Here is a 144,179-nt window from a genome sequence, read left to right as displayed (position 1 = left end):
GTTCATTGCTACTTGCTTTCTATTATCATAAGCAACACCCTTTCTTAGTTATGGGTGTGTCAGCGGGGGCTGGTGGTGTTGGTTGTTGTTCATTCCTAATACTAGGAACACGTAGAAACACAATGGGTGCCTTTGCAGCTTCGCTGCTTGGCCCCAAATAATAGGGAAGAAAATGTACAAACGCAATGGGTGCCTTCACATCTTTTCCGCTTGGCCCGCAATGCTATCCTCCCGCTATAAGCTACTTCCCAGCCTATCTCTTATGATCCCCAGCATCATAAACTGCCCCAGCTCACTCGCTGAGAGAGATTAAACTGGCCCATGGCGTGATCATCTGATTCCATTCATCAACACACAGCACATTTACCTGCACAGAACAGAGTTATTTCTTTTGCGCTGTTGGACTTCAACTGCTAACTTTATTAGGATCAAAGTGCAGAGGGAGAGTTTTATTCCAATGAATCATATCAAAACAGCTCCATATATGTTTACGACTTGCTACTTTGACTTTTGATTCAGTCATGGTGTGTGGGTCAGCACTATCTAACAAACACTGCACTATAATTATGTGGCAATGACCAGAATACTGGTGGCTATCAGGGCTTTTTTTTTGTAAAAAAAGACAAATGCACTCTGAAATTGTAAAGCAGTTGGAATGGTCCATCTTTTCTATTGTCCTATTTGTCCAATGAACTGAAACTGTGTATGATATAATCATATATTATTTATATTTTGCATAATAAATAGTTGTATATTATGTCCATATAGTAAAGCATTTTATATCAAATGTTGCTCTGGCACCTACAAATTCTTATATAGGGAATAATATCATAAATGTATGAAAAAAAAACAGATCTTCAGCAAGGGATCCTTAGTCAAGTTCCAAAATACTTGCTAGTTTGCATAAATCATCAAGATGGGCAAACTCATAAAACACCATTCATGCTACCTTGGGTACTTAGACTTTTACTGCTTACTTTATTAGGATCAAAGTACAGAGCAAGAGTTTATTTATTTCTCTCAACGTTAAATTTTATGACTATAACATTTGTAAATCAAACAGACATAATCTAATTTCCCCCTAATTGCATGACATACAGTATGTAGGCTGGGTGAACCCTGCTTGACCTGCCGGCAAATTTGGATTTCGCCTGGCAGCTCAGGCTGGAAACCTGCGCATCTATCTCCTCTGTTCCCTGCCAGAACTTTTGGCTCCAATCACAAACGAGCTTATCCAAAAGATTCACCGGATCGTTGATCTGATTGGTTGAATGATTATCCAAGCATACGGAGTCATGATTTGAACAATGTCAATAGAGCTTGACAGTCACGCCCATCCTCCGAGAGAGCATGCCTCTTGTGCAGTAGAAATAAAGCACAGACTCCCCATACTAACGTTCAATTTTAAAGATTGAGCTTATAGTATTAATAGTGATAGCCAGACTACCACATATGACCTCTTTTGGTTAATCTACTGTTTTGTACCTCATGCAGCTGACCTAAGCAGCGCTGCCTTCATTCATGAAATGCCCCTCTGGTGTGTTGGCATCAATAAGCTCTCAAAACAATACGAAACAGACTTAAAGGGATAATCCGGAGTGAAATGCACTTTAGATCAATTTTTCGGACTATTGGGAGTACATACGTTGAGTTGACACCAAAATCATGTCATTCGGATGTATTTTGAGAAAGTTCGAGCTCACCGTTTTTAGCCAAAACTCGTTAGCCTGGAGGTGACTCGGGCATGTCATTTCGCCGCTACAAAACGCTATTTGTATACCTCTTCTACTGTTCCAAACAACACTACACTTACGTGGTAGTGAGTAGAGGGTCCCTAAAGCCAAACCGAAGTATCCCCACGTCTTTATGTGGTCGGATAGAGAGTCCAGAATGAATTTAATCGAGTCAGTACCTTTCCGGAAATGTCGCTGTTGCAGCTAGCAACGTTTTCACAACACTTTACTAACATTTCCGGAAAGGTACGGACTCGATTAAATTCATTCTGGACTCTCTATCCGACCACATAAAGACGTGCTGATACTTCGGTTTGGCTTTAGGGAACCTCTACTCACTACCACGTAAGTGTAGTGTTGTTTGGAACAGTAGAAGAGGTATAAAAATAGCGTTTTGTAGCGGCGAAAGGACACGCCCCGGTCACTTCCAGGCTAACGAGTTTTGGCTAAAAACGGTGAGCGCGAACTTTCTCAAAATACATCCGAATGACATGATTTTGGTGTCAACTCAACGTATGTACTCCCAATAGTCCGAAAAATTGATCTAAAGTGCATTTCACTCCGGATTATCCCTTTAAGGTGCTTATAGAGCAGGTCCAGATTGGGTCAAATGAACCAGTAAAACAGTGGCATAACATATCATGTCATACAGTAGCTCACATTTTAAAGACACCAGTGAAACAAAAAATGGAAAGATACCAAGGCACTCATCCATAGAAAGTTTAAAATGCCTTTATTCTACTTGGCAATACATGATAAAAACACGCACTCTGACGCGTTTCGGCTGGAAGCCTTGAGTGCCTTGGTATCTTTCCATTTTTTTTATATACTAAGTAAGCCTTTGATCAAAGAAACCATCTAGCACTATCACAAACTCCAGGCAGCACTCCAGCTCAACAATCTTTCAAAGTACACCAGTGAAACAATTGAAATTAAGTGCCTCAATCAAGTGATGGGCTAACTATCATTAACATCCAACTTGTGTGTCATATTTAAAATGTGTAAAACAAACCATAGTAAAATGTACTGACAAACAATAAGCAGCATCGCAATGCCCGAATCAGGTGATATAACTATTATCAGTAAAAGGTCTCTTGTGTCGGGAGACGGGTCAATGTCCAAGCTACAAAGGGACGTTATCATAGTGCTGTCTTGTTATCAAGTGACCAAGGGCGAGGCCAAACAATCAGGTGGCGGATCTAGAGATTTTGCCCTGGAGTGGCAAAGGTGTGGCATGAGGTTCCAGCAGGGAGGCTTAGGTTGTCGATGCAGCACTTAATGCAAATTGCAGAAATCATTTTTAGGGTACAACCAGGACTAATGAAACGTTGCAGTTTTCTCCCAGTGCAGCGCCGATAGACAGATATCATTTGGACAAAACTGAATATATTATCCTCCGTTGCTTAGCCAGATGCTTTCCTGTTATGTCCTTTTATCATGGAGTTACAGGCGATAAACAATTTCCGATTGTCAAAATAAACTTCATTAGCGGTTTCATTTCTAATTTTTAATTATTAAAGAGTGTTTTTCATCTAAAGGTTTGACTTCATGCTCGTTCAGAAGACCATTTAGTACTCTCCCCAATCCCAGACTTTCATATTTGCTTGCAATGGATGCAAAACCAGCCTATAATGCTTAAATGTCCCTGGTGGGACGATTGACACAGCTGTTTCATTTATCCCGCCCAGGCAGTAAACCCCATTTATTCAAAGTCAAGGTACACAAATCTGTGTTTATAGGCTACTACATTTTATGCAGGTGAGACATGGAAATGCATTTTTAAAAGATGTAAATATACTGTATTTGGGACTATCAGGTAGGAGAGTTGAGTTTTGCCATGTTAATTAAAATGTGTTTCAATGGCCCCCGTTCCCCCCTACTTAGGTTCAATAAAGACTCACAATCAAGTTGTCTAGTCAAGTATACTGAGACATCATCAAGGGAAAACACTGAATTTGTAGGCTACTGAATGTGTACAGAATAACAATAAAAGTAAAAAAACAGTCAAATCAAATAATCCCTCCAAATTCTCGCTCTCACTCACACACACACAGACACTCACACTCACACACACACGCACTTCATCCCACCGACCCTCTTATAGTAACTTCATGCCAGCAAAACAGTTGCTCCCTGATTCTTTTCCCCTTCTGTTCCAGGCTCTTCTCTCCATTCTCATTTATTTTCCCCTCTTCCTCTACAGCGGGCCGCCTTTCATTCTCACTTTGTTTTGCACTTTTTTCTAATTCTCCTTCCAACTGTCTCTTTGCTTTCTTGCTTTCAAAAGACCTAATCTCTTAATCTCCCTACCTAGTGATATAGATTAGAGATCAACATGAAAAATGATTAGTAAATTAAAACCATATCATTTAGCTACTGTGTTTAAATTAAGTTTAGTTTCCAGATAGCTAAAGCTACTGTGCTAGCAGAGCTAGTCCAGCTGCTGAATGACTGACTGACCAACATAACAAAATATTGATAGCTGGGCTAAAAGAAGCAATTAAGAACTAAAATACATTTAATATAGAAAGGACAGGACTGTATTAGTCTATGATCAGGCTATCGATTTTGAAAAAAAAAAAAAAGACCAACCTGTTGGCTCTGCTGATAACTTCAGGTAGACAAAGGCCAGTGATTTACAATGAGACTGATTCATGTCTCTCTCCCTTTCTCTTTGTTTGGGTTAAACCATTTCAGAATTCCGGGGGGGGGGGGGGGGGGGAAGTAAATAATGACAGATAGAAAGGAGATGAGCGCTGGAGTTTCTGTGGATAGGTCACTGAATTTCAAAAATGTGTTTTAATAGATAAAATAGATTAATAGGGTGGCATCTGGGGAACTGCAACCAGTTCAGAAACCGGAAGTTTCCTGAGTGGAGATTATCTCCTTATAGACATTCGCTGTTATTACCTATAGTTTTATAGTTTCTCCCAAATGAAAATTTCCCTCATAATTATGCCCTCATTTTCTTAATGATTTATATTAGGTAATCATAAAAAGCTACCAATGGCATATCTATATTGCCAAAAAGTATTTGCTCACCTGCCTTGACTCACATATGAACTTCAGTCACATCCCATTCTTAATCCATAGGGTTTAACATGACATCGGTCCACCCTTGGCTTTGCATCCATAACACCTGGGGCAGCCGTGGTGTACTGGTTAGCGCATCGGGCTTGTAACCGGAGGGTTGCCGGTTCGATCCCCGACCAGTCCACCACGGCAGAAGTGCCCTTGAGCAAGGCACCTAACCCCTCACTGCTCCCCGAGCGCCGCTGGTTGGGCAGGCAGCTCACTGCTCTGGGTTGTGTGATTCACCTCACTGTGTGTTCACTGTGTGCTGTGTGTTCACTAATTCGGTTAAATTGGGTTAAATGCAGAGAACTGAATTTCCCTCACGGGATCAAAAAAGTATATATTCTATTCTATTCTATTCTATTCACCTTCAACTCTTCTGGGGAGGCTTTACACAAGGTTTTAGAGTGTGTTTATGGGAACTTGACCACTGTTTTAGAAGTGCATTTGTTAGATCACACACTGATGTTGGACAAGGAGACACCGGTCTACTGTAATTCATCCCAAATCTGTTCGATTGGGTTGAGGCCAGGACTCTGTGCAGTCCAGTCAAGTTCATCCACACCAAATTCTGTCTTTATGTTACCTTGCTTTGTGCACTGGTGCACAGTCATGTTGGAACGGGAATGGGTCATCCCCAAACTGTTGGAAAGTTGGACCAAAATCTATTGGTTAATGCTGAAGCATCCAGAGTTCCTTTCACTGGAACTAAGGGACCAAGCCCTTCCAGTTCCAACATGACTGTGCACAAATGTACAAAGCAAATGTGCAAAGCAAGGTTCAGGTGCCTTGATATGAAGCCTGACTTAACCCTTTGGGCGCCGGGTTTTATTTTGAAAAATACTAGATTTTGATATCTAAATTTCAGAATGCTCTGGCTGGAAAGTGGTTAGAGATGGAGAAAAAGTGTAAATGAGACAAATGTTAGGAATAACCTAAAGTTTATGTTGAGAATAAATTTGCTCATCTAATTTGCATATTATGACGTCATAGGGCGGCGGCCATATTGGATTTTGTCATTTTCAGGAAATACCTGATATTTTGAAAGAGAGTTGAACTTATTTCATCAAATTCAACCTCTCAATCTATTTGTTATGCTGTCCACATATGAAATGAACAGGAAAAAGTAAATTGTAAGCCAACAGTGGTAAACTAGAACTATTACTATACCACAACACTCAAACACAAAAACGGAAAAAGAAGTCTTTTCTCTCTCTCTCTCTCCACCACCACCCCATCTATTGGAGGACATTTTTATTTTCTTTTTTCTTCTGTTCTTCACTATTATTATCATTATAATCATTATAATCATTATAATATGATAATAATAATAACAGTAACTATTTTTTAGCTGCAGAGGCCTAATCAGTGCCCATCTATCCACATAAACATTTGTAGTATAGAGTGTGCAACATGTAATTGCAAAGTAAAGCACAGAGACAATAAGAGCAATATTGAGGTGCCCTTAGAACTATTGCCAAACTGCAAAACTCATGTAAGCAGTAAAACAGGTCAATGATTGGGCGCACCTTGAACAGCCTATCATAACCTGGCTGGCCCCTCTCGACAGAGTCATCATTATAGGCAAAGTGGGAAAAAAGACAGAATGATTTCAAATTTGTTCCTACACATCACTTACACTTACACATACACATCAAGCCTCTCCCACGCCCACCTCTCCTATTCATGGGTTTCATCAGGTCCCTTTCCACAGGTGTAGTAATCAAGCACCATGCAGTCTGCATTGATAATCAGTGCTTGATTTTATACACCTGTGGAAAGGGACCTGATGAAACCCATGAACTGACACCGCGACCGCGAGTGGCTCTGCCTCTGCTTACATTTAGCAACGGGTTGTGACTCTGGGAGCAGAGATGAACTCGTGTGTGTGTTGTGCTTTGGTAAACACTGCCGGGCACGGAGGCACTGTGACCGGCGTGGTAAAACGAGTGAACACTAACGCTGGTCCCTGCGCTATTCTCACCACTCCTGCCACGTCTAACATCCATGAATACTCTCATCTATGTTGGGCAAAAAGTCGTGTGTGTGTGTGTGTGTGGGTGTGTGTTTGTGCGTCTGTCTGTGTTTGTGCTTGTGCATTTGCCTCGCGTTGCCTAGCATCTCCACGTTGCGCAACGTGGCTTTCAGGCTTCCTAAACGACCGGCCGTCATCTCCCAAAGTCAGATATTCTCCTTCAGAATCAGAATCGGCGAAACACTTCGCCCATGTCTCCCCCTGTGATCACCACTAGAGCTGGGAGCGGAGATGAACTCGTGTGTGTTATGCTTCGTAAACACTGCCGCGCATGGAGGCACTGTGGCCGGCGTGGTAAAACGAGTGAACACTAACGCGGGTCCCTGCGCTATTCTCAACACTCCTGCCACGTCTAACACATCCATGAATCCTCTCATCTCTGTTGGGCAAAGGGTCGTGTGCGTGTGTGTGTGTGTGTCTGTGCTTGTGCTTGTGCATTTTCCTCGCTTGGCCAAGCATCTCCACGCTGCGTCTTTAGATACTAGGCAAAGACGCAACGTGGCCATCAGGCTTGCTAAACGACCGACCGTCATCTCCCAAAGTCAAATATTCTCCTTCAGAATCAGCGAAACACTTTGCCCACGTCTCCCATGTGATCAGCACTAGAGCTGGGAGCAGAGATGAACTCGTGTGTGCGCTGTGCTTAGTAAACACTGCCGCGCATGGAGGCACTGTGGCCGTAATGGAAGCTTAGAACGAGTGAACACTAACACATGGTCCCTGCGCTATTCTCACCACTACTGCACGTCTAACACATCCATGAATACTCTCATCTATGTTGGGCAAAGGGTCGTGTGTGTATGTGTGTGTGTCTGTGTTTGTGTTTGAGCATTTTCCTCGCTTTGCCCAGCATCTCCACAGGTTGTCTTTGCCTAGTAAATTTCAAGTGGCTATCAGGCTTGCTAAACGACCGACCGTCATCTCCCAAAGTCAGATTATCTCCTTCAGACTCAGAATCAGCGAAAAGGAGACCTATCACGTCAGTACATGTAAACTTTTTGCTTGTCATCTCGTTTAAAATCGTGCTAAATCCAGTAATACCGCTTCAGCTAACTAGCTCCGTGGCTAACTATCTCCGGTTTCTCATCAACAAGTTTGAGTGGGATTTCCTCGAACATTTTGCATTGAAACATGACGTCATTGTGCTCTCGGGTCGAAGTATGGGATGTCTGCCAACTAGTGGTGGGGAGTATATATGAGATTTAGCACTCTACTCGGAGAAAACCGCTGTTTTATTCAGTAAAGCGTGATGTCGCAATGTGGCGACTTTGGCGCCTAAAGGGTTAAGACATACGTATTTTCAAATCATACTTTTCCAGATATGGGTGGCCCAGACTGTCCCAACTGTACTAACTAATAAAACACACCCATAATTAGCATTGCTTTTTATGATACACTGGCCCCTTCTCAACCTCTCTCCTTGATCCTCGACCTTGGTGTGGTGCAGCCATAAATCAATTAGAAACATATTAATTTTATCACATAAATGATATAGCACTCTGGCCAGCTTCCTGTCTTCATTTTAGTAGCACTTCTCAATTTCCATGAGGAACAGCAACAATCTGCTAAGCTAAGCATTCTTCATGAGGTGGACATTACACACTGGTTCTCAAGATCAAGAGGGATTTATGAATTAATTGGCCAATAAAATATATGTATTATAAAATGTAATAATAAAACAAGTTTCAAACCAGTGTATAGTCATAAGACATGTCCAGAATGGTTTCTATACAGTCCCACTCCCAGAAAAATCCAGAAAAGAGTCCATGCAATTCCAATCCCAGAACACTGACAATATAATTGTCATGGTTTCATATACATTTAATGACATACATTATATACAAAGACATATTTGATATACATATCATATACAAATGTGGGGCCACCCACAATCATTGAAATGGCTATTTTTCCACATTTGACTACTATCTATAGCTTATATTTATAACTAGAAAAGCACTCCGAGAGCGCAGACCTTTTTTTATTACTTTTGTTTGAGAAATTATGGGGCTTCCTTAGCAGGAAATCATATGATGTGGAATTGAATGATGCCCCAAAGCACTATGTCCTCATGTCATCGGGCACAGGGACACTGAGGAATCATAATAAGCCATAAACCCTGGATAGATGGGCTCAGTAAATGTGGAGTGGAACGTGTGCAGGTGGGTGAGCGTGGCCGAGAAGACGCTGTAGAAAGACAGAGTGCCAGCCGGCCAGTCCAGGTACACTCCTACTCTTCTAGAGTGGGAGGAGGGGGCAGGAATGTCAATGCGTTCATTATTGTGTCTGGCAGAATACCTCTCAGGAGAGCAGTGTAGACTCCATGATTTGGCATTACATCCTAAGCGACTGTCATCATTCTTCCCTTTCCTCTTCATGCTTTTATAGGCCACAGCTACATGAACCACACCTTCACTCCACTCAGCCTCCCAGTAGCAGCGTCCAGACAGACCCTCTCTACACAACACCTGGGGCCAGTAGTGGAATCTGTCTGGGTGGTCAGGATAGCTCTCACTCACGCCTCTAACCGTTCTGTTCTGATCAGAGAGAGTGAGACGTCTGCTTGCTGTGTTTGGGTCCAATACGAGCTCACAGGCATCTGCAAACAACAGAAGAGAGAACCACGTCATCAGCATATTGGGGGGATGACAGCTGCACACACACACACACAGAATGAATTATTTCACTGTTAATGTATGCTGTTTTTATTCTGAATATTTATTGTTTTGGGGGGGGGGGGGGGGGGGGGGGTGACAGTTTACAAAATTAAAGAAATGCATCAAAAGCTATTTCAGTCAATTTCATCATAAAAGCATCCCATCGACTACATTGGAAGGAACACACACACACACACACACACATACTTCAGTAAAGTGCATTCTAAAGGCATCTCATTAACTACAGCTGGAGAAGCACCTGAGGACTTACATTTACGCACACCTGGTCTGAGTCTGATTTCTGCACTGTGGTCCGTACTGAGGAAACATCATACAGAGGAGGGCATTTGAAATTCTGCATGCAGTCAGTCATCTAGCTGACACTTTTATCCAAAGCAACTTACAACAATCAAAATGCAACCCCAAATCAGATAAAAGTTGGGAAAATGTTCTAAAATACAAATATGAATACAAATGCATATTATCATAGAATGTGATAATATGCAAATATCAAAACCATTTAGCTGCAAAAACAAACACATTCTGCAAATGGTTAGGAACTGAGGACACCAACTGCTTGAGTTCAGCGAATAACAGTAACAGTTGTTGCTCAACAGTATGGGATATTCTTAATCATGTTTTTCATGATTTTCCATGATTCACCAATTTACCTCTATGGAGACCTGGAGATCGTCATAGATGCTGGGTTTTGAACTGAGCTCTACAACAAATTGGATAGCTGGATTGACATATGACCTTTTCCCACTATTACCTCTGTCCATTTTGAAGCAGCTCAGGGCCAGATAAGATTGTGGTGTTTCTATATCCCCTCTAAATACAATTTCTTCTTTTGTATGGTAAAATTTGCAATTTTTTTTTCCATCAGGCCCAAAACTTCAAGTGGCGCCTCATGTGGTAAGTGCTAGGTAAAGCATCTCCAGCTCCAGAGTTGAGATTCTTCAACAGAATGTCACAGACACCAAGCCGAAAAGAGTAGTTTTAGACCATCTATGTACGTACTTAAGTATCTCCAGTTTACAGTGAGGATCCTCCATTGTGGCAGATAAAAGCATCAGTCCTGATTCTCCAGGATGGTTGTAGCTCAGATCCAGCTCTTTTAGATGAGAGGGGTTTGAAGTCAAAGCTGAAGCCAGGTCGTGACAGCTACTCTCTGAGATGAGACAACCAGAGAGCCTGAGAGAGAGAGCGGAGAGAGAGAGAGAGAGAGGTCATTTAACATCCCACTACTGAACAATGTTCTGAAGACATAATAAAACATTTTGCTTAACTAAAAGAGTGAGTGTAAAAGCAAATATCCATGTACAGTTCGCAGAACGACAGAATATATATATAAAAAAAGAAATATCATAAATAATCAGTCACCGCTCTAAAAGTGTGTTAGCCGCTAATGCTAACATGCAAACCAGAGACCGCTGGGACACCTGTGTGATCCTGTATCAAATACATTTCAAGGTAAATGGAAGAGTGACAGTGCCAACAAAGTGGTCTAACATAGCTATTAATTGTTCATTATTTTTATCAGTGAATATTGGATATGCTAGTGTCATTGTGAATAGCCTTTTTTGTGGAGTTGTTTTAGAAAGGAATTTAATTAAAGTGACGGCTTGCAACGACGTGCAGCATTTAATTCACACCATTCAACATGTCGAGTTGCAGTTGCAAGGTTTTAGAACGTTGCAAATCATCTCGTCACAAATCTTTGGTCTGAACCACACTTAAGATGAAGTTCATCACTAACCTTAAAATCTGCAGTTTACAATTGTGATGGGACAGTCCCTTAGAGAGAAGATGAACTCCAGCAACTTCAAGGTCATTGTGACTCAGGTCCAGCTCTATCAGGGAGTTTGCTGACTGTAGAACAGTAGCCACAATCTGGCAGGATCCGCCACTGAGTTTACAGCAACCAAGTCTGTGACACAATTAATGAGAAATGAGACAGTGTGGGGGGGGGGATACTGGGGAAACTTGGTGTTTATTCCATAGAAAATTCTAGTTGCAGGGCCATAATGAATTGACATTGACAAGAAGAACTGAAACATCTCCAAAAAAGGGCACGTAATGATAAAGATCAATCACAACATATGTGCTCATGAACACTCATGAAAAGCTCATAGTATATCCATATTTTTATAGAACGTAGGCAAAACAAGTATAATTGTAACAATTAACATTGCAGTCAACATCAAGTAATAAACTTGATAAACAATAATGCATAAAGAAAATGCATTTTGGTAATTAAGGGATGCAATTTTAAGTGGCACTACAAGCGCATGACTGAACTGCATTTCCTTGGGAACTGCTGACTATGAACATGATCCACAAGACACCAATGCCATCAAGAGATTGAACCATAACAACACCCAAACTGACACACTTTTACCAGAGCCTGAACCCCAAGATCACGCAAGTTGATGCGATTTACCAGAGCCTGAACCCCAACACCACCCAACCTGACACATTTTACCAGATCCTGAAGCACCACAGGAATAGTGCAGAAGATTATACACTGTATGAAACAAAATGGCAAAAGTGGACAAGACACTTCAAGTCTGTTTTTTTCTTAGTATGGATGTTTGTATATAATGAAAAAGAAGCTTTAACAAGAAAACACAATTAAGAATTACGAGAGACGCAGATGTAAAATGTTGTAAGAATAATTTGTGCATTAGAGCTCCACCTGTATGCAAACTATTAATGTTCCACCGATATGCCCACAATTATCTAAGGCTCAGTAAATACTAGCTGTCAGTGTCATGATGTCTACGGACCTCAAGGTTTGTAGTTTGCAGTGGGGATTAGTTAGTCCTGCAGAAAGAAGCTGAACTCCAGAATCTCCAAGGGCATTGCAACTGAGATCGAGCTCTATGAGGGAGTTAGTAGACTGCAGACACTTCATCACTGTTTCACAGGACATCTGGTTGAGTCCACACCCAAGAAGTCTGTAAGACAACATGGTTAATGAACACATTCTCTGTAACTAATAACAATAACTAATATAATTATAAGTGACAATGTTAAAAACTATGAATGAGATTCAAACTGATGTAAGCTGAACTCACCGTGCCTTTCTGCAGCACCTCACAGCTGGGATCAATCTCCTGCGTCCCTCATCCGAAGTGTTGTATTTCTTCAGGTCAAACTCATCCTGCACCTCCTCAGACATCAGAAGCATTTGGGCCAGTGCTGAACAGTGGGCAGGAGATAACCTCTCTTTGAGGCCATTTGGGGATTTTTGAAATCTTTGAATGTCTTCATGGATGGAATGGTCATTTATTTCTAATAAGCAGTGGAAAAGATTGATGCATCTTTCAGGAGAGAGATCCTCTCTATCGAGTTCTTTAATGTACTGGCACGTTTCCTTAATGCTTTTCGAGGTGCTGTGTGTGTTTTTTAGCAGACCTTTCAAAAGTCTCTGATTTTCCTCCAATGAAAGACCAATGAGGAAGCGAAGGAAAAGATCCAGGTGCCCATTCCTGCTTTCCAGAACATTGGTTATTGTAAACTTTAGCGACTCTTCCAAGGAGAAAAACGGCCCAATGGTCTCCATTTGATTGCTGTAGGAAACAAAGACATGAAGTGCTGCCAGAAACTCCTGGATGCTCAGATGCACAAAGCAGTAGCCTTTCTTCTGGTGACTCACAGATTCTTCATTGAAGATCCCAGGGAACGTCTTGGAGTACAAAGAGGCTGCACTGACGTCAATGCCACACTCTCTCAGGTTTTCTTCGTAAAGCACTACATTGATTTTGTTGAGATTCTGGAAAGCCAGTTCTGCCAGCTTCAGGATAATTTCATTCTGGGATCTAAGAATGTCCCTCTTCTTTTTAATCTGATGGTGTTGCTGATTTTTCCCATTTCCCTTAGAGGTCTGGACAATCAAGAGATGTATGAACATCTCAGTCAAAGTTTTGGGGAATTCCTGTTCCTGTTCCAGCATCTGCTGAAGTACAGTGGCTGCAATACAACAAAAAGCTGGAATGTGGCACATGATATGGAGACTCTTGGATGTCTTAATGTGTGAGATGATTCTGTTGACCTGATTCTCATCACTGATTCTCTTCCTGAAGTACTCCTCCTTCTGTGGGTCACTGAATCCTTGTACTTCTGTTATCTGGTCGATGTACTGAGCAGGAATTTGACTGGCGGCTGCTGGTCGTGAGGTTATCCAGATGAGTGCAGAGGGAAGCAGAGTTCCCTGAATGAGGCTTGTCAATAGCACATCCACGGATGATGTCTGATTAAGATCAGACACCGTATTCTTTGGCTGGAAATTTAGTGAAATTCGACTCTCATCTAAACCATCAAGGATGAACACAACCCGACAGTCTTTGTATTCATCACCCTCATTCAGCGTCTTCAGCTCAGGGTGGAAGTCAAGCAGGAGCCTGTGAAGACTATACTGATCACCCCTGATTAAATTCAGCTCACGGAAAGAAAGGGGAAACATAAAGTCTACACTTTTATTGGCTACCCCATTTAACCAATCTAGAATAAACTTCTGCACTGAGACTGTTTTTCCAATGCCGGCAACACCTTTGGTCATAACAGTTCTGATGTTCTTCCGTCCAGGAAAGGGCTTGAAGATGTCATTGCAGTTGATCGGAGTGTCTTCAGTGGTATGTTCTCTGGATGCTGACTCTATCTGCCAAACCTCATTCACCCCTTCCCGCACTCCCTCTATCATGTAGAGCTCTGTGTAGATCTTATTGAGAGGTATCTCGGCTCCTGGTTTGATGATGCCTTCAGGTGTGTTCTGAAACCTCTTCTTCAGACTGGTATTATGATTGTGCATAACTCTCCACAAAACAGAATTATCTGCACACAGGAAATATTATGTCGATTATACATTTTAATTTATACTCTACCAGTTAAGCATTTTAATTAGATAAAGCTATATATTATTATACTTAATATAGCATTTTAATTAGATAAAGCCTTGTCACTTTGAATTTAACACTACACATAAACATCAGCTGTGTTGTAAATTCTGGTCTTTGTCTGTCTGCCTGGCTGGGTGTCTATATGTATTTAATGGAAACATCATACAAATAGATGTAGGGGGGAAACATCCAATATTTTGAAAATAATCATCTACCTTTTCGTATGTTCACGTTGGTGGCGTCCCTGCAATCACAGGAACATGGAATCAGTCAGCGTCAGCTTTACAATATTCCCACATGCACAGATAATGACAATCAAACAAATATTCAAATGTGGTAGTTAAAGTGTAACTGCACCCTAAAATATGTTTTTCGAGCTGTTGATTGATTGAAATTGCTCACAAGTGGTGACCTACACTACTACCAGGGTTAATATTGACAAAAATCATGTTTCCCGAGAAAAGTAACATTTCGTATGATTTTGTATTGGAGATATAGCTCTCTGCGCCCTCTACAGGTTGAAATATGCCATGGTAGTCCTGTACTTCTCTGCCGAGACTACGTCACCGGGTCGTTACAAATTAGGAATGAAACGCCCCAACATCTGCTGCCCTGATTAGCCTACATGTGATAAGCCATGTCTGCAGCACTCATTCCCAGATTGACACGAAATCACCATGGTTGATTGGCTGCAGCAGTGCTGCACTACCTTCCAAATTTCAGAACGTCCTGCCCATTAGCCTTTTTCAGAAATGTTTAGTGGGTGGAGTTATGGGGTGAAGTTACACTTTAAGCTTTTCCTTCCTTCTGCTTGAAGAGATACACAGATGCGTCATCATGTCTACAGAGATATGAATAACCGGGTTTCTATGTGTTCATATAAACACCACATCAAAATCAGGATAAGTTTCATGACCCGGATACTAAAGTGCCTGTAAACGCTGTCACTGGTACGACCATTTGTACCTCTGCTGGCCTTGCAGTGGCAGTGCAACAGCCTTTTGTCAGGACAGAATCAGCTTCTCAGAATAACTTTGCTCTCCTTCAAGGTTGGCTTTTCCTCATAGTTTTTTTATCATAAGATTAAAGCACTTTGAAACTATGTTTAGAAAAGCGCTCTATAAATAAAGATTATTATTATTATTATTACAATAAATCACCATAAGATTACAATTTACACCTGATTTTTAGTCAACTTTACCAGAGGTGCCACAGATTCTGGGGGGGCAATGTGATAACGTAGATGGTGATGATGCTGATGGTGATGATGCTGATGGTGATGATGATGATGATGATGATGAAAAGGATGAGGATGCTGACGTACCTTTGAGGGGATGAGGGCTGGTCGAGAGTAGAGATCGGTCTGGCTGGTGGATGGCGACTGTCGACTCCGGACCCGCGTGGTTTAAATGATACTGCTGCATGGCCACACACAGTAATGGTGGTGAACAAGGGGAACACATACACACACACACACACACACACACACACACACACACACACACACACACACACACACACAAACACAAGCACAAACACACACACACACACACAGTGTCTGTACTTACTTTTCTCCCGTCTTGACTTCAGCCAACACTGTTCATCATGATAAACACTATATAAAATGGAAACGGAATTGGAGCAAATGCTAGCATGTGTATGAAAAAAAATATGAACACACACACACACACACACACACACACACACACACTACAGATCACCTACTTGAGTGTGTCTAATTGGCTGTCAGGGTCATCTTTTCTGTCAGAGAGCAGCTTGACTCCAGCCTCTCCTGGGTGATTGTAGCTCAGGTCCAGCTCTCTCAGGTAGGAGGGGTTTGCACTCAGAGCAGAAGCCAGAAACTCACAGCCTTGCTCAGTCACGCCACATAAGGACAACCTGAAGAATGAGAGATAGTATTCTTTATCTATGGCCTTCTCTCTCTCTTTCACTCTCTTAACCTGTGTGTGTTAGTGTGTGTATGTGTGTGTGTGTGTGTGTGTGTGTGTGTGTGTGTGTGTGTGTGTGTTTACATTGAAAAGGGATGTAAATACTAGCTTCAACATGCTATATCGATATCGCTGAATACGATATTAATCACTTCTGTAAACAAATGCTTGACTAAGTGCGCCATTCATACCATACCGAAGTATTTGAGAACCCCGTAATTCCGGTTTGTTTAGACTAATGGGCATCGTGCACTTATCCGCATATAGGAAGGGGACTCGAACACGCTACGATCGGGTTGATGATCGCGCCTCTGCAAAGATTCTAGAGCAAATCAGCTCAACCGTGCCTGGGTAGTTTGATGATACACTGTGCAAGTGCGGACCAAGAATGGGAGAGAACCGTATGGTACAAGTGTGCCCAGTGTGATTGATTCTGGAAAAGTCATTCATGTGCAACCGATGTACACAATAAAATCAAGTAAATCCAGCATTCCTTTTTTTCCGTGTTTATGGATGGAATAAACAAAGGCAAGACTCAGCTAAGTTGAGCCTGAAGTTAAGGTGTTAGGGTTCAGGTATTTGGTCTTTTGGGGCCCCACCATTGACTGATAGATAGCGCTGTGTAGATCCGAAGTTTAAATGGTAACTGTGACGTGCAGTCACCTGACATCACCATCAAATTAGAGGGTATTTCAGAACTGTTAACATGGACAGTTTCTCTAAAGAGCATCTTTAGCGCCCTGCACGCACATTTAGTCTACGACGTGCATGTTGGGCAAACAGTCGGAAAAACCAAACGAACGATCTTAAGATAAATCAAGAAAACCCTCATAAGTGTGTGTATCCATCGTTATCGGGAAACCGGGCCCAGGTCTAGGTCTGTTAGTGCTAGAAGAGTTGTCACGTGACCCTGATGAAACCGAGGAATTCTGTGGTTGTTATGGTGCAGGTCTAGGGGTGAAACTGCAGGGAGAGACAGCTTAATTAAATGAATGAAATAGAGGGGAGATTATGGGGGATGGAGTATTATCTCTGTCTTTTTCTCTCCAAGTATGCGTGTTTACTTGTCAATGCAAGATATACTATGTGGGATGGGGCTGTACTAACATGTTAACACTTGTTCCACCTGCCTAAAACCATGGCTCCCAGATTGTTCAGTGTGATTTGTGTGTGTGCGTGTGTGTGTGTGTGTGTGTGTGTGTGTGTGTGTGTGTGTGTGTGTGTGTGTGTACCCATGGTGCGTATATGTCTCTGTGGCATGTGTGTACGGGTGTGTGTGAGTGTCTGTGTGTGCATACCTCAGTATCTTCAGTGTACACTGTGAGCTCTGTAGTCCAGAGGAGAGCAGCTCCACTCCTGAGTCCTGCAGGTCGTTGTCACTCAGGTCCAGCTCCTTCAGCTGGGATCCATCTGAACTGAGGACTGAAGCCAAAACCCTACAGTGGTCATCCTTTAGAAAGCACTGCTTCAGTCTGGAAACACACAAGGAAAGTGATAGTCAATAATAACATATTGACATTATAGTCAATAATAACAAACAGTTCGCTCTTTACCTTAATTAGATAGCATTAGTAAATTACTTACAAGTAGTTTATAAATCACTAACACATATATTGTAAATGCTTAATTAAATGAACATCACCATGTATTAGTGTTAAATAAAACATGTATTACTGTTAAATTCTAAAACTGATAGTTCCGGTCTTTGATTATGATTGGCTGAATCACGTTCGATGCCGGTGTAAACAAACATACACCTTGACGCCATTTTGTTCTATAGTAATGTGCTTACATAACGTACACAAAGTTAGAGTAGCTGCGTCTCGGCGTTGCATGGCAACCATTCAGATAGAGGGAATATATTTCTTGGCAGAAAAATTATTATCTATGAATACATCATTACATTTTCCTTGCTGTGCCTTCGTTTCATGAAATCCTGCCGAATAGACGTAGTAGCAGTTTTAGAAACCAATAAGCCACTCGAGTCCGTCGAACTCCACTTGCGTGTCTTGGCTAACAACGCCCCTAATATCAACGCCCCTAATATCAACGCCCCTAATATCAGTCATTTAAAATCAACTCCACAACTCATTAGTACAGTTTATGTGCCATAACGCACGGCCACACCTGAGTGTGTTTACTCTGCAGTCAGGGCTCCTCAGTGCTGCTGACAGCTGCTCCAGCTCTGACTTCAGCAGCCTGTTCTCACTCAGGTCCAGTTCCCCCTGGAAGACCGACGTCAAACACCTCCAGGATGCCTCAGTGAGCTTGGAGGCTGACAGTCTGTGAACAGTCACAATAGTAATGTAATTAATAATAATGTAATAATTGTTACATGTACCTAAAGACTAAAAACTGTTGTAATATCTTAAATCTATTGTTGTAAGTCATTTTGGATAAATGTGTCGTCTTAAAATAAATGCAAATGTCTTATGTCTCCAATGTCCCTGAGAGAAGATCCACTACTGGGACCAGCTAGTCATTTCACAATGGTGTGTTTGTCTACCTGCTTGTGTGTCTGTGACTGTGTGTGTGTATGTGTAGGGATGTGTGTGTTTGTATGCGCGCGGGCGTGTGCGTGCGTGTGTGTGTATACTTCAATATCTCCAGTGTGCACTGTGGGCTCTTAAGTCCAGAGGAGAGCAGCTCTACTCCTGAGTCCTGCAGGTTGTTGTCTCTCAGGTCCAGCTCCTTCAGGCTGGAGGCCGAGGAGCAGAGAATGGAGGCCAAATCCTCACAGTGACTCGAGGAAAGACCGCACTTTCTCAGGCTGTGGGGAGGAACATCACTCTTAGCAAACATATTATATGTGTGTCTCACCGTGGGACGTGGATTGTTAATTGTGTTTATTGCGATTATTGCATTTATTGTATTTAAAGGCATCCTATACAAGTTGTTTACCTTATCATAACAGCTTAAAGAAAGTTATTTGTTTGATGTTACATGAACCAATCTAGCAATTTGACTGTAGGCGACATCTCGTGCAAATTGGAAAACATTGCCTATTCAGTATTGCTATTTGGCGATCATCTTTGATCGTCTACGAGTCACTGGGTCATACCATGTACCAGTGTACGGGTCATTTTACTTGAAGTGGTATACATAAGGGTGACGTGTAATCATCATTAGAAAAAAATGACACATGGCATGCACATTAATGACACATTATTGATGTTTATGACATAACGTGTCACTTGGTTGTTGGAACGTTTATGTATGTATAGTATATATATACTATTTTTGATCCCATGAGTGAAGGTGTCACGTCATTCTTATGATGGTTATATGTCACCCTTATGTAGACCCCTTCAAATAAAGTGTTACCATAGCAAGCCACGGTCCACCAGTGTGCCATTTTTTTTTTACCTCAGTCTCTCCAGTACACAGTTCTGATTGGTTAAGGAACCACAGAGAGCCTTCAGTCCAGAATCTGACATGATAGTGCCGTCCAGGTACAGCTCCATCAGGTAGGATGACTGCAGGGCTGAGGCCACAACCTCAGAGAATTCCTCATTCAGATTACAATCTGTAAGCCTATAGAAACAATTGAGAGGATTTACAGTTAAACTTTACCGTTGCCGAGTGAAAGCAATGTATTTAGAATCCAGAACCCTCGATAAGCGCTTAAAGTAATCGGTTATGCTTGCTGAAGTACTCCAAAAGACTACAGGGATACTGTTCCATGTCCTTATCTGTATCTTCTTCACAACTGTGCTAATAGAACTTTATTGTTGGTAGCTGGGTTACTACTATCTAGACCTAAACTGTTTACTAGTATCGAGAAACGTACCTTTAAGGACTCTTAGATTTCACACAGCTATTGACCCAAGTGGCTTTCCATCAAGATAAATTCAGATTTGTGGCTCTGTGGCGCAACCAAAGATCATTAAGGCGGAGCAAGATACGTTGTCGTAGTTCATGTCTATGGGCGCAAAACGGGGATCACTTCCTCTGCATAGAGGGTGTGTGTAATGCGTGTCATGTCCATAGACTTCAATGGAACAGCTCTGCTAAAGGGCGATTTTGCCCCCGTCCCTCTTGCGATTCGAGTTCCATGAAGTGGCTTCTCATGAAGTATCTTGCTCCGCCCTTAATGATCTTTGGCGGAACTGACTTCAGCGTCCATACCATGCCCAGGTCCAAATGCCCACAGAGACCCAGCTTTGAATCTGACCTGAGATCATTTCCTGATCCTACCCCATCACTCTCTCCCATTCACTTCCACACTTCACTGTCACCTATCTCAAAATAAAGGCAAAAGCCCCCAAAATATAGGCTCTTGTTCAGTATCTGCCAATGTTTGCTGAAGGGTTCCGGAATATTTGCTGCAAACCTTTGGCCTGGGTGCAACCGAACTTAAGTCCCGCCTACATAATTTGTGAGGATGACGAAGTCAGGCTAGCAAACCTTCCCCCTTCAATTAAGTTTTCTTAATGTTCCCTAAATAAAAAACGAAATCTTTAGTGAATGGAAAGTGCTTTCAGTGTCACGTGTTTGTTGTCTTGTATTTGATACTTACCGAGCTTTTCTGCAACATTTTACGATTGAAACGAGTCTCTGCCGCCCATCATCTGTTGTGTTGTACTTCTCAATGTCAAACTCGTCCAAGACCTCCTCGGACTTGAGCAGCACGTCTGCTAAATTGGAACAGTGCTCTGATGTCAGTTCTGTTTCTGTTGGTTTCTCGAGGAACCTCTGGAGTTCGTTCTGCTGCAGTTGGTCTTTCATTTCACAAAGGCAGCTAATGAGCTTGACAAACTGATCAGGTGAGATGCTCTGTTCATCCATTGTTTGTTTTTGTCTCTGTTCAACCACCAATGCGAGGATCAGGCTGTGTTTGGCTTCAGTAAGCTGTTTATTCACCTTCTCCAAACTACTGTCAAAACCGCGAGCTCTGATACAGCGCGAATAGAAGTTGGAGCGACCATACTCTTGTTGGAGTTCCTTGGTGGACTCCAAAGCTCGTTCAAACATCTCGAGTCCTCTCTTCACCACACCTTCCTCCACGCCCTGGTTCTCCACAGTCTCCAGCACCTCTGTCACGTCCTTCACATGAGTTGCAAGATCCTGAAATCTCTTCTTGTTTTTCTTTGTCTTCTGTAATTGTTTGTGTATCTGCCAGCCGCTGCCCACAGCGACTGAAATCACTTTGCACGCTGTGAAAGCACCTGCCATTGCTTCAAGTGAGAGAGAAAGAGTTAAGCACACAGTTATTCATACTGATGAGAGAGAGAGAGAAAGAGTTGAACACACATTTATTCATACTGATGCAAATTTTAATTCTCAGTACATTTGAGAGCATTAACGAAATGCCATTTAAATGTCAGAGGATCAAAATAAAAATAAACAATTTGATAACTTATGGAAATCGGTTTATGACGCATTATAATCCGATTGTTGTTGTTTGTTTGTTTGTTTGTGTGTGTGTGTGTGTGTGTGTGTGGGTTTGGATGACTGTGAGAGGTAGGTGATGGGGGGTTAGGTTAGGGGGGGATGATAGAAAGGGGCTGGGATAGGGAGGAAATGGCAGGTTGTTATAGAAGGAGGGTGTAGTGGGATGACTGGGGGTGGGGGTTTTGAGGGAAGCATGACATGTAGGAGGGAAATTAACTTGTGGAGTTTTCCTTTTTTCCCCCCCTTCGCTTTTCTCTCATATATGTGTTTAGAGAGGAGTTTAGATTAAAACTATATGGTGCTGACCATCTTGACTTCGTAAAAAAACAAAAAAAAAAAAACAATGATAAGTACTAATTATAGTACATTTGTGACCTTGCTAGGCGAAACTAGTCAGTTTGGACAAATTTACGAAATTAAGTTATTGTGCTCACATGTTAAGTTATTATTAGCTATAGTAGCGTGACTTCATTCATAAAAGAGTTATTTTCTCTTTTTTTAAATAAAATGTTAATGCATGTAGGGGTGATTAAAGCAATATAATATTGCATTTTAATTAATTTATTTTTTGCCATGGGGGTAATGACACAAATGACTGGCAGCGTAGGGGTGAAGTAAAAGTCTACTGGGGTTACATGCCCACCAAGTTTCATGTACCCTGGTGCTACGGTGTCCTGGGAATCGTTGACCAAAAACGATTAAAAAAGTATAATTTAAAAATTCAGGAAGCTACGCTAGCGCCAGTCATAATAATAATAATAATAATAATAACAATTATTATTATTATTATTATTATTATTATTAGTAGTAGTAGTATCCAGTGTGATTCCATGAAATCCCTCTCCTTTCTCCTCTCCTATTGCCTGAAGTTTATGAGAAGTTTTGAATTGTTGGCCAACACCAGTTACTGTGATGTATGTACTGTACCTACTCAGGGTCAATGTGCTGTCATCGGGGTCAATGTGGAGTCATCAGGGTCACTGGAGGTCAAGTCAAGGTCATTCAGGGTCACTGGGGATTACTATTGCAGAGGAAAGGGGACATGCAATGTGAAAAAGCATGTCATCATTAATGTCATCAAAATGTAGGGTCTGGAAACCATAGCCAGGACTCAATCGGAGGGGTGGAATAAACTGTTGTCTTTCAAATTCCCTCTCCACGCAACAGAATAGCGCTACAACCAATCATCGTCTTGTTTTCAGGCAGCAGGATGGGGAATTTAACGGGAGCTTAACGGTCGCAACTTATAGTCGCAGGCTCGCAGCAAGTCAGTCGTCATTATGTTAAGCCCATCCACCGACTCTATACCTGATGTGATTGGCCCGATAGAAGTTTGATTTTTCCAGCTCGCAAGCCAATGGAGAGTTGCTACTGTAGACTCCCCTGGCAGCAAATTACATTTTGCTAGGGTGTGTCTAGATTTCTAGGCCACAGTGCACCTACATGAGTCTTAAAAGTGAATCCTACTGATCCAAAACAGTAGGATCAACTGTGATTAAAGTCACCAATTCAACCTTATGCTGAAGTGGAGATATCCTTATTTTGGGAGGCATGACCATAGATAGGCTAGTCTTTTGCAAGCATGTCTAACAAAAAATACGCAAACAAAAAATCAATAATCAAACATGAACCTTGTATACGGTCTTCTCCTGTTGTATAGGCCTGCTAACGCCCCACTTGAGTCTTGCATGCCAATCACATCGTAGAGTTGCAAGTTGAATAGTCCTGACTTACTCTAAGAAGAGATGTGTCATTTTGACACCTTTTCTTTGTGTGCTCAGGGACGACACATTTTGTGTCAATTTCAACACAGTAATTTTGTGGCTGGCTTGGTGAAAAACTAAACTTAGTGAGTTCCGCTATGTCAAAACAACAAACAAAATATGTATCTACAAAAAAGATGTACCTTTTTGTTTGTTTCCTTGCTTCTTGTTGTTGTTGTTGTTGTTGCTAGACAAAATTAACACAAAATTGTGTTATCCCTGAGCTCACACACAATGTGTCATTTTGACAAATATTTTCTCAGATTGATGAAATTATTTGCACAGAATCACACAGTTCACCATTTAGCTCTCTACTGGCAGTTCATTTTCTTTGGTTTCATCATCATTATTATTATTATTATTATTACTCACTCATTTTTACTATGATTCTTTAAAGTTATTTTATATTAATTTTACTTTATTTTATTTTATTTTTATTTTATTTTATTTTATTTTACAGCACTTTGGTCAACTGTGGTTGTTTTTTAAATGTGCTATACAAATAAATTGACATTGACATTAACATTGACATTCTTACAGGGGACCTCTCATCTGAATTCCAAGGCCTGTAACTTGAGGGCATCCTTGCACACATGTCAGAAGTAGGTCACTCACTTCCACTCTTTGCAAGTTGTGTTGTTCTCAACACACCTGTTTTAAGAGTGTATATGACTTACTCGATCTGGCAGTGGTTTCTCTGAGCAAGTCAGGGCAGGAATGTTCAAGTAACCAGTCCTCAAATGCGCTTTTGTTCACTAGTTCAGTTGCTCATTCCAAGCTTCTCACTCACACATGTATCTGTCACACTTCAGATATCAAAGGCATGAAGCAGCTGCAGACAATATGTTTGTTACTCATAGTACTCATAGTGAATACTCATGATTTCACCCAAGTGAAATCATCATCATCATCATCATCTTTTATTTGACAGTTTCAATGTCCATAAAAAAACACACAAACATGCCCTACATAAAAGCTGCGCCACGCCCTTGGAATCAGCTGCATTCTCCCATCAGAGATGCCCCCTCCTAGGCTGGGCAAACCCCTTTATTGGATTTCGCCCTGCAGCTCAGGCTGGAAACCTGCACATCTCCTGCTTCCTGTCCACATTTTCTGGGTCCAATCACAAACTAGCTTACCCATAAGATGCACCCGGTTCGTTGGTCTGATTGTTTGAAGGACTATCCAAAATCCGTACTGTCATTTGAACTATGCCCATTGATCACACCTCTTGTGCAGTAGAAATACATTGCAGACTCCCCAGACTGATGTTCATGCAATCTTAAAAGATATAGCTTAGTATGGTGATAGCCAGCTGTTATAGATGCAAAGGGTGGACCAATATCATATTAAGCCCTATGGATTAAGAATAGAATGTGACAGAAGTTCATATGGGGGTCAAGGCAGCTAGGTGACCCAATACGTTTGGCAATATAGTGTACAGCTAAGTACGGTGATAGCCAGACTAGCTCCCTCCATCACTAGTTGTAAATCTACTCAAAACACTCTTTCTGGTGTTCCCAGAATCCCAGCCCTTTTACGATTGCTATCTGATTGTATTCCTGTATCGTCTTTAAATGGCACTATGTGTGGCTGCAGCACTTTGGTCAGAGTAAACTGTATTTTAAATGTCTTATAAAATACACTTTACTTGCTTAGGCTACTTACTTACTTACATTGTGGTCTGAATATTTTTTTTTTCTCTTTCTGCTGTCAAGTAGAAAATTACTAGGTCTATAAATGTGACATGGGTAATTACTTAATTGTATATAGACTATACAGTACATATGTCCCACCCTCCAATAAACTGTCTAACATCGGATATAATGAGATTAAATGAGAGAACTTACACTATGTTCAAAGTTCCCAACGTTTGTCCAATTTCCTTGATGCTCAAACACATACTGTGGAGAACTGCCTCAACTTGCTCACCCACGGCAGCTAAAATATGTAGAGACAGATGCACTGATCTTGGCACGAAAAGTTAACTGTTTCCTCTCCACCAGCTGGGTGAAAGACTGCTGGTGGTGACTTGGTTAATCAAGTGAACTATTCTCCCAGGTGAGTCATGAAAAACACACTACAAGTGTGTTGGCTAATTAAGTTATATTAAAACATGAGATGAAAACCCTGCTGGTGTGTTGGTTAATTAAGTTAGCTATTTTTCCAGGTGAGCGATTACAGCAGTTGGCCCATATTTATTCACCTATTTCCTCAGTGTTTGGCTAATTATTTAGTATAGGCTACAAAGAATCACTTCACATTAATTGTCACGAACTGAGCAGTCACATGCTCCATGCGGCAGCCACACGCCAGCGTGAACATTTAAACCAGGGGTGTCCAAACTTCGGCCCGCGGGCCAACTGCGGCCCGCCACGTACTTTAATGCGGCCCGCCAAGCATGTATTAGTTTATTATAGATATAGCCTAGCCTGACGACGTCATACTAGAGGCCTGCACGGGCCTAAAATGTCAGGCCCGGCCCGGCCCGGACCTCTGGCAATCAGGCCCTAACCCGACTCGGCCCGACATATTAAGCAATTACTGAGCCCGAGCCCGAATCCGAGCCCGACTAAAAGGGTCCGCTATAAGACATGACGGTTTCCCGACACTTCGGTCACGTAATGGTTTCTCAGGAAGCCTTGAACTATTAAACAAATAATACTTTTAACACACGATTAACACTTGCAAAGACAAGCGTTCATGAATTTAGTTAGACCTCAATGTCGAAATAATGGCATGTCGCAAAAGCAGTATGTAAAGGACAGCCAGGATAGGCATATGACATCGGTAAATCTGTATGCGCGGCGGGAGTAGATAAATGAGCAGCACACATGAGCTCCTTGTCCATAGCCAACTTAGTAAGCACCGTGTAAATAAATAAAGGAATTGAATCACTTTGAATTTAATATTTATTAGGCTAAATAACAATCAAATACATGTAGGCTATTGCTCACCTAATAAAGGCAACAAGCGCAATATATAGACCGCTTCCAACAGCCTAACAACGTGACAGAAAACACTCACATTCTTTGAGTTGCAGGTCCAAATAATCCCAAAAAACACAGGCAAATCTAGGCCTATTTACAGATCCATGATTGTTAATTTCGCTGCTTTGTGCAGGAAGACAATCGCGTCCACGGTGGATGGCTTTAGGTTTCACTTCCAGCGCCCGGCCCGCGGTGCTAAAGTTCCGTTCACTGGGGCTGCTGCTTGCGGGGACTACCGCGCAAGTGTAGCAAGCATTGGGAGAATTACCTCATGCCGTTTCCACCAAATAAAAAGCGTGAATGTTTTTTGGACATGAATTCTGACATCATAATTAAAAAATTCATGAATATTGTACATAACACCATTACTAGTGTCAAGCCCGAGCCCTACCCGAGCCCGTGCTATTTATTGAATTTAAGGCCCGTACCCGGCCCGAATTTGCATATTGTGTCGGGGCCCGTCGGGTCCCGACGGGCTTGCAGACCTCTACGTCATACTCAATTCTCCCTGCAGAAAAAGAATGTAGGCGGGGCTAAACTTCGGTCTGGCATCCAGGCTAGATATAGCCTGCCACACTTATCATTGGCTGTTCACTATTTCTTTCCAGCAACAACGTTGTGGTTAACATTACTGCAAACTGCTTTACACTCTTCTTAGAGAACGTTTACAATGTCAATATCAAAACAGCATGTTACATAGAGATGATACTCTTTGAAATCTCTATTGAAGCAAATCTAATTTGCGTTATGTTACATACTCATAATGTTACTCATAACGTAATTGGGAACGCCTGTGAGCGCGCACAAAAGGGAGAGAGCACGCCAGCTGGCTTGTCATTGGGGGTATGGCCCACCGGTCAATTTCCAAGACCCAATGTGGCCCTTGAGCCAAAAAGTTTGGACACCCCTGATTCAAACTGTGCTGCCGCTAACGTTACTCTTTGTGTCATATCACTGTCATTACAACTTGCTGTTTTATTCCTGGTTCTCTATCCACAATGCCATTTACCACCGTTTGCCATAACATACTGTAAATGCCATCTAGCATGCATTGCTGTCTAAGGTGCAGAGTAAGGCCTACCAGCATTTTTAAGTAGCTGTCAGTTTCATCTTCCATCTGTATTTACTGTACATCTTTCGGTATCAGGTAATGAAAATCCACACTAGCTGTCAAACTTCTCATTTATTTGTTAGAACTTGGTAATTACAACCCTGTAGGCTACACAGTTCACTCTCCACCCTGCATGGGGAAACCAAGGGAATGTTGAAATACAGATGTTTCGCGGGTGATTGGTGGTGGGAACCATTATTGCAGGGGTGTTTTTGTGTTTATCACTAATTGTTTTGTCTACAAATAAGGTTTTGGTGGGGGAAAACATTTTGTATGTATTTGTATTTCTTGTTTGTTTGTTTGTTTGATTATTTGGCTATTATTTTGCCTGAAGTCTTTTACGCCGAGGTATCGGACTTGACATTACTATCATATTGTCCAACCACAGCAACGCACACTGGTTCTCAAGATCAAGAGGGATTTATTATTTAATTGGACAATACAACATACCACAATACAAACATACTTAACAACATACTAATTAAAAAACTAGTGTATAATAATGCTAATAATAATAATAATAATAATAATAATAATAATAATAATAATAATAATAATAATAACAAAGGTCCAAAAAGGTTTCCGTACAATTCCACTCCCGGGAAAATCCAGAAAAGAGACCATACAATTCCAATTCCAGGAAATACAGAACAATGAAAAAATAACTGCCATTGAAATGTTTCCACAAGTAGCATCCACCAATGGGTACAAGGACACTAAAAACGTTACAACCTAACTCTCCCTAACAGAACACAATAAGACCCTTTCCCTACTCTAAACCACAAACACTCTCACATTCACCATAACCCTATTACCAAACAGAGCCAACGTGTCACACCACATTTCACAACCATTTGCCGTATAACCAGAGCTCCCCCCTCAGGCAGACAGAGGAGGAGAGTACAGACAACCTTTGACTGACCCCTCTTTCCAGATACTCAGTCCCAACTGGACTCAGGCATCCTGCCAGGCTGCTTCTCCCACAGGTCAGCAATTAACTCATTGAATGCCGCATTGTTTTTGGAAGCTATGTCCCAGAGTGCCGGCAAGCTAGATTGTTGTTGACTATTTTTGTAGAGCCACAGCGTATTCTATGTTATAGTTATGGACATATACTATGGCTCATTTGAAAGGTAAGACTCTGAGCTCTCAGTGGGTGAAAACCGTTTATCTCTACGTGTCTCCATTCCTGAGAAATCGCAAGCTAAACAGTGGCTAGTTTTCATCAAAATCCCCGTTGTTCCTCTAGAAACGGAGATATAAGCCACTTAAGACAGACGTACATTTCCGGATTGTAGGATTTCATGGGTTTTTAATCGTCATCTACTTCAGTTCTCTTCATGATAGACTTCCAAAAATCACACATAAGGTGAGTTAGAGTGTCTAGTTTCGTAATTTAAAAAAAAAGCGAAAAACGCAATATTGCGTTATTGGCACTCTACGCATGGGAGCTAAAAACGCAATATTACGTTGTTGGCACTCAATGAGTTAATATCCAAAGGAAAGAGTAGGATTATTCCATGCATGCCGGGAGGGGGAAAAATACCCTAAAGAGGAGACTCAGACCAAAAGAATGTCTTTCTTCTCTCCACTGGAAGCGGTTTTTATTCGTTTTTTTGGTTCCAATATATAGAAAAAGTTAAGTATAAAAGTCCAATAAAAAGGTAAAATGCAAAAGATATAAGTAAAAAGTACTGGAGTAAAAATTCAATGTAAAACATACATGTTTTCATATAAACTGAATGGCATACAAAGACATACTGTATATGCAGAGTACACTACTCACAAAAAAGACGGGTATTCGGCTTTCCGGGAAAAAATCTGGGAGGAATCTAAGATTCACTATAATCTTCACAGGTGGTGAACTTAATGTGACTTTCTCTAAATGTTTGAAAAGTTTCTGTACTGAAACATTACATTTTGCCCAAAATCCAGATATGCCTAACTTTTTGTGAGTAGTGTATCGTATTTGCATATGTGGGGCAGCCCACGAACCCAAACATTCAAATTTCTCACATTTGGCTGCTATTTATAGCTAATTATGGAAAGATTGTAAGTAAAAATTAAATTCTTCCAGTGACCCAAATCCATCCGGGATTCACAGTAGCACACATTTTTCCCCTCCAGGCTTTTGATTCGTTACCCAATGGAACGGCATGACTGACCTCTGAAACGCACCTCACAATGAACAAGTCGCAACACAGATTAAAACAAAAAAAAAAAAAAAAACATGAGTTTTAAAAATGCAAGACACTCAAAGATTTTTTTTTTTTTTTTTGAGAACTTTTGGGGCCTCTTTCACAGGAAATCATGAATTATGGAATTGAATGACGCCCCGAAGCAATATTTTGAAAGACTTGCTGCAGCGCTTCCTGCAGCAAAAAGAGCCTCATGTCATCATGTCATCTGGCACAGGGACGCTGAGGAATCAAAATAAACCATAAACCCTGGATAGAGGGGCGCAGTGAACGTGGAGTAGAACGTGTGCAGGTGGGTGAGTGTGTCAGAGGAGACACTGTAGAAGGACAGAGTTCCGGCCGGCCAGTCCAGGTACACTCCAACTCTTCTGGAGCGGGAGGAGGGGGCAGGTATGTCTGTGCGTTCATCATTGTGTTTGGCAGAGTAACTGTCAGTAGAGCAGCGTAGACTCCAGGACTTGGCATTACATCCCAAGCGACTGTCATCATTCTTCCCTTTCCTCTTCATGCTTTTATAGGCCACAGCTACATGAACCACACCTTCACTCCACTCAGCCTCCCAGTAGCAGCGTCCAGACAGACCCTCTCTACACAACACCTGAGGCCAGTATTGGAATCTGTCTGGGTGGTCTGCATGCTTCATGCTCAAACCCGTCACTCTCCTCGTCTGATCAGAGAGAGTGAGGCGCATGCCTGTTGTGTTTGGGTCCAGTGTGAGCTCACAGGCATCTGCAGACAAGAGGAGAGGAGAGAGGAGACGTCAGGATATGAGTGACACACACTAACACACACACGCACACACACACACACACACACACACACACACACACACACACACACACACACACACACACACACACACACACACACACACACACACACACACACACACAGACACAGACTCACAGACACACACAAACACACACACAACCCATTGACTACATTTGGAGACACTTCTGAAGACTTACATTTCCGCACACCTGGTTTGAGTCTGATTTCTGCACAGTGCTCCATGCTGAGAAAAAAATAATACAGAGGTGTGCATTTGAGATTTAAAGAAGTACAGTTTGTGTGACTTTGCTGCTAACCAATGCCAACCAGTCCTCATTTAAGGAGACTAACACAGATCAAAATCCATCTTCCTTCTGCTCTCTTGGAGGTTGGTTTGTCCGTCAGGTAATTTGTAAAATTCGTGACACAGATACAAAATGGAAAACGGTACAAATGCAACAACAGGTGTTTATATTCTTTCTGTACATACTCAAGTGTCTCCAGTTTACAGTAAGGATCCTCCAGTTTAGCAGATAACAGCTTCAGTCCTGATTCTCCAGGATGGTTGTAGCTCAGATCCAGCTCTTTTAGACGAGAGGGGTTTGAAGTCAGAACTGAAGCCAGGTCATGACAGCTACTCTCCGAGACGAGACAACCAGAGAGCCTGAGAGAGAACGACGGGTCATTTTACATCCCTGAACAATGTTCTCAAGACAATGTTGTTTTATTAAGACAATGAGACAACCAGGGGTGGCGGGTGGTGTAAGGGTGGAGGGTGGTGTAAGAGTGGAGGGCAGTGTTGGGGAGTAACGCATTACATGTAATTGAGTTACGTAATTTAATTACAAAATAAATGTAACAGTAATATATTACAGTTACTGTAGAAAAACATGTAATTCAATTACAGGTACTTTGGACATTTTTCAAAATTACAATTTGAATTACATCTCAATATTGTCAGCAAAACTTTGCAAATAATATTGTATGTAAAAAGAAATGTTTCCCTCCACAGCCATAGTTTGATACGGGACCTTCTGATAGGCTCTATCACGTCTACAGCGCCATCAGCGTAGGCCTACATGCCTGCCTGTAAACGTGTTATGATTATCATTATATTATCTCCACAAAAAATGTGATGCTAATTCATGTATTGGATGCCCTTGCTGCCTTGTGCACTTGTACAGAACTGCTCGGCAGCCTGTAGACCAAGGCCGAAATCTTCGCATGGATTTGGGGACTATATATATCATTCAAAAATCGGAAAAGTAATCAAAAAGTAATCAAAAGTAATTAGTTACGTTACTCAGAAAAAGTAATTCAAATAGTTACACTACTATTACATTTTAAACAGAGTAACTTGTAACTGTAACACATTACATTTCTAAAGTAACCTTCCCAACACTGGTGGAGGGGTGGTGTAAGGGTCGAGGGCTGTTCTCAAGACATGATAAAACATTTTGTTTTATTGAAAGTGTGAGTATAAAAGCAGAGCGCCTGAGAAAGAATGAGGGGGAGGTATGTAGACTCAATATGGTGTGTAAATCTAACGAACTATAGAGATACTATCCTTTTCACTATCCTTGTCATGGACTGAGCCGTGATGTGCTCACGCATCGGGCAGCCAGCCAAACGCCGGTGCTAACATTCAAGTTGTTCTCTGTCTTCGTTACTTACGTTTTATTCCTGGTTCACAATTTCATTTGCCACTGTTTGCCATAAATGCCAGCTAACATGCAATGCTGTTTAAGGAGCAGGGAAAGGCCTAGCGACATTTTTAAGCAGCAATATACAGTAGGTGCGTGACTCCATTCATATTACTCACACTATATTCATTGGCATTTTCATCTCCCATCTGTATTAACATCTTCTGGTATCAAGAGTGCAAAAACAAACATGGGTCTGTGGAGCTAGACAGCTAAATTTGCCTCTTTCGCTTGTTTGTCATTGAAAAATGGTTTAATCGTATCGTATTTAAGTACAGGGGTTTCACAGGTGATTGGTGGTGGGAACCATTACTGCAGGGGTGTTTTTGTGTTTATCACTAACATGGGATTTTTATCTCTACAAATGTGGTTTTGGTGGGAGAAACATTTTGTACGTTTTCTGTTTGTTTGTTTGTTTGTTTATTTGGTTTGTTATTTTTCTTTATTTTTGAGTGATTACTTAATTAATTGAAAACGGTACCCACTGGATTATTTGATTTAATATTAATAACACTTGGTTAGATTTTATTATATAAGCAGTTTTTGCAGTGTTTTCTGAATAGCCTTCTTTTGTGGGGTTGTCTCAGAAAGGAAGTAAGATAAAGTTGATCACCAACCTCAATATATGCAGTTTACAATTGTGATGGGACAGTCCCTTACAGAGAAGATGAACTCCAGAGTCTCCAAGGTCATTGTGACTCAGGTCCAGCTCTGTCAGGGAGCTTACTGACTGTAGAACACAGGCCACCATCTTGCAGGATTCACCACTGAGATTGCAGTCACCAAGTCTGTAACACAATACATGAGAAATGAGATCATGGAGGATATGTTGAATATCTTGGTAGTGTTCTGTGGAAATCTAGAAAAGTAGGGAAAAGACTCCAAGAAGGATAATATCAACATAAATATTAAGCATGTCATGTACCGTAATTTCCGGACTATAAGCCACTGCTTTTTTCCCATGCTTTGAACCCTGCTGCTTATACAACAGTGCAGCTAATATGTGTGATTTTACAGCTAACGGCCACTAGGGGGGCTTCTCAACCAATGGATATTACAGGTTACGCTCCAACACCTGTGGCTTATAGTCCAATGCGGCTTGTATATGTGTTTATTCCCCTAAATTTTGCTGGTGCGGCTTATAGTCCGGAAATTACGGTATGTGCTCATGCAAAGCTCCTGAAGAAAACTCTGTAGCATAAAATGTATATTTTTATGGATTGCAGGCAAGACCAGTACAATAGGTAGGCAAGCACCACTTATGAATAATGTACAACAACATTTTTAGAATTACATACTGTATGATACAGAGAGTACACAGTCAGCAATGTGTTAAAAATGGGTCAGGGATAAATATGTTCTCTCTCAATATTCAAGAATACAAAAATATGACATTTTAAATAGCAGATGCAGATGTAAAATGTTAGGGTAGCATAATTATGTCCATCACTTTAGAGCTGTAACTGCATGCTAACTATCAATGGTCAACTATTAACCCACAATTATTATCTACAGGCTCAGTGAATACAAAATGCAAGAATCATAAACATCTACGAACCTCAAGGTTTTTAGTTTGCAGCGGGGACTAGTTACTCCTGCAGAAAGAAGCTGAACTCCAGAATCTCCAAGGGCATTGCAACTCAGATCCAGCTCTATGAGGGAGTTAGTAGACTGCAGACACTTCATCACTGTTTCACAAGACATCTTGCTACATTTGCACCCAACAAGTCTGAAAGACAACATGGCAGAAATAGTGTAATATAATACAAGACAATAAATGTTTCTGCAAAACCAACGGTCTGATGCAACCATTTCAAACGATGTTAAAAACGCTGATGAATGAAATTCAAAACAAGATGAACTTACCGTGCCTTTCTGCAGCACCTCACAACTGGGAGCAGTCTCCTACGTCCCTCATCTGATGTGTTGTATTTCTTCAGGTCAAACTCATCCAGCACCTCCTCAGATATCAGAAGCATGTGGGCCAGAATTGAACAGTGAGCTGGAGACAATTTGTCTTTGAAGCCATTTGGTGATTTTTGATATTTCTGAATTTCTTCATGGATGGAATGGTCGTTCATTTCTAATAAGAAGTGGGAAATATTGATGCACCTTTCAGGAGAGAGATCCTCTTTGTCGAGGTCTTTAATGTACCGGCACATTTCCTTTATGCTTTTCGAGGTGCTTTGTGTGTTTTTCAGTAGACCATTCAAAGTTCTCTGATTTTTCTCAGACGACAGGCCCATGAGGAAGCGAAGAAAAAGATCCAGGTGCCCATTCTTGCTCTCCAGAACTCTGGTTATCACAAGCGTAAGTGATTCTTCCAAGGAGAAAAACGGTCCGATGGTCTCCATCTGATTCCTGTTGGACACGAAGACATGAAGTGCAGCCAGAAACTCCTGGATGCTCAGATGTACGAAGCTGTAGACCTTCTTCTGAAACACAGATTCCTCCTTGAAGATCTCAGTGAATATGCCAGAGTACACTGAGGCTTCGCTGACGTCAATGCCATTCTCGCTGAGGTCTTCTTCGTAAAACACTACACTGCTTTTGTCGAGATTCTTGAAGGCCAGTTCTGCCAGCTTCAGGATGATTTCCTTCTGGGATGTAAGAATGTCCTTCATCTTCTCAATCCCATTGTGTTGCTGATATTTACCATTTGCCTTAGAGGTCTGGGCAATCAAGAGATATATGAACATTTCAGTCAGAGTTTCAGGGAATTCCTGGGTGTTGTCCTGTTCCAGCATCTGCTGGAGTACAGTGGCTGCAATACAACAAAAAGCTGGAATACGGCACATGATGTGGAGACTCTTGGATGCCTTAATGAGTGAGATGATTCTGTTGACCTGATTCTCATCACTGATTTTCTTCCTGAAGTACTCCTCCTTCTGTGGGTCACTGAATCCTCGTACTTCAGTAATCTGGTGGATGTACTGAGCAGGAATTTGACTGGCGGCTGCTGGTCGTGAGGTTATCCAAATGAGTGCAGAGGGAAGCAGAGTTCCCTGAATGAGGCTTGTCAATAGCACATCCACTGATGATGTCTGACTAAGATCAGACACTGTATTCTTTGGCTGGAAATTTAGTGAAATTCGACTCTCATCCAAACCATCAAGGATAAACACAACCCGACAGTCTTTGTATTCATCACCATCATTCAGCGTCTTCAGCTCAGGGTGGAAGTCAAGCAGGAGCCTGTGGAGACTATACTGATCACCCCTGATTAAATTCAGCTCACGGAAAGAGAGGGGAAATATAAAGTCCACACTTTTATTGGCTACCCCATTTAACCAATCCAGAATAAACTTCTGCACTGATACTGTTTTTCCAATACCAGCAACACCTTTAGTCATCACAGTTCTAATGCGCTTCTTCCGTCCAGGTAAGGGCTTGAAGATGTCATTGCAGTTGATTGTTGTGTCTTCTTTGGATTGATATCTGGATGCTGACTCTACCTGACAGACCTCATGTTCCTTATTCACCCCTTCACTCTCTCTCTGTGTGATGTAGAGCTCTGTGTGGACCTTATTGAGGCATATCTCAGCTCCTGGTTTGATGATGCCTTCAGATGCGTTCTCAATCCTCCTCTTCAGACTGGTATTATGATTGCTCATAACTCTCCACAAAACACTACTATCTGTTTTACAATTATGAATGAACACAGAAAATGGTATATTGATTATACATGTTATATTCTACCAGTTGAGCATTTTAATTAGATAAAGCCTTGTCACTTTGAACTTAACACTACATACAGTATCAGCTGTAATGCAGACTGCAAATTCTGGTCTTTGTCTCTCTGTCTGTCTGGGTGTTTATATGTCTATCTCTATATGGGGCAGCCGTGGCCTACTGATTAGGGCTTCCGGAGCAATTTCAACCCAGGTCTATTTCACCATGACAAAGAGTCAAACACACCCTCAAGAGCTAGAGTACGTTGACTGAAAGAGTATCGAGTTTGACCTGCATTTCCAGACAAAAGACTAACAGTGGAAGCTTAGGGCAGGCTGCCATACTGTACATATCCAAAAGAACATTGTTGGTACTCCATCGGTCAACGTAGTCTTGAGTCTCAAGGGTGTGCTCGAGTCATCATGGTGAAATAGACCTTGTGCTAAAAACGCTCCGGAATTACGCTTTAAGCATTTAAATTAGATAAATTCTTCACTTTGAATTTAACATTACACACAAACATCAGCTGTAATGTAAACGTCAAACACTCAAATATCTACCTCTTTGTATCTATCTATCTATCTGTCTATCTACATGTATCTGTCTATCTATCTATTTATTTATTTTGAATATGACTGTCAACTGATTAGAACGTCACCATAGCAACTGAAGGATGACATCAGAAAAATGTGCAGTGGTCTCTTAACTTTTCCAGAGTTGCATATCTGTTCAGTGGAGGGATCAAAAAGTAATCATAATCATCTACCTTTTTGTTTGTTCACGTTGTGTCCACTGGTGACGGAGCCACTACAAGCACATGAACATGGAATCAGTCAACATAAACAACAGCTTCCAGTTGTTCTTTGCAATCATTTTGGTGTATTTCTCAAATCATCATTACCATTAAGGGTCTTCTCAAAACCATATGCGTTCAAGAGAGTGATATATTTGCACCACAAAAACGTTGTCCAGCTGTCAGTAGCGCGCAGTGATAGGAATCGCGAAAAATAAGTACGTGATAACGAGGTTTGAATTTTTCCTGGACAACGTTTTTGTGGTGCAAATATATCACTCTTTTGAACGCATATGGTTTTGAGAAGAAAAACACTTTACTTTCGTGACCCCAGAAACTTGCCGGACTACTTTCTTCAGCATCAAAAACCGGCTGGATCTCGGCTCACAGGACGCTGTTGCGGGGTAAGTCAGTGCTGATGACAGGGAACCCATATAACTTTGTGTCTTAAAACCCGAACTATCCCTTTAAGCCAGCATGTTTGCCAATGAAGTTAGTCAAAATGCTGTGTTTTGTCAATATAACAGGTTACTCTATACTCAATTTTGTATTTTCTGGAGAGCGCTATAAACTTAACTTGTATGCAGATGACCTTATGTTATATCTAACAAAATCCATCCCACATGTGCTGAGTTTTATAGAGCAATTTTCTAAAGTATCTAATAAAATTAATATGGGGAAAACTGAACCCTTGTCAATACTAGAGCCTTTACAAGAACATTTTAATGAGTTTAAATGGCAAAAAAGAAGGATTAGGTACCTTGGATGTTATATAAGTCCTGATAAAACAATCTTATATAAGGATAGCTATGTCACTCTAATAAAACATCTTAAAATAAGTTTGGATAAGTCAGCAAATTTGGCAATAAATTTGATTGGAAGAATACATTTGATTAAAATGGTATGGCTACCGAAATCTCAGTTTACCTTTCAAACAGTATCTGTGATACCACCAAAGGACTTTTTAAAGAAGGTTAAAGGAATGGTTCAGAATTTTGGACATAGGACCTCATTTCCAACTTAGTCGGGGTGATATAGGTCGGTGAAGACCATTTTCAGTGAATTTCTGCGCTTCCTTGAGTTGCAGCATTCATCTCGTGCTAACCAGGTCCCGAGATAACGCAAGTCAACGGTAACATCCAGCTTGCCACTGAAAACACTCCACAGAACACCCGAAACAAATAAATTATAACGTCAGACTATCAATGCACACATGCCTGTGTTGATAGAACAATGTTAGAAATAAAACAAACCTTGCATCGCATTGCAATAGCCTACTTTGTTCCCTGTATGGCAGTGGCGGATTGATATTGAGAAACTAGTCCCTCAAAATGCAATAAATCATTGAGTTGCAAGGTTAGTTTTATTTCTAAAATTATTCTATCAACACGGACATGTATATCGATAGTCTGGCGTTTTAATTGACTTGTCTCGGGTGTGCGGTGGAGTGAGTAAGACTGTTGTTGATGTCAGGCTGATGTTACCGTAGAAATGTATTAGCTCAGAACCAGCGTTAGCAAAGGGGGACGCTGCAACTGAAGGAAGGGGGTAAACGCGATAAAAACGGTCTCCACCGACCTATATCACCTCGGTAAAGTTGGAACTTGTCCAAAATTCCGAACTATTCCTTTGACAGGCTGATTAGCTTATTTATTTGGCCAAATTAAGTTGGAAACTTCTGAGGATGTCCTAAAATGTACACCGTACTCTGACTTTATTGTAACTCATCACATCTGACTGTAGGCCTACTGTGCTCATGTGTGCTGCTTTTATATTTAACCCGAATGGTGATAGTGACAATGGCCAGGTTTCCCAGATTCATTAAGAAGCTCAAGGTAAATCTCAAGGTATACCTGACTGCCTCAAAGTGCCTGAAAAGGCCTCAGACCCTGAAGTGTTAAGGGCTAAGAACTTCCTAGGAGTGTTCTCAGAACGTTCTTAGACTGCTCCTAAGAAGTTCTTAGCACTTAAGAGCTTCTTAACGAATCTGGGAAACCCGGCCAATGATGGTGATGTTGATGGTGAAATTAATGTTGATGGTGAAATTAATGTTGATGTTGATGATGATGATGATGATGATGATGATGATGATGATGATGATGATGATAAGGAGGAGGAGGATGTTGACGAACCTGTCAGGAAATGAGTCCAGGGCGAGAGTAGAGCGCAGTCTGGCTGGATGGCAGCTGCCGACCCTGGACAGGCAATGGAAAGTCCCCGGGCCCGGACCAGGTTTGCATGACATTGCTGCATGTCCACATGGAATGATAAATGGTGAACATGGAGAATACACACTCTGTCTGTCTCATACACAAATACACATTTACACACACACACACACACACACACACACACACACACACACACACACACACAGTCAATGCTTGTATGTCTCTGTACTTACATTTTTTCAATCTTGATTTCAACCAGCACTCTGCATCATGATCAACACTATATGAAATGAAAATAGGAAAGTATGGAATTACACACATACACACATACAGTACATACACACACACACACACACACACACACACACACACACATACACATACACATACTTACACATACACATATACACATGCACATAGTTACACACTACTACAGATCACCTACTTGAGTGTGTCCAGTTTGCAGTCAGGGTCGTCTTTTTTCTCAGAGAGCAGCTTGACTCCAGCCTCTCCTGGATGATTGTAGCTCAGGTCCAGCTCTCTCAGGTAGGAGGGGTTTGCACTCAGAGCAGAAACCAGAAACTCACAGCCTTTTTTAGTCACACCACATAATGACAACCTGCAGGAAGAGAAGACTTTATTCTATCTATCTCTCTTGCTCACCCTGTGTGTGTGGGTGTGTGTGTGTGTGCGTGCCTGCCTGCCTGCCTGCGTGCGTGTGTGTTTCTATATAGCAAAATAACATATCCACACTGAGGAGAAGGCTAACCTGTTGACATCAGTCCCAGGCATAATTTCGTTTTTGTTTTGAGTACCTGAAAATATGGTCGATCTGCCCCCAGATTATTGACAATTTTTTGTCATATCTGAATATGTGTGTCTGTGTCTGTGTGTGTGTGGGGGGGGGGGGGGGAATCTCTATCCAGTGTACATGTCTTTGTGTGTGTACCTCAGTATCTTCAGTGTGCATTGAGAGCTCTGTAGTCCAGAGGAGAGCAGCTCCACTCCTGAGTCCTGCAGGTCGTTGTCACTCAGGTCCAGCTCCTTCAAATGGGACCCATCTGAACTGAGGACTGAAGCCAAAACCCTACAGTGGTCATCCTTCAGAGAGCAATGCTTCATCCTAGAAACACACATCAGAGAAAGAAATAATCAATAATAACTTCAGTCTGGAAACAGAAAGGAAGAAGGTAATAGTCATTATTACACAGCTCTTCATAGTGCTGCAGAGAAAAAAATCCTTTCACATAAATGGGCCTTCCCAAGGATCAGAGGTCTGTTAAATCCATATAATAACCTCTGCAACAGATACCCTGTCTTAGCTGAATTACTGAAGCTAAGCAGGTGTGGGCCTGGTTGGATAACTAGGTTGCTGCTGGTAGTGGTGTTAGAGGGTGGCCAGTAGGTGGCACTCTTCCCTCTGGTCAAACATACTGTATCAATCCCTATTCCCCAGTGCTCACTCACCACCTCAAGCAGGGGCCTCTCTCAACATCCCTCCTCGATCCTCGATGCTCGGTCCTCCAGACTGTTTCCCACTGATCAATAACTGGATAGACTATCCCATTGTTGCCGCCCCATCATTCTTTCTCAGAAGATTAAGATCTTTTGGAGCCAGCAATGACATCCTACATCAATTCTTCACATCTACAATACAAAGCGTTCTACAGTATGGGGGGGCAGTTTGGTTCTGTGGCCTCTCAGTCCAGTTAAAGAACAGGGTACTTAAACTTTTGAACATTTGCTCAAAGTTGGTGGGCCACACTTTGGAGGGGAATTTCTTGGACAGCTGCACTAAACACACTCTCAGGATGGCTGACAAGATTGCTCTGGACCCCTCACACGTGTTACATAAGGAGTATGAGCTCCTCCCATCTGGAAGACGTTTTAGAATGCCTAGCTGCCGGAGAAACAAATACAAAAACTCTTTTCTCCCTCATTCTGTATCACTGCTCAACCACAGAAGAATAAAATAGGCCAGACCCCAGAGACATTAATGGATTAACTCATTGGACTGTAAATCGCCCTGACTGTCTAAGGACTCTCTAATTGTATGTTTGTATGTGCTGTTTTTCAATGTGTGCTGTTTTTTTTTAAATGGCTTCTTGTATGGATTGTGGAAAGGTGAAATGCAAGACAAATTTCTGTGCAAACAGACATTAAAGTTTTATCTTATCTTTATCTTATCTTATCTTATCTTTATCTAAATCAGTGAGGACGAGGACCAAGGAAGGAAGGGAGGATGTCTAAAACACGAATGAGAGGCACCCCTGGTGTGGTGTGCATCCTGGTGCATAATGGCTGCTGTGCTACACATTGGTGGTGGTTAGCCCTTCCATGTCAAGCATTTTGAGTATTGGGAAAAGCGCTAAATAAATGTAATATACCCATAACATATTTTGCCACATTCGGCAATCATCTCCTTGTGACTGCTCGTGTAACGGATGCCAGCTAGTTAGCTGTGCGAGTAGAACATTAGTAAACCTCAATCCCCGACGCCTCAAGAGCACTGCTGGCATGAAAGCTAGTAGCCTGGGCTTTTAGCTGGATTGTTAGCGCGTTCGACTCCCAATTCGAGGTGCTGCTATTTCACGGGTTCGAGTCTGGGCGTGTGCAGGGCTGGACCGCGGTGGTTCCACAATCCACACAACGCAGGTTAAACTAGCTACCCATTCCGTGAGTGCACTAGCCTGGCAAGCCAAACTATACAGAAATGTACTGTATAGTCTGGGGTCGGACCATTCACAGAGCTGAAGCCTGTGGGTGGGATGAACAGTTGTCTTTCAAACTGCCTCTGCACGTAATAGGCCAGCATTTGTGACCAATCGTAGCCGGTCGGAAAAACGGCAAATACATCCTTCTTTAAAACAAATGACTTGAGTGCTTCCTTCAAAGAAAAGCCCAAGTCTAACTCTTCCAAAGCCGATTCAAACGAGCGCGCTTCGTTAGCATCTTTCGTTTTTCTCTATGGTTGTGCAACACGGTCTCACACCCAACTCGTCGAACGAGGACGCATGGGCCAGCTCCCTGGCGTCAATATCGGAAGCCGAAGGTGAGCTAAGGCGGGCTCAAGGACTCCGTATACACAGATAGAGCGTTCTGATTGGGTAGGCTGGCCTGGAGTCGGATGCAGGCTTGGCCTCAACGGTGCGACCCTAGACCATCCCGCTAGGCAAAAATATTTTTGGCCGCTAGGGTGCGTCTAGATATCTAGGCTATGAGTGCGCTGTAAAAAAGTGGAAACAAACAAAGTGGGGGGCAGCCTGTGCCTCAAATACAAACAAAACATTGTGAGGAATTTCTCTGGGAATACTGAAGGAAAGGGTGAGCTACCTCTCTGGCATGTTTCGTTTGGTCCTTGGTTAAAATATAATATACATTTTTATGTACAAATGTGTCTGATAATACATTTAAATATCAACATAAACATAATTTTTTATGCACAAATGTGTCTGATGATTAATTTAAATATCAACATAAACTCAAACAAATATGACTTCATGTGCAATCCCAGACTGAGCCTTTAACCATGTTAAATGTTAATAGTTGGACCCATACGAGTTTGGGTTTGATTGTGGATACGGCAAAGACACGGGTAACTAGATGATATTGGTCTCTTGACAACCATCTGTGGTTGATCGAATGAACCAGATTGTTATTAAAATATAGTTAATCTTACAGTAAGTCAACACCACCATGCAATAATGTTGAATACTGAGTTCCCCATTAGTAGCTACAGTACTGTTTATGTGCCATAACACACGGCCACACCTGAGTGTGTTCACTCTGCAGTCTGGGCTCCTCAGTGCTGCCGACAGCTGCTCCAGCTCAGACATCAGCAGCCTGTTCTCACTCAGGTCCAGTTCCCCCTGGAAGACCGACGTCAAACACCTCCAGGACGCCTCAGTGAGCTTGGAGGCTGACAGTCTGGAAGAAGACGAAACACAGCCATACAGTATATTTATCACTTCATTGATAAAAGTGTCTGCCTCATGAATGAATGCCCATGTCTGCCCAATTATTATGTTTGTTCTGTATGCCCATACAGGCCCATAGGCAACGCAAATATATTTTAAATATATTTTCACAATATAATGTACATTTTTGAAATTAGATCACACATATATTTTTGAATAAATGTAAATGCCCAATGCCTCCAATGTCTCTGAAGATTCACTACTGGGAACAGCAGGTCACTTTCACCTTGGTCTAGTGGCTACAGTATATTGTTTGTAAGTGTGTGTATGAGTGTGTGTGTGTGTGTGTGTGTGTGTACCTCAGTATCTCCAGTGTACACTGAGGGCTCTGTAGTCCAGAGGAGAGAAGCTCCACTGTAGCATCCTGCAGATCGTTGTTTCTCAGGTCCAGCTCCTTCAGGCTGGAGGCCGAGGAGCAGAGAATGGAGGCCAAATCCTCACAGTGACTCGAGGAAAGACCGCACTTTCTCAGGCTGTGGGGAGGGACATTATGGGAAATAGCAAATACACTGTATACAACGTGGGGTTTTATTGTGACTATTACAGTATGTTTGTTATACTTAAAGACATCATATTAGTGTTTAGCTTTGAAGTTATTTGGATGGTAATTGAACAGGTAACAGGGAGAATCACTCAGGTGAAACAATATGAGCCATTCAATGTCAATAAAATGGTGAAAAGACACCCAGAATGTCCCTATCTGAACTAATTTGTCTGGGCATCGGAACAAGCAGTTCAGAAGACATCATCAAAAAGATGTTTCATTCGGCTATCTTTGGGTGGATAAACAATTTTCACAAGCAAGCCAATGTCCACCACGGTGCCAAAGAAAGAAAACAATGTCATATTTACCTCAGTATCTCCAGCACACAGTTCTGATTGGTTAAGGAGCCACAGAGAGCCTTCAGTCCGGACTCTGACAAGATAGTGCCGTCCAGGTACAGCTCTTTCAGGTAGGATGACTGCAGGGCTGAGGCCACAACCTCAGAGAATTCCTCGTTCATATTACAATCTGTAAGCCTATAGAAATAATTAAGCCTTAATTAAGCCTTAATTATTCAAGGGTTGTGCCATATATTTTTAAATATTCAAATAAATATTTTAAATATTTTTTTGATAATTGGTCAACCTCAGCTGACCGACTTCATGCTATCAGCTGAATGGCTTAGTGGGAGTTTGGTACCATTCCCGACATTATCAGTAGAGTAATTAATGAGATGGTTATGGTTATAGTTATAGTTATTTAGCAGACGCCGTTGTCCAAAGCGACATACAAATAAATAACAATACAAATTAAATTAACAGTGAACAATTACAAAAATAGGGAGAATAGCAATATCATCAATAAAACTGTATAAAACAATCATTTTAAGCACTAACCTAATGAGAAATAAAACAGGAGAATAGCAATTGGTTCCATCAGCGCCTGCACTAAGCCATTCAGCTGATAGCACTAAGACGACCAATTTTCGACAAAGGGAGACAAGCTTCTGAGGGGGTGTTTGGCTTGAGGTCATGGTGCAAAAGACCCCAGGGGTGAAATTACTCCAAACCATCCCTTTAATGTTCACTGCATAAAATGTAAACTTCAGCAAACCTTTAGGGTACTCTGAATGTAACGTGTTTGTTTGGATTATTTGATACTTGCCGAGCTTTTCTGCAACATTTCACAACTGGTACAAGGCTCTGCCGACCGTCTTCTGTTGTGCTGTACTTCTCAATGTCAAACTCGTCCAAGACCTCCTCGGACTTGAGCAGCAGGTCTGCTAAATTGGAACAGTGCTCTGATGTCAGTTCTGTTTCTGTTGGTTTCTCGAGGAACCTCTGGAGTTCGTTCTGCTGCAATTGGTCTTTCATTTCACAAAGGCAGCTAATGAGCTTGACAAACTGATCAGGTGAGATGCTCTGTTCATCCGTTGTTTGTTTTTGTCTCTGTTCGATCAGGAATGCGAGGGTCAGGCTGTGTTTGGCTTCAGTCAGCTGTTTATTCACCTTCTCCATACTACTATTCAAACCTTGAGCTCTGACACAACGCGTAAAGAAGCTGGAGCGACCATAATCTCGCTGGAGTTTCTTGGCGGACTCCAAAGCTCGTTCAAACATCTCAAGTCCTCTCTTCACCACACCTTCCTCTGCGCCCTGGTTCTCCACAGTCTCCAGCACCTCTGTCACATCCTTCACATGAGTTGCTAGGTCCTGGAATCTCTTCTTGTTTTTCTTTGCCTTCTGCAGCTGTTTGTATACCAGAAAGCCGTTGCCCACAGCTAGTGAAATTACTTTGCAAGCTGTGATAGGATCTGCCATATCTGCAAGAGACTAAGAGAGAGAGAGAGAGAGAGAGAGAGAGAGAGAGAGATAGAGAGAGAGAGAGAGAGAGAAAGAGAAAGAGACAGAGAGGTGTTATAGTTATAATTGCTTTATAGTGCATTTTAATTTGACCAGTTGGTTAGGCTGGCCATGCCCATCTAGAATAGAATAGAATAGAATATATACTTTTTTGATCCCGTGAGGGAAATTCAGTTCTCTGCTTTTAACCCAATTTAACCGAATTAGTGAACACACAGCACACAGTGAACACACAGTGAGGTGAATCACACAACCCAGAGCAGTGAGCTGCCTGCCCAACCAGCGGCGCTCGGGGAGCAGTGAGGGGTTAGGTGCCTTGCTCAAGGGCACTTCAGCCATGGTGGACTGGTCGGGGATCGAACCGGCAACCCTCCGGTTACAAGCCCGGTGCGCTAACCAGTACACCACGGCTGCCCCAATCTAGATCTCCAGAAAGATATACCAGTCTGGAACACCTTAATTCATCAGGCAAACATTGAGGTTTCTTTGTAGTTTTGTCTGTTTGTTAGCAATGGATGGATTTTGATGAAATTTTCAGGGAAGGACTGAAATGACCCAAGGAAAAAAAAGATTACAGTACATTTTGGGAGTGATCCGTATCACCGTCTGGATTCAGGAGGCGGTTATGTTTTTTCGCTTGGCGGTGTAATGGCATGGTGTGGCCACGTGGTGGCGATCTGAATAGTTTAGGTTCACATGTATGACCACCAAGGAAGAACCAAACAGGCAGAGGTCTGCGCTCTCTGAGTGTTTTTCTAATATTGCATTTCATATTTGTTTTCTAGTTTGTAGAGCATTCATCAGGACCTGTAGCCTGGCAAGCCAAACTATACAGAGATGTATAGTCTGGAGTCGGACCATTCACTGAGCTGGAGCCCGGTGTCTTTCAAACTGCCTCTGCACGTAATATAGGCCGGCACTTGTGACCAATCGTAGCCGGTCGGCAAAACGGCAAATACATCCTTCTTTAAAACGAATGACTTGAGTCCTTCTTTCTGCTCAACCTTCAAAGAAAAGCCCAAGTCTAACTCTTCCAAAGCCGATTCAAAGGAGCGCGCTTCGTTAGCCTTATCCATCTTTCGTTGTTCTCTTGGTTGTTCAAACAAAGTCTCACACCCAACTCGTCGAACGAGGACACATGATCAAGCCCCCTGGCGTCAATATCAGAAGCCGAAGGTGCCCCCGCGTGTTCATATGCAATGCAAAGGGCTGCCATAGCTCTGTCGTCACCGTGCTAAGGCGGGCTCAGATGGAGCGTTCTGATTGGACCGACTGACCTGGTGTCGGATGCAGGATTGGCCTTAATGGTGCGACGCTAAAAAATATTTTTTGCCGCTAGGGTGCGTCTAGATTTCTAGGCTACAGGACTTGTTATCTGGCTCAGTCTATCTCTCTCTTCTTCCTTATTTTGATGGTCCTTCTGCTTGTGTGTGTGGGGGGGTGACATGGATGCAGGTTGTCTGTAAATGGAGCATGAAGAGGACAGGTACAGGCACGACATTATCAGATGAACTGATAACAAGTGTGTTTGTGTGTGTGTGTGTGTGTGTGCTCTAGTGTGTGCATGCGAGCCTGTGTGGGGGGGTGTATGTGTGTGTATGTGTGTGTGTGGGGTGTATGTGTGTGTGTGCATGTGTGTGTGTGTGTGTGTGTGTGTGTGTGTGTGTGTGTGTGTTTGTTTGAGTGTGTTTTTGTGCTCTAGTGTGTGCATGCAAGCCTGTGTGTGTGTGGTGTATGTGAGTGTTGTATAAAGTTCTTTCATAGGACCCCTCTCATGAATGCCTGTGCCTGTGACTTAAGTGCTCCATGCCCCATCGCACAGCTGACAAATAGGTAATTTATGACTTGCTGCACTTCATCAGTCACTGGTTAAACTTTCTCTGGGCACGGCAAGACACAGGATTAAATATATAAGCCTCAGTTGCACTTTCATTGTAAATAGCTCAACTGCCTGTCAAGTGCCCCAGACAGTCAGAGAGAGATAGATGATATGAAATGCACACTAACTAAAACATACGCACACTAACTAAAACATACACAATATTTTGAGAGACTGTAATCTAATCATACACTTTAGAATAATCAGCATTATAAAAAGGCTTGCCATATTTCACTTTATGTGAAATGAATCAGATTACATAAAAATTTCGTTTTTTGAAATAAAAATATGAACTTTCCATTTCCTTTCCTTTTTTGACGTGCACCTGTGATGTGGAACATCCATCCCACTACCTGTATCTTGTCAAACCAAAGATCCAATGGAGACAACATCTTGTAATTTAAAATGAAACCCCTTAAATTTATCAGTGTGACTGTAGGCTGTATTCTGAATGCCACCCATTAAAATGTATCTGTAGGCCTACTTAAATACAGCTACTCATATTTTGTATTTTAAATACACAATCTGGAATACATGTATTCAGTTAATTCCCAAAACTGCACATCAGGCAAAATGAGATAAAATAAGATAACTCACACATTTCCTTGAAGCACAGGCACTTAAGAGAACTGCTTGATGTTGCTCATCCACAGGGCGGGTAAATGAGTGAACGACGTGTCGTGCACTATTTTCAACGTTTCGGGACCTTCCTGTAGAGAATTGAGAACTGCCTGAACTTGTTCACCTACAGTATATGAGAGTTGAAATATGTGTTGATAACATCAAAAGCGAGACTACTGATCTTGGCGTGAAAGTCTAGCTCTGTCCACACCTGGGCTGAAGACATACAAACACACACCTTGGTCTGTCATTCAAGACACTATTCTCCCAGGTATGAGTATTTAGTATGTCCATTTTTATGCTAATTATTTGCAGTTTATGGCTAATAAGTTACGTAAATTCAAAAAGCATATAATTTCACAAAATAATAATATTAATAATCATCATCATCATCATCATCATCGACCAACCATCATCATAACAATAAGCTGTAATAAACAGAGTGGTTACTTGATCATATTCACTCAGCTAACAAGATCCAGATGTAAAATGTGACCACACAAGCCTATTGGTTAAAGGTTAAAAGAATAAAAGAATGATCTTACCTCATGCTCTGCTAGAGACCCACAGGTACTGTTCTGTTCACTTCACACAACACTCATTCAGCCCGGTTGTTTTATCGCTTTAATAATGTTGCGCGGGTCTGACATCAATCACCTCCTGTTATTTTGACGAAACATGCTTTCTGACTCAATACAGAACTCACATTACAAGTTAATAATTAATCTGTACATGTCAGGAAGTTCATTCATCCATTTACTCTCTCTCTCTCTCTCTCTCTCTCTCTCTCTCTCACACACACACACACACACACACACACACAATCACGGGCGGTGTGGGCTGCCAAACAAAGTGGTCACCTGAATGTTAGACACACTTTGGGATCCTGTGTCTCGCTCCAGGACACTTCAATAAGGTCAAGAGGAACCAAGCTCAAACCTGCAACCCTCCATTTTTTCCAAAAGACTTCCCTGCCTCCTGAGTCACTGTTATTGAATAAAAACAAAAAGACTTCTCTTATGGAAGGACATAGTGATTAAAAACAAAAGGACTTCTCTTATGGAAGGACGCAGGAGCCAAAACAAAAGGACTTCTCTTATGGAAGGACATAGTGACTAAAAAATTCTTAGGGAAGGATGCAGGGGCCAAAACAAAAGGAATTCTGCAGTTTCCCCATTCTGAGTGTGTTGATGACTCACAAGGATGAGTTATTTTAGAAATACTTCCCTGTCTGCCCCCACCTACTCCGTCCCCACAGTCTCACTGCTACAGAGGAGGCAGCTAATTGGCTGAGCTTAAACAGTGATTTGGTTGTTCTGCATGCCAGTCAACAAGGCCCTTCTTTTTAGGAGGAAGTTGGTGGTCTTTTACTGTAAAGTGTTGAGACAAAACACGGTCAAAGTCCCTAAAGTGGGGGTTTCCAAATTGTGTGTGAAAATTAGCCTTTCCTTGAAGAGAGAAAAATGTGTAAAAAAAGCTTTTTTAGTGTGTATTGTTATTAGTAGCTATCCACATTTCCTACAATTTAATATGAATTGTCCTGTAATCTATATATCAGACAGTGTTTAGTCCCTTGTGTCAGGGCTTATTAATCTGACTGGGTTGACCTTGGGTTAAATGTACAGTAGGTGTGGTGCACAAAATGCATTTCATCACATAATCAATTTTCATTCATTATCATTTTTTGTTTATTCATACAAATGTTGTAATCAGTCCTCCATTCCCTCCACATACAACTGATTGATTAGAGGTTGTTTTACACCCAAAGCTCCCATTGAGACATCTTAGCTCGCAACTGTTTCAGAATTATAGATCACTCTTAATGTTATTGTTATTAATGTTAATTGTTGATACTGAGATTAGAGTTCTCAACGGGTCAGGTCGGTCCGACAAACCCGACGGGACCAGCAGGTTCGGGCCAGGTTCGGGTCGAAAATATAAGCAGATGACTCGGGTCGGGTCGGCCCTCGGGCTTAATATTTTCCACTCGGTGAAATTTTTTTTTTAAAAAAAATAATTATTATATCTGCTGTTTACCGCGAATCATTATGAATTTCCCCTTGGGGATCAATAAAGTATCTATCTATCTATACCGTAAAGAAAGTCTGGCAGCTGCATGCAACGTGCATGCAATCATGGAGCGGGGGCAGACGTGACGCTACTGTGTTGGGAGATGGAAGGACAGAGCTTGCAGCAACTCTGCCATGTGTTGCACCAACATTTTTGAGTTCCTGTGCAAGTTCCTAGAAGCCGTCTCCTCGAACAAAATAAAATGGCAGTAGATTGTTGCTGGGCTATACAGTACGTCTTCGTGAATAGCTAACAACTCATTGCCATCATTGTGAAGCGTGTATGAAGCAGTTATTGAAATATCATGCTCTGTGGATGATTCTGCCTTTTTTTATATTAGTTTAGGTAGGCCACTGCACATAATTGTGCCCTTAAAGACCCACAGCCTGTCCGTCTCCATAGGATAACATGAGAAAACTCGACAGGCCAGCGTTCGACCGCGGGCCGGGTTTGGGTAGATGATTCATATTTATGCGTCGGGTTACATCGGGCTCGGGCTTTGAAAGCCACGGGCCGGGTCGGGTCGGGTTGTAATTTTCAGGTCCGTTGAGAACTCTAACTGAGATTACAGTCACAAATGAAACAATGACCATAAATGCCAGCATAGTTTATGGCTGGAAGCATACAGGTATACATATTGGTAAAAATAATCCTAATCATACATATCATCCTCATAATTGTGTCATTGCCAATTTTCACTTCATACAAATTGGTACTGTATTCCGTAGACTCCTATTATAAATTAAAAAAGATAATGAAATATAAGACTATACGAATTATAAGATTAGGCCCATAAATTAGAAACACAACGGGGGCCATCACATCTTCCCACCATCCCCAAACAGTAAAAAACAGCAATGATTTGGTTAATAATAAATAACACTTTATACAAAATCAAAATATTTGCTATGGATAAAGGTGTCTGCTAAATAACAATAATCATAACCATAACTATAGAAAGTAAAGAGATGAAAACAAACATAATATCAAAAAGATAAATAACTATGTTTCAAATGATATTATAGGAGAATATTGGCAGAACAAAAGAGGATAAATAGAGAAAAAAGAGGAAGGGAAGCCACACACACACACACACACACTTTAACTACTTTATTTATGTCCGTAATTCATGCTAAATGTACAAAAGGACATAAATGTTACAGATGCAGAACATTGCTAAGGTATGATCCACCAATGTATTCATTCACATCTCACCATCAAACATGTGTATGAACAGGAGTGTGTTACTCCGGTGTTCCAGAAGCATGAGATGGGCATGTGTTCTGGCACAGGGACACTGAGGAGCCAGACCAAGAAACCCTAAACCCTGGATAGAGCGGCTCAGTGAATGTGGAGTGGAACGTGTGCAGGTGGGTGAGTGTGTCAGAGAAGACACTGTAGAAGGACAGAGTGCCGGCTGGCCAGTCCAGGAACACTCCTACTCTTCTGGAGCCGGAGGAGGGGGCAGGTATGTTAGTGTGTTTGTTATTGTGCCAGACAGCATAGCTGCCACGAGAGCAGAACAGTTTCCAAGACTTGGCATTATATCCCATTATGACATCATCTCTCCTCCCTTTCCTCTTGGTGCTTTTATAGGCCACAGATATATTAACTCCACCCCCACTCCACTCAGCCTCCCAATAGCAGCGTCCAGACAGACCCTCTCTACACAACACTTGCCACTCAGAGTCAAATCTCTCTGGGTGATCAGGATACGGCTGCTCCTCCTCCACACGTGTCACCTTTCCATTCTCCTCACAGAGAGATACACCTCTGTGTGCTGTGTTTGGGTCCAATGTGAGCTCACAGGCATCTGCAGACAGGAGGAGAGGAGATAACATCCTCATGAGAATATGGGGAGTGACAGCTAATGGTCATACACACTCACAAGCGTGAGTGTGTGTGTGTGTGTGTGTGTGTGTGTGTGTGTGTGAGTGAGTGAGTGAGTGAGTGAGTGAGTGAGTGAGTGAGTGAGTGAGTGAGAGAGTTCTCAACACACACACACACACACACACACACACACACACACACACACACACACACTTTTGCACACTCTCTATAAGACACATAAGAGCACACACACACAGAGCAGATAAGAGAGGAAGAGCATAGAGAGCAGAGAAAAAGACAGGAAAAGGAGGCCGAGAAAGGGAGAGATAGATGATAGAGAAAATATGGGAGGATGCAGAGAGTTGACAAAGAAATGCTATAAGCGTTGGAGGTCTTTTGAAAGTGGGTGGGACAGATCAGCGGGGGGTTTGGGGGTTCTCTCCCAGAATTTGTTCTTTTTAGCTAGATGCAATTCCCTCAATTCTGATACGTTTGGTTGTTAGATACTTCTACCTAACAAAGTAAATCTTTTGATTAAATAACTAATTCAGAACCAGCTTTAATAACCTCATGATAGCCCAAGTTAACCTTGCATGCAGTTGCAATATAAATAAATAAATTAATTTCTTTAGTGTTTTGACTGCAGGCCTGGAGTGCCTTCTACAATGACAGAATTAACAACACCACAGACTCCCGGAAACTCTTTCCAACTTTCAAATCGCTATTTTAACCCTCTGCCACCTCCTCCTGCATCCAAACTTACTGAGCATACCCTTGCATCATTTTTTACAAACAAAGTGGCGGCAATCAGCAGTCCATCAGCTTGACCATCACACCAGCTATCACACATGTGATCAATGCTTCCCTAACCTCTGCTACGTTCCCAGCAGCGTTCAAAATGGCTCAGGTTACACCTCTACTTAAAGGTAAGCTATGCAACGTTTCTCAGTTAATCAATTCGTTCCATACTGTTACAGATGATTAAATGAGTCATTACCGGTCGAACTGTGTTTTTTTCGGCCGCCCTAGTGGTCTGTAGCGTTAGAACCACGCTTCCAACTTCAGGAGACCTCGGGCATGCACCCATGCTCTACTCCAGGAAGTGTCATGTCAAGTCTCATGAAAAGGCACGGCAGACTGACCGATTGAGCAGTTTTGTAAAATATACATGCTAAAGCTGTAGGGGAAGCTCTGCAGAGAAATATGCAAGCATAAAACGAGCGAAAACGAAAAGTGAAAGCAAAACCGGCGATGAAATCGCCAATCCTGCATAGTATACCTTAAAGGGATAATCCGGAGTGAAATGTTCTTTAGATCAGTTTTTCGGACTATTGGGAGTACATACGTTGAGTTGACACCAAAATCATGTCATTCGGATGTATTTTGAGAAAGTTCAAGTTCACCGTTTTTTAGCCAAAACTCGTTAGCCTGGAAGTGACCGGGGCAAGTCCTTTCGCCGCTACAAAACGCTATTTTTATACCTCTTCTACTGTTCCAAACAACACTACACTTACGTGGTAGCGAGTAGAGGGTCCCTAAAGCCAAACCAAAGTATCCCCACGTCTTTATGTGGTCGGATAGAGAGTCCAGAATGAATTTAATCGAGTCCGGGATTGTGTGGAAAGGGTCTCCTCATTCAAATTCCTAGGGGTACACATCTCCGAGCAACTGTCATGGTCCACAAACACCACAGCAATAACAAAGAAGGCCCAGCAGCGACTTCACTTCCTGAGAATTCTCAGGAAAAACCATCTTGAACAGAAGCTGCTGGTGTCCTTCTACCGGTCAGTCATTGAAAGCATCCTCACATATTGCATCACAGCCTGGTATTCAGGAACTACAGCGGCAGAACGGAGGGCTATGCAGAGGGTTATAGGCACAGCCCAGAAGATCATAGGCTGCCCCCTGCCTCCTTTGGAGGATCTTGCCAACCACCGCTGCATTACCAGGACAGGATGCATCCTCAAGGATGTTTCCCACCCTGTCCACCACCTGTTTCACCTGCTCCCCTCTGGGAGACGTTACAGGTCCATGAGGGCACGTACCACCAGACTTACAAACAGTTTCTTCCCTTGGGCCATACGGACACTGAACAGACAATAGCCTCTGGAACTTGCCATACCTCACCCCCCTTATCCCATAACCTGCCCCCCCCCTCCAACCCTACTTGCCATTAAGGTTGGAACCTGCTGCTAGGATGTGCTTGTGCCAGGGAGGGAAGGGGGAGGGAGTAACTGTTATGTCTTTATCAGTGCCATGCACTGTCTGCTATATGTGTGCAAATGCTGAGTGTGTGTGAGTGATAGAAATGTTTGTGGCAAATGTCTGTAGTAAATGCTAGGGAAAGGGGGGGGGGGGGTAAATTGTGTAATGTCTCATGTCTTGGTACTTATTTATTACATATTTATTCTTTTAAAGTAAGAACCGATCGGGAGTAGCACCTTGAATTTCGTTGTGTTCATACACTGTATCAATGCAATGACAAATAAAACTTCTATTCTACTTCTATTCTATTCTATTCCGGAAATGTTATTAAAGTGTTGTTAAAGCGTTGCCAGCTGCAGCAGCGACATTTCCGGAAAGGTACGGACTCGATTTTATTTCAATTTAAATATCTAGCTTTTAATTTTTTTCAGGGTTGCCAACTCTCACGCACCAGGCATGACACTCAAGCTTTCAACATCAATCGCTCTCACGCACACGCAAGAAATGTCACGCAATGTCGCCAAATCCATTCTTCTTTTTGTTCAATCTGTTCACGATCAGTTGGTGACTAGACTAGACCACAGCATATTGTTTAGACAGGTATCACATTTAAGGCATCAGTAGGGCTATTTAGATCCAACAGCAGGTATAGGTCTAATATCTAAAAATATAAGGTCTAAAAATGCAAAATGCACACTGTGATCAATATAGCCGTGCGGCGTGGTGGAAAGCAGAAAGGCTCCCCCGGATAAGATGCCAAATCAGGGGTTGAAATTAGGAAAAATCACTTTCCTATTAGGTCATTAAACAATAATATAACTCAGAATAGAGCAGCAACCATTACTCCAAACGATTATATTATGTAACAAAACATGCCATTTGTCAATAAACATTTGTTACACATTGTCCCTTATTTCACACCAAACAATTCATTTAAAATTACACGGGCAAAATCCCCCTCTCACTTTGAGTGAGATGGTATGCGTGTTTCAAAGCCATGCAAGGGGACACGGAGGTACTCCTCGCGCACTCCTCTTGTGACCCGCGAACCGACTGCAAGACGGCAGCTTCACACACACACACACACACACACACACACACACACACACACGCATGCACGCACGCACCTACACACACACACACACACACACACTCACTCACTCACTCACTCACACACACACACACACACACACACACACACACACACACACACACACACACACACACACACACACACACACACACACACACACACACACACACACACACACACATACATACACACACACACACACACACACACACACACTATCTGACACCCATAAGCTCATCTAAGCATACCATGGTCACAAATACTGAACAAATCATAAATATATCATAAAAAACTTACATCTCAGCAAACGTGGTCGTGCTCTGCTTACAGACACATGGTCAGTTCTGTGAGAAAAACAAAATGTCACACACATGCACCACTGCTGACTTGCTGTTTGTGCCACCTGTGAAATGCAATCCCACAGAATATAGCCTACTACCATATTTCTCCTGTAAGTAATGAAGAAACTTTCTTTCTAGCCGTCTTAATCACCTACAAATGCATCCTCCTGTTCCAATGTGGCGGCACAAGAGCTCATCTAGTTCTCAGAAGAAGATGAACAACTGTAAACAGCTTCAACACGGCCAGTAATGCATTTATGTTAGACTTCCCATCATACTGTGCCTAGGCTAATGGATGATTTCATGAAAGGATAAAGTTACATCTCATGAATTAATGATTAAAAATGTTTGCTAAAACGGGCACTGGAGAATATCTTTTGTTATTGTATTTTGTACCAGGTTTCTAAGTTAAAAGTTATGATGGGCCCCAGCCGTGGCGCAACTGGCTGGGGCACCTGCACCGCACACCGGCGACCCGGGTTCGATTCCCGCCCCGTGGTCCTTTCCGGATCCCACCCCAGCTCTCTCTCCCACTCGCTTCCTGTCATTCTCTACTGTCCTGTCCAATTAAAGGCATAAAAAGGCCAAAAAATAACCTTAAAAAAAAAAAAAAAGTTATGATGAACCTTCACTTCTGTCATCAGAAAAACTAAGACAAATAAACAAATATAGCATATTTTCCTAATCTTACTCATTTGTTCATTTCTCTAGTCATCAGTCTTTTCACTGATTGTTGCTACGTCAGTGGTGTTTTCCTGCCACCCACTTAACCAAAGCCATACAGAGCTCCATTCTAAAGCTGACAAATTCCACAAGCAAAGTAGCCTAGAAATCTAGACGCCCCTAGCGGCAGCAAATGTAATTTGGCTGGCGGGGCAGTCTAGGCACGATCCATAGAGCCAGGGAGCTGAGAACCCGAAGCACCAGCGGGCCAATCACAGCGTGTATAGAGTCGGTGGGTGGGCTTAACATAATGGTGACTGACATGCGACCAGAAGTTGCAACGGTAACGCATCCTGTTATTTGAAAACAAGAAGATGATTCGTTTAGCGTTATCTTATCGCGGGGAGGGAATTTGAAAGACAACTGTTTATCCCACCCCTCCGATTGAGCCCTGTCTACGGTGAGTGTCCAGACCCTACATCTTGATGTGGGTCTGGCTCGTCAGGCTACAAGCAAAGATGCTTCAGATTAAATTCTTCAGTGTAAATATAACATACCTCAGTATCTCCAGTTTAGAGTCAGAATCCTCCAGTCTAGCAGATAATGCCTTCAGTCTTGATTCTCCAGGATAGTTGTAGCTCAGATCCAACTCTTTTAGATGGGAGGGGTTTGAAGTCAGAGCTGAAGCCAGAAAACCACAACCCTTCTCTGAGAGGAGGCAATCAGTGAGCCTGAGAGAGAGAGAGAGAGAAAGAGAGAGAGAGAGAGAGAGAGACACACTGTAGTAAACATGTATGTGATGACAATGTAGATACGGAGATAGTGAAATAACACTCCACTCCTCCCCCATAAACAAAATCAAACTAACAAAAAAAAATCCTCCCTGTCAGCGGGATACCTCTTCAGTGCCTACTGTAAATTACTTTGTTGGACAGTGGTTTTAATTATAAGCATTAATAAAATATATATGTCTGAACTAATAAAATGTCTTATTAAAATAAAATGAATCATGAGCCAGCAATGGTGATATCTGTTACTGATGCCACTCTCACTAGCCATATTGCTTGATTTATTTGACTACACCAGTGCAATAATATAAGCAAGATACAACTTTTGCACTGCTACATTTTCAATACAATATTCTATTGTTATGTAGTCATGGTTCCTCTACCTAGTCAGGAAGTCTAAGTCAGTAAAGAGATGTCTACCACCCACCTTAATGTCTGCAGTATGCAATTGGAACTGGACAGTCCCTTAGAGAGAAGTTCAACTCCAGAATCCCCCAGGTCATTATTACTCAGGTCCAGCTGTAGCAGGGAGTTTGGTGATTGTAGAACTGCAGCCACAATCTCACAGGACTTAAATGTGAGCTTATAGTCAGCAAATCTGCAACAATGTTTTGGCAGAATTATGACAGAACAAGACATTACGCAAAGTTCATAAAAATCAAACTGAATAAATGTTTTAATTGCACATAGGATGACTAAAGTGTAAAACACTGTAGTTTTTTTTTTTTATCCATGTACAGTAGATAAGCTGACACATTAGTTATTCATATGTTACCTGTAGGCAAGCGTCTATTAAATTCTTAAATAATTATTAAATTGTTATTTAATTCATACAATGAAAGCTTTGCTTTCAAGAATGATGACAATGAATGACCTGTCTGGTGTTAGTGCAAATTTGAAATTTCAAAAAAGTACCTTTGTGATAATATTTTGGCAGAGACTATTTGCACCCGGGTGTAAATAATGAACATTACTATTTACACCCGGGTGCAAATAATCAACATTACTATTTACACCCGGGTGTAAATAGTGTAATAATCAACATTACTATTTACACCCGGGTGTAAATAGTGTAATAATCAACATTACTATTTACACCCGGGTGTAAATAGTGTAATAATCAACAATACTATTTACACCCGATGTCTAACATCCATGTTCTCTGTCAATAGGCCTGTGTATTTACCAGCTCTACAGTAGGCTAGGCCTAATTTAGTTTTGAACAGTTTTTAGCTGTTTTGCCATGTCTGGATTAGGCTACTTGGAAGTGATTATACAAATATTAGGCTAATGAGTGGTCATGTGGTAGCTTCATCAAAGACAAGCTACTTTAAAGAGTTGTTTTCTGAGTTGTCTTCCAGGCAGCGCTGCCACTTTTGACTTAAAAGCACTTAATCCTACTCCTAACCTTAACCCTAACCTTAACCTAACCTTAACCTAACCTTAACCTAACCTTAACCCTAACCTTAACCTAACCTTAACCTTAACCCATGCCTAAGCGCCTTCCAGGCAGCGTTGGGGGCTCAAAGTCAAAACACAACCTTTCTACAAACAACTAAGCCTACTTCTACTTAACTGTACTCATAACCGAAATAAAACCAGTCAATCTTTGACAGGTTCAAAAAGCACAAACTCTTATTTGCCGCGAGGTAACGTCATCTAAGAAAAAAGAAGTCATCGTGCGTACTTTGGCAGGCAAAAAAAAAAAAATCTCATCTGAGATTCAAAACCAACACTTCCAGCATGGTAACCTATTCACTTATCCACTGTACTACGCCCCGTATAGGCTGATCAGGAGAATACTAATTATTGACTCACTTGTTGGGGTTGCTAGGTAACGGTAAACAAAACTATAAAGATCGTATTTCTTGATTTTGCTTGCAAACGGACGGCTTTACCCGTTCACTGAATAAAGTTTGTGGAAATTTAGCATCACTTTCCCATCTCAAATATAGTTTTAATAATCCTAACTTGTTAGATTTAGGTAGGCCATCTCCAGCCACGATGGTCCGTGCTATCCACTACGTTGGATAGCACGCATTTCAGGTTTGGGTGCAAATAAGAAAATGCCTCCATTCCACTATTTACACCCGGGTGCAAATAATCACTCCGTAATATTTTTTAGTCTATGAGGGACCTATACATCTACAATTAGAGCGAGGACTACATAGTCTTTATGCAGTAACAGTAACAGGTCTTGCTAACCAAAATTATAAAAACATTGATCCATTTAGGCTACTCCTGGGTGTCCACTCTTCATGTTTTCTTATTCACATTTAGAGTTGTTTTCTTTATAGTATATTCCAAACACTATACTGAGTCATTCTGTGTGAAATCAGACAGAATCCAGGAAAATGGTTGCAGCACCAACTTCGATTTTCCTCAAAGTCTGTGTACACAATATTTAGGTTCCGTAAGTAAAACCTGTAAAGAATGTGAGTCTGATATAGCTCCATTGGGATGTAATTATGGGGCGTGTTTCAACCAATACAAGGCGGGGGGATGGCTCTGCACTCATTGGATATACCTAACCAAACAGAGCAACGAAATACGTAGCCAATAATAGCTGATACTAGGGTTGGGCATCGAAAGCCGGTTCCGTCTTGGAACCGGGTTTAACTTATCAATTCCATTTTGTTATCGATTCCCTTAACGATTCCCTCAGCCTGCATGACGTCGGACTTTTTCCGGTTTTCCTGAAATTTTGTGTTACTTTGCCAAACTGTATTGAAGTAACCCCCTTGGCCCGCTCTCTCTCCCTCTCCCTCTCTCGTGCGCGCTCAATGGACACCCGCCCCTCGACATGCACATTCACAATCGTGAAAGCAATGACGCATAGAAGACAACTAGCGACATTACAATTAATTTTGGTTAGCATCATAGCGTAGGCTACTGCACAAATTTGATTCAAACTCTTGCATTCAAGTTGACTGATCATCTCAATGTTTTCCAACTCTAAGACTCAGGGGGTATTCACACCTGCCTTGTTTAGTTCGATTAAAACAAACTCAAGTTCGTTTCTTGCTTAGTTCGGACCTTTTTGACTGGTGTGAATACAATCACTCGAACTCTAGTGCGGACCAAACAAGCGGACCGAGACCCAGCTGAGGAGGTGGTCTCGGAGCGGTTCCTATCGAACTCTGGTGCGGTTCGTTTATGGTGTGAAAGCAGACCGACCTCGATCCGACCCAGTTACAGAAATCTACCTTTTTTGGATTTGACGAGCTCCTGTAGTTTTTGCGCATTATGGGAAATGTAGGATAGCTCCATGACGCACAACAGCTGTAAGCAGCAGTGGGCTAACGCTTTTTTGCCAACAATAATTTGATTTTGCATCTCCTACCCGTTCCGTCTTCCGTAGGCCTGCTGTTAGCATGTTGGACACACACGAGAGCTCTTGTCAACTGTTTTGTTGCACGTCTTCGTCGTTGCAAAATTACGAGCATGATATTGTTAAACTTGCATCAAACGGTCTTGACGCTCAAGCACTTCTGCAAAGCTGTAACTGTATAAACTATATTGCTAGGATAATAACGAGTACAGTACGCAAACATAGTATTTACGTGGGCCAACTTTGACTTTGGCTTCCTATTCTTCACCCCACCTACACGTTTACCAGCCAATGGTTGAACGACCTTAGCACATGTGCTTTTGTTTATAAATTCTGGTCCGGTTGCAATTAATCACGGTGTGAAAGCGAACCGCACTAAAAAAGAAAAAAAGAAAAAAAAATTGGTCCGGACCAAATAAGTGAACTAACGGACCTTCCTGGTGTGAATACGCCCTATAATAAGCTAGCCAACTATGCTACTTTGTTTACAATTTGAGGCTTCAAGCCGACAGCTGAATTAAAGAGGCAGAGTTGTAATATGAATAGTCATGAATGTCATGATTATCAGAAATATCGGTAACACTTTACTTGACGGGTTCGTTCATAACACATTCATAACAGCTGTCATGAACTGCACATGAAGCATTCATGACTGTTTCATGAAGCATGACTCAACATTCATACCAACCCTTTCATGAATGTGGAAGAAAAAACATCATAAACGTGTCAAAATAAAGGTCCAACAATCGCAAAGGAGCATTGCTGTCTTTTTTGTTTTAGCCAACCTGATCATGTCACATCTTAGTCAACGGGGAAGTTCAGTGTCCAGGAGAATTTAGTTTGTCTGTTTGTTTATTTTATGATAGTAACCTCTGAAGAATGCAATATTGTCTATAAATAGATATATAAAACAGGAATGTCCAACCATTCAGAGGTCCACAAATGGTCAATAGCCAAGTTCACTTCCCAGTATGATGAATACTTCACAACTTGTATAGTAAAGTGACATTTGAAGTAGACTTCATAAAATATCCATGAGATGTTTACAAACGCTGGAGAGGATTCATAATACCCTGTATATGGATTACTAGATTGTTGGACTTTTATTTTGACAAGTTTTCGTCATTTTGTCTTCCACATTCATGAAAGTGTTGGTATGAATGTTGAGTCACGTTTCATGAATCAGTCATGAATGCTTCATGTGCAGTTCATGACAGCTGTTATGAATGTGTTATGAATGAACCCGTCAAGTAAAGTGTTACCGAAATGTCAGTAGTATAGATTAGAATATATAAAGAATTATATTATATTATATATATACTCTAGGCTATATATACATCTTTATAATTATTTATAAAGAATATGTATATTCCTTATTGTGTTTTAAATAAAGACAAGCTTTTTCTACGCCTTATTGTTAAAAAATCATTCACATTATATGAAAGGAGAGCGATAAAAGGTGACCTTTTGGCGTTAAAGGCGATGCAATGAAAAATGTGGGTGCACCTAAATTTTTGGGGAATCGATAAGAGAATTGATAAGGAATTGGATTGATAGGCAGAATCAATAATGCCATCGATATTGATAAAAACTTATCAATACCCATCCCTAGCTGATACTGTACCTTCTGGTCTTTTTTGAAAGTTACTGTGCTGTCAGTATCTTGTACAACACCAGATAACAAAATCTAAGACAACGAAATATGTAGCAGGGTAGGCTATTTAGTAAACATTTTTGTAAAAATGCTGTAAACAAGCTGTAAAAATGATATGAAGCAATAAGATTTGCACAGAAGTTGTTCACAGGTCTTGGTTTCAGGACCCATTGTTGATATAGACAAAGTTTAAACAAAATCTGATACGGTGCAACAACAACCTTATCTGATTTGACACAGAATGACTCCACTGTACCTGTAGTGCAGGCAACATGTCCCCTGTATTCAAAATTTTCATAAATTAAGGAACACATACAAATCCAATATGCATATTTCAAATTTAGATCAATAAAAACAATCCAGGCTGCAAAATAATATTTCTGTTTCTTTAGAGAACATACTGAAATGATTCAACTTTGCGGTGAGGATCCTCCAGTGTAGCAGATAACAGCTTCTGTGCTGATTCTCCAGGATGATTGATGCCCATATCCAGCTCTTTCACACAGGAGGGGTTTAACATCAGAGTGAGAGCCAGACAAACATAACCTTCACCTGAGATACCACAATTACTGAGCCTAAAAGACAGACAGACAGACAGACAGACAGACAGACAGACAGACAGACAGACAGACAGACAGACAGACAGACACACACACACACACACACACACACACACACACACACACACACACACACAAATAGAGAAAGATCAGAGAGTATGGAATCAATTTCAAATTTTGTATATGTACTGTAGTCTGTTTTGAAACTACAAATTATTTGTAACTATGAAAGTAATTGTGAATATTCTAAATATGTGACCCTGCAAGGCAAAATGGTGTGTTTAAGTTACCTTAGGGACAAGATATTCTGACTAAAGCTATGAAAAGGCAAGCGTAAATATGTCAGACAGTTCCTCATAGTCACCACTAGGTAGAGACACTATTCTCAAGAACCTTTTACCTGAGTTTTTTAGCTACCTGTGTTTCAAGGAGTGAAGCTTGAACATGATCTTCCTGTGCCTGAGTAACTCACATTGACTATGTGTAGCCAAACCTCTCTGTGGATAATTGTATTGAATTACTCTCTTTTCTCTTGATAGTGATATTTATGGAGTTTAGAATTACACTCAGTGTTTCTCACATATAGACTAATTTGTGGCGACGCGCCACAGATTCAGCACCGGCCGTAACATATTGCGTTTCGTTATTCTTTTTTTAGTATTACTTTTATTTTTTAAAACAATATTCAAAAACACGCAGCATTCGTTAAGCTGAATTTCCATTCCCTGCTCTCCCTCTCGTCACTCACACGTCTGTCTCTGTCTCTCACACACACACACACACACACACACACACACAAACACACACACAAACACACACACACACACACATACGCACAGCCCCTCCACAATCGACGATCGAGGATTGATCATTAAGAATTTCGTCGATAACATACATTTGTAATCGATTAAACTATTGTACGTTGCGTTGCGTCGTGAGAGTCTTGAAACAATGATATTAATTTCACTGCGTGGCAACAATTAAGCATTTTACCAGCCGGGGGAAATGTTTGACGCCATTCTCAGTTAACTGCGAGTTTCCATTTTGATTTCAGTAGTAGCCAATCATGAAGGGGTCACGGTGAAGTATGGCATGGGAGCATTTTAATTTGAAAAGTGACTTAGTTCGCTGCAAGCACTACAACAACGTGTATTGTTATGCTATTTAGCAGAAGCCTTTGTCCAAAGCAAAGTACGACACCGCCACACTCAAACTAGCCTACCACTTGAATAAATATATCGGTGTATCCTGTAGGCTAATGTTATTTAGCCTACCAAACAGGTAGAATTTCACTACGAAGAGAAGAAGCAGGAGCTGTAGTGAGACACCAGTCTGGTGATAGTAGCCTAGTCTGTCGTAACGGAATGCGATATGCTGGTTTCAATAAATCTCCATGCTAAATTCGAGTTGATGCTAGGTTGAAACTGAGCGAAATCAAAACGGAAACTCGCAATAAACTGAGAATGGCGTCAAATATTGCCCCTGCCTGGTAAAATGTTTCATTGTTGCCACACAGTGAAATTGATTTCATTGCTTTAAGACTCACACTACGCAACAAACACGTTGTGGTTTTGCATTTTCATTGCATTTTAAATTAAGTAAATAATTAATTTTCATATAAAAATATAAATGATTAATCAATAGTTGATCGTTAATTCTCCCGACGATCAACTAAGAAAATTTAATCGAATGCCCATCCCTAATTCAAGTTGACTGATCATCATGTGTGTGTGTGTGTGTGTGTGTGTGTGTGTGTGTGTGTGTGTGTGTGTGTGTGTGTGTGTGTGTTCAAATAAAGACAAGCTTTACATCTTGTTAAAAAATAATAAATACATTCAGATTATATGAAAGGAGAGCGATAAAAAGGCGATGCAATGAAACATATGGGTGCACCTACATTTTGGGTGCATATGGGTGCATATGGTACCGTAATAACCCTAGTTAAAGTGAGAAATCGATTTTACGATCACATTTTCAACATCAATTCAAACACCTAATCACGATTACGATTTAAAATTGATTAATTGCACAGCCCTACTTCAATAACAGCACTATCATACAGCAGAAGAACTTGATCAGTTGGAGACTACATTCACTGCCATGCACAACTGATAGACTGAGGTAGTCATTTGTACCCAGGGCCAACTCTTCAATGCTTCACTAAAGGGAAGAGGAGAGATAGACCTCTCTGCATAGTCTACCTCTCTCTGCATAATCCTGTCTGCATAACCCATCACATTTGTGACCCTGCAAGGCAAAACCAGTTGCTTTGCGCACAATGCTATTTTGAGAAAAATCCGTGATAAACAAACATACGGGTTAAATGTTGAATTCCACATAATTCGACATACAGTACAAATTTCACGGGACAATATACGTTTTGCCTGTTAAAGCCGGTGAAGATTCAACACATTAGCAGTCATTCCCATTGTCCATGTTGCTTAAAAAGGTGATTTTCTCCTCTTCTGGTATATTGTGATGGGAAAACCATGGATGCAACTTTGGATGCGGTTATCTTACCGAAAGTTTTTGTAAAGCCCTCAATATACATATCGTTGGGAAGCTTATTTTATTCAAGGATTCAAGGATTCAAGGAATTTTTATTGTCGTACCAGTTCACATTTACATGTTTTGTGGTTCGAAATTAGTACTCAGGGACCCAGTATGAAGCCATAGAATAATAGTAAAAACATTAAGTGCCAAAGTGGCATGTGCAATATCAATCAATAAATAAATAGATAAAATAAAAAAGTAGATAAAAAGTGCATGTGCAAGTAGAGCCAGTTCATATGGAAGTGGAACCGTAATTTCACTAGTGACATGTGCAGGGGCGGGTTTACTGCAGAGCATGGCTGGAATTTAACAGTCTGACAGCTTCAGGGAAGAAGCTGTTTCTGAGCCTGGTGGTCCTGCTCTGGATGCTCCTCAGCCTCCTGCCTGAGGGGAGGGGTTGAAAGAGACCATATGCGGGGTGTGTGGAGTCCTTCATGATGCTGTGGGCTCTGCTCCTGCAACGTGTTGTGTAGAGGTCAGTGGTAGTTGGGAAACTGCTTCCCACAGTCCTCTGGGCAGCCTTCACCACTCTCTGCAGAGCTTTCCTCTCAGCAGCAGTGCAGCTACCGTGCCACACAGTGATGCAGGTGCAGATGACACTCTCCACTGCGCCATGGTAGAAGCTCTTCAGGACTGAGCTCCCAAGTCCAGCCCGCCGCAACTTCCTGAGGAAGTAGAGACGCTGGTGGGCCTTCTTGACAAGCTGGGAAGTGTTGGTGCTCCATGTGAGGTCCTCAGTGATGTGCACACCCAGATATCTGAAGCAGGGGACTACTTCCACAGCTACTCCTCCGATGTACAGGGGAGGAGGGGGGCGCTGGTTCCTCCTGAAGTCCACCACCATCTCCTTTGTTTTCTTGGCATTGATGCAGAGATTGTTCTCTCCGCACCACTGCACCAGATGTTCCACCTCTTCTCTATACTCAGACTCATCATTGTCAGTGATGCGTCCTACTACTGCTGTGTCATCCGCAAACTTTACTATATGGCAGCTGGGGTGTCTTGCCGAGCAGTCATATGTCAGCAGAGTGTATAGGAGGGGGCTCAGCACACAGCCTTGGGGCGCGCCTGTGCTGAGGGTGATGGAAGAGGAGATGGTGTGGATCTTGACAGTCTGAGGTCTGTCAGTCAGGAAGTCCAGCACCCAGTTCCCCAATGTGGGGCTCAGTCCAAGGGTGGAGAGTTTCTGTACCAGGGTCTGTGGGATGATGGTGTTGAAGGCAGAGGAGAAATCCAGGAAAAGCAGGCGGACGTAGGAGTTCCTGCTCTCTAGGTGGGTGAGGGCTGTGTGGACCACTGATGAGATGGCGTCATCAGTGGAGCGGTTTTTCCTGTAAGCGTACTGGTGGGCGTCCACAGTGACATCGATAGAGTCTTTGATTTGGGCCATAACCAGCCTCTCGAAGCACTTCATGACTACTAGTCATTGAGGCCTGTCACTGTGGAACACTTTGGGACAGGGACAATAGTGGCAGTCTTTAGGCAGGAGGGGACAGATGCCAGTGACAGTGACATATTAAAAATGTCTGCCAGCACCTCAGACAGCTGGTGTGCACAGTCCCTCAGTACTCGCCCAGGGATATTATCAGGGCCAGCAGCTTTTCGAGGGTTAATTCCTTTAAGGGTCTTACCCACGTCAGCTGCGGACACACTGAGGGGCGTGTCACCAGGTGGTGGAGTGAGTCTGATGGGGCCGGGGGTGTCAGGATCCTCGAAGCGGGCGTAGAACCTGTTGAGTGTATCCGGCAGGGAAGGGTCATTTGGGCATTGTGCCTTTCTGATGCTATAGTCTGTGATGCACTTAATGCCCTTCCACATGCTCCGGGGGTCATTGGTGGAGAAGTGCCCCTGGATTTTCTGAGCGTATGTGGCCTTAGCTCTTGCTATGCCTGCCGCCAGTTCTTTCCTTGCCACACTCAGTGCGGATGTCTCACCTGCTCTGAATGAAGCATCCTGGCTTTCAGCAGTCCTCTCACCTCAGCATTCAGCCAGGGTTTCTGGTTGGGGTAGCAGGTTATTGTCTTGGTGGTGGTGACATCATCAGTACACTTGGAGATGTATCCGAGGACAGAGGAGGTGTATTCTTCTAAATCCACCTCTCCCTCATTTGTAGCTGCTTCTCTGAAGACCTGCCAGTCTGTGCACTGGAAACAGTCCTGGAGCACAGAGGCTGCGTCAGTGGGCCACACAGTGACAGTCTTCTTTGTTGGCCTGGTCCTTCTCAGCAGGGGGCGATACGTTGGTGCCAGCAGGAGGGAGACGTGGTCAGAGAGGCCGAGTTGTGGGCGAGGAAAAGCTCTGTATGCACCATGGATGTTAGTGTACACACAGTCCAGCGTGTTATCTCCTCGAGTAGGAATGGTGACATGCTGGTAAAAACTAGGCAGAGTGTCCGTCAGTTTTACGTGATTAAAATCCCCAGCAACCACGTAAAACGCCTCCGGGTGCTTTGTCTGCAGCGAGCTAATGGTGTCGTGAAGCTCCTGTAGCGCTACGTTAGCATTTGCGTTAGCTCCCGGCGGGATGTAAACAATGTTGACGAACACTGCTGTGAACTCTCGTGGCAGATAATGCGGTCGGCATTTTACCGTCATCAGTTCTATTGCCTCGGAACAGTAGCTTTTCACCAGCACACAGTTTGTACACCAACCTCCATTCACGTAAACACACAGTCCTCCTCCCCGTGTTTTCCCCGACCTGTGGTCACGGTCTGCTCTGAACAGCTGGAGGCCGTCGATCTGGAAGGCTGAGTCCGGCATGTTGTTGTTTAGCCAGGTTTCCGTGAGACAAAGAACAGCGCAGTGCTTCATCTCCGTGGAAACACTCAGTCTCAGACGTAACAGGTCCATCTTGTTGTCCAGAGAACGGACATTTGCCAGGAACAGAGTAGGAATCGGTGGCCTGTTTGCTTTTAACTGGGCCCGCGCACCCGCCCGCTTTCCTCTCTTTTGTTGTCGGGCACAGAGATCTTGCAGTCCTTCATCCTCCAGGTTGTTATCACTCATGTTCAGTTCTCTCAGAGTAGTTGTCCTTTGCAGTACTGATGCAATGATTTCACAGCTTGCTTTAGAGAGGTGACACTGATTTAGCCTGTAGAAAATAAAGAAGACAAATTTAGCATGTACTCTGTCCATGGTTATACATATACACCTTGTCACATGTATAGCCTTGTAATGAAGATTACAGTTTTATTACGACCACACATTTAGTCAAGCAATTCATTTTAATGTCAAAACCACATTTCCAAACATAAAACACAGTTCCCTAAATACTTGGACTACGTATATCAAACCCAGCAAACCTGGCTCAATATCAAGTCATCATACAAATCCAGACTGCAACTTGAGGTTTCTGCTGCCACTTGTCCTCTCCCCCTAACCTTAGGAACCACAATGGACATATATGTCTTTGGGCTTTATTGTGCATCCCTGACTATTTATGCATTTATGACTAAAAGTACTGTTTCATATTTAATATTATATTAAAGTGGTCCAAATAAAATAAATCAATCAATCCATTATGTTTCTTTAGAGTACATATTCTTGAATTTCCCCTTGGGGATCAATAAAGTATCTATCTATCTATCTATCTATCTATCTATCTATCTATATCGAACTAACTCAACTATTTTGCAATGCGACATGCAGTCTGAACAGTTATATCGGAATATACATTCAGGTTACAGTGCTCAACACCCCAAACCATTTCCTAATTTCATTGTTGCTGGAGAAAAAAGTCCAGGCTGCAACTGGATTCTGTTTCCAGAGTACATACTGAAGTGCTTCAACTTTACGGTGAGGATCCTCCAGTGTAGCAGAAAACAGCTTCTGTGCAGATTCTCCAGGATTATTGTTGCTCACATCCAGCTCTTTCACACAGGAGGGGTTTAACATCAGAGCCAGAGCCAGACAAACATAACCTTCATCTGAGATACCACAGTTACTGAGCCTGAGAGAGGGAGAGAGAGAGAGAGAGAGAGAGAGAGAGAGAGAGAGAGATATTTGTCATTCTAAAACTAAAAGAAAAAGAAAAAGAAAATGTTATGACAGTGTGCCGCACTGGTTACAATGATAATCCTTTACTCTTAAGATGTTTTAAGAGACACACCAACCTTAACCCTATGAGCCCTAAGCTGTTTTAAGGGCATTTTCACTACCTCTAGTTAGAAGCATTTATCCTGGTCATTGTAAGTGCCATTCACACATGCTACATATTGTTTTTTTCAGCACAGTCTAGGCTATCCAGATCTGCCACAATATTATGTATAAATACTTTATTGATTTGATTTAGATTTTTAAATAATAAAAATTTGAAAAGCGTGCTATACAAATTCTTACATTTTGACGTGTATCTCACCACAGCAAGCTCACATCTCGACGAACATGGTTATGTAGGCCTGACTGCCCTGAACACGGCAATATAAGAACCATGGTGGAGGTATACTTTGGGGCTGAGCAATTTACAGAAATATGTGGTGTGTGCCTTCCAGAAATAAATGGCAATTTTTATTTAGTAATGAAAAAATGACTTTTTGGCACTTATTTTTGACACTAGCTGATCTGACATGACTTGTTTGCGGTAGCACACATGACGTGCACAGATGATGATTCTCTAATATTTGTTTTACTGCATTGCAATGAACAAAGTAAAGGCAAAAAGTGTTTATTTGTCAAACAAATTTGGATGCAATATGAGTCTTGAATTGGATACCATACAGGAGTTTGCTAGGATCTCAAAACCGTGTTATGAACGTGACTTGTCATAGAGAAACACATGATAACATTGGATTATGAACATAGGCTATTATGCCACACAAAAACACGAGGTAAGTGGAGCTAAATGAAGTTATTATTTTGCTGTCACTTCGTCTGTTTTATGGCCTAGAAGGTTGTATTTGGTATCTGTGGATAGCTCTAGCTCTCCTCTTTCATCTGACATGCGTGCCAAATCTTTTTGATCGCGATTTCACGAGGAAATCAAACGAGAGTAAAGGTAGTCAAAGCTTATGACATTATTATTTGTTTGTAACTTCGTCTGATTTTATCATACGAAATGATCGATGTATTTGGTATCAATGCAAAGCTCTGCTTCTCCTCTTTCATTTGATATGCGTTTCATGTCTGTGCTATGCGTGGTCCGCGAGTAATTTAAGCGAGAGTTCTGGATGCGCCGGTGAACGCAGAGCAATATAGACTGTAAATATGATATACTTTGATTTAACTTCATCATTTTATTTTATTTTCATACTTGATCGTACAGACAAGTGTCTAGTATCGTTGGAAAGCCCCGGTTCTGCTCTTTCCTGCAATATGAGTTTCATCTCGCTGTGACTAATAATAGCGGAGCAATGTAACAAAGAAAATGTGTGCGTTTTTTGACGCACTTTGCGTCCGTCGGGCTCATAGGGTTAATGTCTGCAGTTTGCTGTGGGGACTACACAAGCCCTTAGAGAGAAATGGAACACCAAAACCTATGTGGTCATTGTGATTCAGGTCCAGCTCTATCAGGGAGTTTGGTGACTGTAGAACAGTCGCCACACAACCACAGTACCACTCTGAAAGGTTGCAGTTAGAAAGCCTGTATAACAACATGACAGGAAATAAAGCATTAACCCTCATGTTGTCCTTGGGGTCAATTTGACCCCAAGCAATGTTTAACATCATAACATATATGGTTCACTTTTTTTGTTTTGCTTCAAGTTTCATGACTTTTACTCATTTGAAGGGTACAACAGAGTAGCCTAAACATGAAATTTGCACAAAAATATATTTCCAATGTCCTGTAAACAAATAGTTACGTTGGTGTTCTTGGGGTCAATTTGACCCCATTTTTATGAAACATGAGGTAAATGAATATTTGACAAAATATGAATATTATTATTGTAATAGTATGAGAACATGTACTTATTATCATTATTACATAAACAAGTACATAAGTTATTTGGGCAGGTCTGAAAAAGTCCAAAAACTTTGGGCTGTTGACACTGGATTGGCCATATTGCCAGCCAGGGTTCCAGGGTTCATAAAGGGGTGTGGGGGGTGGGATTGTTTTGTAGGGCTTTTGATGGTGGTTATTACACTCTTGTTAAGTACCTACCAGAAAAAAAAACTGTGTAAAAAAATTATTTCAATCATTTTTTGAGAGTTTTGTTAGCTGGGGTCAAATTGACCCCAAGGATAACGAACGTCCGTAAGATTTGAGGACAACATGAGGGTTAAGGAAAAGGAGAAATAAATAAGATATACTGTTCACAAGATGGCACAATAAATCAACATAATCAAGATACATTATTCCCCTATAGTGCCAATCAACTGGAGATCCATGGACAGTGCTGCCACTCCCACCACGCACATCACGCACTGTGTGTAGGGCACCAGAGGACAGAGGGGGCACCAACACTTAGCCAATAAATAGTCTCTTTACTGCAAACTGCGCTCCACTCTTCCTTGCAATTTCAAAATGCACTAACAGCATGTTACATGCTGGGATGATACTCTTTGGGCTTCTCTCAATCTCCACCATGTAACAGATCTAATCTCTACTTAATTAAGGATGCATCTTGTGCACGCAGGAGAGAGACAAAGATAGTGGCAGATTCCAGCTGGCTTTTCATTGTATATCTTTTTTTTTAATATGATAAACTTTTATCAAAAAAAGGAACATTGTGAAGGCAACAAAGACGAGGCTACAGGAGGTTGCAATTTGCGAGGTTATGTGGTTCCCACTACTGACCATTTTAAAACTCAGATTGGTGAGAGGGCTCTTTAACATACAGTAGGCTGCATGTGATTTGGAACATGGACAATAATATAAAAACTGGTCTCCTACTTTGCCTTTGTAGAATGGAATTGGTGAGTCTTAAGAGTCATCGCACAAGAAAAACAGACAAAACCAGGCAGAGGTCGGAAGATGGGGGTCGGCCAAATTGGCTCATACTTTTTATGTGTGATCAGTATGTGGAATTATGAACAGCCAAAACCCTCCAGCTTATGTTATGGAGTTCTGGGACCACCCTTAGAGACCCTCAAAAATCCAACAATTCATGGCTGAAAAGGACTGAAGTTGCAATGAAGCAGCATGTCATCATTACACACCTCCAAAGCACAAAGCAACTGTCAACGGAGGTACTGCAGGAGGTCTGCCAAATTAGGCTATTTTATCTGAAGCTTGAACGTCCAATAGGCTACATAAACATAAACAGAACGTAGAAAAGATGCTCTCTATTTGTTAAAGCAGCACATAGGCTACCAGGAGTCTTCATGCAATCATGTGATCACCGTGGGAACATGTGCACCATTTTGCCTCTCCCTGGGTAGGCTATGGGATATTCCATCCATACTCAAGCTTAATTATTTGTCCCTGATTAATAACAAATATTATTAATTTGTCTGACACTTTTATCCTACTGTAAGTGACATACAGTATATGTCAATTCTTACAAGTACAAGATGGACAGAATATCTTTATTGTCTGTAAAGAATAACTGACCTCAATGTCTGCAGCTGGCATTTTGGGTCTCTTAGTCCCACACAGAGCTTCTGGAGTCCTGCATCCTCCAGTTTATTATCACTCATGTCCAGTTCTTTCAGAGTTGTTGACCTTTGCAGTACAGATGCAATCATGTCACAGCTTGCTTTAGAGAGGTGACACTGATTTAGCCTGTGTGAAAACAAAGAAGACAAATTCAGCATGCACTCTGTCCATGGGTATGAACCTTTTGACACCTATAACCCTTTTTAAAAAGAAGATTAATGTTTTATTACAACCACTAACAAGTGTGTTTTTTCTTAACTCCTAAGTAACACAGCCTATCACACATTTAGCCAAACAGTTAATTTCAATGTCAAAACCACATTGCACACAAAACCTCAATACACAAAACATTTCTGTACATACACAGACCTATAACAACCCTGGCTCAATATCAAGTCGTCCCATCGGAAAGGAACATTTCAAAGGAGACTCTAAACAAATGTTTGTCATTCATTTACATAGCATAGATTTCAATTAGGGCTGTATGTACATATTGATGGCTGCATAAGCAATACATCCACACATAGCCTTATTGGTACTGTACATTGTCCAAAACAATAAATAAATCATAATGTCATAGCTCTCATAGCTTTCATTGTAAACTATGTGTGAAACTTTAACAAACAGTACAGATGAAAGGGGAAAGAACTAAATTAACTTTCCCATGTAACAGAGTTATGAGGAATCTGACAGATGTTCAGAAAATATCAACATTGTTACTGACTGAGATGGCTCCATTACACTGGATTTGGAGTAACAGCATCAGTAAATACGACACCTAACACAGGTTTAATACAACATACTTTACAAACATTACTAAATAACTTACCTCAGTGTCTCCAGCTGGCAATTTGGATGCATTAGTCCTAAACAGAGCTTCTGCAGTCTTTTATTATCCAGTTTGCTATTGCTCATGTCCAGTTCTCTAAGAGTAGTTGACATTTGCAGAACTGATGCAATTTTTTCACAGCTTGCCTCAGAAAGATGACACTGATTTAGCCTGTGTTAGAATACAGAATGAAGATTACAGAACATACACTTCCAAGCGTTTACTACAGTATAAACAACAGTATTAAGTACTGAGCGTGTTCCGATTTTTTTTTATCAACAATTCCAGTGAGGTAATTTGTATGACATTTTCACCAGACATTAAAATTAACCTCAGGTAATCCACCCATATACAGTATATATACATGTATATATATATATATATATATATATATACAGTATATATATATATATATATATATATATATATATATATGTATATATATATATTGGTCATATAATAACACACAGAAGAAAAAGTATTGAACACACTGAGAAAAAGCAGATCACCAACGCAAGGCAAGGCAAGGCAAGGCAAGGCAAGGCAAGGCAAGGCACAAGCTGGAATCTAAAGGCAATTCACCTTTGGCTAAGTCCCGCCTATCGAACGCGGATGAGCCAATGGCAGTGCAGTAGCTCCCATGGAGGTATTATAAGAACTGGAGAAAGTGAACAAGTCCCGCCCCCATTCATTTCAATGGGAATGCTAGGCTAGTGAAAAGTGCCAAAATTGAACGATTTTTTCAGGCTTCAACATGGCGTTTCAAGCAGGGGGTCAGGATTTGGAGGGTTAGCTTCAGCCAGTTAGCATGTCATTTGGCCGCCGACATCTTTGAAAAAATGGCGTTCCAAGGTTGCAACATCTATCGGCACCAGCTTGTGCACGAGACAGCTCATGCACGAGCTGTCTCAGCTGATGCACGAGTTTCGAGTTGGGCACGAGCTTCGTCGCGCGTCCATGTTGATTACGCATTCCAGAAGACATAAATAAAATGACTGACGACTTGAATTAAGTTACCGATACTTGACTTAATGCCTGTGGATTAGACATTACACCAGGCTTTGTGAATAAAAAAGCCAATGTTGTTCTTATAGGTTACTATTATTTGCATTAGACTATGTATGAGTTGGCAAGGTATTATAAGATATTTTAGGAAATGCGAAGCAATTCTCTAAACCCAATTATTAACCTACTCACTATCGTGTAGCCTAGGCTATGAGGACTATTTTAAAACGCTCAGCTGCAGTTCCTACCTGTAGTTCATAACAACGCAGCGTTGTGGGGTCACATAACCTACATAACGGCAAAAGTTTCCGACAGTGACAGCAGACTTAAAATGCATGCTGCTCGAAACACAACACATGGATGCGCGCTTCTACCGGTAAGCCTATAATATGCGTTGGCTTCATTTCGTCTGTCTACAAATGTAGGTTTAAGCTGCAAATTCACACTGGGTGCAGCACAAATAGTATATCAGGTATCCACACGTTTCTTACATCCCATGTCTACTTATTAAGAGTCATGTTGATACTGTACAATTATATATTTCCTAGGGCTGGGCACGTTAACGCGTTAATATCACGTTAACTCATCAATCATTTAACGCCGACAATTATTTTATCGCGCATTAATGCAGTTTTTATTATTTATTTTATACTGTAGAAGTCTGTTGCTCACAGGCTGGTCACAGGCGTCTCATCACGCATTGAAATTCCATAGCCTACATTCACGAAATCAGGAGACGTGCAACTAGGGTTGCCAAACGTTCCGTATAATACGGAATCGTCCCGTATTTGACACCTAAAAGTCTTGTTCCGTATTGAACTAATACAGAACGCTGTTTGTTCCGTATTTTTGAGAAACTGCTCAATGCACACATACTACAATTAAAAACATACACACAAAAAAAGCCTAAAAAACTCCCTGACGCAACGTGGAGCTTGCTGGTCTGTGAGGCATGGAGTGAGGTCCGGTGCTTCACCTGATAATTAGCTGCGCAATTGATCATGCAACCGCGGCCCGAAAGAAAAGAAAACAAACGTGTTCTGCAATCAGGAGGAAATGCTTGCTAATTCGATGTGATTAAACATAGAGTCATACAATTAAGTTGTGATATGAGCATTCATTGCATGCGTTTGCACATTTGCACGTTTGCGCGACAGAAACTGAAACTACACAATAACGTTGTTGGCAAAGCTCCGCTTCAACCTGTTGGAAGGCTATTTCATTAATTACCGACATTTAACAACGTGGATTCTTGCCACTTCCATAGAAACAGAACAGAGACTGTAGGCTACAATAGGCTACACTGTTTAGCATTGAGTATTGTTTAGGCAAATTTGAATATATAATGGTCAAAAGATTAGTGTTTCATCTCCAGATAAGTTATTTACGCCTATTATGATTTATTTATGCTGGGCCGTTTACCATAAACAAAAGTTGGTATTATGTTTCCTGGATCTTTACATTCAGGCATTCAAATTAAATTTCATTATAAGGCATAGGCTATAAGTTTTTTCTCCATTTGCCTACCAGTGTAGGCTATGATTGCATAAGGGAAACATCCTAAAACAATAGCACCCATATAATTGCTGTTGTTTTCAGGAGTATTTCTCATGCAATCATGCAAAAGCAATGAACTATTGTAAATATATCTTACATTAGTAAAGCAGGCCTCTGATGTGCATATCACAAACTAGCACTTTAAGCACTTTTAGCACAGTATTGACTGCTAAGTGAAATATATATATACAATATAGTATAATAATAATTGTGACAATGATACTCATAATGATGATTTGATGTGGAGTGGAGGTACGAGTAGGTGGGCCCTATGACCCCCTATCAGAGTTGGCAACCCTACGTGCAACAGAAGTGAGAGAAGCCACTGGCTGCAGCAGTGCAAGAGCAAGTCACATGTTCACGGTGCACGTTGTCACAGGCACGTCTAATGTTTATGTTTTGCGCTGGATTTGCGGCTACTGTGTTGCATTGATAAGTTAAACAGTGTTTTTTTCCTACATGGTAGCCTAACGTTGTTGCATGGAAAGAAAACATTGCCTTGAGTATTTCAATATTCAGTTGTAAACAAAGACATCTTCCTATGTAGCCCAAGCTGTAAATGGACTGAAGTTCGCTCTAAATATCTAATTTGATCGATTATGCTAACTGTTAGCATTTCTATGGGATTTCTCATAGACATTAGCCATAAGCTAACGCATTGGTCTCTATTCTGTAACTTGGAATGATAGCCTACGTGACTGCACTCTAACAAAACATTGAAGGAAATAACTGAAATGTACTCTGTTGTTCTGCTTAGTTTTACAGTAAAAGTTTGAAAAGAATTTCAGCATCAGAGTTTCCCTTGGGAAATTGGTTAGCCCTATATCCATCTATTCTAATGTAGCTGGTTGACTTCATCATTACCACACACACAAGTGGGGGCAGAATTACGTGTCATAGAGTGACAATGCATTGGTTGATTTGGTTAAAAAGTTACAGGTTGGTAATTGATTATAATAGTAATGTTGCTACTCAGAAATAATGAGCTGTAAAGTAACTCAAAAAAACATTTTTAAAGGATAGCCTATCGACTAATTATCGTTATAGTCAAAATCACAAAAAATATCAAGATATTATTTTTTGCCCATATCACCCACCCGTATAGGCCTAAATAAAAAAATAATTTTGACATTATACCAGGCTAGAGACAACAAGTATTATGGAAATGTCTACACGCACCAAAAAAGTGTGTATAATAAGCTTTACATTTGTATTTCTTTTGATTACATTGTGGAAGTTGAGATTTAAACTACTGTAAATCATTTATTTAACTGCTACTGTATAAACAAAATGCTGATGTTAAATGTTTGCAGAAAAAATGCTATGGCACTTGCGTTCATATGGCAGCACATTTAAAATAAATAGGTTTTGAATTCATTATTGAGTTTTGCATATAATAATGCGATTAATCGTGATTAATCAGGGAAATCATGCGATTAATCGCGATTAAACATTTTAATCGTTGCCCAGCCCTTCCATAAAGCCCGATGAACCAACCCCGTTAGCCAAACTCAACACATGTGTGACGGGTAGGAGGGGGTTAAGGCTAGACGGTCACCTGAGTCACCTGACTGACGCTGATAGGCTACTAGGTTGTAGGCTGCTTTTGTTTAAACCACATGGCGCGGCAAACACAGTGGTGAGAGCACTGTTTCGTGTGTGACTTCTTGGCCGGCGGTGATCTAACAGAGCGGGTAAGGCGAAGTTGCTTTTAAAGCCGTTCACACATGCAGTTGTTTAAAATGCTAAAATGCTTCATATTCGTTTTACTTGAAGGACACTGCAGTCTTCCGGCCCGTCTGCTTCCCTTGGCTCTCGTGCAGTATTACCGGCAGGTAGGAAAAGTTTGTTGTCTTGTTCGTAACAAACGCAGTGCTTGACCAACTAATGATTTTGTGTGTTTTAACCGTAGTTGCTTGTATCCATTGGGTTCGACCAAGAGGGCAGTCGACTAAAGGCGTGCCGTCGCGGGGGATTTTAGAGGTAAACTAATTAAAGACGTTGTACATTTTAATCAGGGGAATGTTTACGGTAACTGTTGGTATTGAAGGTGTAACTTGTACAGGGGCGGAGTGGTAATCGGGAGATTCGGGACATTTCCCGCCAGGCCGGCCGGCCTAATGTTGCCTTTGCACTGGCCCAAGACGTGCCTGAGCGGCCGCTAGAACATTTGTTATCATAAGATATTTCCGCAATGGGTTCTATCCCCTGAAATCGCTCATCATCATTTAATTTCTAATTGGAAACCAACCACTATTTAAACCATTTAGTTGCGATATATACCTTAGTCATGGTTATCCTACATATTAATTACAGGCCTATTCATCTCAGTTCTCTCGCATCAGTGGATTTGTGGGTAGCCTGTGGGTGTCTTCATTTAATCCTCCATATCATTAAACGTGTTATTTAACTCTTTTGGTCACAAATAAATTCAAAATAGAACAGCAAAGCCTCCTGGGAATGGCAAATACGTTTGCTAGGTCAAGTCTATTACAGAAATATAGGGGGATAGATGAGCGGCCCCTCTTCTAATGGCATGGCCCCTTAGCCTGTATGGCCTATTCGTGAAAGTAGCGTTTTGATAGTGAACGGATTAGCAGGTGTTTGCTTGATTAATATGGAAGGCAAGAAGAGGAAAGAGAAAGAGGGGGCTGAAAAAGGCAGAATTAAGAAGAAGCGACTGCTGGAGGAGCATGCATCTAAATGCTCAAAACATATTTCGGCTATCCGTAGCCTAGTCCACGGCCATTACGAGTGCAGGTAAATTTGACAGAATGAAAAACATTGACGCAAAGCTCAACTACGTTGGCTACTTGCTAGACGGAAAATATCACAAGCTAGTTAACTCATGTAGCCTACATTTCAAACGAATCAATGGATTACAGTTTTTTTCAGTGACTAACATAGCGTTTGTCCAAACAGTTGTCACGTTTTCAAAACTCTAAACACATTGTGGCCATACCATTCACACATGTCATGTCGTTTTCGCACAATGCATGCAGTGAACACATTTCCACAATGCTTACATTTTCTTAACAAACAAGTTATACCTCTCAACAAAATGATGGATCGTTTTTCTATTATTTTACAGATGTTAGCATATGACATCCCACAATAGTTAAACCATTCTAAACCTTAGTAACCTCTGCTTCTGCAATGGTATCAGTTCAAAAACAATATATCTGAGCTGATAATAAACAAACAATTGAATAACTGGCACACAGATGATGTTGGGTAAATTGGGCCAACCACAGCTGATTCCAGTTTGTCTTAGACTCAGTGGCAGGGGTTACTTTTTACATTTACATTACACTTACACAGTAAAAGGAGGAGGTGATGTTTTTGGAAACAGAAACATAAAAAGACAAATACTGTAATGTCTGGATGAGGTAGAGTAAGAACAATGGGCCCAGGGAGAAGAGCAGTGAAAGGTGCAGTAGGAGGTGCAGGAGCAGTGAAGCAGTGAGAGGTGCAGGAGCAGTGAGAGGAGCAGGCCCAAGGAGAGGGCAAGGTAGAGATGTAAAATGCTTTTGAATGTGAACATTACAGTATATGTGGACATACAGTTCCCAACCAAGAAATTTAGTGTAAAAATGGTGTATTGCATGTTTTGCATGCAAATTCCCGCCTGAAACATGTAAGTCTGGACCTGGACATTCATAGATTGACTATATTACATTTAGCCAACATTTTGTTTGTGTTTATAATATACGGAAGGTGGTCGTGCTCAAGGCATGGGAGGGTTGGGCCGGCAGTGGGCTGGCGGCGGGTAGGGGGCCGGTGTGGTCAGAATATTCCCGGTGGATTTTAGTGTCCCACTTCGCCCCTGAACTTGTATATTATGTAAACCATGTATTGAAGGTGTAACTTGTATATTATGTAAACCATGCAGTGGGCAGGAAACTGATTGCTTTGTTTGTTGCTTTCAGGAACGACCTATAGCCACTGTTTTTCCCACCACTGTTTAGTGTTGTATTTGTTCAGTTTGATGCCCCTTCCACACTGGTAGCTTGTTTGACACCCAAGCATAGCATAGACTATGGATAGAATATCCACACTGGTAGCTTGAAGCGTATTGATATTCTATCTACACTGGTAGCTTGTTTGGTATCCCAGCATTAGCCTATTCGACTTCCGGCGCCGATGAGAGTGGCAGCAACCTAGTAGCTCCGTAGCGTTTTGTGTTTTTTCGTGTTTTTACGTGTTTTTTTGTTTACTTAAACATACTTTCTTACTTCGGATTACACACTTAAGGAGTATTTTTTATTCTATCCTATGGATATGGATCAACAACACCGTTTCGGCGGCAGCAAATTTGTTTACACAAGGAAACAGCTGCTTGCACTACGCATACATGCCGGTGAGTCTAACGCTAACATCCCGGAGGAACTATGGTGCTTTCGGGGCTGCAGAGCTGGACTCAAAGTGAAGACGAGGCGACGGGAGATACGGGAGAAGAAGTGGAGATTTAAGCCCGCAGTTCCATCAATGGTGATGGGAAACGTGAACTCACTGGCCAACAAAACTGACGAACTGGCTTCCCTGGTAAGAAATCAGAAACTATACAGGGAATGTAGTTTAATATGTCTCACGGAGACGTGGTTGACTAGCTCCATCCCTACTGCTAACGTTGAGCTACCTGGCTTTAGCGTGGCCCGTTTGGACAGAGACAATAAACTTTCTGGCAAGAAGAAGGGCGGTGGACTGGTGATTTACAGTAACGACAGATGGTGCAACCCCGGTCATGTTACAGTTAAAGAAACTGCATGTTGTAAGGATGTGGAGTTAATAGCAGTGAGCCTTCGACCGTATTACTTGCCGAGGGAATTCACGCATGCCATTGTTGTCTGTGTTTACGTCCCACCACGAGCCCTACCGGACGTAGCGTGTGACATCATTCACTCTACAATTGCAAGACTCCAAACTCAGCACACAGATGCTTTCTTTGCGATCTCTGGAGACTTTAACCACATAACACTGGATTCTACCCTCACAAATTTCTACCAGTTTGTTGATTGCCCGACTAGGAAAAACAGGACAATAGACCTCATGTATGCAAACGTGAGGGATGCATACAGCGCCACCCCCCTTCCCCCCCTCGGAAAATCAGATCACAACCTTGTTCACCTGCAACCAATGTACATACCTAAAGTGCAGAGGCTACCATGTGACACACGCACTTTCAGGAAGTGGACCCCAGGAGCAGATGAGGCTTTGAGAGACTGTTTTGAGTCCACTGACTGGAATGTACTACAGAATGGTGATTTAGAGGAGGCCACACATTGCATGACTGACTACCTGAACTTCTGTATGGATGTTGTTGTTCCCACAAGAACTGTGCGCTGCTTTCCAAACAACAAGCCTTGGATAACCAGCAATGTCAAGGCCCTTCTAAATAGGAAAAAGATGGCGTTCAAAGAGGGGAACCAGGCAGAGCTGAGGCAAGTGCAGGGGGAGCTCAAAGTCAGGCTGAAAGAGGCCAAGGAGGATTACAGGAAGAAGGTAGAACAGAAGCTGCAGGAGAACAACATGAAGGAGGTCTGGGATGGAATGAAGACCATCACTGGACTTAGGAAAAGCAGCAGCTCTGTGGAGGGCGATCTGGACAGGGCGAACCAGCTAAACCAGTTCTACAACAGGTTTGATTGCCCTGCTTCAGTGGACAATGGTCGTCCATCATCACCATCACCAGCACCATCAACTGCTTCAGTGGACAATGGTCGTCCACCATCACCATCACCATCAACATCACTAGCACCATCAACTACGGACACTGCTCTTGCTGGCTTAACTGCCCAACTCACACCTCCCCCCTCACCCCCAGTGCAGCACGTCCCTTCCTCCCCTACCCCCCGGAGTGACCAAGACCTTGGTAACTCCTCACCCCCTCCCCTCCCCCCTCATCATAACGGCAGATCAAGTTAGAGGACAGCTGAAGAAACTCCATCCCAGGAAAGCAGCCGGACCTGACGGACTGTGTCCAAGACTGCTCAAGGCCTGTGCTGCTGAACTGGGAGAGCCACTGGAGCATATCTTCAACCAAAGTCTACGTCTCGGGAAAGTCCCAACACTGTGGAAGACATCATGTCTTATCCCCGTCCCCAAGAAACCACATCCACGTGAGCTGAATGACTTCAGGCCAGTTGCTCTCACATCACACCTGATGAAGACCCTGGAGAGACTGGTTCTGGGGATACTTAGGCCACAGGTGCGCCATGCACTAGATCCGTTACAGTTTGCATACCAGGAGAAAGTGGGCGTCGACGATGCAATCTCCTACCTCCTACACAGGACACACTCTCACCTGGACAAGGGGAAAAGTGCTGTGAGAATCATGTTCTTTGACTTCTCTAGTGCTTTTAACACCATCCAACCCCCCAGATTGAGTGACAAGCTCCTGCAGATGGGTGTGGATGCTCATCTAGTATCCTGGATTGCAGACTACCTGACAGAGCGGCCACAGTTTGTCAGACTGAAGGACTGCCTCTCCAACACTGTAATCAGCAGCACAGGTGCTCCACAGGGAACGGTGCTCTCTCCAGTCCTGTTCACCCTTTACACGTCTGACTTCTGCTACAACACGGAGTCATGTCACATGCAGAAGTTTTCAGACGATACTGCAATTGTAGGATGTATCAGGGATGGGCAGGAGGAGGAATACAGGAGCCTGGTGGAGGACTTTGTGCAATGGTGCAGACTCAACCACCTACAACTCAACACGACCAAGACCAAGGAGATGGTGGTAGATTTCAGGAGGTCTAAGCCTGCTCTGCTGCCAGTCACCATTGAGGAGGTCAATGTGGAGGTGGTGAACACATACAAGTACCTGGGCGTACATCTGGACGATAAACTGGACTGGTCAGTCAACACTGAAGCAATATACAAGAAAGGGCAGAGCAGGCTGTACTTCCTGAGGAGGCTGCGCTCCTTCAATGTCTGCAGCAAGCTCCTCTGGATGTTTTACCAGTCTGTTGTTGCCAGCGTCCTCTTCTATGCTGTGGCATGCTGGGGAGGAGGCACTAGGAAGAGGGATGCTGGGCGACTAGACAGGCTGGTAAGGAAGGCTGGCTCTGTTGTGGGAGCTGATCTGGAGTGCATCGCTTCAGTATCAGACAAAAGGACCCTGAACAAGCTACACAGCATCCTGGACAATGACTGTTATCCACTCTACAGCACTATCATACAGCAGAAGAGCTTGATCAGCTGGAGACTACGCTCCATGACATGCACAACAGACAGACTGAGAAAGTCATTTGTACCCAGGGCCATACAACTGTACAATGCTTCACTGAAGGGAAAAGGAGAGTTGGACTTCTATGCATAGTATATCTGCACCTCCACCCTCTTATACACTTACATGGCATGGCTTACATGTCTACCCTCATGTCTAACTCTTATATTATTACTATGTTAAGTTTATTTTAATTGTCCATATATTTATATTAGTACTGTTATTATTATTACTATGCTTACATTTTGTACTGTACATATTTATTACTGGTCACTAGAATTTAATCTTGCACTGTTGCACTGTTGGACTTATTTGCACTACCAACTTGACACACACCTCAGACTGGATCACAGTACCAATCCTCAGTACATTCATGCATACCTTATCTATAGTATTCTACTGCTCCTTTAGTCATGTTGATTGTTGATTTGCTTTTTAATTTTCCTGTTTACATTGTTTACATTGTACTGTATGTTGTGTGTGGTGTCTTAAGCTGCTGGGACCTTGAATTTCCCCTTGGGGATCAATAAAGTATCTATCTATCTATCTATCTATTGATAGTCGATCCACACTGGTAGCTTGAAGCGTATTAATATTCTATCTACACTGGTAGCTTGCTTTGTATAGCTAAGCATTACTGTTAGTCCATCCACACTGGTAGCTTGTTTGGTATCCAAGCATAGCCCTATTGATAGTTTATCCACACTGGTAGCTTGAAGCGTACTGATATTCCATCTACACTGGTAGCTTGTTTGATATTCTACCTGGCATCACTGTTAGTTCATCCACACTATAACAACATCACCATACTACGGCACCAGGCCAGTATTTAGTTATACCCTAGTTCTACATTGTGTGAAACCACCTCCAATCTGTGTTTGTTTTCTTTATATTTTGTTGGTGAGACTTATTCTTTTCTTTGATATCCTTTTACCCTCCCCATCATTATATGTGTGCCCTATTTGGGGGTTTCAATCACCTTTTGAAAGTTATTGTTTTGATTGTTTGCTTTGGTTGTGTAGTAGATACCCTGACTAAATACAGCTTGGTGCTCGTACACATATTGCCTCATTACATTTCTCCTTCCAACGGTTATACCGTCACCAGCAACTAAAAAAAAATAAAAGAGTTTATTTTTGTACACAGTCTCCTCCCTCATTCATTCAGTTGAATACACCTAGTGGGAATTCTGGGAATCTAGACCTGTGGTTTAGTCATAACTTAACTTCAGTCTTGTAAGGGTTACATAGGTTATTGAGAATGATGACTTTCTCTTCAGCATTGTCGTAGCGTAACCGGCTAGCCATTAAAACGAGGCAATGAAACAATGTAACGTTGACTGCAAAGATTGTGCAGACTGTGATTGACTGGCACACGATCGCACACACACAAATCATTCGTCGGACGCTTTATGCTAGTTTCTACATGGGTTTAGGTAGTGATCGGGCTATATTAAAACCACACTTCAACAGTGGTTGGTGAAAACCGGGACATATTAGCGTCCCGACGGGCTTTTGTCGGAACTCGGGACACGCCACTCAAAATCGGGACTGTCCCAGGAAAACCGGGACGTCTGGTCACCCTATCCTTTGCACATTAATGTCTTTAGTTGTTCACACACGGTACGGTTGTTCAGATTTGGGAATCTGAAATGTTTTTCAGAATGTCTTTGAAAATATAAATGGGTGTTAACCCTCCTTTTTATATTGCAGTCTCACCATATCTCCCTTATGCCTTTTCTGTATGTATTCCTGTTCTTGATGTTGTTAAAACACACTTGTTCCACACATTGAAAATGTAATAAACAAATGTATTGAAAACTCAAAATGTATCAGTCATCCTTTTTATGCTGTTCTAAGTGCTTTCTTGAAACAGATGATTGCTTATTGAGTTACAATGTTATCGAAACAGTGGGTGTCCTGAATGAACTGTTGAACAAACTTAACTTTAACATACACACGTTTAACATTTTGGCTGTTATTTATCGTTCTTTGCTAATGTATTTTTATATGTTTATGGCTTAATCTGAAAATATTACTAAGGCTGTGTGGTGGCCATATTTAGGCTATTCCTTAAAATAAACAAATTAACAGATTGACTGCATTAATCTAACTTTTAACGTATAACCTGTTACTGGTTGCCATATATTATTTGCTAGATGTTCATGGCTTACTCCTAAAATTGTGAAGGCTGTGGGTGTGTAGGCCTATATAGTTAGGGTGGCCACCTTCATCTCATCAAAATAACTGGAGAGGACACTGAACATCTCAAATACCCACGGTAACATTGGATACAAAATACATACATTTCAACAATGTAAGTTCATTATGCATGACAACAAACAGGCAAATCACGGAACCAGGAATGGAGCTGATGCCGAGAGGTAGGCTTAATGGCAGTGTCAGCTACCACAGAATAGACTATATTTCAGAACGATGTTTGCAGAGCAAACTTGCGATATGTCATGGGCACTAATGTAAACATGCTAACCCACGTTATAGCACTTGAAATTGAACTCGTGTTTGGTTTGTTCCGATGTTTCCCGTGATCATTGCTGTCTATCCCATAGAAATAACATGGCAGCGCCAGGGCTGTTTAGAACTGTTGTAGCGTACATGAACCACGTGACGACGCGGCGGCGACTTCGAAGAGTGTCGCAACTCTCTCTATCTATGGCTCTGGCCGCTCCCACATACTGATTGGCTCACCTCCAATTGCCCAGAGCCACTCAGAAGGGCACTGCCAAGCTAACTAAAAGGGGCATGGACCTAGTCCTGCTACATTCGCTAACGAAGATGTAGGCTGACACCTGCCATTTCAATAGAGAGACTGGCATAACAATACCAGCCTCCACTACAAAGGAATCAAGAGACAGAGGAATATCAACTATGCTGATATAAGTTGGAAAGAAATGGACAGATTTGAACAAAGGCTATGGGGTTACCACTTCAAGTCAAGTTAAAGCAGACAATGCACAGTTGGTAATATCCAATATCCAAAGGGGGTGATTATTTAGAAGAAAAGAAAACATTTCTGAGATGTTCAAAAGTTACCTTTAAGGCTTTACTCACCAAACTCTCTTGGACTCTTTAACTACAGGAAGCATTTTTTTAAGCCCTTGGTCTAGGTATTTCTCCAGATGAAGATCACCTACATAAGAAATCCAAACATTTGCATATTCTAAAAATGGCAAAAGTTATACCACCATCATTTCTTATACAAAAAAGTGGTCTATAACTTATCATTCTCATTGCCCTGTAGCATGTAGATGTGTTCCAAAATAAGTGATAAATTGAGGCTTGACCTAGCGTTGTCTGGTCATCCTATCTCAACATGTTTCATTAACAGGTCAATCAAGTATGTGAATGAGAGAGCGCTAATGACTGTCACATCTTTGTATATTCCCAACAGCTAAATACACTTAAAACAGAATGGTAAAAATAGCTAACAGTAGTAGGAATACAAATAGCGACCTGTTGTAATGGTAACACTACACAGTAATGAGTTTTCTTGTGAGTCTTAGCGTCTTCAAGTAGCCTACAATGGCGGGCATTCAGTTAACAGTTTTCAGCTAAGCCACTTAGTGTTTGGCACATTATATGAGAGCCTGTCAGCTGAAAGAATAATACAGTTCAGAAGTGGATAATGTGTATGTATTCTATGGTATTGCTAGCCTGGCTAACGCCTCCCACTTCTCAAATGAGACGTGGTCTGGCAACCAGACGTTCATTTTCTCGTATTTGAAAAAATGCCCAGATCCGTTCATTGGGCGCCACGGATGTCTATCAAATGCGCATAGCTCACCCAACTCGTTCGTATGCAACGCTAAGGGCTGCCGTAAATCCTTTGGCGTCGAATGTAGACGCAAGAGGGCAACGGAAACTTCTCGGATGTTCTGTGATTGGTTCGCCAACATCAGGCGAACATTAGGGCGTTAGTTTCCAGACTGGCTTAGCAGCGGGATTGAAATCACCGCGCAAGGCAGTATGGGAAAACCCAGGCTATGGTATTGCACCATGTATTGTAAAACATCCTAGTAGTCTTTGTTTGTGTATTAGCGATATGTTTGTGTTAAATTCAACAGATCAAAATGAAAAACAATGGTACCATGCTATCCTTGTGGGGCTACATGCCCAGCAAGTTTCATACACCTGGTCTTTCAATGTTTCGGGGAATCCTTGATGGAATATTGCTAATGCAAAAAGCCTCTAACTGTAACATAACATCCTCCTAATCAAATCTCTGCCTACAGCATACATACCTTCTGTCTCTTCTTCAGATTTTACTTGCTTCCATAGCATCCTCCTCTTCCTCCTCCCTTAAAAAAAGTATATCATGTCAATGAATGTATATCATGTCAAACTGATCTGCACATTAACTCATTGAATGCCGCATTGTTTTTGGAAGCTATGTCCCAGAGTGCCGGCAAGCTAGATCGTTGTTGACTATTTTTGTAGAGCCACAGCGTATTCTATGTTATAGTTATGGACATATATTTGAAAGGTAAGACTCTGAGCTCTCAGTGGGTCAAAACCGTTTATCTCTACGTGTCTCCATTCCTGAGAAATCGCAAGCTAAACAGTGGCTAGTTTTCATCAAAATCCCCGTTGTTCCTCTAGAAACGGAGATATAAGCCACTTAAGACAGACGTACATTTCCGGATTGTAGGATTTCATGAGTTTTTAATCGTCATCTACTTCAGTTCTCTTCATGATAGACTTCCAAAAATCACACATAAGGTGAGTTAGAGTGTCTAGTTTCGTAATTAAAAAAAAAGCGAAAAACGCAATATTGCGTTGTTGGCACTCTACGCATGGGAGCTAAAAACGCAATATTACGTTGTTGGCACTCAATGAGTTAAGAAGACCAAAGCTTTGGTAGCATTATAAGAATTATTGAAGGTGCCCAACAAGACATAAAGGCCTGACTAAACAAAGCCAAATGTGCTTACAGTTAACTCTGTATTACTTGCAAGTCCAGACTCCAGACTATGGTTAAGATATCGTTCCGAAAAGCAAGGCCTATGTTAGACCCGGGCTGAAGATCATCTGTGTGATGTTCTGTGAAGATCGGACACATTTTGTGACCTGTGGAAATGTTTAATTGGTTTTGATTAAATCCAATATGGCGGCCGAATCTAATTGAGTTGGGTAACTCTAAGGACCTCCCACAGTATAACAAGACACCAGTAGCAAGTTTTAATTCCAAACACATCAACAGCTACAGGCCAAAATGCCTTTTTGCTCATTGCGGCGCCCCCTAGAGGTCAAAGGTCACCACATTTCTTATGCATCCTCCTGATGAGGTCTTGAGTCCATGTACTAAGTTTGGTTTTGATGCGTGCAAGGGTTCGTGAAATATGAGCCCACTTCCTGTTTGGCGGCTTTGCCGCGAATTTTGATTGGCTGTTAAGGGGCAAGGGTAAAAGTTCCGAAAAAAAAGTAATTCCAGAATACAGGATGGTGTAGATAATGTGTGTAAAGTTTGATAACGATCAGACAAAATCTGTAGGAGGAGAAGTCTTTTAAGTGTTTTTGATAAAATCCAAAATGGCGGAAAATGACGTCATAGGGTGCATTGAACTCGGGCAGGTCCAAGGATTCCAACAATACCTGAGTTTTGAAAATCGGACCATCGGGTCAAAAGTTACATGCGTGAACGCATGTCCAACTTTGACCTGTTGGTGGCGCTAGAGCATATGAGGTGCCGACATGAAACTTGGTACAATTAATCATTGGACTGTTCTTAATCAGTGTGCCAAATTTCACAACTTTTCACCAGTCGGTTCTATGGGCTGCCATAGACTTCAATGGCAGAGGAATTATAATAGTCGATACTAATAATAATAAAGAATACTAAGAAACACAATGGGTGCCTTCGCAGCTTCGCTGCTTGGCCCCCAATAATAAATACAGTATGTACATTTGCAAATAAATAGACACTATGGGTGTAAGGGTGGGTGTTATTTCTGTGTGATCAACAGAGTGACTGCTTGCTTGAAGAAGCTGTTTTTGTGTCAGTTGGTTTTGGCGAACAGTGCCCTGTATCATCTACCAGAGAGAAGGAGGTTGACCAGGATGTGAGGGGTCTGTACAGATTTTGTCTGCCCTTTTCCTGACCCTGAACCGGCAGAGGTCCTTGATGGAGGGGAGGTCAGCTCCAGTAATCCTCTCCGTTGCCGTCTGACCCTGTACCGTTTGGTGGCTGAACCAAACCACACAGTGATGGAGGTGCAGATGACAGACTAAATTATGGCTGAGTAGAAAATGGTCAGCAGCTTCCACGGAAGCAAGGGAACTATTGTCGGAAGGGACTAAGGGTAGACAAAGTCAAATTTTTAAACCACTAACATTGCTCAAAACAGCGGCAAACCTCGTCAGCAACTTGCTCTAGGTGTCTACACATAAAACGAAGCACCAAAAACTTGGTTCACGAACCCAACGTTTAACGTAGAAAATGGTCAGCAGCTTCCACGGAAGCAAGGGAACTATTGTCGGAAGGGACTAAGGGTAGACAAAGTCACATTTTTAAACCACTAACATTGCTCAAAACAGCGGCAAACCTCGTCAGCAACTTGCTCTAGGTGTCTACACATAAAACGAAGCACCAAAAACTTGGTTCACGAACCCAACGTTTATAAAAGAAGACTGTTATGAACACTTACCCCTTCCAGCTCCTCATGAAGGAAAGTCCGTGATTATCACGCAATGCTCCCGTGTGAGATCTCGCGTGATGTTTCTGTGCTTCAGATAGGGTTGCTGTCTCGAACTAATTCTAACTGTATACAAACTATTCCAACGTTTACAGACTGATTGGTGCTTCGTTTTATGTGTAGACACCTAGAGCAAGTAGCTGACGAGGTTTGGCGCTGTTTTGAGCAATGTTAGTGGCTTAAAAATGTGAATTTGAAAGCGTATGGCTGTAAGCCCTATGCTAACCCACTATTTGCTATTTTGGGCTGGAGCTCTTGCCCGTGCTAGCTCGGTACTGCGTGATCAACGAAAAATGCTTCTTCCGTGGCTTAGTTGATGTATTTTAATTCAGAAAAACACCGATTTTTCAATTTCCGCCAAACTTACACTTTAAGCCTTGTTTATTCAAACGAGATGCAGCTAACATAAGTTAATGGAACGGCTTCAGCCCCAAGTAAAAGTTGGCGCTAGTTCAAGCCAGTTTATTTTTGTTAAGCGCCACCTTTATTAGTGAGGTTGATGGAATACCCCCCTGGTGGCATCCATGTTCTTTCCCAAAAGACTACAAACTCCAGAGTTCACGCTAGCCACTAATTCTCACATGTCGGGCAGGTAAACGTACGAGACTGACAACACTAAAAGGAATGCGCCATTAATTTCACCTGCGCTCTTGGTTTCTCAGGTAGGCGTCTACGGCAGATTTGATGGAGAACTACAGTGCCTCCTGAGTAGCTGGATCAGTGAAAATTGGAGAAAAAGCTCCAAAAGAGGTTTGCCTAATGTTTAAGAGTTTTACCCTTGTAAAAGTTACTGGTTTAATATTGCAGAAAATATGATAAACACACACAAAAAATGTACTAGAGAGCGAAGTACCAAGGCAGCCATTGGCGGGGCAGCCATCTTGGACTTGCTTGGTAAATTGCATCAAAATCAAGCTCAGGCTACATAATAACAATGACATCCTCTCTATGGCTCTGAGAGCCAGATGTAGTACATTTTCGCGCCCATTTCAGGTGTAACGTGTGTGTAAAAACATGGCGATGGTATGTACAAACAGGTCGCACTGAAGGAAAAACGCAGATTGCCTGTCGTGGGAGCTGAAAACAGCTATTTGCGCTTTTCCGTAGGTGCCTCTCATGTAAAGTTTATACGTCCTCCCTCGCTCCTCGGGCCTCGATCCTCACTGATCTACATAAAGAATGATGGGGCGGCAACAACGATAGTCTATCCCTTCGTCTATCTTACTTTATGTAGATCAGTGAGGATCGAGGCCCGAGGAGCGAGGGAGGACGTATAAACTTTACATGAGAGGCACCTCGTGTCATGCATTCTTGGGAGTATCAGCTAAAAAGTGGGTGTATCACGCAAGCACAGGGGAGGACAAGTGCTAATTGATTAAGTACTGCGCCATATGTATGAAAACAGCACACATCTATTTTGCATTGAAAAACTTCCGCCTTGTAATCCAAAATTGCGGTTAAATGTGTCTATTAGAAAAACTTTTAGATACAGCTGAATCAGTATTCAGACCATCAGTTTTCTTCATTGTACTATGTCAAAAGCAACCTTAACTTTTGTGTGCCTCTCTAAAATCGTATTCTCTTTCACAACATAGCCTACACTTCCCAATCTGTTAGACAAGGTATTAAGTCATATCCCTAGTGTACGTGCAGTAAATAGTTCAAGAGTGTTGGAGAGTGGTGCAGAAAGACATTAACGAAATGAATGCCTTCCACATCAGCTGTCAGCTGGCCAGTGAGGATCTGATGGGCTATAAGAACGTTTCAGTAGAAATCAAGGAAAGAATGATGGCTTGGTCATGTCCTCATATGAGAGGACAACCTCAGATGGACTCCAGCTGGCAAGGCAAAGAGGGCCAGGCCAAAGACAACCATGGCTGAGCTGAGTGAGATGGGTTTTACAGGGGGTGAGCCCTTATCCCAGTCACAAGACGATGTGAAAAGTGAAAAGTTTACACTTTGATGAGTTCACACTTAGACTTGGAGATCAGTTATGTAGCCTCTACTGCAGTCTAAAAGTCTGCAGAACTAACTGGGAAGGCAGAGAACTTAAGGCCCCTGCACACTGCTGCCAACAGAACTGAGTTCTTTCCATGTTCAATGACATGCAACATTATGCAAGTTTCATTGCCTGACCATAATTGCTTTGACTTGCACTGCTTATCTAGAAATACTCAATTATGTATGCCGATGTATTTTGCATTCTTTAGCTTCAGATTATTTACCCATTAAATGGTTTCCTTACCTCTGTAGTAAATTGTAAGTCCCACCATTAATGAAATGATGATGATAAGCAATACAATTACAATGAAAGGGATTTTCCAGGGCACAGTAAATGTACCATCTGCAAAACAAAATACATAAAATGAGAGAAATCGAACTACTGGGCACATGCTTTGGTAAATTAGCATAAACTAAACAACCAGAAATATTAGTGTCCTGCCTGAAATATGAAATGTGGTGTCCATCTCAACTTCTCTCTCCAAGGCTGTTCTTTCATCTTTCTGTGTGAGTCTGCAGACATAATGTTCTGTATCTCTTCTGTAAGCAACCAGTCGGCGTTTCACTCCGAAGCCGTTTGGACCCTGGTGAATCTCAGTTGTTTCTGCATTCAAGAGTTTTCCCTGACTGTCCAGCCACTCAAGAACCGGCTCAGGCCACCAGCCCTCAGACTCACACACAAGACTGATCGCACCATCCCATCTGACGCCTTCCGATATGATCCGGGGTGCTTTTCCAATAGCTGCATGACAATAAGAACCACCGTATCACTTTACTGTAAGTATCAGCACATATAATTACGCTTGGTATTTTGAGATATAAAACAGATTTCACCTCTGACAATGACTTGAATGAGGGCATCATCATAGCCTGATCCAGACTGGATGAAGCATTTGTAGTCTCCCTCGTCAGACACCTGGACACTGCTGAGTTTTAATGAAGCGTTGCCCATTTTCAGGTTATCTTTGAACAAGTTTGTTCTGTCCCGGTAGGACTGGATCTGTTTGCTATTTTGGTCCTTGCCATCCTTGTAAAGATGCACCAAGGATGCCTGTCCTTGTTGATCCAGTCTGAACCATTCCACAGTCATCCCCTCAACACTGACACTGGGCTTTACAGAGCAGGGAAGAACCAGGTCTCCACCTGACACAGCAGGAAGAGTCTGGTTTGGACCATCAACCTGAAAATCCTCTGTAAAAATAAAGACAATAAAGCAAATATCTGGACTTGAATTCCATTGAACTATCATTTACGCACCCAAATTATTGAATCCCTCATGGAAATGGTTACTTTATTGAATGTTATGCTCAAAACACTCCCATGATGGCCCCAGCCGTGGCGTGACTGGCTGGGGCACCTGCACCGCACGCCGGCGACCCGGGTTCGATTCCCGCCCCGTGGTCCTTTACGGATCCCGCCCCAACGCTCTTTCCCTCTCACTTCCTGTCTCTCTCAACTGTCCTATCATTAAAAGCAAAAAAGCCCAAAAAATGCACTTTAAAAAAAAAAAAAAAAAAAAAAAAAACACTCCCATGATTAAGAAGGAGTCTACAGAAAATTAACCTTAATTACAGTGCATGAAAATGCACTCTACTGTTATCCGATTTTTTTTTATTTTTATTTTTCCTCTAACGTTTTTGTGCGTGCAATTCAGCTTCAAACGTTTAACGTAGAAACTTCATTCAAACTGCGGTGCGTAGGTCTTACTTAGGTGACTTCAGCTATGTATTTTTCAACGTTGTAACTTTTATACTTTTTGAACTATTAAATAAAAACTATTAAAATTTCCCCATAGATTTAACATTACATTATGACATCATAATAGGGCAATTAGAATCTTATGCCAGGTGGCCAGTCCAGGTGCAGCAGCTCTCTCTCTCTCAGGCTTTAAGCATACAATCTCATTAAGACTACAGATCCTGTTTCATACTTCCTCTGTCCACAACTGTTTCAAAATAAAAGTCCTCACTGCAATAATACACTATTAAATAATTTAACCATTGAAAATGCTCAACTATTTAACTGTTCAACCACTCCAACTGTCAGTTATCATCAACTATGCCTCCAGTCAACTACATGAAACCTCCAGGTACCTAGCAACCAACATAGCAACCATTAAAATTAAGCTTTTATGACAATTTCCATAGCAACCAACATGATTATACTACAGTAACTTCTTTATTTCTGATAGTGGCCATCATGGATACCCTAGCAACAAATGTTTCAAAATAAAAGTCCTCACTAGCAAGTTAGCTAGTTAGCATGGTTAGCATTGTTAGCATAGTTCGCATTTTTAGCATAACTGCTAGAAATCATTAGCTAAGTTAGCTAATCAACCTGGTTAGCATTGTTAGCAAAGTTAGCATTGTTAGCATAGTTAGCATTTTTAGCATAACTGCTAGAAATCATCAACTAAATTAGCTAATCAACCTCGTAACCATAGTGAGCATGGTTAGCATTGTTAGCATAGTTAACATTTTTGCATAACTGCTAAAAATCATTAGCCAGGTTAGCTAATCTGGTAATCAGGTAAGCTAATTCAATTTTAAACAGTCTATCTTCGCACTATCAACTTTCAAAAACTATGAAACCACCATGTCTACCCTAGCAACACCTTAGTAACCATATCTACATGATTTATCTGTACATTTTTGCATTTTCATGCACTCGTAATTTCCTTGAAATTACATTCTCTAGTTATTACAGTGCATGGAAATGCACTGTACTGTTCTTCCTAGGCTTCTTCTTCTTCTTCTTCTTCTTCTTCTTATTATTCCGCTTACCAAATTCATTTTTTCTATTCAGCTTGAACCGTTTAACCTAGAAACTTCATTCAAAAGTCGCAACGTAGGTCTTAAATAGGGGAATGCTGCTATGTATTTTTCAACTTTGTAACTTTTATACTTTTTAAACTATAAATAAAAAACTATTCAAAATTTCCCCATAGACTTAACATTGGCCTCTATGACATCACAATCAGGTCATTAAGCAATTAGAATCTTATGCCAGGTGGCCAGCCCCACCTGCAGCAGCCCTCTCTCTCTCAGGCTTTAAGCATACAATCTCTCTGTGAAGACTACATATCCTGTTAACTGTTTCCTCTTTCCACAACTGTTTCAAAATAAAAGTCCTCACTGCAATAATACACTATTAAATCATTTAACCATTGAAACTACTCAACTATTCAACTGTTCAACCATTCCAACTGTCAGTTATCATCAACTATGCCTCCAGTCAACTACATGAGACCTCCATGTACCTAGCAACCAACATAGCAACCATCAAAATTAAGCGTTTATGAACGTTTCCATAGCAACCAACATGATTTTACTACAGTAACTTCTTTATTCCTGATAGTGGCAGCCATGGATACCCTATCAACAAATGTTTCATAATAAAAGTCCTCAGTAGCAAGTTAGCATAGTTAGCATTGTTAGCATTTTTAGCATAACTGCTAAAAATGATTAGCTAAGTTAGCTAATCAACCTGGTTAGCATTGGTAGCATAGTTAGCATCGTTAGCATAGTTAGCATTTTTAGCATAACTGTTAAAAATGATTAGCTAAGTTAGCTAATCAACGTGGTTAGCATTGTTAACATAGTTAGCATTGTTAGCATTACTGCTAGAAATCATTAGCCAAGTAAACCAATCAACCTGGTTATCATTGTTAGCATAGTTAACATTTTAGAATACCTGTTAGAAATCATTAGTTAAGTTAGGAATGTTTAAGCTTTAAAATGTCTACCTTAACTCATTGGCTGCCAGCGATTTTCAGTGCAGAGCGCTCCATACTGCCAGACGTTTTACAGCATTTTGACTGTTTTTCCAAGATCCACCGAACGGTGAGCTTTATGACTATGTAAACACCGAAGGTACCAAATGAAAGAGTAGACTCTCTTCTTTCACCAGGAAAAAACGGCTTGTTTCTATCGTTTTCCGTTCTTTAGTAATCGTCAGTAGAACATGGGTTAGTTTTGCTAAAAACACCTGTTTTTGACCAAAACATGGAGAAAACGATCTTTTTGTGAAAATCAACTTTTTAACGTTAGCGTTTCAGTAGTATGTCAACCACGATTGCACTGTTATCTCGTCAGTCTCGTCAAGGTTGCTAGGGACTCTGATGGTCGCTATAGACTCTGAACAGGATGCTAGACTTAGCAAGCTAGCACTAGCAAGGTTGTTGTTAGTCTATATCGCAATATCCAATGTAAATGGATCATACCGATCACGTGTTTTCCATCCTTGATGTAAGAAGTAAGCATATTTATGCCCTGCATCGCGTGCAAACTAGATCCACTGTGGTCGATCTTCAGTGTGTTTGCTAGTTGTCTCTGCATGACTTGTGCACTCTAGGCAGATACTAATGATCCAAATGGCACTGTTGCCATCAAGAGGTTCGGATCGCTAGTGCAGTCTGTTTACAAGCCTGAAACTCTGCCAGATCGTTCCCAAGCCCACCCAGGAGCCCTCCCCATTGAAAACGGCAATTGACGTCTATAGACGTATGTGTCTAAATTGACGTTTAAAGACGTCAATGGCAGTTAATGAGTTAACACTATCAACTCTCTTTAAACTATGCAACCACCATGTTTACCCTAGCTACACCTTAGTAACCATATCTACATTATCTATCTATATTTTTTTTTGCATTTTCATGCACTGGTAATTCCTTGGAATTGCATTTCTAGTTCTTCTTCTTCTTCTAACGTTCGCAATTCAGCTTGAACCGTTTAACGTAGAAAATTCATTCAAACGTTGTTGCGTAGGTCTTGCTTATGCCATGTGTGCTTTGTATTTTTCAACTTTGTAACTTTTATACTTTTTAAACTATCAGTTAAAAACTATTACAATTTCCCCCATAGACTTAACATTGCTCATTATGACATCACGGCAGCAATTAGAATGTTACCCCAGCTGGTCAGCCACCTGGGCACCAACTGTCAGTTTCTCTCAGGCTCCTCTCTGAAGACTACATATTCTGTTCCCCTGTATCCTCTGCGCACAACAGTATCAAAATAAGTCCTCCTAATTCCATCCAACTTTATATCCATTCATCTTCTTCAAACCATTCACTCATCCACCCATTCTAAACAGTCTGCCTATCAACAACATCAATTAGACGCTCTACATTGAACTTTTAAACAATCTACTCTGTCTCAGGCTGGCTCTCTTAAGACTAGCCAGTTAAATTGATTACACCTGTATCTGTATCCACTACTCTCAGTAGAGAACTGTGTCTCTCCATTCTACAAGAATATAAGGCACATTCCATCCAACATTCTATCCATTCATCTTCTTCAGACCATTCACTCATCCACCCATTAAACTGTCTATCAACATCTATTAAACAATCTGTCTATCAACATCCATTAAACTCTCTGTCTATCAACATTAATTAGACTATCTACATTCAACTTTTAAATTATTTACTCTGTCTCAGGCTTTAAGATACTCTGGCTCTCTTAAGACTAGCCAGTTAAATTGATTACACCTGTGTCAACTACTCTCAGAGAGCTGTATCAGTGTCTCTCTTAACAAGAATATAAGGCACATTCCATCCAACCTTCTATCCATTCATCTTCTTCAGACCATTCACTCATCCACCCATTAAACTGTCAATCAATATCTATTAAACAATCTGCCTATCAACATCCATTAAACATTCTATCTATCAACATTAATTAGACTATCTACATACAACTTTTAAAGTATTTACTGTGGGTCCCTCTCAAGCAGCGTTTATATGTCCTCCCTCGCTCCTCGATCCTCAATGATCTACATAAAGAAAGATAGAAGAAGGGCTAGACTATCCCATTGTTGCCGCTCCATCATTCTTTATGTAGATCAGTGAGGAGCGAGAGAGGACGCGTAAACGCTATGAGAGGCACCTTCTGTCTCAGGCTTTAAGCATACAATCTCATTAAGACTACAGATCCTGTTTCACTACTTCCTCTGTCCACAACTGTTTCAAAATAAAGGTCCTCACTGCAATAATACACTATTAAATAATTTAACCATTGAAACTACTCAACTATTGAACTGTTCAACCATTCCAACTGTCAGTTATCATCCACTATGCCTCCAGTCAACTACATGAAACCTCCATGTACCTAGCAACCAACATAGCAACCATTAAAATGAAGTGTTTATGACTGTTTCCATAGCAACCAACATGATTATACTGCAGTAACTTCTTGTTTCCTGATAGTGGCCACCATGGATACCCTAGCAACAAATGTTTCAAAATAAAAGTCCTCACTAGCAAGTTAGCTAGTTACCATGGTTAGCATAGTTAGCATTGTTAGCATAGTTAGCATTTTTAACATAACTGCAAAAAATCATCAACTAAGTTAGTTAATCAACCTGGTTAGCATTGTTAGCAAATTTAGCATTGTTAGCATAGTTAGCATTTTAGCATTACTGCTAGAAATCATCGGTTAAGTTAGCTAATCAACCTGGCTAGCATTGTTAGCATTGCTAGCATAATAAGCATTTTTAGCGTAACTGCTAGAAATCATTAGCTAAGTTAGCTAATCAACATTTTAACATGAATAGAAATCATTAGTTAAGTTAGAACTGGAACGTTTCATCTTTAAACCGTCTACCTTCACACTATCAACTCTCTTGTAAACTATGCAACCACCATGTTTACCCTAGCTACACCTTAGTAACCATATCTACATTATCTATCTATTTTTGCATTTTCATGCACTGGTAATTCCTTGGAATTGCATTTCTAGTTTAAGATGAGATTTAAGATTTAAGATTTTTTTTTTTTTTTTTAAATCTAGATGAAACACTTAAATGGTTTGCCCAAAACACTCCCATGATTAAGTAGGAATGTAAGCACAACCCTTCATGAATACCCGTTTCTGCTGTTAAATTCAACACATCTCCTCAGACACTATATGCACACTGCATGGTAAAATATTATTTTGATTCTCAAAATAGGGCTCAGACAAAGTTCAAAGACCCATTTGAAAATGTCTGACTTTTCCCCTTACCAAAAAGGGAGTAAAACTTAGGGTAGTTAATTGTTATAGTTGCGAGTATAACATAGAGAAAGCATTTGATTTATTATCAGTTAGTTGTTTTATTAGTGTGTGACCTTGTACCCAAACCAACATCCCATGGCTTTTGCTTTTATTGAGTCATTATCCCTTAATACATTTCAGGATGGCTCAGGGATTATTGTCTGCCATGCCTCCCTTACCCCTGAATCAGAACATTAGAGTTAACTCAGTAGTGCCATGAGAATGTAAATATCTGTTCAAGTAGTAGTGATGAACTATCAGCAGAAGTGTCCCTCACCTGAACTGCTTATGGTGCTGCACTGGAGAAGCAGAATCATAACAAACACCAGGGACTTGGATGAAGACACATATGCCATTGCTGGGGGAAACGTGAATAAAGAGACATGTCAATACATGTGCTATGACATCCTCTCTTGGACAACAATCATCTCATCTTGCTTTGTTACTGATAATTAAAAAAAAAATAAAAAGAAATAAAAAGAATTCTCATTTCTTATGCTTGCAGTGCCCATGATGCAGATGACACTGAGATGTACTAGCCTGGGTGAACACAAATCTGTGAGAGGATTTGATTTAGCTCAGCAGATTAATTTCAGTCAGACCACCTTTCTACTCAGCCCAATTTTCCAATCAAATAAAACCCACAAAATCAATATAATTTGGTCCTTGGTTAACATATAATGCATGTTGTTTGGGGATAAAGTATTTGCAAATACATTTAAATATAAACATAATCAATGTGATGTACTGCACAATTGCTGAAAATCATAATCATGTTGCTGACCAGATGTTCTGCTTTGCAAATATGTTGATAAGCCACAATAAACAGTGAGGAGAAAAATAAGAAACATTCAAACAACAAAAGTAGCATTTGCCATAATCTTCAGAAGGAGGACTTAACCAACATCACGCACAATGAGCATCACAGGCTTACAGTATATTCAGTTAATAGTCAACTACAATAGAGTCCGTTTTTGTGTGCTGAAATAATAACTTTTGAACCTGAAAGAATGATGACATATGTTTCCCAAGTTGTAAAATGTAATGCCTGCTTGCTCTGTTATTTTGAGGACTCATGGTTCCACAATGCAATGTGTGAACCAAACATAGATTACAATATCTGCAATACAATCTACAGGGGAAATTACAATGTATTTTTTTTTTACATTGTAGTTGTTTGTAATGTGTCAGTTAGCTGGTGGATCAAATATGGCTCATGCGGAATCAAAGGTCAGTGGCTCATATCCAAGAGCTGTAAAAAAGCACTTAATGTGTGTGGGTGTTTTTGTGAGTGTGTGTACATGCATGTGTGTGAGTGAGTGTGTGTGCCTGCATGTGTGTGTGTAATCTGCACGACAGGGAATTGGCCTATACTTATGCAGGGACAGTCTAGTCTAATATCTAAGTTCAGGAGATTGGTGTAGGTTTTTTCTAGACTAGATTCTACTCAACCCCAAAGACAACACACACTTGTGGATACATTTATACTAAAATACTCAAATATATATATATATATAATTTATTTCACAGTTCAAGGTCATTCAATTCAGTGTAATTTATTTCAATATCAGTAGGCCTACTAAAAGAGATGTAGTAGGTTGTATGTTTACTATTCTATAATGATCAATGCGAATTGCATGAAGTGTTATAGCCATTTCATGTTTTGTTTTTCAATAAACTCATGGATGGTATTGTGTATCAGGACTCTTTAGATCATTGAAATCAATCTCAGACACCTGTGATAATTAGTTTGCCAGGTAAGCCCAATAAAAGGAAAACTTCTTAAAAAAAGATGTTTCACATTATTAAGCATGCCACAGGTTTCAAGCAATATGGGAAAGAAAAAGGATCTCTGTGCTGCTGAAAAGCATGAAATTGTCCACTACCTTGGACAAGGTATGAAATCATTGGATATTTCCTGAAAACGTATGCGTGATCATCAAACTGTGAAGACATTTGTTGCTGATTCGTAGCACAGGCAGATTTGTGCAGACAAAGGCATAATAAGTGGTTTCTGCCAGACAAATTCATAGGATTAAGAGAGCAACTGCTAAAAATGCCATTGCAAAGCAGCACACAGGTATTTGAAGCCGCTGGTGCCTCTGGAGTCCTACAAACCTCAAGTTGCAGGATCCTCAAAAAGGTTGCAAGTGTGCATAAACCTACTATCGGCCTCTCCTAAACAATGCTCACAAGCAGAAACGGTTGCAGTGGGCTCAGGAATACATGAAGATGAATTTTCAAACAGTTTTGTGTGCCGTGCAACCCTAGATGGTCCAGATGGATGGAGTAATGGATGGTCGGTGAATGGCCACCATGTGCCAGCAAGGCTGAGACATCAGCAAGGAGGTGGCAGAGTTTTGGGCCGGAGAGAGCTGGTAGGCCCCTTTAGGGTTCCTGATGGTGTGAAAATGAGAATAGAGTTTCTGACTGATCACTTTCTTCCATGGTACAAAAAGAAGAACCGTGCCCTCCGTAGCAAAATCATCTTTATGCATGTCAAATGCACCATCTCATACGGCAAAGAATACCTCTGAGTAATTGGCTGCTATGGGCAGGAAAGGGAGAGAAACTCATGGTGTGGCCCCCCCATCTTCCCCTGACCTCAACCCTATTGAGAACCTTTGGAGCATCATCAAGCAAAAAATCTATGAGGGTGGGATGCAGTTCACATCCAAGCAGCAGCTCTGGGAGGCTATTCTGACATTCTGGCAGGCTATTCTGCGAGGACATTAAAGCATAAACTCTCTAAGAACTCACAAGTTCAATGGATGCATGAATTTGCGAAAGTGAAGGGGTCCTATGATAACACGGAACTTATCCTGTTAAGATGTTTTCGATTGAAATAACTTTTGATCTAATATCACCTCCTAATGCTGCAAATTCAACAAATGACCATTTTTAGTTCTTTACAACCTATGAAATGTCTTGAAGCTCTGCTGTGCATATTAATTTTGAGTTCTTTATTTTTGAAAAAATAAAATACTCTTATCATTGGGAGGTTCGTTCAATAAAATGTTAATTCCAAGAATTTCAAAAACTACAGTAGGAGGCAGAGCCTTTTGTTACCGCGCACCCCTCCTCTGGAATAATCTTCCTCCCTCAATTCGATTAGCAGACACCCTCCCTATTTTTAAGTCTAGACTTAAAACATATCTCTTTAGTGCTTCCTATAGTTAGGTATGGTGCAGTGTGGAACTTCAACCACCTCAGGGTCTTACTGGAACGGACCACCTCTGCTGTGGGCTTGTGTGACTGGTGCCCCAGTCATGCATCCCATGGTGGCTACTGACCACACCTGAGCTGGTGCTGACCACCCTCCACCATGCCTTAGTTATGCTGCTTTAGCATTGCGCTGTCATGGACTTCTTATGTGGCATGCCGTACAACTCCTCTTCTCCCCTCTCCCTCTGTCTCTCTCAACTCTCCCTCTTTCCTTCCCTCCCTGTCCTGTCCTCTATAGTGTAGCTTGGGGGGGAGGGTCCCGCGTGCTGTCTGTTGCGCGTGCGGGCATTTGTTCATTCACTGCGCATGCGGGCTTTTGTCCAATTGCGCCGTTTCGGTCATGGGCCTTCCCCGGGTGGGCTTGCGCATCATGTCTGGGCTGCGCGCCCGGGTGGTGTGGCTGGGTGCTCTGGGCCGGTCGGGGTCCGTTCGCGGGTTGCGTTGCTCGTTCGCGGGGGGCCTCCCGTCGCCGTCTGTAGATGGGGGGGGGGGGTGGGGTTCGTGTCGGCTCCATTCGGCAGTGGCTCTGCGTGGACGTATATTGGCGGTCTGGCTGGGGCATGCGGTCTGATCAGATGTGCACGGCTGTGCATTTTGTGGGATGGGGGGGACGGGGGAGGTGGGATTGCTGGGAGTGGATGGCGGAGGGGAGGGCTATGTTGCGGCATTGTATTGGGCTTGCGGCCCGGGCCTTCTTGGGGTGGTGTTTCTAGAGTGGAAGTCCAATGGTTTTAACGATTTTAATTACATTACACCAATGTCCAATGATTTTAACGATTTTAATTACACTACATCGCCTCCCTACGCCTCCCGACCCTGTCAACAGGATGACAGGATGACACGTCCAAAGACATGAAGCATTCTGGACTTTTGCTCTGGGGGCGCTGCTACCAGGGGGCCTGGGCGGCGGGGCGGATCAGATTGTGTGTCCTGGTCGGGCCGTGGTGTGTGTTCGCGCGGTGTTGTGGTTGGGGTGGGGCTGGCGCGGGCCCCGTTCTCTCTGCTCGCGGATGGTGGTGGGGGGTTGTCTGCGGATGGGTGGCGCCGCCTGTGGGCGGACTCTGGCTGGCCATGCTCAGCCATGCTGCTCCGACGCGCGGTTCGGGGGTGGTGTTCGCCTGGGGGGGAGGCATTGGGGGGGGCATTGTGGGTGGGTGGATGTTGCGTGCGTGGTGGATGGGTGGATGTTTGCATGCGTGGTGGACGATGTGCGGGATGCCTCTTCGGGTTTAACTGGGTAACCTATTCCTACGCACCTGTCCCCACAAAAGAGGTGTGTAAAAGCGTTTTGTAAACCCTCTATAGTATAACCATTTATATCACCATTGATATACTTATTAATACTTAATATGACTTACAGTAATACTAACACACTCTATTTCTCTTCCCTTTCCCCTATACCTCACCTGTGAGGTAAACCATTACCAGCCATCAACCATCTCTGTGCCTGTCCCTCATCACACCTGAAGTCACATCCCTATGACTGCCCTACCATCGCCTGCTGTGGTTCCCTGCCCGAATCTTTGGCCCTCGGATCTCAGCGACCCATCACCTTCCGAAATAACTAATGGATTACTAATGGACAATTTATTCCCTACACTGGACTATTTGAACGTTCATTCTCATTGTAACTTTCAAACTACAAATGACTGTACTGTAACTGACCCAAGGCAGATGGGTTGGGCCCTTGAGTCGTGGGTCTGTCTGAGGTTTCTTCCTATACAGTGGGTATAGTAAGTATTCACACCCATGCTAAAGTTGACTAAAAAGAGGAATATAAAATTATCTTTTGAGAATTGATTGTAATGCCTTAATTCAAAAAATTAGTAAAAATCAAACCGCTAAGGACACTAATTTTCTTTGTGATTGAAGAATGTATTGTAAATAGATAAATGTTCTTCCTTAAATACAGGTTGCATAAGTATTCAACCCCTATGTTAAATTCCCATAGGAGCAGGAGGATTTTTTATATGTTTTTATTTTTAAAGGCCAGCTATTTCATGGATCCAGGATAATATGCATCCTGATAAAGTTCCCTTGGCCTTTGGAATTAAAATAGCCCCACATCATCACATACCCTTCACCATAGATAGAGATTGGCATGGTGCTTTTTCCAGTTAGCCTATTAGCCTGTTTGATTTGCATTGAGCTCAATGAGCATCAAACAGGCTAATTGGCTAACTGTAAAAAGCACCATGCCAATCTCTAGCTATGGTGAAGGGTATGTGATGATGTGGGGCTATTTTAATTCCAAAGGCCAAGGGAACTTTATCAGGATGCATAATATCCTGGATCCATGAAATAGCTGGCCTTTAAAAATAAAAACATATAAAAAATCCTCCTGCTCCTATGGGAATTTAACATAGGGGTTGAATACTTATGCAACCTGTATTTAAGGAAGAACATTTATCTATTTACAATACATTCTTCAATCACAAAGAAAATTAGTGTCCTTAGCGGTTTGATTTTTACTCATTTTTTGAATTAAGTCATTACAATCAATTCTCAAAAGATGATTTTATATTCCTCTTTTTAGTCAACTTTAGCATGGGTGTGAATACTTACTATACCCACTGTATGTATCTCCAATTCTAGGTAGTTTTTCCTTGCCCCTGTTACTCATGGGCTCTCTTTGAATGTCTAACACTCTGTAAAGCGCCTTGAGACATGTGTAATGTATTGGCGCTCTATAAGCGACATTAAATTGAAATTGAATTGAAATGAATTATTCTCTTAGGGTTGGTGACATGAAAATTAGACTGACTGTCTTTTGCATCACTATTTAGGAAAATCTGAGAAAAATGTGATTTGCATAGTAATTTGGAACGCAGTGTGTGTGTGTGTGTGTGTGTGTGTGTGTGTGTGTGTGTGTGTGTGTGTGTGTTTGTGTGTATACATATATATTCTGTTCTAATATTCTATTAACTCATTTTCTATTTCCATATACAGTAAGTATGGATAATAAATAAAATAGTAGAACAGAATATATATATATACAGAATACATATATAAATAAATATATAAATAATAGTACTATTTTATATGTATTATTTATTTCTGTATATTTACGGATCAAAACAAAAAAACAATGGTGCCATGCTATCCACGTGGCGCTACATGCCCACCAAGTTTCGTGCACCCCGGTGCACCCCGGTCTTCCAGTGTCACGGGAATCCTTGACAGAATTTTGCTCCACACAATAAAAAAAAAATACAAATAAAATAAAAATATTACCATAGCTCGCTGCGCTACGGTCATAATTACACCTAAAGTGTAACACATTCACCAAGTCTGTTATTGTACAATAATGCAGCTGAAAATTAATTAATGGTTACAGCTCTATACACATCAGCCATTAAACAATAAACATATAGCAAACATTACGCTGATGTTAGTCATATCACCACACCCTGTTGTTGACAGAGTTGTTTCAAGTAGAGCATAATTTTACAGGGCAGCCTAGTAACTGATTTACAGTCTTGATCATGCTATTGTCTTCAAGCACCTGATCTCTGAGTCCTGCCTGACTCTTAACATAGAGGCACAGATCTCACTAGCAGGATACGACAATAGTCTACATGAGTCACCATGCTGACCTGGAGTCAGCTTCTCTCCTCTGGTGCTATTGGATAAACTGCCACAGACACAGAGCCCTGACCTCACGGCAGGCTTCAGCATATGGGTCACTATAATTATTAGACAAATCTGAACTAATTCTGTTGCTGAGATGACTTGGTATCAACAAGATATAGAAGACATAAGAAATCTGTTCAATTTCATACAGCTTATTTAAAATCTGAGCAACACAAGCTTCCGCAACTGAAGCGCTCCATTAGTGGAATGTAAAAATAGTTTTACAAAACTGATATTTTCAAATGTTCCACTTTCACGTCTGGTATATCCAGTTCCATTGATCTAGTGCAAGCTATTTGTTGCAGTAGATGCTCCGCAAACGGAACGCTTCAGCTATGTGCCCGGTGTAGCCTCTCTGTTCGGAACACGTTCCAGTACGGGGTCACATGAGGACATTGGATAGGCAGGAAGTCAACACAAGGACAACATTCAGTTTAAGTCAAGCAGCCCTAAAACATTGATTTCTTACCCTAGCTACCATTCAAAATGTTGCCGAAATTGATATGTACGATTTTGGAACCCTCTCTGCAAGTACAGTGCCTATAGAAAGTCATCATACCCTTTTGAAATAGTTACTTTTTTTTGTCTTACAGCCTGAAATCAAAACCCATTTTTAAAAAAATCTTTTCCAGTTGTATTAACAAATTTAGCTGTACAACATCAAAATAATGAAAAAAAAAGTAAACAGTTCTGAAAATTAATAAAAAATGAAAAACTAGAATAACAGGGTCGGAAAAGTCATCATACCCCTGACTTAATACTTTGTAAAGCTTCCTTTTGCTTTCATAACAGCCATCAATCTGTTTGGATATGTCTCTATTATAGCTTTGCACACCTAGATAGGGGAATATTTGCCCAATTTTCCGTACAGAAATGTTAAAATTTAGTCAAATTCTGTAGGGAATGGCGATGGACTGCTCTCTTCAAGTCAATCCACATATTTTCTATAGTATTTAAGTCAGGGCTCTGACTTTGCCACTCAAGGATATTCACCATCCTATCCTTAAGCCACTGCTTTGTTCTTTTGGCAGTATGTTTAGGATTATTGTCGTGTTGGAAGGCGAATGACCTCCCCATCCTCAGCTGTCTAGGAGAGGGACGCAGGTTTTCCTTAAGAATGTGGGTGTACTTGGCAGCATCCATTTTCCCTTCTATCCTGACCAATTGCCCAGTTCCCGCTGAAAAGAAACATCCCCACAACATAATGTTGCCCCCACCATGCTTCACACTAGGTATGGTGTGTTTTGGGTGGTGTACTGTGTTTGTTTTCGCCAAACATTGCGCTTGGAGTTCAGTGCAAAAACACATCTGGAATATTCTGCTACCATGTGGAAAAAGCTTATATGGTCAGATGAGACTAAGATCGAACTTTTTGGAGACTAAGATTGAAGTTTTTGGACTGAGCTCCAGGCGCTAACCAAACACAGTATACACACCCAAACACACCCAAAACACACCATACCTACTTTGAAGCATGGTGGGGGCAACATTATGTTTTGGGGATGTTTCTCTTCAGCGGGGACTGGGCAATTGGTCAGGATAGAAGGGAAAATGGATGCTGCCAAGTACACCAAAATTCTTGAGGAAAACCTGCGTCCCTCTCCTAAACAGCTGAGGATGGGGAGGTCATTCGCCTTCCAACACGACAAAAATCCTAAACATACTGCCAAAAGAACAAAGCAGTGGCTTAAGGATAGGATGGTGAATATCCTTGAGTGGCAAAGTCAGAGCCCTGACTTAAATCCTATAGAAAATATGTGGATTGACTTGAAGAGAGCAGTCCATCGCCATTCCCTACAGAATTTGACTAAATTTTAACATTTCTGTACGGAAAATTGGGCAAATATTCCCCTATCTAGGTGTGCAAAGCTATAATAGAGACATATCCAAACAGATTGATGGCTGTAATGAAAGCAAAAGGAAGCTTTACAAAGTATTAAGTCAGGGGTATGATGACTTTTCCAACCCTGTTATTCTAGTTTTTCATTTTTTATTAATTTTCAGAACTGTTTACTTTTTTTTCATTATTTTGATGTTGTACAGCTACATTTGTAAATAAAACTGGAAAAGATTTTTTTAAAAATGGGTTTTGATTTCAGGCTGTAAGACAAAAAAAGTAACTATTTCAAAAGGGTATGATAACTTTCTATAGGCACTGTATATAAACTTTCTTTTAGATAATTTGTTTACGTGCCAAAGTAAGGTCAATTACCGTTTTTTTCATTATTATAATTATTATTATTATTTCCACATTCAAACCATATCCAATTCCATTTCACAACAAAAATAATTCAAGGCACTCACCTTGAGATCTTCTTAACCGCCTAAGACATATTCCACCTGTACTGGCTGATAGCTGTTTCAGACTGAACTTTGTATTCCTGTAAGAAGCTGTTATAAAAGGTTTTACAGCTTAGATTACGTTGCACTGCACTAAAGCCTGTGCTTCCTGAAAGCTTCTTATAATGTTGACTTCACACGTTCATAGTCCTGAAGCCGAGGGTCAGAATTTCAGGTGAATCTGGTGTCTTTGTGTGTGGCACTGGCAGAAATAGACATCTCGGCAAACTCAGCAATGTAATAAGATGTCAGCCTGAAAGTTTCCTTTTGTAACAAGGTGGAGGCGTTTTATTTATTTTTATCATTACAGTATTATTATCATTTTTAAACTGGGAACTTTGATGCAGTTAAACCATACTAAAAGTGATCTCAGAATTGCTATAGAAAAGCAAAGAGATCAGCCTGACCTCTCGCCAATAGCAGAAGAATAGCAGAGCCCTTTTCTCCAAGAATCATACTGTTTTATCCAGCTACACCTTGGAATATTCCCAACTCTTTCAACTAGCCTGCAGTTCATTTGGTCATTTGGATAATACAGATGTTCACCAGTAGACTACAGAGAATTTCTTAATCTACAGATAATTTCTAACAGATACATTAGATTGCAATTAAATCATGATCAGACTGTTGCCCACATTACACGTATTAATTCAAGACCAAACATGAATGTGTTATATTCACAACATACATTGTACAGATATTTCAGAAGTGGCTATCAGACCAGTTGGGTTTTCATGGTATGATGATTCACTGGGCACCCTGCATAGTAGTAAGAAAGTCCTTTGAAATTGGGGTAGCCATTTGGTAGCCATGTTGCAGCTTTGGGCCAAATCCTGGCCTTATACCGTTTTCCTGGAGACGTAACCATGTGTGTGTTGACAGCATAGTGACACTGAAAGTTTGCACATTCTTTTAAAAACTGGAGGGGGGGGGGGTGGGTGGCTGATATAAAAAATAAAAAAAGAAGAAGAGAGGAGAACATAGGAGTGGAGACAAAGGCAGATGATGTGTAAAACAATTTATAAATCCTATGTTTGAAACGGGTGTAGCCATGTGGCAGCCATTTTGCAGGTTTGGCCCAAATCCTGGCCTTACACAAGTCTGATAGTGGATTGGCCCCTGACACGGGTGGTGTTGGAGGAGGAGCTCATGATCTGGCTCAGGTCCACTGAGGAGCCAGGCCAAAGCCCAAACCCTGGACAGAGGGGCTCAGTGAACGTGGAGTGGAACGTGTGCAGGTGGGTGAGTGTGTCAGAGGAGACGCTGTAGAAGGTTATAGTGCCGCCCGGCTGGTTCAGGTACACTCCTACTCTTCTGGACCCAGAGGAGGGGGCGGGCATTGCAGTGTGTTTATTATTGTGCCAGGCAGAGTAACGGAGAGGAGAGCAGGTCAGACTCCAGGACTTGGCGTTAGATCCCAGCAGGCTGTCAGTATTAGTCCATGGGCCAGATGAGATGTCGGTACCACTCAAGGTGGCAAAGGTTGCTTATACTTTTTGAAAACATACATGTCTGTAGTTAACATTTTTGTATGATAGCCCTTCTGGAGTCACAGCTAAATTAGGGTTATCAGCTGTTAAAGTTACCCTCCCCCATTGAAAAAACACATTTTGACACAGGTGCATATCTTGCTATTGGCCTTTGTTAAAGACATATTTGCATATTCTATTTTATTATGTTTGGTATCATTTTGAAGGGGACAATCTGAGCTTTCATTTAAGTCCTTTTGTGAACACTTTGGACAAGTACAGCCAACCCTGGAGCTCTTCAAACTTTTAATCACACACATTTTCCTGCCATTCCGCCTAAATCATATTTGTTCTTTTAATCCTGTGGCATCAGGGAGCATCAAAGATACAAAATGCAAACATTGCAATACTGGCATGACTCTAAGGATTCAGAAAATGTATCATTTGCCAATATTATCTCATTCTGAGGGGGTGATATTCAGCCTTATATCAGGCATGCCGTTTTTCGAAGAAAGCAGACCAAACAGTAAGCAGACCAAAGTCAGTAAGATTCACACTCATTTTATACATTTTTTGAAACAATGGGAATATAGCATAATCATTTTTCATTCAATTAACAACTATGAACAACCAACAATAGATTTTAGATTTGTCAGGTACTGTGAAAATATCATTGTAGGCCTACAATGGTAATAATACAAACAAAATGATATGATGATAATAAAAGATTATACTACTACTAATAATAATGATAATAATACTACTAATAATACTAAACAGCCTTCAGAACATCAACAGTACTAAAACAGGTCATCATTTTCTGAATCTGACTCCCCAAGTTCAAATGAAGAGTTATTTTCCAAAACGCTATATCCACCATTTTTTTTTAATTATTATTTTCATGAATTATTTTTTTTATATTTTGTTTTCCAAGTAATTTCAGAGGAACTGTATTGGGTTATGTTTAGTTGATTTATCTTTACTCAATCAAAACAAAACAACTGCAGTTTTTATTGATATTACCTGAAATACACAATTAAATAACATGAATTATTAATGTTTTCTGAAATGGATTTATAGCATTTTAGAAAAGAGCTCTTCAATATTGGCTGTGACTCCTCAGCTTTTTGGTTGCTGCAGGTCTGCAACCTATATGTCTGTGCAGGACAGTCCATTGGATAGTCCATGTGCAACCTGGCAGTTTGCATGAACGCACACACTTGCACAAGAGCAGCTCCAAAACCACCTCTGGTGCAGGTGGAGAACGCATCCAGTGAATGGCCAACTTGCCATCATTGGCCATCCATCCATGCTGTGTTGGGCTTGGCACCATTGGAGATGTTTGCAGACAGCCCCTCCAGACTGCTGCTTGGTAGTTGGCCCATTCGATGTGCAGGTAAAGACTGTCTTTACATAAAGGCAGCTGGCTTGATTCAATTACTCCCTTTTTGGCACGAAACAGCTGGTGACGAAGTTCATTAATTTTACCTGTGCTGCTATTAGCTATGTACACATGCAACAGGTAAACTGCTCAATTTTCTGGAAAAGATCCTCAACTTTCCCAGTTGACTCAGATAATCACTGACTTTGAGCCTGCATTAGATGCATGCAATGCATGCAGTAGCAAACGCGTGTCAGCTTCCTCATGCATTGAGTGCAATTCTGTGACTTCCTCACATTTCTCCTTTGTCAGCTTGTAACAAGTTTCTTCACAGGTGATGAACAGAATTTTGCCATGCAGCAATTGTCTGTACTGTGGATGTTTCCATTCTTCCACCAGAAACTTGATGAGGCTGCTCTTGTTGGAGGAACTGCAAAGGAATTTCCGCCACTGTCTCACATAGTGTCCACCTACCAAGGTCTCTGTGCTGGAGAGTGGAGTCTGCACCCTTGTTTACTTGTTCAGCATCTTCGATGGAAGTTTGACGGTAGATTTCGAAAACAAAATCTAGCCTCTCACTTTGTGCACCTTCTTGCAGGACTGACATCATCACTGACTTTGCCACCTGTACAAAGGTTCTATTGTCGCCATTCATTTTTTGAATAAGTCTCATCCCATCGATGATGCAGGTAGATGGTGTTGGGATGTGTTCTGCTGGAGACACATTCTTCTCGAGTTCTCTAGCTAGTGCAGCTTTGTTGGTTTTTCGTAAAGTGCCATCAGCATTGGCCAGTGCCCATGGAAATGGGCCAAGTGGGTGAGCAAGAACATCCTTCATATTAACATTCCTGCTTTCAGCCACAAGGATCATGTGGCTGAACAGGTTTCTGTCGGCCTTCAGAACAACATCTTGACCTTTCTTTCCATGAGATCTTTTTGTGTTAATATCAGAGAATGTTTTGAGGCGTTGCGTGGTCATCTTGTCAAAGATGTTGGGTCCTCTTCTAGTCTTGAATGTTAATATGAAGGATGTTCTTGCTAGAGAACTCGAGAAGAATGTGTCTCCAGCAGAACACATCCCAACACCATCTACCTGCATCATCGATGGGATGAGACTTATTCAAAAAATGAATGGCGACAATAGAACCTTTGTACAGGTGGCAAAGTCAGCGATGATGTCAGTCCTGCAAGAAGGTGCACAAAGTGAGAGGCTAGATTTTGTTTTCAATGTCTACCGTCAAACTTCCATCGAAGATGCTGAACAAGTAAACAAGGGTGCAGACTCCACTCTCCAGCACAGGGACCTTGGTAGGTGGCCACTATGTGAGACAGTGGCGGAAATTCCTTTGCAGTTCTTCCAACAAGAGCAGCCTCATCAAGTTTCTGGTGGAAGAACGGAAACATCCACAGTACAGACAATTGCTGCATGGCAAAATTCTGTTCATCACCTGTGAAGAAACGTGTTACAAGCTGACAAAGGAGAAGTGTGAGGAAGTAACAGAATTGCACTCAAAGCACGAGGAAGCTGACACGCGTTTGCTACTGCATGCATTGCATGCATCTAATGCAGGCTCAAAGTCAATGATTATCAATGCTGAAGACACTGATGTCATGGTGCTTTGTCTTGCATTCTAGACAGACATCACCTGTCCTATTTATCAGAAATGTGGAATACAGAATAGCACTCATTTTGTTGACATTGCTAAACTGATATTCTCAATTGGATATGGCGTGTGTGATGGCCTAATTGGCCTACACGCCTTCACGGGCTGTGATACTGTCAGTGCATTTGCTGGTCAAGGCAAGTTGAAAGCCCTGAAGATGTTGAAAAAGGACACCTCATACCAAGACACCAGTCAACTGGGAAAGTCGTGGAATGTAACTGAGGATCTTTTCCAGAAAATTGAGCAGTTTACCTGTTGCATGTACATAGCTAATAGCAGCACAGGTAAAAATAATGAACTGCGTCACCAGCTGTTTCGTGCCAAAAAGGGAGTAATTGAATCAAGCCAGCTGCCTTTATGTAAAGACAGTCTTTACCTGCACATCGAATGGGCCAACTACCAAGCAGCAGTCTTGAGGGGCTGTCTGCAAACATCCCCAATGGTGCCAAGCCCAACACAGCATGGATGGATGGCCAATGATGGCAAGTTGGCCATTCACTGGATGCGTTCTCTACCTGCACCAGAGGTGGTTTTGGAGCTGCTCTCGTGCAAGTGTGCGTTCATGCAAACTGCCAGGTTGCACATGCCTATCCAATGGACTGTCCTGCACAGACATGTGTAGGTTGCAGACCTGCAGCAACCAAAAAGCTGAGGAGTCACAGCCAATATTGAAGAGCTCTTTTCCAAAATGCTATAAATCCATTTCGGAAAACATTAATAATTCATGTTATTTAATTGTGTATTTCAGGTAATATCAATAAAAACTGCAGTTGTTTTGTTTTGATTGAGTAAAGATAAATCAACTAAACATCACCCAATACAGTTCCACTGAAATTACTTGGAAAACAAAATAAAAAATAAAAAAAATCATGAAAATTAAAAAATATAAAAAATGGTGGAGATAGCGTTTTGGAAAAGAACTCTTCATTTGAACTTGGGGAGTCAGATTCAGAAAATGATTAGGCTACCTGTTTTAGTACTGTTGATGTTCTGAAGGCTGTTTATATTATTAGTAGTATTATTATCATTATAATTATTGGTAGTATAATCTTTTATTATTATCATATCATTTTGTTTGTATTATTACCATTGTAGGCATACAATAATGTTTTCACAGTACCTGACAAATGTCAAATCTATTGTTGGTTGATCATAGTTGTTAATTGAATGAAAAATGATTATGCTGTATTCCCATTGTTTCAAAAAATTTATAAAATGAGTGTGAATCTTACTGACTTTGGTCTGCTTACTGTTTGGTCTGTTTTCTTCGAAAAACGCCATGCCTGATATAAGGCTGAATATCACCACCTCAGAATGAGATAGTATTGGCAAATGATACATTTTCTGAATCCTTAGAGTCATGCCAGTATTGCAATGTTTGCATTTTGTATCTTTGATGCTCCCTGGTGCCACAGGATTAAAAGAAAAAATATGATTTAGGCGGAATGGCAGGAAAATGTGTGTGATTAAAAGTTTGAAGAGCTCCAGGGTTGGCTGTACTTGTCCAAAGTGTTCACAAAAGGACTTAAATGAAAGCTCAGATTGTCCCCTTCAAAATGATACCAAACATAATAAAATAGAATATGTAAATATGTCTTTAACAAAGGCCAATAGCAAGATATGCACCTGTGTCAAAATGTGTTTTTTCAATGGGGGAGGGTAACTTTAACAGCTGATAACCCTAATTTAGCTGTGACTCCAGAAGGGCTATCATACAAAAATGTTAACTACAGACATGTATGTTTTCAAAAAGTATAAGCAACCTTTGCCACCTTGAGTGGTACCGACATCTCATCTGGCCCATGGACTATATCTTCCCCTTTCCTCTCAATGCTTTTATAGACCACAGTGTAGCCCAGATAACAATGGGTTAAGCCCTAGCTAGCCTTAGCCAATGAAAGCAGCCTGCACTACGGTAGCTTGGTAGCTAGGGCAACCAAAGTTCAAAACAAATTGAATGAATAAACGACACGAACGATACGAACACAAAAAGATATATGCACGGAAGTTAAAGATAAGAAGGTAACTATTTAAATGAATAAATTAGCCAGTAATTTAATTAGTTGTGCTTCATTATATAAATTGTAACCTTGTATTTATAGAACTAAGAGGAAAAACGAAGAAAAGCGATAGAAGATAAAACAGAGATAAGATAGAAACACCAAGAAGACACCAACAACGGTAAAAACAGTTAAGAGAGTCCTGATTCATTTAAACATTATTAGTAGATGTCATATATTTATTAGATTTGTACTGTGTCCTTCCAAATATAAAGATACCCGAAGCAATTACAAGACAAGATTGAACAACACTGAGCTTTATGAAGGAGTTCCGAACTGGTGAGTTCGTTGGAAACTATGCTAAGCTAGCTGCAGTATTATTAGCTTGCAGTTATCTCCGTCCGTGGCTGCATGAAATAATTCAGTGTTTAAACTGCCATTTATAGCACAGTAGTAACCTGGTTGCTTAGCGACATACTGCGGTCACGTAATGAATCTATAAGCTAACGTAACTGTTTACAATTAAAACATAAATGGCACTTGTGACATTTATCCTATTAGACACTATTTAAGTATGATACTAATACTGAAGACAATACACTATGGTATTTACTTTACCACTGTTTTATTTATTCACATGATTATTTATTTATTGAAATACATGATTGTTTCTGGCCATGTGAATTCACAGGTCAGGTTTTATACTGAGATTCGAAGTCGATGGCGAGCCTCCCAGAATCGAACTTGAACGCTCATTGAACTTCCCCCCTTCCCTGCCTCCCTTCCTCCCTTCCTGGTGGTAGGACAATTTGACTTTGACTGACTCTGACTGACTTTGACTTCCCCCCCCCACCATTGACAACCAGACACATTACTGTACATAATTGTGATAATTGAAAACATATTGGATTGATTGAAATTATATGAACATTAACTTATTAACATTCTGAATATTTTTATAACTTCAATGTGTATTTTGTAATGACTATAATATTGTAATAGATAATAATCAAATTGTAGATAAATATAGGGGTGCACCCAGATAGATTTGAATTGATATTTGTGAACATTGATATTTGTGAATATTTATTGCACTGCACTTTTCTATTTATTTACTTATTTGTTTTTATCTTTCTTTTATGGTTATTGTTGACACTTTATATTGATTGATTGTCTTATACAATATCAATACTTTAACACATTCTCCATTCATTAAATACTTAATTTATCTTACTCTTATTTCAAGTCTAATTACTTGCATCAACACTACCTCCAGTAGACGACCCTAACCTTCTGAATATTGGTCCAGTTAATGTTATTATCAGCACTTTATATATTTATTCGAGCCGTGTGCTACAACAGCAATAGCAACCTCTTGTCCACTCCACTCAGCCTCCCAGTAGCAGCGTCCAGGCAGATTGTCTCTACACAACACCTGACCCCACCAGGCAAATCTTTCAGGGTGGTCAGGATACGGCTGCATCTCACCCACACATGTCACCTTTGTCTTCTGCTCAGAGAGAACAAGTTCTTTGTCTGCTGTGTTTGGGTCCAGTGTGAGCGCACAGGTATCTGCAAACAAGACATCCACAGAATCCACAGACTCAGAGTGGGAAGAGTGGCAGATCTCTTTCTCTCTCTCTCTCTCTCTCTCTCTCTCTCTCTCTCTCTCTCACACACACACACACACACACACACAGACACACATGCATACATCTGTGTGTGTATGTGTGCGTGTCTGTTGCCTGTGTGTGTGTGTGTGTGTGTGTGTGTGTGTGTGTGTGTGTGTGTGTGTGTTTATGTTATTTAAACACCACCATCTACAGGCTGATTGGTGTAAAGTCACTAAATGTACTCATACTTTAATTTATTGGTTGGCCACCCATAGATGAAATTCCATGAAACTAACTCACAGAGACTGTCAGAGTTATCATACAAATGGAATTTGGGGCAATTCAGTACAACTCACAAGTGAGTGGTTATGGGCCCTTGAGACTATCATACCAGAACAATTTCGTCATCTTTGGCGCATGGTTAGTTACAGTAGTAGAGAGAGAGATAGAAGGGTTTGTATGGTCATGTTTTTAAGAAGCTATATTCGAAAGAGTATATAGCCATGGTGACTATAATATCCACTAAATACATTAATATCAATACATTAGATAATTGACTGCAGTTATTATATTTTCAAAGTTTTTTTTTTTTTTTTTTTTAAACTCAATTATGCAATTACCAGCCACTGATGTAATAAATGATTGGCCAAAGGACCCCACATTGTGCTTTAACACCCACATAGTGCACAATCCCATACAAAAAGCATACCATGCTAAATCTGTAAATGGTCACAAACGCTGAATAAAACTCAGAAACTTACATCTCAGCAAACGTGGTCGTGCTCTGCTCACAGAGGCATGGTCAGTTCTGTAAGAAAAACAACACGTCACAAACAGGTTTGTGCAACCTGTGAATTGTAAAGTGATTTATTATCATTTATTACCATGTATTATAATCTGCTGGCATACCATTTTATATACACTGTGTGTATACTGTCTGCCTGCTCACCTCCCTCCTTGAAATCTTATCCTCACATGACATTCACTTATGTTATGTACAATTGCTGACTGCACATTTAAGGAACTATTTAGAAATTTGCATTATTGGATGCTGAGGTAAAGAGGTAACATATATGCTTTAATGTAAAGCAGCAATTAAAATGCGACTTCAAAAACTTCACTTGCATGATTGGATGCTGCTTCTAAGAGCTAGTTTTGAAATTAAAAAAAAAAAACTTGTGGTATATACAACATTGAAAATAGACCATACAGTAGGTATTAATATATGTACTGTATATGGTCTCCACAATGGAGACAGTGACTAAATGTGAAACATAGGGTTTTTTTTTCTGAACATACTTGAGTATCTCCAGTTTACAGTCAGGATCCTCCAACCTAGCAGATAACAGCTTCAGTCCTGATTCCCCATGATGATTGTAGCTCAGATCCAGCTCTATTAGATGGGAGGGGTTTGAAGTAAGAGCCAAAGCCAGACAAATACAACCCTCCTCTGAGATGAGGCAATCAGAGAGCCTGAGACATGAATAGATAAAGGGAAAAGAGTGAGAGAGATAGAGACAGATTGTAGTAAAATTTGATATGACGACGATGTTTGGATAAATCACAGACGATATGTGCTATCAATGCCACTCTCATTCGTGCCATATTGTTTAATTGTAAACTAATGTGACACAGATTTGGTTAATTCAGAAATCCATTTCGAAACTCACAAATAGGCTCAAAAATAGGACTACACCAGTGCAATAAAATATGCCAGGACAAATGTTTCCTTGTTACTTTTTCAGTGTGCTGACAAGTGTATGTTATGTTGTCATGGTTCTTCTTACTAATCTGGTAGTCAGTGTCAATAAAGAAATCAATGCCCACCCACCTCAATGTATGAATTTTGCAGTTGGAACTGGACAATCCCTTAGAGAGAAGATTAACTCCTGAATCCCCCAGGTCATTGCCATTCAAGTCCAGAAGTAGCAGGGAGTTTTGTGACTGGAGAACTGAAGCCACAATCTCACAGGACTTATCTGTGAGTTTACAGTCAGCAAATCTGTGACAAGGTTTGACAGAAATTATGACAGAACTCATAATGGAAGGTTTCTACACAGTGAATCAAATTAGGCAACCTAATAATAATAAAAAAAGGTTTTCATTGCACTGCAACAACAGCGTGTCTAATAAAACTTGATAGATAGACAAAGCTAGTTGATATTGTTATAAAGAGACTTTGGCCCTCCCATTTCTCCGGAGTTAAGTTTCGCTTTCCCACGATGTCTGCCGTCTCATTCATTTCATCTTCCACTTCGTTTTAAGCCTCCATCGGAGCCCACTATAATGTTAGGGTGGATTTTAAGGGGAACTTTGCTCTTCCACTTGCTCCCTAAAGTAATGGGACACGGACACCCTAACCCTACATGGGAAAGCGCAAAATCTAGGGAGAGATGACAGGCCTTTATCACTTTCTCTTAGAGACTTTATCGCTTTCTCTTAAAATTACTTTTTTTAAGAAGTCTCATACTGAAGCTAATTTCTCTTCCAGTGTGGCCAAAGAATTCTTTCTTGATAGGACTTGATAGGACTTGAGAGGATAAAATATCTAAATTCTTCATAATTTTAGAAAAATGATATTGTGAGACAACGTGAAATAAGTCTCTTCACACTTGAAACAATACAAAATAGATTGATCTTGATATTAGATTTTTTTTTGCAGTCTATGATCACATGAAAAGCTCATCCATCTCCATCAGAATCTCACCGTGCCTTTCTGTAGCAACTCACAGCTGGGATCAGTCTCCTGCGTCCTTCATCTGATGTGTTGAATTTTCTCAGATCAATCTCATCCTGCACCTCCTCTGACATCAAAAGTATGTGGGCCAGTGCTGTTGATTGATGTTCTTTGGTGATGATAGGAATTTCTGAATTTCTTTGTGTATGGAATGATCATTCATTTCAAACAAGCAGTGGAAAAGATTGATGTATCGTTCTGGAGAGAGATCTTCGCTGTCAAGCTGCTTAATGTACTGACATGTCTCCTTGATGCTATTTGAGGTGTTGTGTGTGTGGTCAAGTACACCTTTCAGAAGGGTCTGATTGCTCTCCAGACAAATGCCCATTAGGAAGCAAAGGAAAAGATCCAGATGTCCGCTCTGGCTCTCCAAAGCCTTATTGAGTGCACTCTTAAGTAAGACATGTAAAGTGTCCTGAGATTTTAATCCCAATATTGAAAGAAAAGAAGATGTAATTGATGGGTGGAGCTCATCTCTGCATTCTTCACTAATAAGGGATTTCACTGCCTCAAAGTTCTTGGTCATGTAAGAGTGAAACACATGTATACAGGGCTGCCAGAAACTCCTGGACACTCAGATGCACAAAGCAGTAGACCTTCTGGTGAAAAACAGATTCTTCTTTGAAGATCTCAGTGCACATGCCAGAGTACACTGAGGCTTCTCGGACATCAATGCCACATTCATGCAGGTCTTCCTCATAAAACATGAGGTTGCCATTCTCTAGATTCTTGAAAGACAGTTCTGCTAGCTTCAGCAGTATGATGTTCTGTGATTCCAAGAGCCTCTTTGTATCTGTTTCGTGGCTTTCTTGATATTTCTGATTCTTTCGAGTAGTCTGGATTAGTAGGAAGTGTATATGAACATCTCAGTCAGAGTAGTGGGTATTTCCTGGGTGTTGTCCTGTTCCAGCATCTGCTGAAGTACAGTGGCTGCAATCCAACAGAAGATTGGAATGTGGCACATGATGTGAAAACTCCTGGATGCTTTAATGTGTGAGATGATTCTGTTAGCCTGATTCTGATTTTTGATTCTCTTCCTGAAGTACTCTTCTTTCTGTGGGTCATTGAATCCTCGTACTTCTGTGACCTGGTCAATAAACTGAGTAGGAATTTGACTCACTGCTGCTGGTCGTGATGTTATCCAGATGAGTGCAGAGGGAAGCAGAGTTCCCTGAATGAGGCTTGTTATCAGAAGATCCACTGATGATATTTGTTTTACATCAGACAACTTACTGTTCTGTTCCAGATCCAGAGTCAACCGGCTCTCGTCCAAACCATCAAAGATGAACGCAACCTGACACTGTTTGTATCCTTCATCATGCAGCTCCTTCAGTTCAGGGTGGAAGTCCAGCAGGAGCCTGTGAAGACTATACTGACCACCCCTGACCAAATTCAGTTCACGGAAAGAAAAGGGAAACATAAAATCTACATCCTGATTGGCTACCCCATCTGTCCAGTCAAGAATGAATTTCTGTACTGAGACTGTTTTTCCAATGCCAGCGACACCTTTGGTCATCACAGTTCTGATGTGCCTCTTCTGTCCAGGTAAGGGCTTGAAGATGTCATTGCAGTTGATCGGTGTGTCTTCTGTTGTTTGTACTCTGGATGCTGACTCTATCTGCCAAACCTCATGCTTCGTATTCACCCCTTCACTATCTCCTGCTGTGATGTAGAGGTCTGTGTAGATCTTACTGAGGAGTATCTCAGCCCCTGGTTTGATGATGCCTTCAGATATGTTCTCAAATCTCCTCTTCAGACTGGCTTTGTGATTCTGTATAACTCTCTTCAGGTCCTCATCTATTTAAAATGAGAAGTCAACAAAGAAAATAAATAAATAAGTTGTACCACTTAGTGCCCTTACAAACATCCCTAAAAGTAATATGTAATTTGAAATGCTTATTAACATTGATTCTCAGAAAAACAGATACATGTTTTTAAGCCAAAATATAGCCTATATGCACCTAGTTTATTCTTTCTGCTTAGTTTATGCTGAGTGTGTGGGTGTTTTCTGCTTTTGATCAAGCTTCTGTGTTGATCTTGTGTGCTCATATCTGTGTGCTTGTCCAGAGGAGGCTGTAGAGGAGGTTGGATTCTGCAAGTATTTTCACACTGGGGACAGGCTTGGTCTCCTGGTAGTCCAGGCTGCTTCCAGTAGTTGCTGATGCACTGCCTGCAGAAACTGTGTCCACAGGTGGTGATGACTGGATCCCTCAGTACCTGCTCACACACTCCACACATGGACTGATCCTTGGTCAGATCAGCCCCTAGCTCACTACAGACACAAAAGAAATCAGTCAGGAAACGCTGAGTAATTTCTGCGTATTAGCCGCATTGTGTATAAGCCACAGGGCAATGAATTATACAAGTTACAAGAAACAAAACCATATCATAACTGCCCCCATATATTAACCTCATAGCTGATGAAATATTGCAAAATCAATCTATAAGCTGCGGCCAAGTTAGGAAATACGGTAGGATCACTTAAAGCAGCATGGTTTTGGTCTAAAAGAAATACTGTATGGCAAAGAATTGTGACACTGTGTTTGCTCACAGCAGAGACACAAGAACCTGTGACATCTGACCACAGGTCACAGTCTTAGGCCTTGTGCACATGCACCTGTGCTAGAGTTTTGCTAGATTTTTGACCTTTTTGGTGACACTTTATAATAACTACACACTATAAAGCATTGGTTAAGCATTTGTAAGCTATAAACTGCTGTTTTTTTTTACATTCATATACTTACAGTATATACATAATTTGTGACAGTTTAACGTTTAATTTCACTTTCAATAAAATCCAATATGGCGGAAAAATGAAAAGGTCTAGTGACACAATCCTGTGAGCATGATGGTACTGCCCAGATGTTCCAGAGTTGGAAAGTTCTAGGAGAAGGAGCAGGCCAAATCAGTCTTAAGTGCCTTTCTCAGTGGCATAACGATGGAAGCTAGTTATTGAACCCACATTGTCCACAACTCTTCTGGCTACTGCATGCTAGTCCAGCTCCTTAACCACAATGCTACCACCACCCACTATTAAGAATCGTGCAATGACTGCCTCGTCATAAATATGTGCAGGGACTCAGCACCAGATGCAGTGAAATGTGCTGAAGCTGATAAGGTGACCAGATGTCCAAGACCAAATCCGGGGACATAATCGCAAAAATGTGGAAAAAAATTAGGACATTTTCAGTTTGCCTATCAATCTGATTGAAATACACAAACAAGTTTCATTTGGAACAAAAAAAAAAAAAAAACAGGGACATTTTTTTGTTTTTCTGTATTTTGCTGGGGGCAGGCAACCGAAGACGGGAACTGTCCCCTGAAACTGGGGATGTCTGGTCACCCTAGAAGCTGAGCCCAATTTCACCCCTGAACCTCAAATCTCACTTCAGGTCATGGTCTGCTGGTTCATCACTGAAGTAGAGGGACAGAGGCATGGACTCCTCTCTCTTCAGAGACACACATCTGGGCACTGGAGATGGAGGTCTGGACATGTCTGCCCTGTGTAGTTTAGGGACATGAAACAGAACAGGGTTTTTCATTTCAGAAAACACTCCATAGCTGATATTCTGTTTTGAAAAGATGTTTTGAAGACATTATCAGTTATCCTCCTGACTACCAGAGGTGCATTTGTCCTCTCTGGGGGACATTTGTAAACTTGAATATCTCGTAGACCATGCATTCTACTGAGCTAACTCCTTTTGTTCTCTACAGAGGACATTCAAGAACTTTTATTTGATAACACATTTATGGAGGTGGGGTTTTGGGAACTTCCTTTCTTGAAATGTCATTGGTCAAATGGACGCAATTTTCCAGGAAGAAAAAGAGGACGTTCCCTAAAACCCATCCCCATATTAAATGATATCCCCATATGAAGCCTTGAATGTTCTCTCTACAGATCAAAAGGAGTGAGCAGTAGTATTCATGGTGTTGGGGATTTAGAAATGTCCTCTAGAGAAGAACAAAAATTAACGGCTGGTAGTCAGTGTGTGTGTGTGTGTGTGTGTGTGTGTGTGTGTGTGTGTGTGTGTGTGTGTGTGTGTGTGTACAGATGACACCACACATGAAAGCTCACTTCAGATCATGACATGGTTCATTGCTGAAGTAAAGGGACAGAGGCATGGACTCCTGGCTCCTCAGAGACACACAGCTGGGCATTGGAGATGGAGGCACGTTTGGCCTGTGGAGATTGGGGGACACATGCAATGTACCGTATCTCGTCCTGGAAATCATTCTTCATGATCACACAGGCATAGTGCATAACCTCTGGTGTGTATATTTGTGCGGAATTTAAACACTCAGGAGATCTTGTTTTTTTGTTGTTGTTTTTTTTCACATTACATTACATTTGGCTGATGCTTTTTTCCACTCACCATCCATCATAATGTGTTGGTGAGAAAGGATCATCCAGGTCCTTGATGTTCTCCATAGACACACATGCGTTAACGGCAGACTCTGGTCTAAATGCCCCGCGGTGACCTGCAGCCTCCTCTCTCTCCTGAGAGTCACTCATCCCAGCAGCAGTGGGAGACCTGAACTGATGAAACATATGTAAATGTGCATGACAAGTTACAAGGTTTGTTTACAAACTACAATAACAATGACGATTGTCAAGATGTTTATCATAGGCACATCAGAATTGTGCAGATTGATTGCATGGCAGGAGGGCCGCAAGTTGGTCTGGATGAGTGCATCAGCTAAATGAATGCAAAAACTGATATCTAACCAAATGTCATTCAATATTAAGTTGGTAGCCTGATATACAGTAAGTGCACAAGCTAAATGAATGCAAGAACTCATATCTGACCAAAGTACATTAAGTTGGTAGCCTAACATTGTCATACTAAAAATTCTAGCTAGAATTTGAGTCTGATGCTGCTGTATTAGGCTGTGATATTGGGGCGTGTTTAAACCGAAACCGAAACAAAATGCCTTTTCACTCATTAGGACCTACAACCAATCAGAGCAGCATTTCTGTTGTAAACAAAATCAACCCAAGCACTCTTTGGTGAAGTGGTTGATTAAGATACTTTTGATCATCTTGTCCATCATTGTATAAAGCCAGCCCTGACAATTTGATTGGTCCAAACAGCTTTGGTTCAAGCATGGTTGCACCTCAGTGGAGCAATGCCAGACTGAACTTCCCAACCTCTACGTTTGGCTGGCACCCAGGCTATTAGTCTAGTTAGTATTGTTTGTAGTGTGACACTTATAGCTCTTTCTTGTACAGTAAGTGTATTAAGCATTGTCTGGCTAAGGTGTCTTAAGATCAGAGTTGGAATTATTTCAAGATATCTCATTAAATTTAGATTTTAAACTTTGACCTCCTCAACCAACTTCTAGTTATGGTTATTCTAGGTCACGGAAAAATACTGACAGACATGTGATACGTCATAGTCCATTGCTCTTGTGTGCGTGTTTTGTCTTATACAATGAGAGAAAATGTGGATGACCCTGTTCTGAGTAGATATGTTGTCAACACCGAGTATCACTCCCCAATGCAATCACAGATATAGTTAATACATATGCAACAATACACAATAATGTAGACATATTAGTACCCCCCACACAAAAACTCTTTGTTTGACCTCCACTCCGATGACATAGCCAAAGCTTAACTTATAAGCATGTTACTTCACTTCCCCCATGGGGACATTACTTTCACCAAGCCCCAGGATGGGAGAGGTCAGAGGATTTATGGTTATTATTTCCAAAATATCTGTAAGATATCTGATCATGGTTTCATTAGATCAAGCTATACTTGTGCATAGTTGTAGAGAAAGTACTAGACTGTGGCCTGCATCAAACTTGAATCTCACACATATCTTTTCATACCAGCTGACTGACCAATTAGCTGGGAAGAGGACAGTAGTGTTGATGTGTTTCAGGATAAAATACCTGAATATGGAGAGATTGTTCTTCTTTCCTCTTGCTCTTGGGCCTCTCTCTCTCTCTCTCTCTCTCTCTCTCTCTCTCTCTCTCTCTCTCTGTCTCCCTATCAGACATCAGACCATAATGCTAAACCTTCGCACCTCCTCAACCAACTTCTAGTTATGGTTATTCTAGGTCACGGAAAAATACTGACAGACATGTGATACGTCATAGTCCATTGCTCTTGTGTGCGTGTTTTGTCTTATACAATGAGAGAAAATGTGGATGACCCTGTTCTGAGTAGATATGTTGTCAACACCGAGTATCACTCCCCAATGCAATCACAGATATAGTTAATACATATGCAACAATACACAATAATGTAGACATATTAGTACCCCCCACACAAAAACTCTTTGTTTGACCTCCACTCCGATGACATAGCCAAAGCTTAACTTATAAGCATGTTACTTCACTTCCCCCATGGGGACATTACTTTCACCAAGCCCCAGGATGGGAGAGGTCAGAGGATTTATGGTTATTATTTCCAAAATATCTGTAAGATATCTGATCATGGTTTCATTAGATCAAGCTATACTTGTGCATAGTTGTAGAGAAAGTACTAGACTGTGGCCTGCATCAAACTTGAATCTCACACATATCTTTTCATACCAGCTGACTGACCAATTAGCTGGGAAGAGGACAGTAGTGTTGATGTGTTTCAGGATAAAATACCTGAATATGGAGAGATTGTTCTTCTTTCCTCTTGCTCTTGGGCCTCTCTCTCTCTCTCTCTCTCTCTCTCTCTGTCTCCCTATCAGACATCAGACCATAATGCTAAACCTTCGCAGTCAACATAGTTCTCTTCCTGAGATGTGCCTGCAACATCTAGTTTCTTCATACTTTGCTCTCTGTTGCTGTTCCTCTCTGTTTTTTATCACCCTGTCCAAACAACTTTCATCAAACAAACACAAACAAGTATCAACACGCAGATACTACACAATGAATACCTGCCAGCTTTACAGCCTGCAGAAGTGCACTGTAAAAAAGGGGGTGTCTAAAAACACTAAATCTGAGGTAAAGATACTCAAAACAAGTGAAATTATGTGTCCATGCAGCAAGATAATTTCACTTACACTTACTTCACAAGATGTCTTGGATTGAGATAATTAAATCTAGAAATGAGATTATAGTGTAAAGTTGAATAAGATGCTCAATTATACTAAGATGTACAGTACATTTCAAACATTCATCACACATGACCCCTGTCCCAGAAACAGAGGTAGAAAGTACTGTACATTATTTTGATTCATTTTCTATATTTTAAGCATCACCAGTTGCACTCTGCCATACTCTCAAACTGATGGTCCTCTCAAGTAATTTGTCCTGGTACAACACAATACATAAACCATCCAAAGAAAACATATATTTATACATGAATGAAATAACTTACGCTATATTTTAAGCTTCATTTGCGTGCTTGTCTGGAATCCATGTCCTTAACAGTCCGATGCTAGAGAACTGGATGGACTTGTTCAGTCTCAGGAGTTTAAAATGTGTTGATACGATCAGAAACAAGAGCAAAAACAACTTACTTTGTTAAGAATGTTAATTCTTTCTTCCCCACTCTTCTCCCACACTGTAATTAAATCTGCTGAATTTGAATCGAAAGGAAATTACCAGAGCAAAATCTGTATTTGAAATGGACACATTCATTTAATCATAAAAAAGACATGTACATTCAGAGAGAGAAGAACAATGTGCCTCATTGCATTTCCCAGAATGCCTCCATAACTGAAGTAATGATTACTTGATTTTAATGTGTGAATGGAGAAACGTAAGCAAGTAGTGCATTTTACTCAAGATGGTAAATGTTGTAAATGGTAGATGCTGGTATGTTTGTAAATAAAGGGCTGGTGTATTAACCCCTCCCATCCAAACAGACAGACATGGGGTGCTGGGTCATTCCACCTCAATTCAACGGATTTTAGAGAAAATTTCTGCTTGACCATCTCAGATTTGCTTCAAACTTTTACCATCTAAAGAGTAACCATTTAAACTAACTTAGCCAAAATATTAGATCGGTATACCTAATACATCCAGAGAAAAACATTTTTGAACATGGTACCCCCCTTCTGATTTTTGGCACATTGGCGCCCTCATCTAAATCTGCAGCAAAGTTCAGATGTCATTATCTCAAAAAGTGTTCAAGCTTAAGACTTCAAATTTTCTGTGAATAATGATTGCTACCTATAGATTCCACATATTCATTCCTAAGTCGTATGTGTTGACACTGACTGTGTTTCAATCTTGTGAAATCAGAAGAAAAATTGCAGATTTCTTTCACACCCCCACATTCGGTGCCCCATTACACAATTTGTAAACAAAATGTTTGGCAAATGGTTATGTCTCTCTACAGAAGTGTTTAAGCTGTCTTTGAAAAAGTAATGAAGAGGTGTCTATATTGCTTTTTTGTTGGAAGTATTGTAACACAAAACTGAAAAACAATCAATTTGGATAATATTGTATCTCCCCATTACAGAGGTATGACAAGCTATACCAATGAAGTGAACACATCTCCAGAAAGAGTATGGAATGGGCTTTCAGACTGTGAAATTTCAAGATGGTATTATGGCTATGGTTATTGAAATGTTATTTTTGAAATATTGGTCTACTATAACAACACATTGCTGATATCCATGAACAGTGACATCTAGTGGCATTAAATAGTGACAGCAGCAATTTATTTCGGAAATACAGGAAATATTTTATTAGTTCATCACTCAGCAAGTAAATGAAAATATAAATGTTTAACAGTATGAGACATAAACATCTGATACTTAGGAATAAGACAAGGATAATGAAATCATTAAATAATAGCACAAAAAAGCAACGCTAATTGTTGTAATAGACCAATATTTAAAAAAATGTTTTTTAATAACTGCAGCCATAATACCATCTTGCATAATACCATCTTGAAATTTCACAGTCTGAAAGGCCATTCCATACTCTTTCTGGAGATGTGTTCAATTCATTGGTATAGCGTGTCATACCTCTGTAATGGGGAGATACAATATCATCCAAATTGATTATTTTTCAGTTTTGTGTTACAATACTTCCAACAAAAAAGCAATATAGACACCTCTTAATTACTTTTTCAAAGACAGCTTAAACAGTTCTGTAGAGAGATATAACCATTTGTCAAACATTTTGTTTACAAATTGTGTAATGGAGCACCCAATGTGGGGGTTGAAAAAAAATCTGCCATTTTTCTTCTGATTTCACAAGATTGAAACACAGTCAGTATCAATACATACGGCCTACAAATGACTATGTGGAATCTATAGGTATCAATCATTATTCACAGAAAATTTGAAGTCTTTAGCTTGAACACTTTTTGAGATAATGACATCTGAACGTTGCTGCAGATTTAGATGAGGGCGCCAATGTGCCAAAAATCAGAAGGGGGGTACCATGTTCAAAAACGTTTTTCTCTGGATGTATTAGGTATACCAATCTAATATTTTGGCTAAGTCAGTTTAAATGGTTACTCTTCAGGTGGTAAAATTTTGAAGGAAATCTGAGATGGTCAAGCAGAAGGCATTTGTTGAATTGAGGTGGAATGACCCTGCTGCTTTTAATAGTCGGAGGTCCGGGGGCCTTTCAGACACTTTGACGCAGTCTGCTATACCTTGACATGTTTAAGTTTTTCATCTAACTAAAAACATCTATGCAAAAGTGGCACATATGGCTGTATTCTAGAAGACCTCAACAATAGTCTTTACCAAGGGACTGATGTAGATGGCTTTTATTATCAGTAATTCGAGGCCTCACTCACTTTTAATGGGGCACGGCTGCTAATTACCCACTTATGAAGTAGGCGGGGCAAGGAAGCAGAAAACCACCGCTACTCCAGGTAAAGATATCAATATTTCATCTCAGCATCACACATGTGTATGATTAGAAGTGGGTAACTCTGGTGTTTCTGCAGCATGAGGTCATGTGATCTGGCACAGGACCACAGAGGTATTTACTGAAAGACCAAATGCTGGATAGAGGGGCTCAGTGAATGTGGAGTAGAATGTGTGCAGGTGGGTGAGTGTGTCAGAAGAGACGTTGTAGAATGACAGAGTGCCGGCCGGCCAGTCCAGGTACACTCCTACTCTGTTGGAGCTGTAGGAAGGGACAGGTGTGCGTTGATTATCATGCTTAACAAAGTACTTGACAGGAGAGCAGTGCAAAGTCCATGACTTGCCATTATTTCCCAAGTAGCATTCGTCAGTCCACCCTTTCCTCTTGATGCATTTATAGGCCACAGCGATTTCACACTGATATCCACTCCATTCAGCCTCCCAGTAGCAGCGTCCAGACAGACCCTCTCTACACAACACCTGACCCCACCAGTCAAATCTCTCTGGATGGTCAGGTTTTAGCTGTGACTCTAACAAACGTGTCCCCTTTCTGTTCCCATCAGAGAGTAAGGCAGCTCTGGCTGCTGTGACTGGGTCTAGTGTGAGCTCACATGCATCTGCAGACAAGAGCGCAAGAGAAAACACCCTCATAAGAATATGGAATACGAACGATTTCCTCAAACACATTATTGTCTTTTCAAATGCTGAACTCTGTTCATTTGTTTTCTAACATCTAGTTTATTCAGTTTTACACTGATTTTCTCTCCAACAACTACAAACAGCATTTCTTAATATTTACTTTATATCACAGATTCTACAATTAAATTAATTAATACAATTAATTCCAATTTAATACATTTAGTAAATAAGTTGAAACTACATTTGTGACCATTCAAAGCGAAATCAGTCGTTTTGCGCACAACGTTATTTTGAGAAAATCAACAATAACAAACTTCCGGGTTAAAATGTTGAATTTCACGTTTTCGCATAATTCGACTGTATACAGTCTAGTTTCATATCGTGAACGCATTTCACGGAAAAACATAAGTTTTGACTGTTAAACCCCGCGAAGATTCAACACATTTGCTGTCATTCCTGTTGTGCACGCGCCGCTTAAAAAGGTGATTTCTCCTCTTCTGGCATATCGTGACAGGAGAACCATGTCAACTTTGGACGCGGTTATCTTAGCGGTAGTTTGTGTAATACCCTCGATATACATATCGTTGGAAAGCTTAGTTTATGGCCGTTCACGCGAGCACAATAACTTAATTTAATACATTTTACCGAAACGACTGGTTCCGCTTTACAGGGTCACATTTGAGAAATACAATGACATACATTTTTGCACTCCAGGTCTGAGTCTGATTTCTGCACAGTGGTCCGTACTGAATAAAACAGAGATAGAGAGAGCGAGAGGGAAAAAAATAAACTTGAGATTAATTTCTACAACAATACTATACGTTTTTCGATTGTAACCCCTTTTCAGTCAGTAGTGAATGTAAATAACTTAGTTCTGTCATCTGTTTTGTCATTGCCTGTGATATCTGTGAAGTAAAATGTAGCTCTTAAAGGGAATGACGTAATTTAAAGGGAATGACATGTCATTTTGTGTTCAAAACACACCCATGGCTGATTAAAGCTGCAATTGGCAAGATGTTTTTGATCATATTCACTAACAGTATTCGCCAACAGAATAACATAAATCAACTGCACTTCTCCCTCCACCTGGAGCCTGTTATTGTTTTGCAAAAATCCACCGCTCACAGTTTTTTTGGTCAAATAAGTGCGGGGCTGTATGATCATTAGCAGAACTTACTGTCAATTACAGTTCGTGCACAGTCACTAACAAGCACAAACTCAATGGGAGGGTGTTCAGTGGTAGTGGGGAAGGGGCATGAGAGTTGTATACAGTACATTTTAAATGTTGAAGTCCCCTCAATCTGCCAGACTTGCCAACTGCAGCTTTAAGCAAGTGATGATCCGTGACTGTCCTGTATAATAAAAAGCCCCAACAAAAGTTCCTTAAAAGAAGACAATGTCTAAATGTGCAACACTGGGGTTTGAACATACTTCAGTATCTCCAGTTTACAGTCTGGATCCTTCAGTCTAGCAGATAAAAGCTTCTGCCCTGATTCTCCAGGATGACTGTAGTTCAGATCAAGCTCTCTCAGGTGGGAAGGGTTTGAAGTCAGAGCTGAAACAAGAAACCCACAGCCTCCCTCTGAGATGAGACAACCTGAGAGCCTAAAGGGAGAGAGAGAGTGAGAGAGGGAGAGTTATCTCAAGAGTGATAGTCATTTTACAATGCCTTTCATGCAGTGTTGCAATCCATTGTGGTTTCCAACGGCAATAGTAGAGTGATACCATATTGGCCAAAACCAAATCCCTTGTTCTACAGTAACTCTCTTGGCCAGACAAATCCGATTCTGATTCTAATAAATCCAATAAATCAAAACACAAGCCTGCATTGCCTGGCTATTTTAATGGCTAGCAGTTTAGCCTACTTCTGTTTTCCAAATGATCTTAACGCCTGCAAAACAGGCACTCTTGAGTGTCTGAAGGGGGCCTTGCTCTGTGCTCTCCCCAATGTAATGTAATGCAATGCGTTGTGGGGTAAAGGAGAATTAAAGCCCGTGCGCCAAGTTAAATTTATAATTATGATTGACACAAAATATATAGGGGAAATACATGTTTGACAAGTCGATGTCTTGTTTTGTATGTTTTTCGACACATAAAGGCACAATATAAGATGATAAAGTTGGTTATTTTCAGTACCTACTTAAAACTCCCCCTACCCCCCAAACGAACCGATTGACGTCATAAGAGTGACTCCTGCAGGTCCCTGAGAGAAATGGCGGGTTGCTCAGGTTTACAGCAGTTAGGCCTACTGTCAGTCAAATAACTCCGCCATGACCAAACTAATTTTATCATTGAAAACTTCCTCATAAAAGTCAAATCATTAGCTTTCCAGTGGTATGATTGGTTAAGGGATTTGTGTGAATCGAGAGTTGAGGTCTTCTTCAGCTGAAGGAAAAGCAGCAAGAAGCACTATAGAGCTCCCCAGTCCCGCCCCTCCTCCGAGAGAGGTGCTTGTCCGGAAGTAAAATTCTCATTCATTTCTCCCATTGACTTCTGGAAAAATTCGGATATAAAGAGTTGTAGACCATGCCTTAGGCTAACCAGCTACGATGTGACTCATAAGCATATAACTTATAATTTCGAGTGAAAAAATGAACAGAAAATGTAAAAAAAGCGAAAGGTACAAGACTGTGTACATATCTTAAATTCCGAGATAGAGAACTCAAATCCCAGGATGCTTTGCAAACGTACACACATTTCCAACATTTGCAGCCTAAAGATAGTTTAACATGGTTCCATATTAATCTGAGAAAAGAAGATGATTACTTCCTACCGTTTCCATTGAGTAAATTCAACCTTCAAGATGAGAAAACCGTTATTTTTCGGAAGACCACACATCGGTCCTGATCAGCCCTGCAGCCATTTTAAGTTTTGAAGTTCCAGCGAGACGAAGCTGGACGATAGGCGCGGGAAAAGCTGAGTACAGTTTGTTTGGCATTGCCATGGCAGCGGCGATCTCTACCAATCAAAGGCTCTGCTTTCACCAGTTTTACACGTTAGGGTGTCGGGTAGTGTAGTACTCTCTCGTTAAATCGTGAATAAAGCATTGTTTTCTCAAAACAAGGTTGATGCCCCCATTAACTTTTGACATCTATATGAGCATGTATAATCGCTTAGTCACATCGTAGCTGGTTTTAAGTCTACCATGGACGGTTACAATGTTATGGCTTATTCTCCAATTGTCAATGGAGAAATTGTATTGGATTTTTACTTCCGGACAAGGCTCTGGGCGGGACTGGGGAGCTCTATAGCGCATCACATCACCTTCACGTCGTCTGAAGGAGAAAATGCGGGATCAACAGAGATTGGGTAAGTATTTTATGAGGTTATTAGTTGTTATCCATGTTATTACTTCATAGTAATTTTTAAAACGTATTATTAAGTTATTTCAAGCTAAGTTATTTTTGCCGGTGCCTCGTGGTTCAGACTGGTGGTGTTCAAATTCATGATATTTTGGCACACTGTAATCTTTAGTAGGCTAAATCAGAGACACTTATGTAGGCTACATGCATGATTTCCAGTCATTCTTGTGGGATTACTATATTATGTCAGCCAAGAACAAGATCGACCGACACTTAAAATATTTTGTCTATTTTGAACGATGTTGCTTGTCATTTAGGCTGTACAGAAACTAGCTAAGATGTTGCTTGCGTTGCGTTGTCTCCATAAAATGAACTCCCGTGCATTCTTTTTGTCGAGCAGCTAATCGGTATTTTATTGTCAAGTAAACCGGTTATTCCGTCGAAATATGTAGCACAATTTCAATAGCAGGCTAATTGTTTGTAGGCTGCTGTAGCATCTTGCTTGTGAGCTAACCTATAGCAGTTTTGTGGGTGTGTTTTGCTCGTGCATGTCGGTTCACTTGGTAGCATCGGTGGCATCAGAGACCACAACAACGAAATTGCAACTCTCTCACTGTTAAAGGAGAATTCCGGTGTGAAATTGAGCTTAACTGTACCGAAACATGTTAAGGTGTACTCACACGTGTTTTAGACGCACTTTCACTCACCCCCAGCATTCCGAACTCCTCCGTTTTCAGCCTAGCTTACAGTAGGCTTGAAGCTATTAGATTGGGCATTACGTAGCCTATGCAGCTAAATCGCTATTTTTAAACCATTAAAAAGGTTCCAAGTAACTCCACACTGCATTGGTTGACTTCTGAGAGTCCTGACATTTAAAACGAGATACTTAGAACTTTGGAAGTGCACAGGAAGTTTATTAAAAAAGACTGTTTATTCAAGCAGTACCTTCATAGAATCTCTCCGCTGGGCGCCATCTTGTGGTGAAGTCGCGATAAGTCGACTGACGAGCACAAACGAACAGGAAAGACAGGGGGACATATTGCAAACATTTTGAGCTTTGTTACTCATCATGCTCATGTAGACAGTATAACTATATATTTCCTATGGAATTACTTTAGCAATATGTTCCCCTGTCCTTCCTGTTCGTTCGTGCTCGTCAGTCGGCTTATCGCGACTTGATTCCAAGATGGCGCCCAGCGGAGAGATTCTATGAAGGCACTGCTTGTAAACAGTCTTTTTAAAATAAACTTCCTGTGCATTTCCAAAGTTCTCAGTATCTCGTTTTAAATGTCAGGACCCTCAGAAGTCTACCAATGCAGTGTGGAGTTACTTGGGACCTTTTTAATGGTTTAAAAATAGCGATTTAGCTGCATAGGCTACGTAATGCCCAATCTAATAGCTTCAAGCCTACTGTAAGCTAGGCTGAAAACGGAGGAGTTCAGAATGCTGGGGGTGAGTGAAAGTGCGTCTAAAACACGTGTGAGTACACCTTAACATGTTTCGGTACAGTTAAGCTCAATTTCACACCGGAATTCTCCTTTAATCGAGGTGAGCAAACTAATCACTGAAGTTATGGTAAGATCCCTCATCTAATGTCATAACACGCCTGGCTGTTGAAATGGGCACGTACAGCTCGCTAATAGCAACAGAAGCAAGCTACGTCTAGTGCACGTTTGCATAGTTAGGATCATTATGCTGATTGTTTGCTCATACAGTCCCAATGGATTATAAAACGTATTTCCCAACATTGTTTACATATAGGTTGCAAACTTAGAAAACACGTGGGGAATCTAAACTCTCCTACCAGCATGATTAACGTAGCTATCCAGCTGGTTTCAATCAGCAGCGCAGCTGAGTAGCTAAAATAATGAAAATATGTCGGAGGAGAAAGAGAAACGCTGCGATAATGAAAATGTCAGAGGAGAAAGAGCAACGCTGTATGCTGCGACCAACTAGTGCAGAAGCAGAGATGTAGGCAAGCCTACACACATGGTAGAAGTAGCCTTCTAAAGAAAAGGGCTTCTTTTTTCCCCCCTTTAGGAAAAAAAAAATCAGATCAGCAAACCTGTTACTGCATTCAATCCAGAATGCTAATAAAGCAGCCACTGATAACAATTTTAGTGAAAAGTGTGATGGTGTTTAAGATTATGTGTAAGTGACATATAATAAAACTAAACAACCTATTCACTACCATGCTTGTTTTTTTGCTTCTGTTATTTTCGATGGCACAACTGGTGGAAGCAGCCAACTGCAGGACATTGGCAACCATATGACCCCATGGACTATGATGATGGCATGAATATGGAAGATGGGAAGCCTCTGAATAAAGAGAAAGACAAGGATGTCCTGAATGTGCAGAGTAATCTCACCTATCCTTCTTTCTTGAATTTCCCCTTAGTGATCAATAATCTATTTTACAGACATAAACGTCATTTACACCCCATCATCTGCTAGGTTTAGATGGACAGATGGACACACGTAGGCCTACATATCAGCTGTGCCGGAACGTACATCACGTATCTGGTGTGAATGTGCCGTTATGTGTAACACAACTGTAATATATTGTATAAAGTATGATTTCATAAACATTTGTATTTACAGTTACTGTCTTAGTTAATTCAGCCTTCTGATAATCTCCCCATTTCCACCAGCTCTAGGATGCATCTAGTATGCATACCATTTTTTTTAATTCTTTAAATTTACCTTTACATTTATAGTAATGATCCATGACCTAGTCAAGTTTGGGTATATCATGTGAGTGCATTTGCATCAACCTTCCTTCATAGGTAAGCTCCCATCCTTGAGGAGCTTCAACCCCACATGTATTGTAAAATAAATGCTCTTAATTTTGCTCTTCATATTGCAATCTTCAGTCAATAAACAATTTTTCTTTAAATAGAATTTATGTTTTCTGTGTATTGTGTTTGAACTTCTGTACACATTTTGTTTCCTGACTGCCAGCCAGTATAGCTTATTTTCTGTTTAAGTTAGGACAAGTAGTCAGTAAATAGTCCCCTTGCTACTTTCACACAATATGACAGCTTGTGATCAGAATTATTTATTATTATTGCTACTATTGATCTTGGACAATTAAAACATTTGTACATTCCACCTTATTGAAACTGCTTGAAAATGTCTTCTGATGGCTGAAGCAAGAATGAGGGCCTCCGGATGTGCCTCCCCAGAATGCCATAGGCCCAACGTACCTGTCTGTATGCTGTGTAGTGGTATTGCCACGGATAGGGATGTAACAGTTAAACTAGATATGGACAGCTGGATTATTTTTTATTATATGCTGTTGCAGAATTAATTTGATTTGTTCACTAGAGTACTGCTCTGATGATAATGAAATGAATACCAAAAAAATAATGTGAATGTGTAAGCATACTGATGACTACTAGTCTGTTGGATCATTCCTGCCTGAAGTTTGGTAGGCAATCTTGAGAACAAAGGGGGTTCATACCATGCCTCAAAGTCAGGGCATGTTTGTCTGGCAGAGGGTAATGGTCAATAGGGCCCAGAACCCACTTCTCTGCACAAGTTCTCTACAGCTGAGACCATGGGCTGGCAATGCCTACATAAACATTATCAATCATAACGATAAGGTAGGCTATGATGACTCCTTTCTCTCCCTCTCCAACAATCGGTCATCACTCATGGTAGCACCATGATTTGCTCATTACAACGTCTCGCACCAGTCTGACAATTATGCGCTTTTCAATGAATTGATAATAACCCGGTGTTGTGTCGAATTGGGCTACCCGTTGAGTTGCGCTACCATGCAAGTGCAGTGGAAAAGACAACGGACAATTCACTGTCATGTACAACGACTGTTATGTGCTATCTCAGCGCACAATATTTCGCATACCGTAGTCAACCAAAATCGCTGAGCCAAAAACAAAACAAAAACCGGACATATTCATGTTGTTTATTTCATTTCACCTCTCCGTTTTGAAATAGGCTAGTCCTGTATGCACCACCTGGGATTCCTCGATTAAACATTGGATAGTGGGTGGCTGGTAGCAGCATTTTAGCTTGCAGAAACAGCACAAACGTGTCATTCAGAAATGCTAAACACAACGGTAGCACATCCTACAAGCAGCATACACTGGAGGTGCGTCCCTGGACACCGAGCGCCTGTCGGAGTTGGGAGTTGTCATAAATGCATACAAAGCGTAGTGGAAAGAGTTACGTTGAACACTAGAGGTCATATGATGTATTTCAGACAGATTTAAATTAAGCATAAGGAAGGTCAGGTGAATGTTAAGAGGGAGGACGATTGGCTAAATTAGCTGAAGGCTACTTTCAAGGTGTTTTAGTGAAGGCGAATTTTTCTACATTGGATAGGCCTATTTTGCAAGTTATGCCTCCAAATTAATCTTCATGTTTGCTATTTAAAGTGTCTGAACTTTTGAGTTGGCTTTATTAAAAATTGATGAGAGTGAGAATTTGAAAAAAAGTAGCTGCTATCGTTCTTTGGCCAAGTTATAGGCTACTTAAGACAACTCACTCCACCAGCACATGGTTTTCTTCACACCCAATATTTATATTCCTTAATGGGAATTATTTAATATTTGTGTTCCCTCATCCCTCTCATGTCTGGGATGCTCAAAATTGTATGGCTGGGTGCCATTATAGAGGTTTGAGAGAGATTTTGGATCTCCTCAGACTCAAAACTCTCCATATTGCATAATACTTAAATAGAACTTTCGTGGCAGGACTCACTCTTCTGACGTCATAACTCAGCTGTGATTTTAAAATGTGATTTTGACAGAAATGGCTGCCTATAAATGTTACTGTATTGCAATTATAGTAATACTTTTGATGGTAATTATATCTTCACTGAGCTATCTAACCATTATCCAATAAATAATAATAAAAGTTTTAAGTTAACGCACGCACTTTAAGCAATAAGCCCCGAGAGGCCGTGGGTTATACTGTAGGCCTATAATCGAACAGCTAAGGCGTTGTTAGGCACGACGCGAAGCGGAGTGCCTAAAACCCCCTTAGCTGTTCGATTATACAGTAGGCCTATAACCCACGGACTCGAGTGGCTTATTGCTTTTCTAAAACGGTTACTACGTCGATCTAGCAAGATTTCATGAAACGAAGGCACAGCAACGACAATGTAACGATGTATTCATAGATAATCTTTCTTCCGCCAAGAAATATATTCCCTCCTTATGAATGGTTGCCATGCAACAACAAGACGCAGCCACTGCTAGTTTTGTGCTAGCGCATTACTATAGAACGAAATGCGGTCAAGGTGTGAGTTTATCATGATATTTACAACGGCATGGAACGCGATTCAGCCAATCACAATCAAGGACCGGAACTATCCGTTTTAGAATCATTGCAAACCTCTGTAAAAAAGTACCTACTTTTTCGTCTTATATTCCGTTTTGTGATATCCAACTAGCCTACATCAAATACATTGGATAGCAGTTTAAATGTGTATTACCAACAAGTTAATAGCACAAATTTGTTGGACAATTAACCCTGCAATACAATATTCATAATAGTTTGGTAGGCTAATATTCATTATTGAATGCTTATGTTTTTCCCTATTACTGTAGATTTATAAAGCAAGCCCACCTGCGGGCATGGAATTGGAATTTTATTGCATTGCTTTGAGTCATTCTGAAGGTATGAAGCCTTATGCATTAATATCCAATCACATTACCTGTAGGCCTATTACACTTCAAATGAGGCTTGAAGGCAGACTAATGAAAACCTTTATAATCAAATGACCTTTTAATCAATCATCTTTGTAATAAACAATCAATACAGCTATATGTATAACAGTGCTAAAAAATTTTAAAAAAATAGCTTGGCTCTACAGAGTATCTTAATTACTATATGCAAATAATGTGAAAATTGTCCTCTCAGAAAGTGTTCTTCTGAATTTTCTTTGATTTATTTGGAGATTTGAAAGTAGGAATGATGAAAAACCAACCTTAATATTTGCAGTTTACAGCAAGTACTGGCTAGTCCCTCACAGAGATGCTGGACTCCAGAATCTCCAAGATCATTTTGACTCAGGTCTAGCTCCATCAGGGGGTTTGCTGACTGTAGAACACAGGATAACATCTTGCAGGATTCACCACTCAGTGTACAGTCTAGGAGTCTGTAACGCATACAGTAGGAAGTTAGACACATCATTTTGAGAGGAATACAATACTTCTGCTACAGTACATTTGCAAACTTATTGTTCACTTACTATAGCCTACCTATTACCGACTGACAATCTTATTAAATTGACTACACTTGAAGCAAAATGTATTCACAATAAGTACGTTGAAGGTGGTTACATTTATATATATTACAATAACTTAACACAATACAATACTAATACATTTTCTGCACTTGTAGGCCTACACTGCTTTTCTTTATCTTGTATTTTCCTACTATTTTGTTCTTCCCTTTCTACTACACTACTGTACTTGAACTGCTCTATTTCTTATCCTGGCCTGCTACCTACTGGATAGAAAAGGCAACAATGAATATCAGTGAATACAAATCTACAACATGGTTTAATGGCCAAAAATCAATGAATCATGGGGAAATCATGGGGGGTATACCACACATTAAGTTGGTTTTACAGTAGGGTGACCAGACGTCCCCGGTTCCCCGTTTTTGGTTGCCTGTCCCCGGGAAAATACAGAAAAACTACCCATGTCCCCATTTTTTGAAGATAAAACTTGTATGTATTTCAATCAGATTGACAGTCGAACTGAAAATGTCTCCATTTTTTCCACATTTTTGGCATTATGATCCCATTTTTCGTCTTGGACATCAGCTAGCCTATGAACATTAGCAACTTCGCCCGCTTGTTGTTGTCAAGTGAATACTTTCAGTTCTGGAAAGTATTCAGGAAAGTATTCCAAAGTGGCGACCTTCCCACTTCCCAGCCACATGAACACACTATTAAGGTACTACACATGTCATTGACAGTGGGTGCAAACTTCAGTCATTTGAATTTACGATGATACAAATCTGACACCATTCACTACAGTGATACCTATGCCCAAGGGAAAAATGATAATAAAAGAGACATTGTACTTTAAAGTCTATAATGTTGATTTGGATATTCATTGAATCATTCATCTGCCAAAATATATTTTTTCTTTTAGATTTTTTTCTTTCTGTTTTGATTGCACTCTGCACAGCACTTTGGTCAGTATAAGCTGTGTATAAATGTGCTTTAGAAATAAATGTAACTTGCTCACTTATCTAAAATATGTTCATTGCAACAATGGATGCATGCGATTAGATTACTTCATCACAGAATATGTAGTGTGTTTTAATCGCAGCCCTAATTTAAATACAACATTACATGATAATATGATATTATTAAATTAAACATTAAATCAATTTTTGTTAACATTGACTTTGAGTGTACTTTAAGATAAGTCTGAAACATAAAAAAATGTGGAAAACTTCAAAGTGTCTGAATACCCACTGTACATGTAATAATCAATTATTTGAATTCTCATGATTACCTAAGGATCAGTTAATACAATAAGTGTGTATAATGAAGTCCACAAACCTCAGGGTTTGTAGCTTACAGTGGGGACTAGTTAGTCCTGCAGAAATAATCTGAAGTCCAGAATCTCCAAGGGCATTGTGACTCAGATCCAGCTGTATGAGGGAGTTAGCAGACTGCAGACATCTCTTCACTGTCTCACAGGACATCTGGTTGAATTTACACCTATCAAGCCTGCAGAACAGCAAAATAACATGGCCAATGTGTATACCGTGCAACTAGAAAGTAGTCAGACCCTTTCAATTTTTTTCACATCTTGTTATGTTTAGTGGCCATTGGGTCCTTGGTTACCTCTCTGAGTCGGTTTACTCAGTTTGGCTGAGCAGCCAGAGGAAGACTGTTGGCTGTTCCAAGCTACCGTGCTCATGGGCACTTCCAATGCTGCAGAACTTGTTTTTGTATCCTTCCCCAGATCTGTGTCTTCACACAACCCTGTCTCGTAGGTCCACGGACAATTCTCTCGACCTTGTGGCTTGGTTTTCACTCTGGCATACACCATTTACTGTGAGTCCTTATATAAAGAGATGTGTACCCCTTCTAATGATGGCCAGTGAATTAATTTAGGCACAGGTGGACTCTAACCAAGTTGTACAAGCATCTCAAGGATTGTGCAATTGCAAGTGTCATAACAAAGGGTCTGAATGTAAATGAAATATTTCAGTCTCTCATCTTTTTTTAAATTAAATACAATTTTATAAATTCACGAAGCACTCCAAATGTAACGGGTGCTAGCTGGTTAGCTATGCTGTGGAACGTTAGTAAACCTCACTCCCCGACGCTTCAAGAGCGCTGCTGGCATGAAAGCTAGTAGCCTGGGCTTTTAGCTGGATTGTTAGCGCGCTCGACTCCCGATCCGAGGTGCTGCTGTCTCGCGGGTTCGAGTCCGGGCGTGTGCAGGGCTGGACCGCGGTGGTTCCACACAACGCAGGTTACATTGGTGCCGTGACCCGGATCGGGAGTGAGGTTTAGGGGGGTGAGTGTAACGGGTGCTAGCTGGTTAGCTATGCTGTGGAACGTTAGTAAACCTCACTCCCCGACGCTTCAAGAGCGCTGCTGGCATGAAAGCTAGTAGCTTGGGCTTTTAGCTGGATTGTTAGCGCGCTCGACTCCCGATCCGAGGTGCTGCTGTCTCGCGGGTTCGAGTCCGGGCGTGTGCAGGGCTGGACCGCGGTGGTTCCACACAACGCAGGTTACACAAACACTTGTTTTTTTGCAGAGTGTTGGAGTATTGTGTGTAGATTGATGAGAATTTTTAAAAAATCCATTTCAAGATGAGTGTGAAACATAACAAAATGTGGAAAATTTGAAAGGGTCTGAATACTTTCCGCTTGCACTGTATATGTTTTATGAATACAAAGAGATACAGAAAAACTGTACATGCAGTATCTGTACATACTGTACATTTGCTATTGCAAAATTAATGTGTTTATCAAACACAGATGCTGCACCTTCATATCAAGAAATAAGCTAACAAATCTGACATGTTGGCAAGAAAGTCTTTAAACATGAATTTGGCAATAATGTAAAACAGTAACTCACATTGCTGCTCTGAAGCAAGTCAGGGCTGGGAGCAGTCTCCGGCGTCCCTCATCTGATGTGTTGTATTTCTTCAGATCAATCTCATCCAGTTCCTCCTCAGACATCAGAAGCATGTGGGCCAGTGCAGAACAGTGGGCAGGAGATAACTTCTGTTTTAAACTATTGGGTGATTTAAGAAATCTTTGAATTTCTTCATGCAGCGTATGATCATTCATTTCCATTAAACAATGGAAAAGATTTATGCATCTTTCAGGAGAGAGGTCTTGTATGTTGAGATCCTTAATGTACCTGCATATTTCGTTGATGCTCTTTGAACTGTTGTGTGTGTGACTCAATACATCTGTCAAAAGTAACTGATTGTTTTCCAGAGAGATACCCAAAAGGAAGCGAAGGAAAAGATCAAAGTGTCCATTTTTGCTTTCTAGAACTTTAGTAATGGCAAACTTAAGTGACTTCTCCAAGCAGAATAGCGTTCCCATGGTCTCCATCTGATAGCCGTAGGAGGCAAAGATATGAAGTGCCGCCAGAAACTCCTGCATGCTGAGATGCACAAAACAGTAGACCTTCTCCTGGTGAAACACAGATTCTTCTTTAAAGATCTCAGTGCACATGCCAGAGTACACCGAGGCTTCACTGACATCAATACCACACTGTTTCAGGTCTTCCTCATAAACCATCACATTGCCATTCTCTAAATTCTTGAAAGCCAAATTTGCCAGGTTCAGTATAACGTCTTTCTGTGGTTTCAGGTCTTTATATGTTTGTCTTTCACTTTGATACTTCTGATCCTTCTTGGTTGTCTGGATGAGTAGGAAGTGTATGAACATCTCAGTCAGTGTTTTGGGGATTTCCTGGGTTTTATCCTTTTGCAGCATCTGCTGAAGTACAGTGGCTGCAATCCAACAGAAGACTGGAATGTGGCACATGATGTGGAGACTCCTGGATACCTTAATGTGAGAGATGATTTTGTTGGCCTGACTCTCATCACTGATTTTCTTCCTGAAGTACTCTTCCTTCTGTGGGTCATTGAATCCTCGTACTTCTGTCACCTGATCGATATACTTAGCAGGAATCTGACTGGCTGCTGCTGGTCGTGAGGTTATCCAGATGAGTGAAGAGGGAAGCAGAGATCCCTGAATGAGACTCGTAATAAGAACATCCACTGATGATGCTTGTTTAATATCAGATACCAACATCTTTGGCTGAAAATTGAGAGAAAGTCGACTCTCATCCAGACCATCAAAGATGAACACAATCTGACAGTCTTTGTATCCTTCATCATCATTTAGCCTGTTCAGCTGAGGGTAGAAGTCAAGCAGGAGATTGTGAAGACTATACTGATCATCCCTGATCAAATTCAGCTCACGGAAAGAAAACGAAAATATAAAATCTATATCCTGATTGGCACCATCTGTCCAGTCAAGAATGAACTTTTTCACTGAGATAGTTTTTCCAATGCCAGCAACACCTTTGGTCATCACAGCTCTGATGTGCTTCTCCTGTCCAGGTAAAGGTTTGAAGATATCATTGCAGCTGATTGGTGTATCTTCAGTGGTTTGTGCTCTAGATGCAAATTCTACTTGCCAAATCTCGTGTTCATTATTCATGCCTTCACTCTCTCCCTCTGTGATGTAAACCTCTGTATAGATATTTTTGAGGGGCACTTGAGTCCCTCCATTGTTAACACCTTCAGATATGTTCTCAAATCTCCTCTTCAGACTGGCTTTATGTTTCTCTATGACTCCCATCAGGACATCATCATCTGTTTGTTATTAGAAAAATAATGAGGAAATAAGTCCATTAATATGTGTATGACAAATCACAATTCTGATAGTGTCAATTAAATTGCAGTTGACGTTCTTGACACAAATATTCATTTGATTTCCATTGCTATTACCCCTAACACATTTCATTGGGAATTATGTGGTCTGCTAAAAAGCAAGGCTCTCAAAATGTGCCCACATCGGTGTATGACAAATTCAACATGCATTTTTTTCCAGTTAAAAAAAGCACAACACATAAGTTTTTCTTTTTCTCTCTGTTTAGACAACAATCTGATATTGTTACTAATTATATCTGGCAGCAAAAGCTTCCCTTGTCTGTTCTCTTCTTATAGCCTAGTCCCTTATAAGAGCTCATACAAATAAATATCAGAAGACCCTTACCAAGATGTCTCTTTCTGCCTGGTGTATGTCCAGTGTGCAGGTGCCTTCTGATGTCGATCAGGTCTGTGTTTTCTTCCTGTGTGCTCATATCCAAGTGTTTGTCGAGAGGAGGCTGTAGAAAAGGTTGGACTCTGTTCGTCTTTCCACGCTGGGGACAGTAGCTACTGATGCAATCCCTGCATAAACCATGTACACAGTTAGTGATGGCTGGGTCCCTCAGCACTGCTTACACACTCCACATGGACTGATCCTTTGGTCAGATCAGCACTCAACTCACTGCATATACAGTACATAATGAAAATCAGATGTAGTTAAAGAGACATTGTGTAAGATTGTCAGTTGTTTATTTACACTACCTCCAATTTGAAGCATATCTATTGGCTCAGAAGTCATCATTTAAATATTCATAGTTTCG

The 144,179-nt window shown here is 41.1% G+C and overlaps 5 protein-coding genes and 1 pseudogene across 6 annotated transcripts; all 6 read right to left on the bottom strand.

Moving 5' to 3' along the window:
* Positions 1-8,351: 8,351 nt before the first annotated feature.
* LOC134076591 (uncharacterized) lies at positions 8,352-47,768 on the bottom strand. Its single transcript, XM_062531719.1, has 31 exons — positions 47,716-47,768; positions 44,542-45,217; positions 43,746-43,913; positions 43,193-43,366; positions 42,688-42,843; positions 39,866-40,039; positions 39,362-39,535; positions 39,150-39,196; positions 38,878-38,992; positions 36,719-36,759; positions 34,147-35,917; positions 33,839-34,009; positions 32,898-33,068; positions 31,068-31,241; positions 30,775-30,821; positions 30,008-30,535; positions 20,870-21,527; positions 19,717-19,884; positions 18,947-19,120; positions 18,478-18,633; positions 17,649-17,822; positions 16,127-16,300; positions 15,970-16,016; positions 15,603-15,819; positions 14,617-14,645; positions 12,581-14,336; positions 12,290-12,460; positions 11,260-11,430; positions 10,521-10,694; positions 9,772-9,818; positions 8,352-9,442 (listed from the first exon to the last, which is right to left on the bottom strand). Exons 2-31 carry the CDS (start codon positions 45,195-45,197, stop codon positions 8,913-8,915), a joined length of 9,213 nt encoding a protein of 3,070 aa, XP_062387703.1. The 5' UTR covers positions 45,198-45,217; positions 47,716-47,768; the 3' UTR covers positions 8,352-8,912.
* Positions 47,769-53,469: 5,701 nt separating this feature from the next.
* Positions 53,470-62,292, bottom strand: LOC134076584 (ribonuclease inhibitor-like). The gene is made up of 3 exons (XM_062531706.1): positions 62,116-62,292; positions 57,157-57,327; positions 53,470-53,650 (listed from the first exon to the last, which is right to left on the bottom strand). The coding sequence occupies exons 1-3, from the start codon at positions 62,232-62,234 to the stop codon at positions 53,470-53,472; spliced, it is 471 nt and encodes a 156-aa protein (XP_062387690.1). The 5' UTR covers positions 62,235-62,292.
* A 4,451-nt stretch (positions 62,293-66,743) lies between these two features.
* Positions 66,744-92,041, bottom strand: LOC134082816 (ribonuclease inhibitor-like). 2 transcript variants are annotated; one of them, XM_062538824.1, is made up of 8 exons: positions 91,940-92,041; positions 87,934-88,069; positions 87,244-87,300; positions 86,054-86,132; positions 73,190-73,360; positions 72,316-72,486; positions 68,602-68,775; positions 66,744-67,917 (listed from the first exon to the last, which is right to left on the bottom strand). In XM_062538824.1, the coding sequence occupies exons 3-8, from the start codon at positions 87,281-87,283 to the stop codon at positions 66,744-66,746; spliced, it is 1,809 nt and encodes a 602-aa protein (XP_062394808.1). In that variant the 5' UTR covers positions 87,284-87,300; positions 87,934-88,069; positions 91,940-92,041. The 2 variants fall into 2 exon arrangements, with proteins under 2 accessions (XP_062394808.1, XP_062394800.1); XM_062538816.1 differs by lacking the exon at positions 87,934-88,069 and having other exon boundaries at positions 91,940-92,038.
* A 67-nt stretch (positions 92,042-92,108) lies between these two features.
* Positions 92,109-93,089, bottom strand: LOC134076576 (butyrophilin-like protein 2). Its single transcript, XM_062531698.1, has 2 exons — positions 92,530-93,089; positions 92,109-92,437 (listed from the first exon to the last, which is right to left on the bottom strand). The coding sequence occupies exons 1-2, from the start codon at positions 92,942-92,944 to the stop codon at positions 92,109-92,111; spliced, it is 744 nt and encodes a 247-aa protein (XP_062387682.1). The 5' UTR covers positions 92,945-93,089.
* Positions 92,769-126,211, bottom strand: LOC134082730 (NACHT, LRR and PYD domains-containing protein 3-like; annotated as a pseudogene).
* Positions 126,212-128,086: 1,875 nt separating this feature from the next.
* LOC134082751 (NACHT, LRR and PYD domains-containing protein 3-like) lies at positions 128,087-143,859 on the bottom strand. Its single transcript, XM_062538699.1, has 7 exons — positions 143,765-143,859; positions 141,600-143,361; positions 140,064-140,234; positions 138,471-138,641; positions 130,644-130,817; positions 129,912-129,958; positions 128,087-129,190 (listed from the first exon to the last, which is right to left on the bottom strand). The coding sequence occupies exons 1-7, from the start codon at positions 143,850-143,852 to the stop codon at positions 128,661-128,663; spliced, it is 2,943 nt and encodes a 980-aa protein (XP_062394683.1). The 5' UTR covers positions 143,853-143,859; the 3' UTR covers positions 128,087-128,660.
* Positions 143,860-144,179: the final 320 nt, after the last annotated feature.

Source organism: Sardina pilchardus, chromosome 1 (genome assembly GCF_963854185.1).
Source record: "Sardina pilchardus chromosome 1, fSarPil1.1, whole genome shotgun sequence".
Taxonomy (NCBI): domain Eukaryota; kingdom Metazoa; phylum Chordata; class Actinopteri; order Clupeiformes; family Clupeidae; genus Sardina; species Sardina pilchardus.
Note: the sequence above shows the minus strand (reverse complement) of the source record. Positions and strands in the feature narration are given on the sequence as shown.

Excerpts from the sequence above, each read along its gene's own strand:
- LOC134076591 (XM_062531719.1), bottom strand. The coding sequence starts at position 45,197 with ATGGCAGATCCTATCACAGCTTGCAAAGTAATTTCACTAGCTGTGGGC. Across the intron at positions 39,536-39,865 it reads TGCACACTGAAGATACTGAG|GTTGTCATTATGTGGTGTGA; the intron begins GTACACACACAA and ends CTCTTCCTGCAG. Across the intron at positions 21,528-30,007 it reads GTCCCTGTGCCAGATGACAT|CAATGGCAGGTGCTTTCACA; the intron begins GATGACATGAGG and ends TCTCACTTGAAG.
- LOC134076584 (XM_062531706.1), bottom strand. The coding sequence starts at position 62,234 with ATGTTAAACCCCTCCTGTGTGAAAGAGCTGGATATGGGCATCAATCAT. Across the intron at positions 57,328-62,115 it reads CGCAAAGTTGAATCATTTCA|ATTTGCTGACTATAAGCTCA; the intron begins GTATGTTCTCTA and ends ACATTGTTGCAG. Across the intron at positions 53,651-57,156 it reads TGCATACTGCAGACATTAAG|AGGGGAGCAGGTGAAACAGG; the intron begins GTGGGTGGTAGA and ends AACGTCTCCCAG.
- LOC134082816 (XM_062538816.1), bottom strand. The coding sequence starts at position 91,967 with ATGGTGGGACTTACAATTTACTACAGAG. Across the intron at positions 86,133-87,243 it reads ATCTGAAGAAGAGACAGAAG|GTGATCTTCATCTGGAGAAA; the intron begins GTATGTATGCTG and ends TTTCTTATGTAG. Across the intron at positions 67,918-68,601 it reads CGTAAAGTTGAAGCACTTCA|GCTAAATCAGTGTCACCTCT; the intron begins GTATGTACTCTG and ends TATTTTCTACAG.
- LOC134076576 (XM_062531698.1), bottom strand. The coding sequence starts at position 92,944 with ATGATAGTTCAATGGAATTCAAGTCCAGATATTTGCTTTATTGTCTTT. Across the intron at positions 92,438-92,529 it reads CATTCAAGTCATTGTCAGAG|CTATTGGAAAAGCACCCCGG; the intron begins GTGAAATCTGTT and ends ATTGTCATGCAG.
- LOC134082751 (XM_062538699.1), bottom strand. The coding sequence starts at position 143,852 with ATGAGCACACAGGAAGAAAACACAGACCTGATCGACATCAGAAGGCAC. Across the intron at positions 143,362-143,764 it reads AGGCAGAAAGAGACATCTTG|ATGATGATGTCCTGATGGGA; the intron begins GTAAGGGTCTTC and ends AATAACAAACAG. Across the intron at positions 140,235-141,599 it reads ACTTGCTTCAGAGCAGCAAT|GCTTGATAGGTGTAAATTCA; the intron begins GTGAGTTACTGT and ends GCTGTTCTGCAG.